The following is a 142,348-nucleotide window of genomic DNA, read 5'->3' as shown; positions in this document are numbered from 1 at the left end:
GTCTTTTACTTTGCTCTACCAGCAATATTTTTTACTTTCTTTCATTCCCTCTCTCTTTTATAGTTCATTTCTCTTTCCACCTTTCTTTTTTTCCCTTTACTTTCCTCTTCTCAACACACAGAGTATCTCCATGGTGCCCCTCCCAAAAACATACAACCACCCCTCCTTATCAGCACTAACACATGCTTTCCATTTTCCCTCTCTACCCTCTGCAGTTCAGCTCCGCTTTGAGGCTGGTCTCTCAGTCCGATCTCTCCTCTACAATACACCAGCCTCTGTTTTCATGAATCAACAGTGCAGATTTTGGTGACTGACCTCTGGTAATCCTGCAGACACTGTAGTTGAGTACTGTGTGGGGTTAGGGAAAAACACATCATCACTGAATGGGATAGACGCCGGCCACGGCCAAACGAATCTCCAGAAGAGTACAGAAGATTTTCTCCCCAGAGAAAACTGTCTCCTTAGAGGTAAAAGTGCACCTTAAATTAAATTAACCTGAGGGGAGATAACACATGTGCTGACAGTGCTCCTGTTCTGCTAAGAGGATAAATGTCCACTGTAAGAAATTTTCTTGAATCCAGAGAAAAAAGAGAATATTCCTACTGTAGCAGCCTGTTTTATATCCAGCTCTGTTTATACTTAGTGGCCAGTTATTCTTCTGACAGTATTATGTCTGTCTCTGGTGCTTTACTTTTACCTTGAAGGCAGGTTTTTAAATCATGCATCATGAAAAGAAATGGATGCATTCTAAAATACACAGCAACAACAGGAGCACATAGAAAACTCAAATCACGGTCATCAGTCCTGTCAGACGGGTGTAGCCGAAACCACCTCCACCCATCAGTGCCCTACAATCAGGGCACTGATGGGTGGATGAACAATTCTTCTTGTTGTTTGGTATCGCTCCTTCCTGCCTGATCCTCACCATCCTGTTTGCTGGCTGATCTTTCTGTGTGTGCCCTCCCACCCACCTGCCAGCCTCCTGTAGCCGTCCACAGCTCTGTCTGCTTTAAAATCAACCTCTCTGGCTGAATGTGTGTCCGTCTCTTTCCTCTCCTCTCCTCTCCTCTCCCAGCCCTCCTGCAGACCCACCAATCCTGCTCTTTTCACTATTGTCTGCTCCCTCTCTCTTTCATAGTCAGACGCGCTAAAGGTGAAGAGAGGTTCCTGATTTCAAAGCCAGCATACCTCCTCTTCTCTCCATCCATCCCTCTATCTGTCTGGGTCAGTCTCAGAACAGAATAGCACAAACCATCAGGGGAGCCAGACATCACAGCAATATATACTGAACTATTGTCCGTATACACAGGTACACGAGGAGTCAGTACACAGGGGTAAAGGTTAAACAAGCTGCAGGACAAGGCAGTAATGTTGTTTTTATAACTGATGCAGTTCTCTCATGTGAAACAGCATCTGTTCTACATGTCCTTTGGCTTAGATAGATAGATAGATAGATAGATAGATAGATAGATAGATAGATAGATAGATAGATAGATAGATAGATAGATAGATAGATAGATAGATAGATAGATAGATAGATAGATAGATAGTGGAGGAAGAAGCAACATGACTTAACTTTTGTTCTGCAGAGAGAGTAGTAACGTCCTAAAAATATCCACAGAACTGCTCCAATGGATGGATTACTGAATGTGCCACACAAGCAGAAGCCCAGAGGGCCCGAGGGCTCAGGGGACCCCTGAAGACCTACTTTTGGTTTGAATTAATGTTATTTCTTGTTGGACAGTCCAAGGCCTCAGTCAAAAGTAGAGATGTCCTAATTTCTTTCTTTCTTTCTTTTTGCTCCTGATCCTTCAGAATCCAACATCTTTGACACTGACCTACTATACTCAGTATCTGTTGTTATTATATTTTTGTTACTATTCCCTGACACACCTCAGGTTTCCTTTAGTATTTTCTGTTTTTAGTTTTTGGTATAGTATGCTGTAGTATGTTGTGTGTTTGTGGAGAGCAATGTCAGTGTGGACCAACTGTGACAAGAAGCTCTGGGAAAGATTTACAAAGCTTCTCTTCATGAACAGATACTTCAATGATCTGTTTATGAACAGCAGCACAAAATTAGAACTGACAAAAGCTTATTAACTGTTGGTTAAACGGCTCTGCTGTTACTGTAACATGTTAGTGAGATTTAGAGATAGATTTTGTTTCCTTTGGACAGAGCCAGGCCAGCTGTTTCTTCCTGTCTCCAAAAAACTGTACCCATCCCTTGTTATGTGTGTGTGTGTGTGTGATGATGATGTTTGTTGGAGGTTGTCATACAGCCAGACAGACAAACAGTATAAACAAGCTGGTTGCAATCTGGGAATCCACTGTAGACACACACACACACACTCTCAGAAACATGGCCGACTCTCCACTGAAATAAAGTGAGCATCCCACAGATAGAAAGCGAGTGAGAAGAACAGGAGGAGGAATGAAGAGCAGTGAGAGGGCAGATGCGGGTTTCATAAAGCCGAGAGAGCAAAGTGATAGAGCAAATTGATCAGGTTATATCTGACCATGAAGTCATCCAAATCAAATAACAGGCCCCGCGGGGCTGTTTTCTCTATCACTTTCTGGGACTAGCGCCCGATAGAAGATGGCCTCATTTCATTTCAGTAAATATCTCAACTGTTCTCACTCTTTATTGCTTCTCTCTCTCTCACACACACACACACACACACTGTGCTGTTAGTGGTCTGACTCAGTCTCCTCTTTCTGTCAAACATACAGTCATTACACCTAAGCTGTGTCTGGCTGTGACACGAAGACTGTGTGAGTCTAAATGAATCCACACCCCTCATTTTGAAACGTGCCCTGGGAAGAACCTCTGTTCTGATTCGGTGCCACAGACATAAAACGGGGCTTGACTTGCCTCGAGGCACCAGCGAGGAGGTGGAGCTGCAGCCGTGTTCGACTCAAGTCCATCACACACACACACACACACACACACTTTCAACACTACAGCCAGTTCTGTTTGTTATAGTGTACCACACTCCTGGATTGTACTCTGAGTTTTTTATCAGGTTTAGTCCTTGAATACAGATAAAGTCATCTGAGCAGGTGATTTTAATATTAATGTGGATGTTGATAATGAGCCTTATCTCTGCCTTTATCTCATCATTAGACTCAGCTGGCTTCTCTCAGAGTGTAAATAAACCCACTCACTGTTTCAAGCACACCCTCCACCCGCTTTCCACAGAATCCTCTTCTATCAGACCACTGTTTAATTTCTTCTGAATTCCGATCACTGGGCACTGATTCCATCAGGGTCATGCCTCCATATAACGGACGACTCCTGTGCTAGTAACTCCCAGACTGACCATCTCACCGTGTGAGTGACACTCGACTCTATCGCTCCTCTAAAAAAAAAGAATAGAATAAAACAAAAGAGGTTTGATCCATGGGAAAACTGCCAAACCTGCATTTTAAAGCAAATTACATGAAAACGTGACGTTCCACCAAACTGGAAGAATCCCATTCCCATCCCATCACCTTCAAACAGCTGTAAGACTTGAAATATACTTCTACTGTTTTTCTCCTATCAATCTTCACCACCAACCAACTCTAACTGTGTGTTATATGAGGAATCTGTTCAAATTATTTTTTGTGGTATGAGAGAACCTTTGGTTTTTGATCTCACATTGGAAATGACTCCCACAATTCACCTCTGTTAACAACACCTGTTAACATGAGCAGCATGAATGGAAATGACAACCCTGCAGCTCCTCATTTCTCAGAAATTGTGCAGTCGGGGTAATGAATGATTCGTGGAAGAGAGGAACAATTTCCTGAATGTTCATTTTAATAAAACTTTGAATATTCAGCTATTCTCTCCAGTAACTCGGTTTCAAAAGATTCATTGTTTTGTATGAAAATGGAATAGCTGTCATGTGTAATTGAGTGTAGACTCTGCAGTACAAACCTAATGTCAAACTCCCTGTGTCGAAATCAAGCTTGTGTGAGGTTTAAATGAAGACGTGCTGCTGTAAATTGATTCATTGGTAAAGACCAAGCTTATCAGCCTCCTGCAGATACGCCGTGGTCACTTTGAGCACTTTGAGACACTGCTGCACCATTAACAGCTTATTAGCTTGCAATTCATAATGTAATTAATGTGAAACGAATACAGCTGTCATTAAATCTAACACAAACACAATAGCTTCAATCTGGATAATTTAACAATTATTTTATCATTGAACTTAATGACATTAGTTAGAGGGTTTAGCTTTGCAGTCAAACACTGAGTGAACTGGTCTAATTCCAACACCGTGTGTTCAGTCACAGTGTACTAACAAGCCCTAAAGGTTGTATAACAGGCAGCAGGAATCAGGTGTAAGAGCCACAGGACAACAGGCCGAGTCCACTTGCCTGATTTTGGTACATGAACCAATCCTGCAAGTCCTGAAAGTGCCCAAGCTTCGGCGTGCCTGCTTGCAGCTCATGTGTAGTAAGGAAGTGCAGAGTCAGCGAATCTGTCGGAGTCTCAGCAGTCAGTGCTGAAGCCCTAAGGGGAGAAAACTTGATGCAGTCATTCACTACCTGGGCTGCTCAAAGCTAAGAATGTGTCACATGGCACTGAGGTGACATAGCTGCTCTATTTCAGGTTCCCATTCCTCCACGTTTACACGGCTGACAGTTAAGTGTGGTAACATGTTAAAGGCAAGTAGGCGGGACAAGGAGAAAGCTTTTGGTGCCCATATATATTATTCATACTTATTCATCATTTTTGTTTAAATATCTTCTTTTCTGGTTCATTCTAAAAAGGATGCTGAGGAAGGTGATTGTGTATTTGCATGTGGCACTTACATGACTGACGTTCCTGTGTGTAGAGACAGAATATATTGGTTGGTTTGGACATGAGGGCTCTGTGCTGTTCTCTCCTGGGAACAGCACGTATGCACTGATATTTCAGTGCATTTTATCTTGTAGCCTAATGATGTTCTAAAATGGCTTTGACATTATCACCATGAAATTTTTTTTTTTTTTTTTACCCCTCCCCCTCTTCCCCCTATAAAAATGTAAGTCAGTAACATTTTAACTGACTTACTTTGTACTTTAATCTGAGAACATTTTACTTCCACTTGAGTAACATTTCTTGAAAAAAGAAATTTAACAGCAAAGTGTTTTTATATCATTGTTTTCCTGTCCATACGCTAACAAGTACATTTCCCCGCAGAATACATGGGAAATGTAAAACTGCCTCGCTCTGTCTGAAAGGTAATCAGGAGGATCAGGTGAAATCCCAGGGGGAGGGTAATGTTTTCAGGAGATTACCGTGAAGCTGTTTCCACATATGAACTCCAGACATGTCACACATGCAGCACACAACCACTGATCATGCGTGTCAGATGCGTCCTCACTTACTGGAACACTCAGTCTGGTTCAGGTGAGAGGTGGCTCCGGTGTAGAGCGGTGCAGACAGGATAGAAATGTCATCAACACATCTACCCGCTCCCTGGGAGTTTTCTGGGCAATGACCTGCTCTATTCACACATCCGCTAAATTGGACGTTACATAGACTTTGTAGTATGGAGTATGGAGTATGGAGCTGGCAGGGTAAAGTCTGTTTAATGTGCAGTCCAACTGATTCAGACATATGCGTTCACACATAAAGCTCCTCTGGGTGATGTCTAGATAAGTTCAGCGCTGCAGTGCATGTGTGAAAGCGGCTTGACTTAGCTAAAGATTGAACTATAGGATCCATAACTAAAACTGGTCCTTACAAAGATATAAGTACAATCATATATGTGCACACGCACACGCACACACCCAAACACTCTATACTGAAAAATACTGTATATTCCCTGTAGGTGCAGTGCTAGTAAAAAATCCCTTCCTAGTTATGCTGCTAAAGTCCCAGACTGCTGGGGGACTTCCCATGATGCACCAAGCTCCTCTCTATTGCTCTACCTCCCCATCTGTACCCATTCATACCCCGTTAACACGTAACTAACCCTACTTCTTCTCTCTCCCGTGGTTTGGTGCTTTCTCTCCTCTCTCCTCCTCCTGTCATTTTCTGCAGGTACTTCCTGAGCCGTGTGAGGAGGACCTGCCCCTTCCTGACAAGAGAAGCCACCCAGCTCCTCCTGCAGTCAGCAGTCATGTCAAGCCTCGACTATTGCAAAACTCTTCTAGCTGATCTACTGGAATACACCTCATACAGAACGCTGTAACCCTATAGACTGTTAGAATATAATATAATATAATATAATATAATATAATATAATATAATATAATATAATATAATATAATATAATATAATATAATATAATATAATAGGTGCGTGTGTGTCTTTTCATGGACCTAGATAGTGGACTGCACCTCAAGACATAAATGCTGTTCATGTAATTGTTCAACTCTAACACCTTAGCACAACCATAGTTTACCCTCTTCATTGTTTGCTCTACAACAATGAATCTTAGAGCAAAATTATATCCAATGTAAAATGTGGATGAGACCTGTTAGAGGGTATAACTATGAAGCTAGATTATGGGGTTAGTGAGGTAACTTATTTCCCCCATTGAGAGTAATTTAGTAATTTCACTTGAGTCAGTGTCACAGGTCTCTACAGTCCCTGTGATTTCTGCTTTCATTTGCTCCTAATATCCACAAGGTTAGAAAATTTTTATCATTTAAAATTGTGGACATACAATACTTAAAAATAAATAAATAATAATAACAATCATTAATCAAATGCCTATAATATCAAATGTATTGTAATAGGTAATACATGTAATGTGCAACGAAATCAGAAAAATAAATAAATGCATACATAAAAATACTGAGCTGAGATACCAAACCGTGCTCCCCCACCTCCCCCCACACACATCCACGCCTAAGAAAAAAATAAATAAATAAAAGCTAAAAATAGCTCATAAATAGTGGAGAAATGTAGGGCTAATAGCCAGCAGCTGAAAGTCCCTCCTGGTTAAAACTTTGTTGTGATAATAACATTTTCGGGGCTGCAACCCACAGTCACTCCACAGTGGAGGGAAGACAAAGAAAAAAGAAACAGTAAAGCACTTAATGCAGGGTCTAGTCATCTTTAAGTCAGAGGAAATAGAAAGTTGGCAGTTTACATCCAAGGGCAGTTCAATTTTTCAACTCTTGTTCTCTGGAAGACTCCACATCTCCTGGGTCAAAACGTTTTCCATGTTGTTATGATGGACATGAATACGTCCTCCTGGAGCTCTGAGACACTCGTCTTCTCCATGTGCGTCTCCTCTGTTTGACCGTATAGTTTCAGAGTGAGGCAGGACCCGCTCTGCTGACTCATGAGTGCTGAATTAGTTGTGTGCATCGTACTGACATTTCCTTCCCTTTGCAGTTGTCTCCAAAGTGACTGACGACAGTGATTCCCCACTGACAGAACAAAGCAGTGTTTATCGACATAAATCATCTTTTGAATTGCAAATACAGTCCAGAATTCACTGTGGAAAACAGTTTCCTTTTCTATCTGTTTTTTTTACCGCCACAGTAACTATAATGAAAATCCATTTCAGCAGGGGAATGGGTGTGTGGAGAATACAGATGTGTAAATGATAGCTCACTGTTGCAGCATCCAGACAAAGAGAGGATGCCACAGACACAAGATGTGCATTTTATCTGAAAATCCACACAGGTCATATTTCAGGTTAATGGTTTTCTGCTGGTAGATAATTCTCTTTTATGAATTGGTGTTTAAGTTCATTCCTTTCTGCCGGTTTCATTGTTTTTGTCACGCATCAAGTCACATGTAAATAGAGCAGTGCAAATCCTCCTGCTCTCCCTCTTCACATTTGTCCTCTGGCTGTCTGATTCTTCTTAGCAGGTGGTGGTGGTGGTGGTGGTCCTGCAGGCGGTGAGGAAGCTCCACAGCTCAGCTTTCACCCCACAGGAGAGCTGCCACCAGGGGCTGATAGATGGTGAAGAAGCTGCTCTCTCTGGGGGTTGGGGGGGGGGGGGGGGGGGTTCCTGGATCAACCCTGCGGCTCCACCCATCTCCTCCCGCTCCTTTGCTGCTGGGTCTCGACAGAGACTAACTCCCTGCCTAACACACACTCGCACATGTTTAAATAGAAATGTTGGCTTCACACTTCACACGATCACCCCTGCGGCTCCATCGCTCCCTGCTGCTGCTGCTGCTGCCAAGAGAAGAGGCCTCTCCAAGGGTTTTCGGTCAGGCCATGGGATTCTGTAATATTAATTAATGTCTTTGATCTTTTTTTATTTTATTTTAGTTCTTTAAGAAAACCTGGTAAATGATCCAGACCGGTTCTTGAAAAGTTCTTTTGCTACTGAATGCTTTAAATCTGAACACCTCATTCACCACCTCATTAAAGGGTTATTTGCAGCACCGTAGAGCCATACACACCTGGAGCCGTTCTTCGATTGGAATTAAAATTAGAGAGGCACCTTCATCACCTAGTATCCCGCTCAGTGAAGCGTTCCATCAAAAATCCTCTAAAAAAGTGTGCTGATTGATCAGCTTTGACTGCATCATTAGACCGACTGGGCGAGGAGGCGCGAAATAATAAATCCAGCTCATTAAGCAAACCAAAGGCAGTGCAGGTGAAGTACAATATGAAGATACAGCAGATTAATGGAATAGCCTCACATCAAAACCGTGCGAAGAGGTGATTGTGTGCTCTGATCAGACAGAGCTTCTCATCAGAGCGAGAGAGAAATTTGTGAAATTTCTGAGCTCTCAGATCTAAAGAATATAATGATGCTTTGGCGAGGGGATAATGGACCGTACCTGTTCAGAACTTCTGACAATGGTCCGATACCAAGAAACCATATATACGAGCACGAGCAAATCACCTGTTATTTTTCACCATTATTCCCAGTGAGCTGTTTCATGTCCCACTCGTCCAGATGGCGGGGATGATAATTGGTACTCCAAACTTAATGCCGGCTTTCTGCAGTTGTTATTTCACTCGTATGTGTGCAGGTGTTTCTGTGAGTGTGTGTGTGTGTGTGTGTGTGTGTGTTTGTGTGTGTGTCACAACACAGACAGAGCCACAAGGAGCAGGCTGAAGATAGCGGCCGTCCTGGGAGCGAGTGGGGGGGGGGAGAAATGCAGCCGCCAGCAAACATGTATTACTCATAGCAACACAACGTAATAACTTTAATCCACCTCTCACACACAAGAGTGCTCATTAACTTCATTTCCACGGAGACTCTTGGAGTGACTAAAACGCATTAGCACCACAAACAGCGATCAAAACATCCCATTTATCTTTGTCTTCCTGTCACCTATCCCACAATGCAATCTGATAAACATGCCAGCAAACAATAGAACAAAGAAGGCATAAGGGAAAGCAGGCCACAATCAGATAAGCAGAATGTGTTCTGTTCCTCCACAGATTACAGCGGTGTGACAGAAGGCTCACGGGTCCTGTTGGTCAGGTCAGAGGTCAGATGATCACTGTAACTACTAATGACACTGCTGATGCTGCTGTTGATGCTTTTAGACATACTACTCTGTCTAATTCAATCACACATACACAAACATACATGATCTCACATACACCCAGCCGGATAATAAAGAAAATTGCCAGGAGACATAAAGCCAATCAGTATCTCTCTGACCCAGGGGGTCTCCATGTCAGTCATGTGAACATGTGATGCACAAAGTTAAAAGTAATGTCAGAGGAGACAAGGAGGATGAAAGTAATAACAGCCTTCATTTGGCAGGTTGTGTTTACAACCCTGGGAAATATTTAATAGTGTGTGGATTATTTTTTCTGATAAAAGACATCAGAGGGTTTAGTCTTTATTTCCAATTATTCTCACAAAGCGAGCCATTGTTCATCTGAGCTGCAGTGATGGAATGAGAGAGTATCCTGTGAAGTTAACCTGCTCTGGAGCGGGTTAGCCATGGAGCACAGGTCACCATGGTGATCTGTATTAAAAGTGAGCCAGCTTCGTGATACCGGAAAACCCGTGTCCAGCCCGTGCACAGCTGGATAACCCATTAATCTTGCTTCGTTGTACAGTCCTGTTTAGCAGCTCCCACAACACTTTTCACCTACATCAGAATTATAAGAGAAAATCCCACTTTTGGCAGGTCAGTCTTTACACAGCTGACCTGTCCAACCAGCACATGGCTGCCTCTGCCACATCCCAGCTCCTACAACCAAAGAGACTGACCAACCAGGGAAATTCAAGGTCTGATGTTACCAGTTCACCTTATATCAGCATCTGACATGGCCTCTAAAGAACAGCTCTGAATATGGATACAAAAGCCAGGGCGAGCTCTGGCTGGGAAACAGCACCTAAGGTGTTGCCACAGAGAATGAACAGATATAGTTATAGTTTCATGTCTGGTGGTTTCTCATGGTTTGAGCATTTTTAATGTTGAAACATCAACTGTTTATCTTGATACAGCCAACTCCTGCAATTTCAAATCCTTGTGTATGACCTGTACATATAGCATTTGACAATAAAGCTGACTTTGACTTTGACTAATATTCATATGACAGAAAGTGGATGGAAATGTGCTCTAATCTGCATCTTTTGTCAATTTTCTGTAAAATCAGTCAACATTTGCACTATATTTGGATGGAAGACCTCAAGATGTCCAGACAAAAAGACCAGCGTGAATTTTGTTGCCCTCTTTCTTCTGGTTTCACACAGCATGCTCCCCATGTTGTAACCTGTAACCATGTGACCTTCATGTCACGATCTCCAGGACTGCTACTACTACAACTGCTGTCATAGCTACATGATTGTCATGGTTGAATTGATTGTTCACCGAATGTCAGGAAGGTGGATTTCTATTACGAGCTTGTCAGAGGTAAACATAGAAATACAGTGTGGGAGGCTGCAGAATGGCAGGGAAACCATGAGTTAACCCTGTGGTGAGCACTGAATAATAACCCACATCCCTAAATGCCATGTTGTGAATAGTCAGTGGTTGGTCCACCAAGCAGCCTGAACAAGCAGGACTCACCAGGGTTCATTTAGGGCCAACGTCCTTTCCTGCTTGTTGGTAACCAGTGGCACTCAGTGTATGCTATAGGTGCTATAACTGCTATAGCTATGAGGCTTAGAGTTAATTAATCCTTCCAGTCCCACCAAAAAAAATATTCATCCAGTACTACCAGTAACACCACTACTGGTTCTACTGCCCCTCCGCTGCTGCTGTGATGCAAGGAAGTAGTACTATTATTTCTATAATACTATATGTACAATATTTGTAGAGTGTATCATTTCTTAATCAGTAGATGGCAAGAGAGCTTTTCAGTTGCAGAGCTGATAAACAATGAACCACACATGTTCACACACAGTTTCACACCTCAGCTTGGAAAGTAGTGCTGCGGCGATGGTGTATTTCTTTATTAATAAACTTCCCCTGTGGTCATTTATTCTAATCAGGACTTTTCTGTCTCTTTACCTCCAAACAACCTCCGTGACCAGCACTGTCTCATTAGAAAATCATTCCCCAATATGTCCCTCACAAGACCAACCTTAGACACGAAGCTACAAGTGTGTCCTCATTAATCATGTTTATCTGTATCCCTGTCTGTCCACTGCTTTCCTCCTCTGTACATCTCATTTAAAAGTGTATCTAATCAGGAGCCCAGTTATTAATTAATTATTCATTTAAAGTAATTAAGGAACATTTGTTGTGTATTCCTGCAGAGTTCAGTGCTGTTTATATCCCGTACGCTGTCTGTCCTCTGTGTCTCATTCACCTCAGCCCCACACACAGACACACGAACAGAGAGTGACAGGAGAGATACTGTATCTTTTCTACCCACGGAGACATGACAGCCGTCATCCATTCACCCATTCATCTGCTGTCACTGACACCTTTCAATCAGACCCTGTCGCTCTATCTTCCTTGTTTTCCAGCTTTCTGTTCCATCTCTGTCTTTTTCTGCCGTAACACACACCACACACACAAACACACACACACATATATGCAGTCATTACTTTGTTCAGATTCACCACTTCCAAGCTCCTCAACAGCCTTGTACCCATTTACTGGAGGTAATTTTAAGAAACTCAAAATGACACAAGTGACAATAATGTATCATTCCATCCACTTACTCTTCCCACTGGCAGACAGTAAATTGCATACGTGTCTACATGCTTTATTCTTTACATATCTACATATGTCCGTGCTTCTATTTTTACACCAAACACATTTATTCCACAGTCTGTCCTCTGAAAATTACTTTCTTATTATACTAAATAGATTTGTTAAATGTGTTGTGCGGAGCAGTAGTGTCTGATGTATGTTCACTGGAAACATATTATCCGGTCCAATAGTGTTGTACATCATAAGTCGCATGGCTGTGATGGGGGTGGTGAACAGGCTTGTATCTAACACATTCACAGTGTTAAAGACGTAGATAACGATGGTAACACAACACAACTACGAAACAAAGATATAAAGTCACTCCTCTAGTTCATGGAAACTTCAGGGACTGAAAAATTGAATGGCTTACACACACAAAAAAGCTGGGACAGTTTCCCTCAGATATATGGTCACTTATTTCCAATATTTACACATATACAGAACAGAGAGGAAAGATAAATGTGAGGAATGTGAGGAATATTCAAACGGGGATACTGGCAAAGAGAACCTTATAATAAAAGATGACCTCTATGACGGTTTACTACCTGAAGAAGTGAGCTAGATCATTTCTGGTAAGAAGACGAGAGCACCCCACGACATAATATAACGCACGGACAGTACCTGTGGCAGCATGTGGTGAAGGATGACAGCAGGACAACTGTGCAGCTCAGACGGGGATCCATCAAGCAACTCAGCTGGCGGCATGAGGTCCACTGGAGCTTTGGTAGGCCTCAGACAGCAAACTGCGCAGAGATCAGGCAGGTGAAGTTTTCAGGCAGAGGTAGCTGGTGGAGGCAGATTTAAGGCGACCGCCAAGTCAAACACAGCACAGGGAGGGGTGAGCTGAGAGAAAGAGAGAGACATTTTTAAATGAACACTTATTCAATTAAGTTTTATTGACAATAACACTTCTGGCACTAGATGACCATAAAAAGGAAAAAATAAAAAATAAAAATGAATGTTACAAATGGTAAATGGACTGCATTTATATAGTGATTAGAAATATGGTTGCGGCATAACACAAGCACTTGTTGCACACAAACACAGGAGAAGTGACAACTTCACATTTTTTCCCACTGTAAACTCAGTAAACATTTCTACAGTGTATTTTTCTGACTAATAAGTTCTGTCAATGCGTGGAGCTGCTGCAGATTGAAAATATTGTCCTCTCATCCAAACTTGAAGCCGAGAAAAGTTCAGTGACCTCTCTGAAAGCAGTGATTGCATTTATTAAATAGCCAAGTACAAGATACACAGAAACAGAGGATTAACGTTTTCAAATCTAGTTTGGGGTTTGTCAGTCCCACTACTTCAGATTCATTTTACAGTATGATTTAAGGCCTGTTTCAGGCTAGAGCCTGGTCTCCCGCCTGGTTTAAAGGTCTGGGCCTGAGAGAAAGAAAGAGACAAAGTGGAGGGTTGTGGGGAACACACAGTGAGTCATGTCAACATGAAGGTCAACGCTGCCGTCTTTCATCAGCAGGCTTCCTTCAGTCTACAGCTGAGAGGGAAAAAAAAAACCAGGAAGGAAGGAGAACTGGCGCTGTGTAGTGAGTGTCTGTTAGTGTGTCAGAGAGAGAGACAACAGCTTGACCTACACAGATGTAGATCATTGTTCAAACACTGTTCAACAACAAATACGTTCCACAACAAGCACTGGTATTAATGTTTTCCAGAAAATGTGATTCCATACAAATCACATTTTATCAATACAAAGATATTAAACTCATCTGTAAATTGCTGAGTATCAGTGTGTTTCATTTGATTACCATAAATATAGGTCTGGCTACAAACACATGATTGTTTATTAGCCATGCTGTGCCATAGCTCCACGGACCTGTGGTCCAGACAATTCCAGGATGGACTGCCATGACATTTTCTGCTAACATTTATTTGGGGGTGCATCTGTGTCCACCTGATAAATGTAAGAATAATATCCACTCTCCCTTAAGTCCGGTTTTGTCTCCAAGAACTTTTGTGTTGTGGTTCCATTTTCTGGACCTGAATGCAGACACATGCAGAGGTAGGCTAGGTGAATGAAACAACTCTTCAATGAATAACAGAAACTTACAATTATGCAGGAGGAATGAACAGGAATCCAAGTGCTTAGATAACAGGAACATAAACACAAGGGGAACTAAGGAATCGGACCAGGGACAGAACAATGTAGGAGGCAAATCCACAGGGGGGGGGGAAAAAGGAACAAACAAACTGACCAGAAGCAAAAGGAACACAGAGACTTAAATACACCTGGGAACAGGTGACACAAATTAGGGCGGGGCAGACAACCACAAAGGCGGGAAAAAGAACAAAGACAGGAAGTAAAATCAGAACTGACATGCAAGGAAGAAGTACCTTCAAAGTAAAACAGGAAATAATTAATGAGTCACTCAGAGGGGCAGATCATGATATTTTGGTGTTGAGAGTAAACAAGAAAATGAAAGGGTCAGACATCTAAATTGTGAGCTGAAACTCAGCATAGGAGGCCAACCCACACAAAACGACCCCACAGGTCCTTTGTGCAAGCAACAGATTGCAACATAATTACATTTTATTGTTAAATGAAATCTAGAAGTGAGACAGCATCAGTCTTTTCAGGACTATTCAAAATGCCCATGTGCAAGCTGTGATTTATGTCATGTTAGATAGCCAGAGCTGGCAGAATTATACAGGCACATGGTGCATGAACAAGTGGTGCATACAAAGTTAACTTTAAACAGTATTTTGACTGGTTTCCAGCAAGTTGCTTCATTTCAAAATACTGGAAAAGTACACACTTCAACTGTCATGACAAGGTGTTTTCTAGACTCTGCTGTGAGCATCCTGATTTGTTCGTTGGCTAAATCAGTTCAGTTTCAGGTCTTACACAGAGTCCAGGTCTGGTCTGAGTCCAGCAGCAGCACCTTCACACTGTGACATTATACCACCAAGCTTTCCCATAGGACTCACCTGACACCTCACTTCTGTTCTGTGTGTGTCAGTGTGTGTTTCCTGCAGCACGATGCTGTCGGTTCATGTAATGGTGAAATATGATAAGTTTCATTTTTACATTTATCTTCTGCTTTTCTGTTGGACTAAGTTATCAGCTGCCTCCTCCCATCACCACACTACTCTTTGTTGTTGTTGTTGTTTTACCTTACCTTTTTCCAACCTAGCAGTCATTTATTGCTGCATATTTTTCTGAAAATATGATGGATATTTTGGCCAATTAAGATATGCACAAATATCTTTTTTTTTTTTTTGGCGTCCGCAGCCTTTTCTCCTCTAGAATGTGGCATTTAGACTGTCTGGAAATTGTTTGGAGGGGAAAAAGGTTGCTTATTTCTCTTCTTTTTCATCTCTACAAAGACATAAACACATTTCTTTAAAAAAAAAAAAGAGGGGGGTGGGGGGGGGGGCGCTTCTGACTTTGATATACAGTTCTCACTTTGAGAATTTTGACATAATGAAAGGACTGTGTTTGTTACCCATGTCACTGTTGACTTTCTGCTTCGTTGTGTTTCTCTGTGCGCGTGTTTTCCCCCTGTAGCTTAAGGTGAAATAGACAAACACAGTCCCATACTGTCAGCAGTAACAGAATACGGAGTGTGTATTTACTCAGGCAAATATTTTCATGCAGTCTGTCAGTGTGCATCTGTTTAGCCCCTGCACTGTGTTTCACCTCTCGTTGTCTCTGCTGCTGCTGCTGCTGCCTTATCGTGTTTTGAAGCCAGAGAGAGTCATCACAGTGTTTCTTCACACACTTGAAAAGAGCCTGTGCTTTGATGCTGAGAGGAGAGACGGGGGTGTAGTGGATGTATGGTTTGTAGCAGAGGAGGCCTGCTGAAAACAGGACATCAGTAAAAACATCATTAGCCCATAAATGATGCAGCCCCCTCTCTGGATGTAAAAGCACAGCAGCTGGAAGTTGTTCTGCCCACCATCAGGTCCAGCATCTCCATATACCTCTGTCTCAGACCACCTTTGTGATGAACTGCCATGCCTGAGCTGCCTCTGATCCTGGTTTCACTGCGGCTGTACTGGATTTTTCTAGATTCTACAGTCATATAATTATACACATACACACTTTAAGATTCACTAATAAATATTTTCTGTATGAATAAATGAAATAACCACTTATGATGTGACAGATGTTGATTGTGATAGTGAGAATTGTCACCAACTCTGCAGGTCTACTGAGGTTTAGACCTATTTTAGCTGACTGTGTTGGTCTCACAGAGCATTTTCATCTGTCTGGTGAAGAAAGTGCACCATTTAACAGCAAAAGAGAAGAATTTTTTTTCTCAGGAGCTGGTGGAAACTGAGCTAAAAGGACGTCACATTACCACAGAAGAAGAGCTGAAGGGACAGCAGCTGCCAATCTGGTGAGTGTGTGTGGGTGTTCTGTTGTCTGGTGCTGCATTTTGTCCTTTCACTAAACATCACATTCAAGTGGCCTCTTACAGTGGGAGGTTTTTCATGGATCCAATAAAATAGTATGCATTGTCTTGCTAAAAAAAAAAAAATTAAAAAAAATAAAAAGAAGTTTGTTCAACAGACTTACAGACATACAGTTATGTAAAGTTCTGGACATGCTCAACCATCTCAGCCGGAGAAGCGTCCCCAGGGCGCGTGTTCAGTGGAGACCAAAGAAGTGAAACACAAGAAAAGCCAGCAGAGGCTTTTTTTAGTGTATGCACCCAGTGAGCAGCTTTCATAAACATCTTTCTGTAAACAAATGCGTGCCATCAGAATAATTTGAAAGACGCAACAGTAACATAAACATGGCAGAGGTAATGGGTTTTGGAGCTTCAAGGTTAAGAAAAAGATCTGCCACACAAAATCTCTTTAAATTAAAGCATTTCACTTAAAAGGAAAAAAAAAAATCTCCTACTAAAACTTCTATTCTACTACTTCCTCTATGGATATTTAACTTTGCATGAGCAACATCAAACATACCGTGTGCCACAGAGTTTTTTTTTACACAAAGCCCAGTTGTGTTACATGCTTCTGTTCCTTTCTGTAAAGTAAGTCATAGTCATCTATTTGCACCACTGTCAGTGTGGTAGTCTGAGTGCAGCAGCTCAGGTGAGGTGAAGGATGACACTGAGTAAGATAAGTTGTATCAGAGCCACCATGATTCATTCCAGTTTAAAATTCACCAGCTGCAGACTCATATGCTCACATGTGATGGAGTGTTGAGGATCTGAGGTTCTGTCTGACCCCTCGCACACAGCCTCTCATCGCTCACACACACCTCCAGCATAGATTCATTCATTGCCGCTACAGTTTAGGCGCATCCTCAAAAACTCTGGCAGCTGTTGTTATTTGGCTTTGGTTTTTTTTTGTTAAACGCGGGTTTTTGTTTTTATCAAGCTTCATTAATCTGTATTCTGAAGAAAAAAAATGAGATGTATTCTCAGAAAATCCACATTATATTTTACGCTGTTGTTTTGAGCAGCCTCAGACCCTAGCTCTCTGTCTGTGGACAGCCCATCTGTATAGGGAAAAACACTTCAGTTACTGAGCAGAGACCAGGCATGGTACTCTGTTTGGAACACATGACCCTTATCTGGGACATCTTAGCAGACCCACTAGAGTATCCCACTCTTCCCACTCCCACTTTCCATAACCTAAGGTCAGTGTTAATTTTAGTACCTTATTTTTAGTTTTGGTCTTTTGTAATTTAGTATTTTTAAGGGTAATTTAGTATTTGTTGGTTTTAGTCAACATAAAGATATTTTAGTTTTCACTGGTGATATTTTTGTCTCATGTTGGCATGCATTTTTATTTTTTATACCTTCCGAGCATCCTGAGGCTTACAGCTGTCTCTGTCTTTGTTGTGTACAGTAACCATGGTTACAGGTGTCATCTTTATTGAGCACGTGGTTAGTGGATTCAAATACACATCAGCATCATACATGTGTTAAATATGATGTCAGATGTTACCTGATGTCCCTAATGTCACATTATCATATGACAAATTAACACAGATATTTTACAAAGTCATAACCACAATGTGAAATTTCTGACATTGAGCTGCTAATAGTTGTTAACAGCAGTTAATCACCTGTGATTATATTAAATTCACGTGCATGAAACACTTTGAGCTCACATTGAATGAGCCAAACTGCGCAGCGCAGCCACAAGCTGCCTCACCACGAGCTACCTCGTCAAAATAAAAGTCATGAAGCACTTCTAGCCCATCAAAAGCCTCAGTTCTTATTTATCGATCGTGTTTTAAATGTGACTGTTGTAATAATGATGTTGTAAATATAAAGTTTAATGAAAAACCAGTGAGCAGCATCTGAGCAATCGTGGGTTTCCAAAGTTCAAATGAAGCAACAGAAGTTGCTGTCTGGTCCCCTCCCCCACGTTGAGGACAGGGAACCAATCTCAGAACACACACACACACACAAATGTCATATTTCCTTTTTTGTTGGTTCCAGAAACACAGAGGCCATGGTTGGTAGCGAAAGGGCATGGATGGAGTGTAGAGAGCAAAGGATGGCATTTGAACCGCGCTGACAGATCTGCCGTTTCACCCATGCCTGAGCAAATAGATGGTCACACACATGAAAGTATTTTTTTGAATGGAAAAACAATGAGGTTTTTGAGGTTGAAAGGCAGAAGTGCTCTGAAGGTAGAAGGGCAGAGGAAGGGTGTATGTGAAGATAGAGCTGGAGGGGGGGGGGTCAACATCACAAACCGCTGGTAGAAACTGGACTCCGAGTACAAACATAACAATTAGTTAGTTGTTCATGTGATTAGCAGATTAACTGAACTGCCAACAAGTGTGTGTCTCTCCACTGATGCTGCATTAAGGTGAATGCAGTGTAGTGTAAATGCATTGTCTTCTCTTCACGGTAGGGATCGACTGGAGTTCACGGTGGGAGAAGGAAATCGAATCAACCCTCTGAGCTCTGCACTGTAACCTGACATGTTAGTGAAAACATACATGTCCTGTGATGTTGAGCACATAACTTACATGATCTGCTCCAGCTGGAGGGATGTGTTCTGACGTACCCATGCCATTTAACCGACATAGGCATATAACTTAATCCGTCTGATGATAACAAATGTACTGACAGTGACCTGCACACCCACACTGCCTGTTTTCACTCGCCCTGGGTGATCAGACCTCTGCTCAGGGTGACGGCACGAGGACCTTTGCTGAGAATTTATGTGAGGTCACCAGAAAGGTGTCATTTGGCCCTTCCTGACAGGTTTCAAAGCAACAGGAGAGTGATGGAAATGTCAATCAAGTACAATCTGCACACACCCACACTGTCCTCAGCCTCAGGTCTAAACCAGACAGGATAACTGAACTCAGCTGTGGCGCTGATCCACAGATGTGCAGGGGCTTTTAAACATGAAGGAGCAAAGTCTCCTCCTTTCTTTGTTTCTATTAGTGAAGTATAGTGGAGTTCAGTTTTATTTGATAGTGGCAGTGTACATACAGTGGAGGGGAAACAGGGGGAATGCTGAGGGGCTGCACACTGTATAAAATAACACAGTCAAACCTCTAAGCTCCAGGAGAATGTGTGTGTGGATGAACATGCACATGCCTCGGTCTCTCAGATGCTCTACGAGGATCATGAATCTTCTCAGTATCTCATTGTGTTGCACTCTCCTGCTCCTCAGCTGAGTGTCCCAAATCACTCCTGTCTTCTTTGTTGTCATGACTCATTGGCAGCCTCCCTCCCTCCCTCCTTCCCTCTCTCTCCTCACTGACACTCTTTCACTCATCCGTCCATCCATCTCCCGACGCTCTGTTGACACGGGGGGGGGGGGGGGGGGGGGCCATTCTTCATGAGCGCCATTCTTCACTCTGCGTGGAAATGATTAGTCATCATTACGACTGACACTCTCATCACGGCAGCTGTCATCAGGACTGGAGCGGCAGCTTTCAGAGCCCCTTCAGTCAAATTCACTAAAGCAGCTGCTTTCCATGTTTCACTGACTCTCACTCCTGCTACTTCTGAACAGGAAAATCTCAAACTGTAAACTGTAAAAAATGTTGTGGTTTATTGGTGTGCAGGTCTCACTGAAGGACAGTGGAGCAGGTCATCTGTGAAGTAAAAAAAATCACTGTAAATTACCAACTACATTTAGAGAGGTCAGAGGTCAGGTGATAATTCAATGACATCATACTGACTATATGGATTGTATTATGGCCACCGAAATGTGGAATTACCACCCCCAAAAAAAATTTGGGGGTGGTAATTCCTGTCCAGTCCAACACTGAATTTAAACTTGACTTAATTGATATTTGTTATCATCTATGGATTAACTGAATGCCTAATGTGAACCTTTCACATTAGGCATTCAGTTAATCCATAGATGATGACAAACCCACAGAGAATTATCACCAACTCTGTTGTTTCAGCCTCATTCAGCCTCATGGTTTTGCTTTTAAAGCCCAGCCCAACATTTAAACCACCTTACCCACGTTGTGTCCACTCTCTACTGTCACCAACCCCCACCGATGTCAAAGCCACGTCTAAGGCTCCCTCAGGAGATCTCAGATTGGGTGCTGGTCATAGGGCTCTGTCGCTCTTTAATCAACAGGGTCTATATTGAAAAAAGTTTCTGCATTCCTGTTAGTTTGCGTCTTTCCTGGTTGCAAAATATTTGAGTGTAGTTTTCAAGTATTTTGAATTTGTACATCCTCTAAGCAGGTACAGCTGTTGCCATCTTTGGTGTGTACACTCACCATGGTTACAGGTGTCAGTTTGTTTATCATAAGGTTTGTCTTATCTTATTTGTCTTCATGAAAATAAGGCTGTTTTCAGGTTTGTACAGAGACCATCAGCAAACTCAGACAAACACTCAGACATCTATGATAGAAGCTACCAAGTACCGCAGACTGTAACAGGACCACTGTTCATTTGTTGTAGATTTCTATGGAAAACTGAAGTCCAATCAGCAATTAAATGAACCTCCTATAAATCCACAGCAGTGCTGGTGACTGCCTCTGCACTTGTTCATATCCTTGCTCAGCTTCCACTGCACTGTTGATACCAGGGTTGTTTTTTTTTTCAGTATGGACTGGCCTTGTGTGTGAGGGCTGCTCATGTGTCCCCGCTGATAATCTGGTGTTGGCCTGTGGTCTGCATTGGCAAGTGTCCACTTTTCACTTAGCGTCCGACCAGCAACGCTGAAACGCTGCTGCTGCTGCTGCTGCTGTGAGGGGTTATTCATGCTGTGCCCTCGCCCTCCACGTGCACAGAATAATCATCTTCATGATTATTACACGACCCAAGTGCAGCTAAGCAGCTGAGACAGGCATCTGTGGAGGTGCTCTGGTCCTGACTCCGTGCCAAATGGAAAGATGTTGAGGCAGCATTGCCTGCAGGTGGAGTGAAGTGAGCTGGGTGTATTTTTCTCCTCTGCTAAAAGTATCTGCCAGAAGTGGAAATCGGTATTAGCAGAGCATTTTGCTGCATTCAGCTGTGCCAGCTACCGGCTCTTCCAATGCCAACAAACACTGTCTCCTTTCCTGTAGTGCCTCATTAGCTCTGAGAGGTCAGGCACCGTCCCTTACTGTTCTTCATTTATATGAACTGGCCATTTCAAGGCCCCAACAATAAATAGTGAACCCATCAATCTGACAGTGGACATTTAGATGGACATGGAACCACCTTTCACCAACATGAAGAGGCTGATGTTTTGTGGTAATCATTAAATTAATGGCAAGACGTGAACTCTCTTTATGACCTTTTGGGGGCATCTTAGCTGTAAATGTCAAGGAAGGAAGAAGGAACAGACAAGTTAAGGTGTCAGTGGTGCACAGACTAATGTTTTATTCAACAAACTGAAATATATTTCACAAAGGAAAGTCATCACTAATTAAACACATAATGATCTACAAGTCTCTGTCTTTAGCACACACACACACATTATCCCACTCTCTCTCACACACACACCCTGCAAGGCTGCTCAAATAATAGATGGCTGCTGTCATAACCTGTGGCTATATCCCTGAGGTGACACATAGTAGTATTTTCTCCTTGGTTAAGCACATGTCTGATTTCATGTGAATTAGCTTTCAGTAATCCACTTAATATTGCGCAGCAAATGTTTTCATGAAAAGCAGTTCAACTCCCCTGCCTATGTGATGTGAAATTGCCAAGAAATGCAAAATTTAATGCAATAATAGGTCAATAATAATAATAGCGAATAATAAGATCACTGAATCTATAGTTACTAGACTAGAGTGTAGGAACATTGTAACATTCCCAATCAAATTAGCTGATTAAAACCTGTCGATTAACAGTATTGGAAATCATCTTGACAGTTAAGTAGCCCTGCGTGTCACTGTGAATAATTCCTTAAAATGCTGCACTATGATCATCGTCAAAACCTATGATGCTCTTGATATTCTATGTCAGACGCTCTTACATACAGTTTATTAAATTCATCTTCTTCTAGACATGAAACGTTTTCTAATCAGATCCACTCCTGCTCCGTTCCTGGAACAAAGGAGTGGATGCTCATCGGCTCAGTTCAGGCATAAAAGGCCAGCTCTCAGAACACAGAGTCAATAAAGGGTAAATGAACAAATGCAGCTTGAAATCAGGCATGTTTTATTCAGTCATAATCATAATGGGTGTCACTGTCTTTAGAAGTGTTCATACATGTATTTTTAATCTTACAATAGAGCCAAGCTAGCTGTTTATTCCAGCTTCCAGTCTGCTAACATCATGCTGTTTTATACCAATCAAGGCAAACCATGTCCTGACTCCTGGTGGTGGTATTGATGTTTTTATTTCACTCTCGGACAGAAAGCGAATAAGCACGTTTCCCTAAATGTTGAACTGCCCCTTTAAGCATGAGACAAACAGCCAAACACTGATTTTGAAAGTAACCTTCCCAGCCGCACTGGTGCTTGGCTGTATTTTATTCTGGCCAGTCTGTGTGTGTGTGTGTGTGCGTGCGTGCGTGTGTGTGTGTCCAAATAGCTCGGTCCTTTATCCCCCACCAAGCAGCTCTCTGTGCTCAAGGACAGCCACTGGACTGACATCAGCCCAGCATCAGTAAAAAGCAGAAGCAAAGACAGAGGCAGATGAAGGTACTCAGAGCTGAAAGCAAGGCTGCATGCAGAGAGAGACAGAAGAAAGTGAAAGTCACACCGAGAAGAGGAGAACAGGCTGCACAGAGACGGCAGGCGGCAGAGAAAGTGACAGTGTGGAGGAAAGAAGCAAAACATGGTGGAGGAGGTGATGAAGGCTGCTCTTGCTCTTGCCCTGTGCTACCTGTCTTTGACAGGCAGTGACCACTGTCAGCTATATACACCGGAGAAATGCTAGTCAGGAGTTCACTGCTGGCTGTGCTGTAACTTTAAATTTGAACGAATAAGACTGAAATGTTGCTTGTTGTTCCAGGAAGAAAGAAAAAAACCAGTGGTAAGATTTTCAGATCAGTTCTAAAGAGACAGGGAGTCAGGATGAAGACACAGAAATGAGTTGTTTTGATTATAAAACACAGCTGCATTTTGTTTTTCTGCATTCCAGTTGTAGTCTGTTAATAAACAGACACACTTAACGCTCCATGTCAGATCAGTGTCAGCAGAGGTCTCTGATCTGCTGACCTCAGACCAGCATTCACACACACCCAGAGCTTGCTGCACTGCTGAGCCATGGTCTGTTTATATTAACTCGTGCTGTCCTGTCATGAGGGGACATGGATAACAGAGCAACAGCCCCTTAACAGAACATTCATGACTGTAATTCAAGTAATCTGTAAGTTTGATCACACCTTAAATGCTCATCAGGGGAGACAGAGAAAGAGAAACAGAGCTGAGTCCCCCTAGGATGAAGATGATGATGAGTCAGAGGAGAAAGGTATGTTGCTGACAATCCTTAAAGCTTCTAGTTTAAAGAAGAGGCTTTGATTTTCTGGGGAGCAGCTTCCTGAGTGGTGCACGGTGTCGCCTGTGCACTGAAGAGAATAATAACACTCCTCCAAAAAGCAGAGAAACAATTCCCCACATGGTCACACAAATTATAGCACATCCTGTAACACAGAGCCATCGGTGGTCGAGGTCATGTAACATGCTGACAAAATCATGATCAGCCGTTCCTCTAATGAATTAGAATGTAATACAGTTAGAATTTTTTGGGAGCTGTAAAATTCTATTGTCTTAAATTAAATGAAACATTACTAAAATTTTTGCCCACAGTTGATCACGTGTGCTGGCTGATGTATTTACTTGTGAATACTTGTATGTTTGACAGTTGCTGGTTCTCTGCAGAATCAAAGTGTGATGAATCATCTCTACTGCAATTCATTTGTGTCATGGAGAGAAGAATGCAACAGCTTCAGACTGTCTGTACTTATACCATCACTGAATAGAGGTGAAAACATCATCTGCTGATTTTACTTAACATAAGAGAAACATTCTAGGTGTTAATCAGTTGCCATTAACTTTTTTTGTGTGTGTGTACTTTAAGTATTCCTCTGTGCAGTAAACCCCATTTGTGTTGGTTGTCTTTAATCCCTTAGTTCCATTTATTCTCCTGCCACTGACAGAGCCACTTTCATAAGCACTAAAACACCAATGCACAATTCATCAGGTCTGAATTTGAACACATACAGCAAGAGAATTAGCACATCAAATGATTCATTAAAGGGAAAAAGGAAATATATACGGAGTATAAAAGCAACCTGGTGAAGATGAGGCCATCCACTCTCATTCTCACATTTCACACTGAGAGGGATCAGCAGTAAGTTAAGCCAACAGTTGTTTTTATTTTTTTCCATCCTGCATGTTATTTCTGAAAATCTGAACGTTAGTTCACGTTTTTTTTTTTTTTTAGCCCTGTATAATGTGATTGTGGTGAGAACAATCCCACAACGTGTTTTTTAGAGATCCAAGCCTGAGGGGGGCTGGGTCGCAGCAGAGATGTGACAGATAGTCTTAGTTTTAGGTGAAATCTCTCAACAACTATTGGATGGATTGCCATTAAACTTAGTGCACACTAACTTAGCGCCCCTCCTCAGGAAGAAGTGAATATGGGTTTTCATGAAATGTGGTTAGAGACATTCACTCGCCCCACAGGATGAATTTTGATTTGCCCAGTAAATTGTTTTTTGACCAAATACCTTCAAATGTACCAATAGTGACATTCTCATCAACCTCAAGTGTGTTAATTAGCAATGCTAGCATGCTAACACACTAACACACTAACACTAAGATGGCAAACATATGAGCAGAAAGGTCTGTGAATAAAGCAGACAGCAGTGGATCAGGACGTCACATACAGCCACTGCTTGCTGTCAAAGCAAACATCATTCAAAAAAAAAAACTCCAGCAGTTGATTTTACAATCCATTTTTCAGCTTGTCCATTTTTGTATTGTGTAACACTGGACTTCAATAATTAGTTACACCTTTAAAATGTGTTATCAGCAAACAGTAACACTTTCAGGGGCCATTTTGGCTTCAGGGAGGACTATAGCTCTGAGGACTGGGAAAGACAATATCAGTGCATTCTGCCTGTGAAATGTTCTTTTTTGTCAAACCTGGTAAAAATCTATAAAAGTCATGTGCTTAATTGGAAGCTTCAGTAAAGCTGCTTCATTATAAAAAAAAAAAAAAAAAGAATTTTCTCATCACCTTTATTCACACATACTGTGCAGCCTGTGTATCCTGTGATTGATCCATCTGAGGCCTATTAGTTCCACACTTCCTGCTACCTGCTTGTTGAAGGCATTGTTTCCACCTTGTGTGTTCTGATATTTTCACTAATGGGTGAGTTAACTGTATGTCAGGCTCCGATTTTCTTCTTCCTTTGTCTCTTTATATAACCTGTCATAGCTCACAGGTTTTCAAAGTGGGAGGCGGGCCTCTCCGGCGGGGGAGAGGCTCAGTGAATGGAAGTGAAAAAAATATTACTTAGTTATCAGTTATTAGTTATCAAAAGGAAACCACATGAAAATACAAAAGTTCTTACACAAAAACAGGAAACCAAGGTAAGCCCATGACATGGGGAAAAAATCGCTAGGCACAGGTATGGGAACGAACACGGGGAAGTTACAGACTTGGGTTTTGACACAGACACAGACTCAGGCATGGACACAGACAAACTGACCAGAACACAGGGAAACAACGAGACTTAAATACACAAGGCAATGGGCAACAGGTGAAACCAATTAGGGCGGGGAGACAGGAAGTACAACAAGACAAGATACACAAGGGCTATGATTTCAAAATAAAACAGGAAGTATTAACAGAACTTAAGAAACTAAACGAGTCAAAACAGGGTTCAGAAAACAGGGTTCAGCCCTTAGGGGCTAGTTATGACAGATGTGGTTTGGTTAATGCGATAGTCCAGAGTTACAGTAGTTTGAGAGAATTTTACAATTTTCCCACTTTCTCACAGTCAGAAACATATAAATGTCTTAGGATACACAATTTTTTTATGTATTTGGTCTGAAGTTGTCAAACAGCAGTCTTGGCTCAATTGTTGGGCGTCCTTACAATTCTTATTCTAATTAAACTCACCAACCACATCCATCTCCCTGTGTCTGTGTCAGCTTTTGGTTCCACAAAAACAGTGGACATAACACTTCCCAGGACATTTAGGTCTCAGGGTGGACTACAGATGTCATAAAGCAGTGAATGTCATAAACCGAAGTATTGGCATTTCTAACTTTGACCCGATGATGTTATTACTTACATTATTTAATGGCAGTCCATCCAGTATCTGTCAAGACATGAACCAAAGTGGTGGACCAACCAAGCAACACTGCCATTCCTAGAGGAAACAGGTCCAGCAGGCCAACAACCATGAGCAGTCAGATGATCTCGTGTAGTTGTGTTTAAACTTCATCCTGACTTCCCATTCTATTTAACTTCAGTAAGAAAATGAAGCGTGTGTCTTTAATGAGGCCTTGTTAACAAGGTGGATCACCATGAGCTCAGGGTTTAATTATGAAGGGAGAGAGGGCAAACTGAGAAATAAAGAGACGTGTGGAGAGAGCAGGGAGATAAACCTCCAGGAAGTGTGTTGTTCAAACACAAACACACAGGATATGGTTTGAATGTTTTTTTTTTTAGATCAGTTGTGTAACGTGAAAGTAAACCTCAAATATAATTTCCATAAGATGCTGAAACTTTTATCTGCGTGCTCAAGCATAAACCTTCCATTTGCCTAAAGGTGGCTTTTTAATTATGTTGTCATGTCTAAAGGTGTGTTTAGACAGTGAAGCCTGTTTTCCCCTCACTTCATTTAAACAAATTTGGTCGCTGGACTGTTTACGTTCATTCAGCCCAAACAGCCAATGTTCCAGCTGGAAGCTCGCTAGCAACATGTGTGCAGAGTGTGCCTGTTAGCTCAGCGTCTGACTCATACCAGAACTCGCCAACATCTCTTCTCTGTTTTCATACAGTCTCTGTATTCAGCAGATTCATAAAACCACGCCAATTGGTTGATTTGATAATAGGCACAGCTGCAATGATATTTAAAGAACAGCATCAGCAGTGATTGATTGGGTCAAGAAGGCAGGTAAAAAGATCATTGGTCAGACGTGGTGACACTGGAACTGTGAATGGAGGGCCGTGACAGCGTGGGAAAGTGGGAACTGAAATAGATCAGGAGTATGTAGCCAACACTAACCCATAGAGGAGCAAGGCAGAGTGTGAAGGAAGAGATCTTCCTGACTGACCTTTTCTTTTTTTCTCTCTTCTCTGCGATCTAAAGATCAACATGGTGCTCCCCTGTGTGAGACATCGCACAGAGTTCTCAGAAGGAAACCAAGTTTGTCGTTTCTCTCTCTCTGTTGAGTGTGACTGGGAAGCTGTTGAAACAACATGGTTCTGTGTTAACTTTGCCCAGATGCCCAAATCCCTGAACGTGTCATGGTTAATGATTATTTACCCAGTGCAGTAAAAAGTAAAAAGTGCAGGAAAAGTATGTAACTATATGTGTTGTCTATAAAGGGACACAGACTAGAAGTTGACTGAAGCTGAATAAAAGTGAAATATCATTCAATTATTTGGAAATGAAAAGATCAGTCCCCAGCCGGTGTTAATTCGTGTTCGTTCTTTTCAAACATAAAGCTGTTGGTGAGCATTTGGAAATAGCTCATATTAAAAATCAGCTTCTTGCTAAGTTAAAAGGTTAGAAGGTTAAAAATTGACTCTCAGCTTAGCTGCTATCCATGAGAGCGTCATTATCTGTAATGAAATCATCAGTTCCAGCTGTTGTGCTGTGGATGAAGAGGTCCTGTTTTCAAGTAAAAGCAGGAAGAGGTGTCTCCATTTCATTAATATGTTTTTATTGATAGAGATACTGCTACTGTGTTGTTGTTGTTGTTGTTGTTGTTGTTGTTGTTGTTGTATTGTTTCATTACCATTTAGAATTCTATACATTTGTGTTAATATTTCAGACCTGCCCAAGATGTGTGAACTCTTCCAAGCTTCAGCCTAGCAAACATGTTCCAAACTAAACGACCAAATAGGTGGATTGTTCTTACCTTCACCCTGTGTGTCCTGCACTGTTTCATGGTTGGGTTGCTTCATTTTTATTTTTGAGTCTAGACAGTCTGGACATTTGCTAGCACGACATCTGGAACCACGGAAGAAAGGCAGCTGGCCCTAGCCCCCACAGTCCTTTGTATTATGCAGGGCAAAGGCAGTTTTGGGTGTGCAGGAGCTGCCGGTGACTCAGGTCCTGAAATAACATGAACGATTAATAATCTCCAGTTAACAAGCTAGGCTCACGAGTTTCCACTTTCCAAGCTGAATACAGACTGTGCAGCAGAATGGGTCACCCCAAGAGCTGAACAGTGCATGAATGGTGTGTGTGTTCCAGCATACAAACCATCCATCTGCATTATTACTACTACTGTTTAGAGGACTCAGCCTGTTCCTTTAGATTCAGAAGAATAATGAAGTCATGGGAGTGAAACTTTTCTGCTTGCACAGTGCAATCCATCTTTCTTTCTTTCTTTTTTTTTTTTTCTTTTTTTACTTCTTCCTGTTTTGTCCAACCGGTTGATTTGATAAACAGCCTCTTATGCAAAGGGGAGGAGGAGAGGCCGAGGGAGGGAAGAAATGAAGAAGCAGATCAAAAACCACACACACACGTGCATGAACAGAAAGCGAGGGAGTTCTCATCTTTTAAACAAGAATCCGTTTGAAGGTTCATATTTCATTAAGTCCTTATTATGAGGCTCTGTTGTCAGCCCTGAAACCCGCTGTAATCTGTAAGCCATTACCAGCCCCTAAAAATAACCGAGTTACCACACGCAGCTGCCGAGCCAAACGGCAGAATTTTAATAAACATGTAATCGCCACAGCAATCAAATTTAATGGGCCTGAACGACGGCAACAATGCTTTGCCCCACAGCACGGTTTGCATAAAGGAAATGACAAGCAAACCCAATAACAGCAGAATATTTGTTTCCTTTACATATTTAATTTTTTAAGGTGGTGTTGTGTTTATAGCACTGGCTCAGTATCTGTGAACGCTGTAATGGGAAGCATCAGTGAGTAAGTTAAACAGTGAGAGGAAGGGAAAGGTGATGTTAGGAGATAGAAGAGGAGGACAGGAGAGTTTTAACCACTCATTTGTCTCAAAGAGTTATTAGTGAGTTATTTTCATGTCGCTTGTGTAAAGTGAGCATGGCTAAGTGGCTTAGTAGCTAACCTCTCTTGTGAAAGTGAAGCATACAGTATTTACAGCAAAGCATGAATCTAACCTTTGTGTTGCAAATGGATTCTTATGAACAGGGTTTCCACAGCAAGTATCTTAAAAGCATTAGATATTAGAAAGAAAGAAAAGTCTTATACAACTTTTTTTTTTTCCTCAGAGCTAAACTACCAGGGCTAAATCGTGCCACGCTCCAACCAAACCACAGCGCTGCTTCTTTACTTTCATATCTTCTACCTGCAGTATGAAATGGTACAGCAAGCTCCGACCACCACAATAATTCAGACTGATGGTTTTCACAGAAAAATAATCCAGTGGTTAAATTCCACACAGTTCAATCACAATCGGTGGCTTACACCTGCTCATTGTGGTCATGTTTTGCTTCCATAAAACTGACCTGAGTATACTGACCGACACTACGCACATGGACAATGATACAGTCAAACAAACAATAGTTGAACAAACAATAATATTCAATGCTTTTTCAAAAATACTTCGATCCTTATCTTCCACATATGGAGCAAGATTCATGATGTGCCCATTGAGAAAGGCTCAGTTCTAAAGCTGGATTTTTTTATTTTTTTTTTGGTTTCTAGCGATGTTACCGTTTCACCTGGCTGCTTCACCCCTCCACCACTCCACTGTCACCAGTGTCGAGGCCAAAAACTCTGGGGAACCTCTGGCTCTGTTGGATAGCCTCAACTGGTGACACATGTACAAATGGCGCCACATCCCGAGTAACAGGACTACTACGATGAATCGATGGAACTGTGAAGGGTGAATGTTTTCAGGTAACACTCCTTATTTCTTTACCTGACTTTACCTTGATCTGCACAACTCTGGGACCGCAGCTGTTGTGTTACATGAGTGTTTTATTGGAGTGTTTTCTTCCTGACTATGTACTGTAAATGTGTGTGTGTGTGTGTGTGTGTGCATAGTGAGCATGTTTTGGCCTGCACTTGTGAAATAATCAGCAACTACTTGTGAAGGCCAAACAGCTTGGAATGTTATTCTCAGGGGGAATCTAAGTGTTAAATAGCAACATAACCCTGGATGATTGCATTCACCTTCCACAACATAACCCCCCAAACGCATACACACACACACACGCGCACACACAGACACACACAGGCTATTAAAACTCTCCCTGTACGCTCCCTGACAGCGCGTCGCCCCCACTTCCTCTCCAGCACAAAAGAATCCACACAGAACTTTACAACATATCTTCAAAGCTAATCCACTCCACACATTGATTTGAGCTGGTTTTGCTCCCGCTGGCCTTCTGCTGCAGAGGCCACGGGTGGAAGGAGAGGGGGCGGGGGGGGGGGGGGGACAGAGAGAGAAGGCAACAGCAAGAGAAACAAATCAAAAGATAAATCAAAAGATTTGAAGGGTGGAGAGGTGATGGGTTGAATGCTGCCAGCAGCAGCAGCAGCAGCATCACACCGGAGTGAGGAGCCAATGGAGCATGGAGGAAAACACATGAATCTCATCAGGGCGGAAGAAAGGAGAAAACAAGAGCATGTAGTAGGGGAAAAAAAAAACAGGTACAGAGCAGCGACATACAAGTTCATCCCCCCTCGTGGCTTCCATCCACCGCTTTTAGTGAGCTAAACCTTTGCCTGGAGATGTCGAGCGGAAAATACCAGGCAATTATAAAACCCTATCAGGGGATGAGAGAGTGGATCCATCACCTGCTTTGTTGTGGGGGAGACATGGAGTCACAGCAGGTCTTCAGGACAACACACACGAGGCTTCAGCACTTTCACAAGACCACCTTGGTCCACAGAAGAGTGCATTATCAGGAGGGTTCAGCTGAACAGATTAAAGCTAATGTGAAAGGTCAGTGTCCAGATGAACAGATGAGAGTAGTGTAGTAGTATGACAACACTCAATACTCTGCTGCTGCTCAATACTCTGCAGCTACATATACTGTATCTAAATGTGTGTGTGTGCGTAGTTGTAACTCAGAGATCATTTGAAATGTAAAATATGCTAATACCTGGGAGTAAAAGAAGAAGCAGAAGAAGCCAGTGAACACACATGGATTCATACAGGTGGATGACACCTGTATCTGATATAATCAGTAACCGATGGAGTAGAGGAGGTGTAAGCCACATCCCCCTTCTGTCATCAAGGGCAATGTGAGATGACAGTGTTATGTGTCTCAGAGACAGAGACATGGCTACAGGTAGATACTCTGGATCCCATCACTACCATCAGTGGTTTTGAGACGGTTCAGGCAGACAGGGTAGAACATTTCTGCAGCCCAGACGTCTTGGTTTTCGTTTACACTCTCCCACCCTGCTCCTCTAAACCCAGCTTTCTCCATGATCTCCACGATCTACAACTTGGTGGACCGCACTGCCAGAGGAGACAGGACCCTGGACCTGTTGGATGCGAATGTTAAACAGGACTCAACTTCACTTACTGTGTATTTATTATTATTACCACGTTATGGTTGATTTTCCTGTTTTACATGTTTACTTCCTCCTTCCAGACTGTGTGTTGAGCACTTGTAACCAAACGATTTTCCTGCAGGGATCAATAAAGTTTTTCTGATTCAGACTCTGATTCACGGTGCTGCTGTAACACAGTGATTCAGGCTCCTGTACTGTACGTATTAATAGAAGGGCTCACCCTCAGTCCCCAGTCAGTGCACCGCCTGAGGCAAACCTTCAGTAACAACCAATCAATTGCAGAGATGTATTAGTTTACCCTTGTGCCCTTCTTGTTACATCAGGTTGACTCTGCTTGCAGCTTTTAAACTGAATTTGCAACATAGAGATTAACAGTATTCCAGGCTACAAAGGGACATTATTCTGTCAGTAAAAAGACAAGGCTAACGTCTCTGGTCTAACCTCTGGAGAAGAAACGGCTGGATCCATCACTACCACCCATCTCTGAAGCGTTTTCATTTCAGCTCTACCATCTGAGCAGTGAAAGGTTAGGAACAGACCCACGACAGGGGAGCAGATGGAGATAGGGGGTCCGTTTGAATCCTCCTGCAGGTCAGGGCCACCTTGTAGCTCCGGGCAGAGTCAGGAGAGCAGGCGCTGATACTCTCTGCTCTCTTCTCTCTCTCTCTTTCTTTCACAATCCTTTTTGCCTCTTTTTTTTTCCCCAACTCTTTTTTTCTTCCTCTTCATTTTTCTTCCACTCCCTTAGGCAGCACCTTCAATCCATCAACACCTCCTCTTCACAGAGAGAGGGAATCGATAGCGCTCAGGTCTGAGCAGTGGAGGAGACATTGATTGCCTGGTCCCACCGACTGCCCTTTCTCTGTCTGGTCCATAAGCTAGAGGGCAGGAAGTTTTAGGGTTGTTTCCATGTCAGGCAGACATTTATCTAATTTTGGACCTCCGGAGATGCAGCTGAGGCAACCTTACACACTCTTTTCTCAATGCTGAACTTATCCTCAGGACCTCCAGAGACACAGGCCTCAGAAAACAGCAGTAAGTCACGGGTGAGTTCACTGATAAAACTTATTTAAATAAGAAAACACTGGAAATGCCAATTCCCCAGAATCCCATGTTGCCAGTAATCACTGGATTGTTCCTGTAACTCCTGAGGTGCCGCTTCAGAAAGAAAAAAAAAAAAAAAAAATCACCAGGGATCATGAAAATATGGAAAGCAGCAGGTTAATTTGGCTGTAATTTAAGGTAGCTGGGGAAATGAGCGATCATCATCATCATCATCCTTTATTTGTACTCGTGAGAAACATTGAGGGAGGCCCTGAGTTACAATGATTTGAAATCATATTACATAAAGAGAGAAAATTAAAAAAATACCGAGGAAATAAACTAACAGAGAAAACGCAATTAATCAATTAATCCCACTCATGTGCTTGTGGTTATTATACACTGTGCACGCCACTCTACTGTTTAGCAGCTGCTCAGGACAAACCAAAACCTTTCACAACATCCATCAGCTTCCGGAAATCACAGCACCTCCTTCCTTTTCTCCATCTGTGGCCACAACAGCTGAAGGCCAAGGTTTCACAGGGAAGCGCGCTACACCCAACACCCAGGTGCTGCATTCATGGTAACAGTGCCACAGAGGAAAACACAACATTACCACACAACAGTAACAACATGGAAAGAAAAGAAAAAAAAAAAAAAAAAAAGAAAAACAATTCCTTTAATTATTGCAGTCATTTTGATTTTGGGTCAAAGGAGAGATGGTAAATGGACTGCATCTATATGGTCCTTTTCTGGTCTCATAGACCACTCAAAGTGCTTTACACTACAAGCCATGTTCACCTGTTGACATATACATTCATATAGCGCTTTTCTATCACACACACTCACACAACTGTGACACATCAGGGGCAATCTGGGTTTCAGCAACTTGCCCAGAGGAGCTTTGACATGTAGACTGGAGGAGCCTTGGATTATGGGAAGACTCTGGCTCCATCACTGATACAGTGATGCACTGATATGCACTGATACACTGATACTGTAAACTCCCTGACCTTACAGCAAACAGCGAGCACAGCAGAGAGGATGCCCAGTGCTTCTTTCCCCTCCATAAAACAAATCCATGAAGCACAGGGCACCCACAAGGCCCTCAGCCCTGTAAGGACCCCCCACCGCCCCCCAGCCACAGCCTCTTCAACCCCTTGCCATCCAGCCAAAAGAACCAGAGTATTGAGCTCAATTAACATCGAGTGTTAAGTAAATCTCACAGCTTGAGGGAAGAGCCACAAGTCCACAAGAAACAGAATTTCATTTATGAGTGTCAAATGATGATAAAAAAGCTTGAAGTTGGTTCTTTCATCCTTCACAGAGAGCAGCTTGAATTCACATCCACCTCATCATCCAGAGAAATTCCTCCAACCTCCCACAGCATCAGGAGCGCTCAGTGTGTTCAACTCAAGCACATCATTTTACCAAAGAAAAGAAAAAGAAAAAAAAAAAAAGACTTACACACCACTTCTGCTTCCAGCTCACACTACGAGCTGTTGGTGGTAAACAGCTCACCCTGAGTCCCATTCAAAATAACATCTGGTGTTTCACACACTTTCAGCACTCAGCATCTGGATTATACCAGAGCTCCATGACCGTGGGAGGCTAAAGAAGCTTCTCTCTCCTGACAGAGACAGGACGCTCGCTTGAAGTTCGGCCTGTTTTGGCTGTTCTTTTGCGTTACGCTGAGCGACATGACCCCGGATTACCACCGTCCCCAGGAGGATTATTAAACCGTCTGGATGGCTGAATGTCTGAAATGATTCATTTCCATAGGCAAATAAAATTACCATTTGATATTAATGTCATCTGGAGAGGGTTTTAAGGACTTTGATTTTTTATTTTTTTTTCCTCTTCCAACCTCTTACAGCTTTAAATCTGAACCTCATCAATGTCTTGTCAATTGTCATCAGTGTAGAATTCAAAAACATGAAGATGAAGGAAAAAATGCTAAGATGTGACGGGGTGGAGATTACATTTGCTGAAAAATAAAAGACCATCTCACGGTTCTCCTGTGAGCAAAGTAATAATACAGGCTGGTTGGAGTCCAGCTCAGTGTGGGTTCAGATGCACCTTCAGCGTGGAGCTTTGGTGCCACCTGGTGTCCAGACAGAAATAGGACACTTTTACACAATAAACAGCACTGTGGAACATTATGAACCCATCACAGTGATTTTTATTGAAACTGCCTTTCAAAATAAAATTGAGTTTTTCTAAATTTGGGGTTTTGTTTAGCTGTTATTCAAAAGAGGAGCTAAGTTCTCCTGTCTAATCCGTCTTAGCTAATATTAGCACACGAGTCCAGGCTCTAAAAGTATATTCATGAAGAGACACAGCTTAGATCCCTGCTTAAACCACATTTAGGAGGATAAAAGCCCCTGCGCTGGGTAATAACCCAAAAACATTACTGAGACTGGACAGATCGGTCTCTCACTAAAAATACACACACACATTGAGTGGTACACACACTTGCTTTTTGCTTCCTCAGCAAGACTTTGTCAAATGAGGTCCAAAACTGCTGAGGAAATGGTGTGCTGTGTTTCAGGTCTTATCATGGCTCATACATTATATGTTGATGGAAGCACAAGTCATAACCTTTCCCTCTCACATCTCCATATAGTGTGATATCAGCGCTGAGCAGCAACTTCTATTTCTGTTCTGCATCACAGAGGCACTTTTGTGCAGTTCTCTGTAAAACGCCTGCATTCATACATTATCGACTCACAATGAAGATTAATTACACCGGCCCTGAACGCTGCTCTCCTTCCTCCTCTCAGCAGACAAACTCAAGTTTACACAAGAAAGTTCTATTATTTCTAAATGTACACCAACATCTGACAATCTTGTGGCTATGAATATCTGACAGTCATGGAGAGACCAAATGATCTAGTGCTTGACCCCGCAGGCACTACTGAAGGAGGTATTCAGATAGGCATTCACGTAGCCATACAACTGTTTAAAAATATTCCATTACAAATAAAAGCTCTGCTAAGAAAAGTCCAGTATCATCAGCGAAATGTAGCTGTCAGAGTTACATAACCATGTGTTTTATAAGAGGATGAGTTATATTGGTTTAATGGAGTTAATGTACGTACTGTACATGTAGTTTTGTGTGTCTGCGCGAGGGAATGGCTGATTGAACAGCCAGTATGATTTCACTCAGTTGCCTGGTGATATCACAGACACTGTGGATTATCAAATACCTCCCACTCCTCCTGGTTGTTTCTTTCTGTTCTTCCTTTAAATCAGTCATTGACTTTCATATTAAAAACTAATAAACTATAAAATGATACATGTTCTAAAAAAAAAAAAAGCACTGCAAACCTGCAGTTTTCTAGATGTTGCACTGGAGGATGCAGGCCAGTGTGAACACAAATGTCCGAATCAGCTGAAGCAGACTTTGAGAAGAGGGAAAGCTCCACATCACACCCAACACCCCGAATGATGACGCAGAAGGAATTCCAAAATAAAGTCCAAGCTCACAACCCCCAAAACAAAAGAGGGACGTTGCTGAGCTGCAGTGCATCCTGGCAAACTCAAGGAAGACCAGGAGAGGCTGGAGCCTGAAAAGGAACAGCTAAAGCTGGGAATGAAACGTCTTGAAAGACAGAAGCACTAGAACGTATTTCAGTTCAGTTCAGTTCAAGTAATGTCTATAGTACAGGACAATGTGTGGTTCACCATTCTTTAATGACAATTATTGTTTTAGTTTTCTATTTGCTTTCTCAGCTAAGTTTCATTTTAACAGTTCTCAAAATATTTGTGCATGATGGAGATTATAACAGTAATAACAGGAATTTATTCAGAGCTTAATAGTAATGAACTGTGAACTGTGACCTGAGTGTTGAGCAGCTGTAACAAAGAAATTTCCCTGCAGGAATCAATAAAGTTTTTCTGATTCTGATTCTGAAGCAGATGAGACCAGATAAATGATTGCATCCATGGCAACTATTAACCTCCTTAATAGCAGTGGTACAAAGTAGAGCCGATATTTCTTAATGGCTTATCACAGAAGTATTGGTACAGTCTGACAGGCACCAATATAAAAACCTGTTTTTTACAGAACATTGTGCAGAAAAGGAAACTTGGGGTAATTTCAGAAATGGTGTGATCACATCGTGTGTCCAGCAGGGGGCACTCAGACTCCATGCAGTACTCTCAGCAGTGTCTGCAGCAGAATGATTGATGTCTTTGTGTGTGTGTGTGTGTCTTTGTGTGTGTGTGTGTTAAAGCTTAACCAATCAGGTGGAAGGAGTTACTAAACAGTTACAGGGGAAAAAAATAGGTGAAGGAGGACAAAGTCAAGATGCGTTTAACGGACTTCCAGTGTGGAACCCTGACCTTGAGAATTATGGGATTGAGGTGTTAGACGGTCTTAAGGTCAAGGTCCTCTCCTGCATAATTATTCATTCATAATTAATATATGAAGACAAAATACAGACTGGGTTAAAATAACAGAGAAAAAAACGTGTCTCAGAACATATGACAGTGCTTATCATTCTGTGCTTTTGTCTTGCATGCCAGTTAAATACTGGCAAACTTTCTGTATTGTAATGGCCCATTTTAAATTCTTACCCAAAATCATTCATACAGAATATATTAATCCAGTGGGTTGGTTTAGCAGTCCATGGTCATAGATGTGATTTTTTTTTTCACCCATAACATAACTAATCATAATATTGCTATTTGGTGTCTAAAATCTTCCACCTGGGTCCTGATAACTCTCACTGCTTGTTATGCTTTCTTTGCTGCTGTTTTCCCCTGTTATGACGTACAATATCTACACATGTAGCAAGAGCTTTACATAAAACATACTTTGTAAACAAACCTGGAACAACCAATGCAACCTTGAAAGCACTGTTTTGTGCTTGAGTTGCTGAATGATTAATAGAGTAACAGTCCTGGATCCTGACACGACTGACCCTTGGTCTAGTTACATAATGGCTTTAGAAAATTAGTTTGCTCTCAGCTAACTCCACTAATACAGATCAAAAAGAACATGGAGGGGAGTGACACTGAGTAATTCACAGTATTTGGCTGCAAAAAAAAAAAAAGATCATTAAGCATTTCTTTGCAACTAATGAACAATGCAAACAACAATTTTAGGTTGAATTTTTGTCATGTTTTACACGGTTCTCATAAAGGGAGAAGGTTGGCTTTAGTATAAAAAAAACACTGCAGCTTCCACACACATGTTCTAAAACTCATGTTCTTTCTTTTTATATCATGTGGTGAGAAGTTTATACTGACTTCATTTCTCCATGAAAAATGAAGATACATATTTGTCTTAAGGTTTTATTTGGTAAGTGTGATAAAACTGACTTTCAAAACTGACATTTATCCCAAAAACCAAACAAAACGTCTGTACTTTCAAAAAGAAATGAAGAAAAAAAAGAAGATGATGAATTGATCCTGCTCTCCTTAATCTTGTTTATTCTTTAAATTGAGAGGCAGGCAGTATATAGGCTGATCTAGATCGGGCTGTTCTGTTTTTTTTTTTTTACAGGACTACAGGTTTCCAGGAGAAGTTAGTACAGTTTACGCAGGACACAACGAAGACAGCACGGGCAACATACGTAGAGAGGCGTGTTCTTACGTCAGAGCCGTCATTTTATGCAATGAGCGCACTGAACGCTGATTGGCTTGATTGTGGGAAAAGTTTACGCCCTCTTCTCGCTAGTTCCTGTCTCTTTGGTATAAGGGTTGGTGCGGGCCGAACCACTGGAGACATGAGGGGGGAAGGCTGTATGAAACAGGTTTAAACTTTGACTTTCATCAGTTTGCGATAGAAAATAAAACAGTCACATATATTTCCCACTATAACTATATTCACCTTGCGTATTATATAGTCACTTCTAACGTATGTGGTGCCGTCCTGAAAACGTCGCGGACTAGCCCATCTTTTGCCAACCCCTCATTAGCACTTGTTCCGTGACTCACCAGGAAAAATGATGTAACTTACCGGCTTTCTGCTACCTTCAAAGGTACAAAGAGAAAGGAAGTGTACCCCGTCAAACCGCGTGTTAGAGGAACGTTCTCAGGCCTTTAGCTGAGTAAATGGCTCGGTTTGGTTAGTCACTGGTGAAAGGACAACGGAACACTTCCCTGTAACGTACAGCTCTTTCTCTGTCGGACTCAGTGCGGTAAAGAATGAACCCAGCTCGTCGCTGCTCGGCTTTATTGAGCCAGCTGTGCGTGTCCTCACGGGGAGGACCGACAGCCAGGAGACAGCTTTCAGCGGGAGCAGTGTCAGACCCTGCGGGGCCACGGTACTCCGGTGTCAGAGGAGTGGGAGTGAAAGAGACCGGTCCCCAGGTGACGCCCAGCAGATCATCCACCACAGGGGCAGCAGCAGGTATTTGTACATCTAAGTCTACTGTTTAGTATCATTTGGGACCATAAAACAACTCGAGTATGTGTTTCTACCAAATCCCGTTCAAAAATCTGACCGGTTAAAACGTGGTTACTCATCAGTATGTGACGTGTCATTTTCCATGACCCAAAATGTGGTTTTTAAAATCGATGTCACTCAAATTACAGTTCGTCACATGGTACGGTGCATGGAGCAGAGGTTAACCCTTTCCATGGTGCACTTTTCTAACTTTTGTAACTTGAGATTTTGTTAAAACAGCGTTCTCTGACTTCATCGGGTTTACCACTGCTAATACTAAAGCACTAAGGATCTAAGCAATGTTTTCTGACAGTGACAGTGTTTTTCATTGGGCTCAACATAGAGATCTTTTCATACTGAGAAAAGTTACAGGTCTCATCCGCATACCTGTATTATCGGATTACATCACCTTTGCCATTCTGCCTTAAATGTAGTGCTTTACCTTAAAGGCAACGCTGTCTTCTTATAAGTTAGACATATATGTAAGACCGAGCATGTGTTTGGGGTCATTCCATATGTTAGACTTGATGATCTATCAGACATCATCATGTCTTTACTCTCCACAGAGCCCCACTGACCTCTGCCACATACATAGTTACCTCAAACATCTACCAGCTGGAAGAAACACGACAACAAAATACCTCTAATTCAACCAGGAAATGTTACCAAATGGCTAGAACAGTTACAATATGTATCTGCACAGGACAGACTTTTTCTTAAACCTGCAGCGTCTTGGTCCACTGCTTACATCATCTTCTGAACAATATGTTCTGAAACCTGCCTTTCTGCACACCAAACCTCCAGCTTAGGTTCCTTATTACTACAACTACTACTATTAGAGAAGGAAGCTTCCTTCTAAGCACCAGCCATTTTCCCCATTTCATTTGCCACGATGGGGCTGCCCCGAATATTTTGATTACCAATTAAACTGTCAGCTGTGGGCTTTTTCCAGTTGAAGGTTTAGAAATGTCTTCTTTTATCTAACTGTACATGACTCAAAGATATTCAGTGTACAAAGCCACAAATCTTCATATCCACATGCCTGGAACCAGCCAGCGATTGGCCTTTTTGACTGTGGATAAACAGGTTATAAAATGACATATGAAAATGAAATGATAATTATCTTGACAAAGCAACCTTTACTCAAGGGCTGTGACAAGGCTGTGACCCTGTGACATGGTCTTCATGGGTAGATGATGCTGTACTGAGTTGTCACGGAGGTGTAGATGTTTTAACTCTTGATTATTCTGAACATTTTCAGGACATTTTTATTTTTATTTGTCCATGTTGGCTAATTATTATCTAGTGTTAGCTACACACTTTATACATATACAAGATTCTCTTTTGCTAAATAAAAAATAGCAGCTATGAAAAATGAAATTTGCACCATGACCCCTGTGACCTGTCAAGCAGGCAGTGTACTCCTGGGAGTTTCTATAGGTGGCACTCTTTATCTCTTCAGCCACAGAAGCTAAAACTTCCTGCTAAGTAACCAGTTCTATTTATTCCCTCTCTAAAACTGTTATACAGGATGTTCTCGATGTCCTCTCTTGTGGGTCTTAAGCAGTTACCTCTGTAATCTGTTCAAGCAGCCTCAGTTTCCTTCCTGCCACTGCAAACCATGACACTGCACTTCCATGTCTCACAGCAGTAATGCTGCACTGAACTAGCTGACAAATAGTCAGCTAGTATGTGAGGGAGAACAAGAGCCCAGCTTGGTGCTGAGGTGTGAACGCACAGGAAAACACACATGGTTACATCAGTGTAAGGAAAGACTGCTGCAGATAAGTGCAGCTGGATCTATATAACTCCTGCTTCCATTATAAAAGCATTATTTCCCTCAAAGAGGAGAGGATTTTGGTGTTTCAGCAGGAGATACTATGAATTCATGTTTATTTCTAAAACGATATCTGATTTAGCTTAAGGTCAAACAATGATCAGGGTTTATCTGATATAATGGTTTGACATCACATTTTTTTTCCCCCAAGGGTTTGGTTTTATTCAGTTCAATCCAACATATCAAATATAAATCCATTGACTCCCCTACTGAATTTATTTAAGTTTATATTTTGACTTTTAAAAGTAAGTGAAGTTATGAAGGTAAACTCTTCACTGACTGATAGGGCAGACTGTGGCTGCACAACTAGAGCTGGGCAATAAACAGTTATGAAAATTTCACAGAAAACGCCCCCACTGTAAAGATGATAAACTGCTGACTAATTTTCCATAAATGTATCTGCTCTAACCCTAACCATAACCCATTTAATCTGCACATATTAAGTGGGTTTCGTAGCGGATGGGTACCATGAGTCAGGCAACCGCACAGGGCGATTAAATTTTTTTTTTTTTTTTTTTTAAAGCTGGAAAACAGCAGAGAAACACCTGGTGTAAGATATGCAGGCAACCTGTGCACCACCATCTGAAAAGTTAACGTTACCGTCCCAGTATACAGTGCTCCCAGACCTAGCAGCCAAGCTCACAAACAAGCCTCCTGTGCAGTAACAGATACAGCCTGTTAGGTGCACACATCTTTCTCAAGCCACTTCATCCAAACATTGAAGATCCTGATTCAAATCTATGAAGCTGTTAAGCTTAAAATCCTCAAGATTCTGACCCCTGAAATTGCTGTGACCCAATCAGCTGAATACTGAAAGTATAGTAAAGTATTTCATTGATCTTATTGACATACAGTATTTATTTTGAATCTGAACACATAGTATTAAATGACTGTCTGAAGGAAAATCAGATTTTTGAATATCAGCCTTCAAAAACTCATACTGCTCAAATGCGAGCCAATCAGGAACCAGCGTCCAGGTCAAAGTGTTTAGCAGTTCTAACTAGGCTGAAGGTTTGTCTATTTTAGGTATTGTCCCAAGGAAACAGGTCAGGTCTCGAGGTTCACTCCTGTAGTCAGGTCACGAGCCCCCACCCCCGGGGAGCTGCATTAATGGTTTCTGTGGTTGAGTCCTCCAGAGGCTAAAACTCTTAATATAACTCCATGCAGATCTTCACCGGGCTCCATTTGTAATGGGGTTGGTCAGTCTGAGTTACATAACCATCCAGTAAAGAAGACATTGGTCAAGAGGGAGTACACACTAGGGTTAAATCTATATGTCAGGCCTATATTAGCTTCTGTTTAACAAGTTAAATGTCTCCAGTGCACTAAAGCTAAAATATAAAACCGATCTGTCATTGGAGGTCTCAGCTCAGTGGTTGTCAGTGTCATCCTTTAAACCCTTCTCTCAGTCAGTGGAATTCAGCTGTTTCAGCCAGCTCAGTGTCTGATGAACAGAACATTTATACAGGACAATCCTTCATTCATTGCTCACCCTGTACCACTTAATCTAATATGCCACTCCAGTATTCAGTCAATTGGCCTGTAGTTCCCCACAGCATTGGAGAAGATTGGCTGGAATGTGATCTCTGTCTGTGTAACCAGAAACACAAGCCTGGTTTACTATTCAACAGCAGCTTCACACCATCCTGGAGCTGGACTCCTGCCACCGTGAGCTCTGTCCTTTGGCACAGGAAAAAAAAAAAAAACAGTGGGCATGGAAGAGCTGCCACTCAGAGTCTCAACACCCTGACTTGTGTCTAGTATAGTTCGTACTGGTTTGGAAATGTCTTTTTTTTTTGTTGTCCTACTGTAATGAGCTGTCTCCAGTGGTGTAAAGCAACACCAGTGTTAGCTCTGCTTCCGTTTCTATTTCTGTCACTTTCTTTGCCTTTGAATCACCCTCTCATGTTGGACTGAGGGCAGACTGGATGCTACAGTGACTCGCTGTTGCCTCTCCAGGTACAAAGTGGTACCAAACGGGGTGGACCAGGCCTAGCTGGTTAGCATGCTAACTTCAGTAGGTATCTCACAATACATAGACATCTGGTGTAACATAAAAATAGCTACTTCTTCACATTGTGTTGATCATTTTCTTCATATTTTCTTTGTCTTACCTGGGGGTGTATGAATATGTATATATACAGGTGGTTAACATGGAATGCAGAGGCACATAATATGTGTGTGATTACGTTGCCTGTGCGACAGTTCATTGTTGACTGACATTCCAGTTTACTGAGGTTCCTCTCTGGACTGCTTACACTGCACAGCTCTCATTTTGTTACTTTTGTGTGTGTGTGTGTGTGTGTGTGTGTGTGTGTGTGTGTGTGTGTGTGTGTGTGCGTGTGTGTGTGTGTGTGTGTGTGAGTGTGAGACAGTGAGAGAAAGGGTAGGGTGGGGTGGGGGTGGGGTGGTCCAGGCATTCTTGATTGGGCCAGACATGCACCAAGTCACTCCTTCATCTGGCTGCCACAGCAGCATTCACTGGGACTGTCTTATGACAGACACATTGTCCATCCATACCCACATCCAGCAGACTGCTGCTCCCACTCAGAGCAGCTCTAATGAAGAGGAGTGAGGGATGACTGAGGCAGGAAAGAGGGAGGACTGTTGGGTGGATAACCTTCACAGAGGCTGAAAACTGGATGTTTGTGTGTGTGTGCGCTTCCTTAATCAGTTCTGTTCCATGTAAGTATATATATCAGTGTTCATGTCTGTAGAGTTGATAACAACAGGGCTGTTATTTTAGGTCGAGTCTGCTTTATCTGTAGGGCTAAACCATTTTAGGAAAAGATCTATTTGCAATTTTTCTGGCAGGATATTGCGATTTTGATTTGAGTCACAATTTTCTTCAAGCTTCAGTGCAATTTTCACAATGTACAGTAAACATTTACAAACATGACAGAAAACTACATCATACCATTACAACATTAAATGCCATTACTCTAATGCAGGAATGAAAACTAAAGTTAAGAATTGATTTCAAATGTATTAATTAACAAGAAACATACATGTACAGTCTATAAAGTCCTTGACCAGTGACAGTTATTACAAATGAAGAACTAAAAGAGCCATCTTTGACTGTCTTGACTTAAAATAGTGCAAAAAAAATCCTTAACTGTGTTAAGTTAAAAAAAAAAAAAAGTTAAATAAAATACAAAACTTTACAAAGCAGATTTTTGTAAGTATTTTGTAAGTATTTGTAAGCAGTATTTGTAAGGGCTTCAAAGAAAAACTATACTGACTATACTTAATGCGCACACATCATATTAAATCCGTATGAATGAATGAATTGATAAACACACACTCTTAACACTTACCAATTGCAAGATGCAGCCTGTGTCCAAAACACTGAAGTCTGGTCCGTTGATTAAGTTCCATAGCTTTGGTGACGTTTGCTGCATTTGTCGGTTGTGAGACACGTCCGGTCCTCTTCTTTCAGACCCCAGCTTGACAGACACACTCTCTCTCAGTCCCTGGGCAATATTCTCTCCGGTGTGGTAAGCGGGAAAGTATGCTGTCTGCAGGCAGCGACTTTTCAGCTTACCACTTGTTAGACTTTTCACCAATCATCTGTTCCTGGTGCACGTCTGCAGCCTGAAACCCGAAATACTCCCAAATAACCGACGTGCTGTTTATATTGGGGATTAAATGCCGTAACTCCGCTTCTGGTCCAGCTGAAGCCATTTCACTAATGAAGGAGCAGGTGGAGCAGGTTATACTGATGAGTGAGCTCGGCAGGTAGAGGAGACGGCATGTATGTGTAAAACAGTTGACACAGCAGATCCTGGGTCAGTCAGGATCACTGCAAAAAAAAAAAAAAAAAAAAAACCGCAGCTTTGGCGATCACATGATCGCGTTGTCTGAAATCGCAATTTCGATCAGAAAACGATAAATCGTCCAACCCTAATTATCTGTGGCCATAGTAAATCAGCAATCATTATAGTAGCATCACTGATGCTTCTATAATCTAATAGAGATTACCTGGGTTAGATTGTTTTTACTGTGTAGTATCTTCTTTTCTGAATTGTGTTTCTACTTAAAATCAGTCATGATTTATGACACATTTTTAATAATTGTTCAGTTTCATATTTGGTATGAATTTATCAGACTTTTAACCATGAACTGAAGGACAATCCTTAAACACCTTGTGTTTTTTATCATACAAGTAATCTTTCACTTCCATATTGTCTCCTTATACACAGTTCTAACTATCGGTCACAGTGGCAGTATGTACGTATTATGACTGAAAATGATTAAGTGCAGAAATACTCAACAAAACTCAAACTAAAGAAGGGGCAGGACTTGACCTTTTTCATTTCCTTCAACAGGAAGCTTTCACGAGACTATCTAAGCAGTCAGGAAAGAACATGAGCAAAATCACTCTTACAGTCTCATAAAACAGAGAATGAAACTGAATCATTAAGTAGTTAATGGAACTTTTTATCTTTATTGGTTTCAAAGGCAAATAGTTTTTATACATATAATAAAAAAAAACCTAAATAACAGCTTTCATTCACTACAGTCAGTGATGGAAGTACCAGAGAAGTATAGTCCTCTGTGGAGCTTTATCCAATCACCAAGCTCCTCTTTAGAGATTTAATACCAAAGCCTGAATGGAAAAGTGAACTTGCTTTGTATGGGACAGGGGATCATGCAGGATGACTCAGCTGAGTTTCATCAGGATTGCTCCAAGACAGCTTGAGTTATGGGTAGTGTCCTGCTAAACCCCGCCCCTTGCGAAGATTTTTGATTGGCAGCCATATTTTTAGATCGTTATTGCCTATGTATAGATTTGTGTATCATAGTCATAGTGTTCAAGAGGCATTTTGCAGTGTATAGCGAGTGTAGATGTGAGTCAGATTTGAAGTTAGTAGGACTCACAGTGATTCTACCCCTTTGGGATTAGAGCCCTTATAATAACCCAGAGGTTATTCATGATTTCAGATTAAGGATTAATTACAGGACTGCAGCATTAGAGTCCATGACATTATGTGGCTGTATCTAACAAACAGGCATCTCAGTATAGCATAAACAGCACTGATGTTGGGACTAACATGTAAGTTGCCATCTGATTTTTTTTTTTGTTTGACAACAAGTGTCACTGTCAATGGTGAGAACACAGCCATTCTCCTATAGAGCCAGTGGAAGGTTGTCTGTTGTGGTGAATGTATGTTGGAATGTGTTTACATTGACCAGCCAACAAAAGAGGGAGTTGAGTAAAGTACATGCCTCGTCAGTTACCTAAAAATATGAACAGAGGTACACAGCGTGTGTGTGTGTGTGTGTGGTGTGTATGGGGACTGCCATCACTCTCTCTGGGTTTTTAAGTGGTGAATCCAGATGAAGCAGGTTATGTCCATGATCTGTGTCCATGTAAAGCAGGTGAATGTGTCCACTGACAAAGAGAACAAGCCCACGCTCTTTCTGCCTCTTCCCTCCTCTGTCCTCAGGTAACCACAGGTAACCAGAGAACACATGTTCATTGTGTGTGTGTGTGTTTGTGTGTGTGTGTGTCTGTGTGTTTGAGTGTATCCACACCGGATAGTCCTGCCATCCCCACCTGTTGGACAACATGTCCCACCCACTTACTCCAATCCTTCCTCTCTCTTCTTTTTATGTCCCTTTTCCTTCTAAAGATGCCTCCCCCATTCCCCCCACCCCTCAATTCTTCTCTCTCTCTCTCCCTCCCTCCCTCTCTCTGTCTGAGACAGGCTTACTGTGTCTCCCCTCTATGTTGAGGTCATTCTGTCAGGAGAGAGGGAGGACGGGGTGAGAACTGATGAGTCAGGGAGAGAGAGGGAAACAGATGAACGAGCGGATGAGACAGATAAAGAATGACTCACAGAAGAGAGGGAGGGAGAGAGAGAGAGAGAGAGAGAGAGAAGGAGGGAGTGATCCAGCTTTGTAATTAAAGAGCATAAAAGGGAAGAGGGCAAGAGTGAATGACAGAGACAGAGGAGGTGGACAGTGCTGGTCTTTAGAGAGAGGAGAGCATCTGATTTGACATGGACGCCATGGGTAAGACATTCATGCTGACAGTCACCTAGAGTAGTTTAAGATCGGTGAGCAGGGCTGACTTTTATATACTCCTGTCTATGTTAAATAAACAAAAAGTTTTTTTTTAGAAAGGTTTCAAAAAAGGTGTTTCGTCATTGGTACTGGTTTTCCACCGGCACCAGTATCACATTGAAAACAATGCTCGGCCTCACACTGACATTGCCTGACGCTCTGCGTGGGACTACGCTCAGTCAGACATAGGCTTCCTGTAGTGAAGGGTGTGGGGTTTTCCAGTGGTCCTGGTGCCTGGGTACCTCCTGCTAAATGGTAGCAGGGTGAAGAGGCTGTGGTTCTCCATGATGCTGAGGGCCTCGTGGATGAACCGTGCAGTTCTTAGACCACACAGTGATGCAGGTGGTCAGGATGCTCTCAGCGGTTCCTCTGTAGAACATGGTGGGGACACAGGAAGTAGAGCTGTTGTCGTGCTTTCTTAGAGAGTGTTGTCACATATGAGGTTTTCTCTGATCTGCACTTCACGGATCCTGGTGCTGCTGACCCTCTCCGTAGCAGTGATCAGCACCTGTCCATGACAACCTCCTTCCTCTTCCCTATGTCCAGGGAGAGGTTGTTGGTCTTCCATCGCTAATTGGTCCTCCTCTTCTCTGGAAGCTGATTCATCTTTGTTGTTGTTGTTGTTGTTGAGACCTGCTGCTTTATGTGTCATCACTGTGGCCTGTGAGGACATCCAGGACCCAGCTGCAGAGGGAGGTGTTGAAGCCTATAGCTGGATCAGCTTCACAATCAGGTGTCGGGCTGAGCTGAAGTCTAACCAGAACCATCCTGACAGATGTTACCACGTCCACAGTGGACTGGTTGGAGCGCCAAGCTAACTGGAGGAGGTTGAGTGTGGTCAGGAGGACAAGATTTGGACCAGAACCACTGGGACAGCCAGAACAGTGGCACCGAAGCCACTGAAGCAAGCCGTTTAAGGGATAATGAGAGTTTGTTGCAGACAGACATTTAAAGATGATGACAGTCTGTTAACCAGATAAATGTCCAGTCAGTGTCCTCTCCTACCTCCGTATGTCATGGCGGTGAAATATACAAGGTGTCTATTCAATAACGACACTGGACACTTAATCTCATAATTGAATAAGCACACTGTGGTGGCTTCTCATCATCCTGCAGGGCAAAGCTGTTCTCTACTCTTATGAACTTCACATGACTTCAGTAAAAGATGCAGAATCCTGTTGTTAAGAGTGAGTTTTCATTTTCTCTCCATCAGTTTGTCCAATGGGTGGAAGCAGCAGCAGCAGCAGCAGGTTGTTTGGTACGTTGGCCCCATCGCTCAACAGCTCCGCCTTGGCCCAGACAGACCTGTACCCGGAGGAGTGCCCAGACCAGGAACTGGACCAGGACCAAGCCGAGGTGTCCCCGGACCAGCTGCTCAGAGAGTGCGAGGATGCCCTGCAGACGCGGCCGGCCCGGCCACACCGGGATCTGGTCTATCCCAGAGGCATGGCGCCCTGCAACCATATGCACAGCCCCTCCATACGGGTCATGCAGTGGAACATACTCGCACAAGGTAGAGTACGGTTATATTCTGTCTGTCTGTGTGTGTGTCTGTCTGTCCACCACTGACCGGACTGAGGTTTTCACTGTACGTCTGTCTGTCTGTCTTTGTTTGCAGCTCTCGGTGAGGGGAAGGACGGGTTTATCCGCTGTCCACTGGATGCTCTCAACTGGCAGGAAAGGAAGTACTTGATCCTGGAAGAGATCCTCACCTATCGCCCCGACGTCCTGTGTCTACAGGAAGTGGACCACTACTACGACACCTTCCAGCCAATCATGGCCAGCCTGGGTTACCACGGCAGCTTCCTGGCGAAACCCTGGTCTCCCTGTCTGGATGTAGAGCAGAATAACGGCCCTGACGGCTGCGCTCTGTTTTACCGCCGCTCTCGCTTCTCCCTGCAGTCCACAGCTCACCTGCGGCTGTCAGCCATGATGCTGCCCACCAACCAGGTAGCCATCGTCCAGACGCTGAACTGCCGGGTAACGGGCCGGCGGCTGTGCGTCGCCGTCACCCATCTGAAAGCTCGTAGCGGGTGGGAGAGGCTGCGGAGCGCGCAGGGCGCTGACCTGCTGCAGAGTTTACGCAGCATAACATCCCGGGGCGGCCAGAGCGAGGCGGCGTCGGCCGCGATCCCTTTAGTTGTGTGCGGGGACTTTAACGCGGAGCCCTCGGAGGACGTTTACAGACGCTTCAGCTCATCCCCCCTCGGCCTGAGCTCTGCGTACAAGTTGCTGAGCTCTGATGGACAGACAGAACCAGCCTACACCACATGGAAGATCCGCCCCTCTGGAGAGAGCTGCAGCACGCTGGACTATATCTGGTATACCCATGATGCTTTGAGAGTGGACTGCCTGCTGGACATTCCTACTGAGGAGCAGATCGGCCCAGACCGCCTCCCTTCCTACCACTACCCCTCTGACCATTTATCACTGCTCTGTGACATCAGCTTCAGGGAGGAGCCCCATAGGCTGATGTTAGGCTGATGTAGGCTTCCAGTCACAGCATCTCTGGACCAATGGGAGGACCGAGTGAGGAGACTGCATACTATAAATCAGAGTGATGGTTTGGAAGCTGAGTCATGAAAAGTGTAAAACCATGCTTTACTCAAACATGAGTCAGCTCCTGTAACGATGCTGTTATTATTTTAAAGACGTTGGGTCAGACGCTGTGATTGGACAGACGTATGGTGTCTGGGACAGGTTGGACTGTCAGGTCTGTCACTCTCCAGTGTTTTTTTTCCTAAATGTTCCGTTTCTTTAACTGAACTTCAGCTGAGACGGCAGCTAAAGGTTCATTTGCTGAACTGTGAACACTGGAAATCAGCTGCACTTATTTATTGTTTCCAACACACAGAAGATTATTATTAACTTAATTTGATGACTTTTTTCTTTCTATTTTTTATCAGTTGGTTTGACCATAATCAACATCCTTTCCTGTAGTGTCTTTTAAATGCACTGAAGTGAAGCAAAGCGGTTTTTCAGTTTGACGTCATGACAGTGTTACTGCTCCACTGAGATATTCATATTTAATAGAGAAATAAAGAAACTGATTTTACTCCTGTTGTTGTTGTTTTTACTTCCTGCTGGTACAGCTGACGGATGATGCTTGTTGTGAATGTGACATCTCTTATTCATGCTGATTTTCTAGCAGCTAGCCAGCGAACTGTTCAGCATGAAGGGGTTAATCAGCTGACGGGGCTGTGTAGGAAAAGCAGAGACTTCACTTATTCAGACTCCTTCACTTTTTGCACACTCATTAATCTACACACACACACACACAAGAATCTGTAGAATGTTTTCTTGGTTCACTTTGGGCCTTAACACCAATCAGTGATGGTCTGAATATCACAGTGTGTCTGAGTATTGTTGCTGACCATGTTCATCCCTTCATGGCCACAGTTCACCATCTTCTAATGGCTACTCATGCTGTGCTTATGCTGCGATAAGCTTAGACTGCTGGGGGATGATGCACCTCTCCCTCTCCATCTGTTCTCATTCATTTCACATTAATACATGTTACTAACTCAGCTTCTTCTCTTTCCTAAAGTTCTTTCCTCCTCTCTTCTCTTCTGCTGTCGCTCTGTGCAGGTTCATCTGCCTACAGAGCTGCAGATTATTATCATTATTATTCTCTCACCCTCTCGTTTTCTCTCTCAACCCCAACCAGTTGAGGCAGACGGCCTCCCACCATGAGCCCAGTTCTGTTCAAGGTTTCGACCTGTTAAAGGGAGTTTTTCCTCTCCACTGTCTCCAAGTGCTGCTCTTAGGGGGAAATGCTAACCTGCTCTATATGGAAAGTGCCCTGAGGTAACGTCTGTTGTGATTTGGTGCTATATAAATAAAACAGACCTGAATCCAGTAGAACACCTTTGGGATGTGGTAGAACAGGAGATTGGCAGCTTGAATGATGTGATGAATCATGTGAACATGGAGCAGAAGCTCAGAGGAAGGTTTCCAACATCTGATGGATCCACGAGAGCAAAGGGAGGAAGGAGCCAGTGTCTGATGTTCAACTCAGACAAGACTGAAGTTGTTGTACAGACCAACAAACACCTCAGAGACACACGATGTAATGACAGTTACTCTTGAAGGCATTTCCCTGAGCTCCAGCACCACTGTGAGGAATCTCAGTTATCAGGATGTGTCCTTTAACACTCACATCAAACAAACAAACTTCATGGACTGTCTGTTTTCACCTACGTAACATTACAAACATCAGACACATCCTGTCTCAGAGAGACGCAGAAAAACTAGTCCTTGATTCTGTTACCTCTAGGTTGGATCATTGTGATTCCTTATTATCAGGCTGCTCCTCCAGAGCTGTAGAGCCTGGATCTGCCCCCACCATGATCCAGCTTAACACACACTGCTACAGTTATCATCAGTCTTATTAGTATAAATCTCCGTGCGGACCTTGCTGTTACAGTCCCACCTCTGCCACAATATTCAAACAATCATTAAAACAACACACACATTTTTTTAAGCGCTGCAAATTTGAAAACATACAAGCTACAAACAAGCTACGAGATACAAATGTATTTCAAACTCAAAATGAGCAAAGGTGCAACAAATACAGCAAAACACTGCAACACCTTCACAATGTCATAAGATGCAACAGCTGTTCTGTTGTTGTCTTTTTGTGTTTTTTTTTTTTTTAATGAGTGGATGTTACCTTCATTTGTTTTGTTTTTTTTTTCGTTATGTGACGTGTTTTGTCATCGTGCTGAAGATGTTTGCGTGTTTGTGTTTTGCTCAGCTGTAATGAGTTTGGGACCACGGTGTTCAGAGCAGTCAGTGCTGCTGTGACCAGCTCTCCCATCATCTGTGTGTGAAGGACCATCACCAGTCCACATGTAACACATCTTACAGTGTTGGCCGCTGAAAAGACACAACCTGTCTTTTTTTTTTCTCCCTTTCTTTTTCAGATGACTGAATAAAACAACTTTAGCCAGTTTTAATTCACGTTTGTCGTTTTTTATAATACATATTTCAGTAAAATCTACTTCAATACACTGATAGTACAAGAAAAAAAAATAGTATATCATACTTCAAATGTGGAGCACACCATTTAGTTCTTTTTTCGTCGATGCACACATCCTTTTTACTCCCTTTTTATGAACAGTACAAAAAGACGCTGGGTGCTGGGAGGAGGTGACAGTGCTGTTGGAGGAGGGGGGGGGGGGAGCGCAACTCTGCAGACAAACCATTATAGACTGGAACAGAGGAGGAAACAAAGAGATGGATTCTGACTACGTGTGTACTGATACATCCAGGCTGAGTATCAAAAAAAATGCTTTGTACATTTCTGTTTACAAGATTTCTCTTTTCTGCTTTTTATATTAGGCTTGATTACAAAAAGAAGTTTGTTTTTTTTTTTTTCATGTACAATCTAAGGCTGCCCATGTCTTCTGAGCTCTGAAGGACCTGTGTGTGTGTGTGTGTGTGTGTATGCGTGCGTGTGTGTGTGTGTGTCTACAACAGTCCCTTTTATCCTTTATTGGGCCTCTGTCTCCTTGGAGACCAGTCTGAGCCAATGACAGAGTAGATGTACCCTGAGGCAGGGGTGGTCTGGGATGTGTCCTGCACTTCCTCAGCAGTGTCCACAGTCACTTCCTGTAACCCCCCCCTTACCCCCCCCCCCATTTGAGGGCAGAGCTCTCAGGATGATGGGATTTCTTCTGTTGCTGCTGGTGGGCTTGAGCGGGGCGGAGCCTCTGCTGCTACTTCCGATTGTGCTGCCTCGGGCTGACAGTTGGAGGGCTTCGGGGGCTGGGTGGGGACTTTGGGCAGGGCGGGGTGAGGCTGGCTCACCTGGAGCTGAGGCAACGGCTGAGCCACCGCCGCCGGTTTGGCCAGGATGAGCTGCGGCGCCGACCGGCCGGTCGTTAGCTGGACCGTAGGAGCGGCGCTGGCTGCGGGTTTAGCGGCGGCCTGTGCCAGCTGCGTCGCCACGGGTTTGGCCTGGATGAGCTGCGTGACCTGGCCTGTCGAGTTGGCCTGCATGAGCGTGGCCAGCTGGTTGGCCGGGATGGTGATGATGGTGATCTTCTCTCCAGCTTTGGAGCCGGCGGGCAGAACGGTGGGCAGAGCCTGGATCACCAGTTTGGGGGGAGCGCTGGCGGAGGCGTTAGCTACCGTTACCGGGACGCCCGTGGTGGTGGTGAGGATGGGCGAGGAGTTTAACGTCACCTGACCTAGTGAGTTGGTCATGACCACTGGCATGGCTCGGATGGGCCTGCAGAGAGGACAAGAACACATTGACAGAAGGTGACACACAGACCCTGCAGGTCAACATCTATCATTCGCTGACCTCACACATGGCTTATCATGAAACATGTGAGCAGACTAACATTAGCCACTTAGCACCACAACATGTTCCTTATCATGTACAACTAGCAGATTAAGATTTCTCAGACCTCGTGGTGGCATTGCCGGGGATGACGGTGACGTAGGTCTGCTGAGGCTGGGTGGCAGCAGGGGAGTTCGTGCCTAGGCTGGCGGGGCCCTGCTGGTGAGCCAGGTGCTGGCTGGACACCATGCCCTCGCTGTCTTCCACCTCCTTGCCCCCCTCCTCCTCCTCCTCAATCACGCGAATGTTCTTGGGCATGTCTTTAAACTGGTACGCCAGCCGCTGACCCTCCACCTTCGCCAGGATGCCACGCTGGTAGTAATACCTACACACACACGAGGAATATCAAAGCAGTGTTATTATGCATGACACAGACTATTTAGGACAATCAGTTACTTGTGAAGAAGACGGGGGAGGGGGAGGGGGGGGGGGTGTGACCTGAGGGCTCGGCCCATGGTCTCATAGTTCATGTCGGGCTTGTTCTTGTGCTTCCCCCACAGTTTGGACACGGCCTTGGAGTCAACCAGTTTGAAGATGCCCTTCTCCCTCTGCATCCACTTGATGTATCGGGGACAGGTGTTTTTATCCTGCAGCAGCTCCAGCAGGAACTCCCACAGATAGGTGGTGTTACCTGGAGAACACACACACACACACACACACACACACACAGGCTGACTGTAAGCCCACATGGCCAGAAGCTTCAAGTGATCAGCAAAATAAAGGTGTGGTAACATTTTTATTACATGAACGAGACAGATGCAGACACATCCTGTTCTGTCACTGAGTTACAAGTTCTGGGAAGAGCTAAGATCAATTATTGTTCCTGAATTCTTATTTTAGAAAAAATCCAAATCTGGGGCTCTAATTCTCTTTCATAAGATCACTCCGAGTGATTACATGAGCTGGAATACTCTGCATCCATCCATCCATCCATCCATCAGCTCTCCCCGCTGATCCTTTGCAGGGTCACGGTGGAGCTGGAGCTGATGGCAGCTGACACTAGGCGAGAGGCGGAGGAATATTTCCCAAAAAAAAAAACAAAAAAAAACTCAACTGTGACTGATTCCGATTTCTGGACTTCTCTAATCAGTGTACTGCATGCTGCGTACTCTGGCTTCAGACAAACAGCTGACACAAACCTTTGCCTTCCCTCGGTCTCTTCTTGATCCCCAGGTCAAAGGAGCCGTTGGAGGCAGGCTGGTGTGACTTGGGCTTACGTCCACCTGCACTCGAAACACACACACACACACACACACACACACACACACACACACACACACACACACACACACACACACACAGAGGTCAAGATCATTCTGAAAGACTGTGGAGGCCGGCCAGTCAGTGGGAGTGGGAGCATCATGGAAAAACATCTGACACACCATGAGTGATTTTTAGAGAAATAAGAAAACCTGTGTAGCCTCCAGCGCAGAGATACTGACCTCCCCTCTTCTTCTTGGCAGCAGGTTCACACTCGGGAGGAATAGGGAAGGACTCCTCCTCTATGGGTCCACACTCTGTAGACACCTCCACCACTGTCTCCATCATCACATCCTCTGCTGGGGTCAAACAAAACACAGCATTCACACTCTTCTTCCCACTGGATATCACAGAGTGAGAAAGGTACACAGACACTGTGCTCGGGGGGTTTGTGATAGCATCTTTATTAAGATGCCTGCAAAGTGCCTGGAGTCTGTGTGTGTGTGTGTGTGTGTGTGTGTGTGTGTGTGTGTGTGTGTGACACCCATGAACATGCAGACAACAGATCCTCACATTAAACACCACCACTAGCTAAAGAGACAAGATCCAGATATACTCCTTAACAGACACGCAGCTCTCTTCAGACTGCACACATAGATGTGTCTACATGTCATATGTGTTGGTGTGCATTTGTGTGTCAAACCCACACAGACACACATGCAGAGGATCAGTATAATCACATTAAAATGACCCAGACAAAAGACCTTCACCTTAGTATTCAATCCATCTGCTGTATTAATATATAGTGGTTATACTGCACTTTAATTTATTGATTGCTACTCCACCACATGTTTCATTTATGCTCCCTTATAGGCTTGGCTGGGACCACACTAACAATTATAATAATTCATTTAGAACATCACTGAAATGATGATGTCTATTATACGATGGATTTAAGCTCATCAAAGATCTGAAACTACTTTCAGATAACATTTTACACAAATGTTATCTTTTCTTTGAGTGGTTTGAAGCCCAGGAGGAAAAGAAACTGCATTATTTAAGTGATTCTGTTCACCAAGATAAACTGGCGATTAAGCTTTGTACAAACAAAAAAACCAAAAACTGGTCTGGAAAATAAAAGCAAACAAGCAATGTAAATCACACTCGTGATATTAGTCAGAAAGGAAAAACTGCAATCCTCAACTTGTTCAGCCCTGCCCCTCCAATGTCCTACCCCGACATAACACTTTCAGCTGTAACATTATACTTAGGAGTATTTTCAAGTTGCCCAATGTCTCACAATGTCTACAAAGTGTCATTAGAAGCACAGCAGGACAAGGTCTGTAGGACCACAGTAATATGAATTCTACAATAAATATACCCAAGGTTTCTCACAGTCAAAACATTTTTAGGAAACATAACATTAAGCTTTAGGGGAAAAGAGCTAATATGCTACATCACACAGCAGATGAGAGATATTTTAAACCCTGATGTGGCCAAACTAAATCATATCAGAGGTCCACAACAAAGCCTGGACCAGACCTGACTTCATCAAACAGAGGAGGAAGTAATGACAGCGTGTTTACCTGTGTTGCGTTCACTGTGCAGTCCTCCAGGAGACTCCATGTGAAGAAGAGCTTCAGCCGCTTCAAACGTTTTGTCAAAATACACCATGTCATGACCCGACATCTCCACTGAGAAGAGGAGCAGACAAAAACTGTCAGCACACAGATCTCTGCAAACAATGCATGCTCACTGAGGAGACCGTAAGACCAGACCTGTAACATGGGGTAACAACACAGAGATCCTGTTTCTGGTGAGAAAAGGTTGTATTCACAACAGAACAGCGCTGCAACCTCAGCTATTTTAAAATGTTGACTTCCTTGTTTGAGGTTTGTAGTGGCAGTCTGTTCCTCCCTTCCTGTTTCCTGTAAATCTGGTGTGAACCGTTAAGACACTGTTCCTGTCAGCAGAGGGCAGTCTACTGCTGCAAACCAGTGTCAACCACACTAAGCTTGTGCAGACCTCACAAAGTCGTGCAGTTTAGTTTTAGACCACCTGGAACTGAGTCCAGAACAAAAACCTGAAGGTCAAGTCTATAAAAGGTTCTCTAAGAACTGAATTTAGACTTTAAACGTCTCCATGCACCACCACAGATGACCTCTTTCAAGACAGCCACAGTTATCCATAACTAACACTCACCAGTCTCAGCCACCTCGGTGACCACCTCCTGCTCCTCGGCCACGTCCTGCATCAGATATGTCTCGTCATCGTAGACCAGGACCTGGGCCGAGTAGCACTCCTCCACCTGGGCGCTGGGCACCTCCTCCACGATTACAGCCGGACAACCCTCCTCCTGCAGCACCACGCTCTCCTCCTCTTCCACATCTTCCTCCACCTCCTCGCCGCCCTCCATGATCACCGCCTCCACCTCCTGCTGAACCACCTCTTCCTCCTCATCCTCCTCAGCCGGATGCTGCTCACACTGAACACGGGTTGGAGAGATAGAAAAAAAAAAAACAATTGTGTTCAACAATTAACTGGATGAGTTCATCGTTAATGACATTTGGGTTGTGCGAACCCATTTAGGATCTTGACTTGAAGTTGCTCACTGAATTTTCAAACATGCTCATCTTTCTCAGTCCAGCTCTCTGTTCCATTAAACTCTGGCAGATATTGATATGTTTGTTTTACGGTACCGCCATATCACCAACACTTTATTAGAGCCTGTCCTGATTAAATATTAAATGTTAGAGATAAAACCATCTGAATATGTAAACTCAGACAGTGGGAAAATATAACAGGCATTTTTCATTACTTTCTGACATTTCATTGACAAAACAATTACTTCAGATAATAATTAGCAGATCAGTCAACAAAGAAACCAACTGTTAGTTGCGGCCCTACACCAAACACAAAACGCTGACAGAAAATATGCAACATTTATTTGGGAGAATCTGTGTTGTTGCTGCATTTTGCTTTCCAACCAGCGGATCCTTGAAAGCTTTCCAGGAAGATGCTGACTGTCACACTGCTGCCCAACGTCACACACACACTGCTTCCCACTGATTACCTGCTCACTGTCTAATTAGTCCTGCCACGGTTTCACTATGAGCCAAAAATATTATATACACTTCTCAGTGTTTCCCATATATTGATTTATTTGTGACAACTAAAACGGACCATTACATATTGATTTTACTATTTCAAATGGGTGAGATCTTATTCTACTGGAGAGCTGTGCACAGCTCAAGGATTCACTCAGACCCTCCCGTCCCTCTCTGTCCCTCTTTAACACACTGACGACAGGACCAGCCACATCCGTTGGCTGTTTTTTTTGACCCTGTCATTCAGGGTGGGATTATTTATATGACACAGTGTGGAAAAAAATGGAGCTGTATGCCGTTCAGTTATTTATTTATTTGTCACAAACTACTTGGCAATTAAAATATTTGAACTGGAACAGGTTATATGCTGTATTATTTATATACAGGCTTACCTGCTGGGGCTCCTCCACCACAGTGACATACTCCACTATGTTCCCTCCACCGTCTGACACTACCACAGAGGTCATCACTCATTCCTACCAAAATAAAAGCACAGCGGTTCAATTGCGATTTTAGAATCTCATTTATATACAAGTTTGGAGTGTGTTTGTGTGTGTATTTGTGAATATGTGCAGGGGCTGAGGTCATGTGAAAGCCCCATGGGAGCCTGCTCTCCTCATGACTTAGTCCCTGTAATGTTGTGGTCTGTGTTGTGAGGAGACCATGTCAGCTTCCAGACAAAAAAATCTGCTGGTAACTTCAGTCTTAAGCTAAATGCAGCTAAGAAGTGATCTAACAAGAGGCATATCATTTCAATAACACTGTCACTACATGTACTGAGAGTGCAACTTATTGGTCATAGACCTTTGTCAAGCATCAAATTCACAGTAAGAAACAATAACATCTTCATCCTGGAGCCATAGACTGCAACAACAGGAAGAAGGAGTCACATCACAAACATCTGAGACAATAATACCAGCTTAAAACAATAATGATAAGTGTCTTGAGTATAAAGATGTTGTTGTTTCATGTTATGAATTTGATAACAAATGAAGGTCTATAATAGAAGTGTAGGATTCTTATTTAACTTTTAACAGTGTGTGGGAACTCAAAACACATGACGGCAGATTTTCCTACACACTTGTCTACCTGGTATTCATTAGACAGCATTCAATTTAATATTTCAGTGACATTCAATCTTATGAAGCTGCTTCACACTGCTCAAGACTGATTTCTGTGATATACTATTATGGGTAAGGACTGAGCGTAATAGTTAATAATGCCAATTCATCAAGCCTGAACTCATGAGAATTTGATATGAACTACTGATCAAGGTATGTGTGCAAAGTTAAGCAATGGCTCAGAGGCTTGGTATCATATCATCATGTACTTACAATAAAGAAACTCAAAGGCTGAAAGTACAACTCAACTGATACTTTGGAAGGGCTTCTCCTAACAGTCCATCATTTACCATAAACAAGGCAAGTGTCCTGAATACAAGCAGCTCAGGATGCAAAGGAGAAAAGTGTAGCGCTGGCTAAATGCCAGCACAACTAAAAATGGGAGGAGTGACTGAAAAATACTGGCAGTGTCCATAATGTTAAACGCGGCTGGTTTGTTTGAGGTGTTACAGATATCTGTAATTCAGTTTTTCATATTCAAAATGAAGATTTCAAATATTCACAGTGCCATTCTTCCCAGGACATTCATGTGCACTGGGCTTTGAAGATATCCACAATTACATGTTTGATATCCTGAAAGCAACAGAGTTCATACAAGGAAATTCTCTCATCTGTCTTCTGTCTTATACGAATGTTCATTGTGAATATCAAAAGTGTGAAATTCAAAGCCCAATAAAGTGTTGTGGATATCTGAAAAGTTCTGCCTGACTATGAAGAACTGAAGTACAGATATCTGCATTATATAGCCAATCTATTTACAGGTTAAAATGGCCACTTCTACTTTTTACAGATTTTTAGATATCCTAATTAGTTTAGAAGAGTACAATAAAAGTTGTAGACATTCTGAAACACAATTTTTACTAATAAGAAAGTTACTGTTCATATATAACACAATTTTGACCAGCAGAAATGCTGTTATGAATCTGTAAAACGTCAATACAGACAGGAGGGAGGTTCAAATCCATGTTAAAACGGTTTCCCATATGATGACAGGCACTGATCCTTCTCCTCACACAATGTTTACTTTCTGAACGTCTATGCTCACTGAGTCTGCGGCTCCAAACTCGCCAGCTAACTAGTTTTAGCTAATGCTTCTGCTACTTGCTTAACAAGACTTAATCAACTTAGTTACTTCATTAGGTACTTTGTTAAGTAACGTCACATATTCAATACAATAAAAAAAAAATAAATGAACACTGCCTTTTCCTTTAAAGGGGAGATCCCCCACAATCCAGCAACTTGGCCATGGCTATCATTAAGGTTAGTTATTGAGCTCAGTTAGCAGATAGCTAGCGAACATATACACCGTATTTTATGAAGGAGTGCACTATGACTAACTAGCCAATAGAGCAAATTACGACGTCTGTATTGGAAGCTGTGGTCAGTTGGAGCCTGCTGATATGTTAATGAAACGAGTTTCCTCCCCTTACCTTGTTTTGCTTTTGCTAGCGAAAAGTAAGCTCCACGGCTAGCACTAGCACTGGGCCTAGTGTTAGCTAACGTTAGCCAAGTTGACGATGCCAAAAACGCTTACTTCGCGCGCATAAACAAGAGTTTGCAAGTCCTCCGTCCCTCGGGAATCACTTTGCAGACACCTATAGGTGTCCTGCGCTGAAATCTAAACGGTGAACGCGGATGCAGGCCCTGAAGTTGTGTTTTGATGACTGCTAGTTTCTTGCTATCCTGTAGCTTTCCGGCGCGCCGCCTCTTCGCTACAAACGATCCAGCGGGTCAATGCACAGACCGCCGTGACGTCACCAGGACAAACCCCATAAACAATAAGCGACCTCGTATGTACTCTCTGCTCAGATGTAAGCTTGTAACTGCTCTCCTGGCTCTACAGCACACTTTTATTCTCTTGTTTTTTTTTTATCATTACACAAACATCAACAGCCATACCAATAAATAGATATATATAAAGTAATTTCCTGTCAGTTTGATTACTGTGATTATTAAAGGACAGGTTCACAGTTTTTTCAAGTCTGTCTTAGAACAAGAGTCAGGGTCCCAGATGAACTCTGAAAGGGTTTTTGCTTGGTGTAATCATTCCTCCTGTTCATACTGACCACTAAGAGATCCCCGCTCTAATGCACTTCTAAATCCAAAAGACTGAACATGGAACAAAATCCATACAAAGCACTCCATCTTGATGTGGGGGTCTTATGTCAAGATCAATTTTCAACCATTCTGTTAACTGATACTGAACTTATTAAGGTGCATATTCCCAAATTAGTGTTTTACATCAAACTACCGCAATGCAAACCTAGTCAAATGTAGTAGGAACACTGAATATGATGCACGGGGTGGAACAGCAGCTTTGTTATGTCATATTACTTTTGATTGCAGGTTTGAAATGAACATTTCCCTCAAAAAGACATAAATCTGAGCTCAATCTGAAACTGTCAAAGCTCAGAGGATGATGCATGTCCGACAGTGATGAACTCAAATCAGCTTTTCGATTCAATTCAGAATTATTTACAGAGGTCCAAATCATAATTTACATTATCTCCAGGCACTTTACAAAGGATGAAAACCTAACAGTTCCCACCATGAGCAAGCACTGGGCCACAGTGTGGAGGAAAAAACTCCTTTTAATGTTTTTAATCCCTTTTTCATTTAGAATATTGAAGGTTTGTTTGTACAGGGAGTAGTATAATGAGTCTTGTCTCCAGTTTCTCCAGCTTTCTCCCAGCATGTAACACACCAGAACATGTGGGAAAGGATCATAGCACCCAAAAATACAGTATCTTGGCTGCATTCAGAGACAGTTTCTAATCTGTGTAAAAATTTCACAAGTTGTGTTTAATGGTTTTTACCATTTTTATGTGACATTTCCAAAAATTAAGATTTGGTCAATGACTACACCAAGATATATAAGTTCATTAGCTACTCTAATTGAGCACTTTATCAGGAACACCACACTAACACTGGGTCCTTTCTCCCTTTGCTCTAATGGATTCACCAAAAGTTGGAAACCTTCCTCTGAGCTTCTACATGTTCACATGATTCATCACATCATTCAAGCTGCCAACCTTCTGTTCTACCTCATCCCAAAGGTGTTCTACTGGGTTCAGGTCTGGAGACTGGTGGAGGCCACTGAAGTTTTCACTGTCATGTTCATGAAACCAGTTTGAGCTGACTTTGGCTTTGTGACATGGAACATTATCCTGCTGGAAGTAGCCATTAGAGGATGGTGAACTTTCAGACCATCACTGATTGGTATTAAGGCCCAAAGTGAGCCAAGAAAACATTCCTCACACCATCACACCACCATCAAACTGGACTGTGGATACAAGGCAGGTTGGATCATTTTGGAAACATGATTCTCACTGGTTGTGACCAGATCAAAAACCTGACCTGTATCACTGCGTGACACTGGGTTGAGGATCTATAGGGACACTAGCCAGTTCCCTTTTTGTGACTTATTTACAGACACAAGAAAAACACCAGTACAAACAGGAGCGTTCACAGTATTGTCTCCAGTTAATTGTAACTGTGCACTGAGCTGAAGTTCTTTTAATTAAAGTGCATCTCTGGTAAGATTATTAATAATCTTCCACATTAATTTACTACAACATTTGACCTCATCCAGTATAAGGAGATAAAAAAAAAGATTTGGTAAACCTTAGTTCTTGAATAACTTTATTCCTGCCTTTATAAATCAGCATATCTGTGTCTCTACTTCTTCAGTTGCATCCCTCAATTCTGAATCTCTGTTCTTCATTAATTTCAACAGATTTTCATTAAAGCAGGATAAATTACTTTTATTCTTGGATTTTTTTTTTCTGAGCCCTCACAGTAAATCTTTCCCTCACAGAGTACAGAGAGAACAGTGCATCACCTTAGGGTAGCACAGCTACAATTACTCAAATACTGTGCTTTTTTACTCCATGACACTAATCTGACAGCTGGAGTTAGGAGTTATTTCACCAATTAAGATTGTACATACATGTAAAACTTATTGTTATGTACAGAGCAACATATGTGTAATAAGTCAGTAATACAACATACACCCACAAGAGTTCATTTTTATGATCCTTGTAAATACATTTACTACTAACACTTAAGTATTTTTGCTTACCTAACATGTTCAGCGCAGGACCTTTACTGACCTGTAATATAGTCTCTTCATATTGCAGAAGTGCTCCTTTTACTTAAGAAAAGAATCTAAATACTCCTCCACTGCGGGACAGACACACTGCGGACACATTTTTTTCAAATGGGAGTTTTCAGTGCATTAAACTGCACAGACTCCAGTGGCCTCCAGTGTAATGAGGTGTCAGCAGAAGTTTTGGAGGAAGATGTCTTAAAGCAAGCCTGGGTGTCTTTGGGTGAACAGTGACAACTGTGTCAGTTATTGGATAATGGTAAGTGCTAGAATTTAACCAGCTCTGGCAATCACATCAGCTGCTGCCCACACAATTTAGTTAACATTCTGTCACATTGTGCTTTAATTTTGCAAGTAACACTTACCTTTGCTTTTGATCTTACTGACCCTGAAGTGTGGGAAAGATGGCCTTTTAAAGGTTTCCTGCTCACTTGGGAAGGGAGAGGTGAGGGGAGGGGTATTCAGCTGATTCAACCTCACTGCTAGATGCCACTAAATCCTACACCCTGGTCCTTTAAGTACAGACCGCAGGAAGTGGAAGAAGGGGGGACTTCTGATAGGTTGTTTGTGTTTGGATAACTTTAACTTTGTTAGATATTTAATGTTGTTGTTGGTCAAGTTTCCTAGGGCTTGTCCATGAGTGTATATTAACATCAGGTCTGTTTAGTTATGTTGCATCTTGTTATATTAAAGCTTTAGTTTCTTTATTGCTCCTTTGAGTTTGGGCCCTAAAACTACTCTCTTTTTTTTTTAGTTGCTCTTACTTTGGTCATTTGTCATCAAATTTTGCAGCTTGATCATTGTACACCTTTGTACTTTGTGTTTCTTGCTTGGCGTGTGTGACAGGGCCACTCTCTGTGACATGAAATATTCACGATCAAGTCAACAACATGAAGCAAACATGGTATTATTTTTTTTGTTAGGTGTCATTTAAAGTTGAAAACTTAAAAAACTCAGCTGATCCGCTTCCCTGGGACTGTGTGGATGTGGTGTAACCCACCCACCAGCTCTCACCACACTCAAATGATTCAAATGTTGCTAAATCCTGATTGGTGCACAGATGTACGTGACATTACCCACTTCAAACCCATGAGAAGAGTACAGAGGAAAAAAAGTTATATAGTCTGACATGGACACCAGCAACATAGCAACCAAATAAGTATATATAAATGTATATTTTGTTTTAGTCTGTTTAAGTAGAAATAAAGGTCCACAGTTTCTTTTAACCAGTAACTAACCCTAACCCAGCAAACTCATAGACTTAAGCCCTTCTGTCTAAAACTCTAAAAACACAAAACCCTTGCTATTCTTTTTTTTTTTAACATGTCACCTTAGGTTAAGTCAAGTGGATAAAGGTTCCTGAGAAATAAATGAAACTGCATCAGACAAAATCATTACTTTAATCCCTCTTTATTTATTTTGCAAAACAAGAAAAACAGTAACGCCTCACAGTCACAGTTGTTGCCCTTTGTTCCAGGGCATCCAGTCACATCCCAATACAGAAACCTGCCTGCAATCACAAAGGACTTCCTGAATCTAATTTCCGCTTTTTTTAAAACACATACTGACAATCACGTTCAATTCTTCCTTCAATAACCTCAGATCTATTTCACATACTGTACGGTAAGCTAAGAAAGCCAGAAATTCAACAGCAGAGGTGAGAAAACGTGAAAGAGGAAATCAAAGAAGAGAAGAACCGCAACAGAGCTGTCAAAGCATTTCGCACCGGAGACGTTTCTTCACACATACTGTAACCCCTCCCAAACACACCAACACATCTGTATCATATCTGCCTGCGAGCCCTTAAATCACACATCCACACAGGCCTGACTGCTAGAACAAAACAAGGAAAGCTCTAAGAAGGAAGGACAGATAAGCAAGGACTGACAGAAATGATGCTGCTTATTCAATTCCCAACTCAACGCCCTGAGAACTTTTCCTCACTGAACCACGGTGCTGAGCTAAAATGTACACTGATCATCAGTCTACGGAAAAACCAATATCCCTTATTGAAATCCCTTCTTAAATCCAAATCAATAGCTGAGGAGGGGATGTGGGTAAAGAGGATGTGAGAGGGACTTTTCAGTTCTGACGATGGATGCATTGTGTACATTCACTGTATATTCATCTGATTGTCTACGAAGAGGAAGGAAGAACAAACTCACCTACAAAGGTAGAGAAGAAGACACCTGCTGTGTTTCTCTCTGTGGGATGAAACTTTCAAAGTTTGCTTCATTTCTGGTCACATCCCAATCACTGATGTCACAGCTGGTGTTTTTTTTTTTTTTTTTTTAATCCAGATGTCAACAGTGAAACACCTCCTGTGACAGCGCAGACTGAGGCGAGGCCAGAGGTGAAATATGTGTGAGACTTTTAACCCAATGAGAGCTGTGCAGCAGCAGCAGCAGCTCCTTGTGTATTAATCTTTCACAAGGAAGGAAAGAAAAGCCAAATCAACAAACATCTGCCTCACTCAGTGTTAGGGGATTGGTTCTTTTGGTGACTTAGTGATTGTCGTAGCATCAAGAAGAGGTCTGCAGTGTCAGGAAGACTGAAAGCATGAGGGAAAACTGAGGTAGTAAAACAGCTACAGTACACGTACTCTATCAGCCGCAGCAAGTGTTTCCGGCTGTTCATTTTCACAGCAGCAGAAGCAGAAGGACGACCTGAAGTCAGCTAATGGCGAGAATGCTGGTGACTGAAAACACCCCTCGCTTGAAGAGATAACACTGTGGGTTCACATCACAATGGGGCTGGGCAGTGATGGGGTTAACAGGATGTGGTGTGGGTATTAAGGTAATCTACTGGAGTGTTTTTCAGACAGTAAACTGTAACAGTAAGAAATAAGGGACTGAATGGCTCAGCTTTGTCCACATCTGTAAACAGACTTCAACTCAAAGAAGTTTCAAGAACAGTTATTGAAGCTACAAAAAAAAAAAAAAAAAAAACAAAAAAAAAACGATTGACCAGAGAGCTGCTGAACTAGTGAGCGGACTCATCAGGGTCTATAGAGTCATAGACATGGAAGTCATTGTGGAGTGTAACAGTAATGGGCCATATGGGCCGTTTCTAATGCAGCGGGACAACGGTTCCATGGAGCAGCCATTGATCTTAACACTGTATATAATGTGTGTCTTCACAGTGAAACTACATATTAGTCCCTTGTGTTTCAGGGTGAAAGGAGGAAGGGAAAGTGTTGGTGAAAGGCACATCCTCTTCTACCGCCGGACACAACGTCATCATTCAGGAACTGTTTACTGTGATGGAGGACAGAAAAACACAAGTCAATACTACTATACAATGTGTATATATACATATATATGAAAAGATCCCTAATTTGTTTTCTACACTCCTGGAGTATTTGAACCTGAAGTGTAGCAATGTGGATGTGAATGGTGGGAATGTTAAATTTGAATCACAAGTGCATGTGTAGTACATTGTGTTCACAACCTAATCTACCATGGTAGCAACAAAGGCTCAGTACCTTAGTTGGAACTACTGCATTTGCATCCTAAGAAGACGTCGCCTACCCTGAGTAAAAGAAAATGTAAAAACTCTTGTTAGACTGATTTTTTTTTCCAGACTGGAGGGGGGTGGGGGAGAGGGTGAGGGGTTATAATGAATCTAGTTATGCTGAAGCATCCTGAGAATAAAAACTGGTCACTTGAACTCTTTGTTACACTATACAATCAAAGCTGGAACATATAAGCATCATCTATGTACTGATCAACATCTTGACTTGGACAATCAGACTCAGTGATCAGTTTAATAAAGTTATGTGTTACCTCAGAAGCAGGGGCATCGTCTTCATCTGGAGCTGGAATGATTCTACCAGTCATTGGCCCCACTCCCAGAACCTTAGGCCTCTTGTCTGCTTTAGGTGTTCCTTCCAGAACAACAACAATGTATTCTCTCTTTGGATCTTCTGCCACGGTCTCCACAGGGGCTGCAGCGGCTTCTTCCACAGCTGTGGTGGTGACTGGTTCTTCAGCTAAAGCTGTGGCAACATCAGGTTCTACTGAAGCCAGTGCCACTGGTGTAAGCTCCACTGGTGCAGGGGCCTCTTCAACCACTGGGGCATCCTCAATCAGTGCAGGGGCCTCTTCAACCACTGGGGCATCCTCAATCAGTGCAGGGGCCTCTTCAACCACTGGGGCATCCTCAATCAGTGCAGGGGCCTCTTCAACCACTGGGGCAACCTCCACCAGTGCACTGGCCTCTTCAACCACTGGTGTAACCTCCACCAGTGCAGCGGCCTCTTCAACCACTGCTGCAACCTCCACTGGTTCAGGGGCCTCTTCAACCACTGCTGCAACTTCTACTGGTGCAGGGACCTCTTCAACCACTGCTGCAACCTCCACTGGTTCAGGGGCCTCTTCAACCACTGCTGCAACTTCTACTGGTGCAGGGGCCTCTTCAACCACTGCTGCAACCTCCACTGGTTCAGGGGCCTCTTCAACCACTGCTGCAACCTCCACTGGTTCAGGGGCCTCTTCAACCACTGCTGCAACCTCCACTGGTTCAGGGGCCTCTTCAACCACTGCTGCAACTTCTATTGGTGCAGGGGCCTCTTCAACCACTGCTGCAACCTCCACTGGTTCAGGGGCCTCTTCAACCACTGCTGCAACTTCTATTGGTGAAGGGGCCTCTTCAACCACTGCTTCAACCTCCACTGGCGCAGGGGCCTCTTCAACCACTGCTGCAACCTCCACTGGTTCAGGGGCCTCTTCAACCACTGGTGCAACTTCTATTGGTGCAGGGGCCTCTTCAACTACTGCTACAACCTCCACTGGTTCAGGAACCTCTTCAACCACTGCTGCAACTTCTATTGGTGCAGGGGCCTCTTCAACTACTGCTGCAACCTCCACTGGTTCAGGGGCCTCTTCAACCACTGCTGCAACTTCTATTGGTGCAGGGGCCTCTTCAACCACTGCTGCAACCTCCATTGGTTTAGGGGCCTCTTCAACCTCCAATGCAGATTCCACTGGCTCAGGGGCCTCTTCAACCACCGGTGCAACCTCCACTGGTGCGGGGGCCTCTTCAACCTCCAAAGCAGATTCCACTGGTGCAGGGGCCTCTTCAACTGCTGGTGCAGGAGATTCTTCTGTAGCTGCAGGGGCCTCTTCTGTGGATTCAGATTCTACTGGTACAGGAGCCACTTCTGGTGGCTTAGTAGCCTCCTCAACTGGAGCAATTTCTTCAACAGGACTTGCTTCTACTGGTACTGGGGGCTCTTCCTTGGGTGCAACCTGAACTTCCACGGGTACCAACTCTTCCTTTACTTCAGCTATCTTCGGTACCTCTAGAGTGGAGGCAGCTGCCAGCAGAACTGCAACACAAAATCCAGCCATCCAAACATCACTGATGCTCAGGTTATATTTTCCCACATTTAGCTTACACAACTTCAGGTGGTTAGCCACAAAAGGCAACAAAAATGTCGGGCATCTGTGCAACCCTTTCAGTGATAGAGGATTTAGTACCAATCTGTGAGGGAGGACTGTGCTTACATGCAGATGCAAGGCCACGCCACAGAAGTGGAGCAAGTGGATGAGAAACAAAAGTGTTTCAAGAAAGCTGAGTTAGTCAGCACCACAAAAGAAGAGTACGGTCATACAGGTATGGGGAAATGATCAAGCTTCCAACATTAAGAGGTGGTGTTTGGATACTCTCTGAAAATGAATAAACACATCTGAAAGTAATCGCAACCTACAAGTAATCTTAAAGTGTGCCCAATACCTCTAATTGTTTTTTTTAATGTTAACACAACTTTTTTTTTTTTTTTTTTATGAAGATCTCTTACATTTCATTATTAAAGATATGTTGTCAATATACAGCATGTAGTGATGATCTACTTTAGACATTCTATAGTTGAAGGAAAAAAAAAACTTCACTCGTCAGTGCTCCCTGCTGGATGAACCATACAATGACCACAGTTTCTAGAGTATGTCACACCTTTAGCTTTTCAGCACTGCAATTTCTAGTTATTTATTGGCCAAAATATACAGCAGTACCGATATATAGCATCCGTGAGAAGCTAAAAATTAGTCAACATATTAGTAATACCACTTTATCTGTTTGTTCTGGTTCAGATTTAAAAGGTCAAGCAGAGGGCAAGTTACCCCAGCACGCTGCCACAGTGCCTTGATGAATACAGACATCAGTGCATGCAGAAAGCGGTGAGAAGGAAATGCAGTGGAGAAACACATTAAAACCTCACTTAATAAATGAAGAGAGCAAGACTGCGTGTTAAGTGTGTTAACTAATGACTTACAAATGGGTGTGATTGAGATGGCAAAGCAAATCATTTGTGTGTTACATGTACAAAACCAGCTGAAAATGTAACTGTTAAACTGGAATGAATAGCAAGAAATTTTTCACTGACTTATTATGAGTAAAAAAATAAAACCAAGTCAGACAAATTAAAGACTGCAGTAAACCTTTCCGGTTTGATAAAAGCTTTATTGTATGCCTCGAATTCCCGTAAACTCTTCACAGTGCTCATTATCCAGTTATAAGCAAAATAAAAATATGATCACATATGGTTTGAATTACTCCTTAACCTGATGAGTTTAACCCGTTTTTTTGTTTGTTTGTTTTTGTTTGTTTTGTTCAGTAGTTTCTCTGACCTTAATATTTTCTCTGACAGTTTCACACTACACTTACGGGAAAAAAGAAAAAAAAAAAACACACCGCATCAATAACAGAGTTTGTACACAACCATCTCATTTTGCTATAGGATATACACAACTGTACGACAGTTTAAGGATAAACAGGCGTCTACCTGCTCTGCGACACCTGGCAAAGTGGTACATTACAGAGGCTTTTATCAAAGAAATACAGGGGTTTTCGTCAAATCTCATATAATCGCATTAGTAACTTCATTACAAAACGATAACGGCCATATCACATTAGAGGGGTGTTCCTGTTTGTTATTTAGCTGTATGTGGTTGCTTTAACCTGATATAAGGCTTGGGATAGTTTCAGAGGAACAAGCAGCGTTTTCATGGTGTTACCTGAGAAAGATCAGGGCCAATATGCATTGAATATTTGGATTCACAGAGTGATCACATTTATTTCACCCATAACTGCAAATGAGCGTCGCATAAAGACTCCTCACTGCCACTTTGGAAACGTGTTACTGCGGTGTGTGCGGCTGTAAATGGTGGGAGCTGCTGAGAAGATGGCCTCGATGGGTTATCAGCATCTCTAGATCACATATGAACTGGAACGAATATAGACATCATACACGGTGATCTGCGCTGCACACCGGAAAAATCTCAAGGCTTCCTTCCATCATGAAACGCAAATAATTTGCACACAGTGCTGCCCTTTGTACCCACTCCAATAAATATAAGAGGAAAACATACACGTTAAGGAAGACAAGAGAGAATGTTCATTAAGAGGTGAAGCCAGGCACCTGAGGAGAAGCAGCTAACCTCTAGTGGTTCTAAAGCCTGTGACGGTAAGTTACCAGTTTTATAGTTCCCAGTTTTACTGTTCCCAGTGTTGTGAGAGGAAGAAGACATGCTGTCAGGGGCTCTTTAATTAAGGTGGTTTAGAGATTGTCAAGTGTGTGTCTGGTAGTGTGTGTGTGTGTGTGTGTGTCTCCCTGTAGTGAATGTGCAGAACCTCAGGCCTCAGAGGCAGCTGCCTCCGCCTCAGATGAGGAAGTCGTACCGTTGCTTTCGGGTTCCTCCGCAGCGACGACGGCGGCGGCCGGCTCAGCGACAGCTTGGGCGGCCTCCTCAACAGTTTCGGCCGCTTGGGCCATTTCTTCTGCGACGCTCTCGACTTCTTGCGCAGCCTCGGCCACGGCCTCCGCCGCCTCGGCAACGACTTCAGCGGCCTCGGCGACGACCTCAGCGACTGCCTCTACAGCAGCCTCTGCCTCGCTGTCAGCAGCTACAGCAGCGTCCTCTGCAGCAGCAACAGCAGCCTCCTCCTTCTCCTCCACAACCTCAGCCTCTCCGCTGGCAGCCTCGTCAGCTGCCTCTTCCTCCTCACCTGGAACACAAGGACCAGAAGAAGGAGGGTATCAGGAACAGCATTGGCTTGAGTCACAGACCTAACACATTCTGTCACTACAGGGAGCAGCCAGTCCTGATGATCATTCTAAAGCTCTGCAACAACAAGCCACCCTGAACAGCATGAATCACAAAAAGCCATAAAAATAAAGGAAAGATAAACAAAACGAAATGTCACTTTTCAAATAAGAGCTATCTTGATTAATATCTAAAAAGCAGCAGTATACAAGATCCTGAATGTATGATTAGTAGCTGAGTTTCCATCCAAGGTGTGTTAAACTGCACGGCAGAAGAAAAATGATTTAATCTTACTGCATAGAAAATTCAGTGTACTAACCTAAAACTCAAATTTGTGAAATATGCTGTCAATCAAATCATGTGTCCATATGACAAACAGATGGACAGTTGGATGGAAGCATAGCTGCCAACTGCCAATTATTCTGTTTTCCAGCTTTTATTTTCCCTCCTCTAGGCATGCCCATCCAAACTTTACCACTACTTCATCTGAAAATAGGCGACACGTTCACCACAAATACGGCATGCAAACTGAAAGACAAGGGAGGAGCACAACAAAGACGGGAGGGGAGGGGGGGAAAGGGAGGACAAGGAGAGGAGTGCGGGTTAAGGTGCGGGGGGGGGGGGGGTGTGAAGTTGAATCTTGGTTCTTACCATCCAATTTACAAGCTATGAGTTATCTGGAGCTCTGAAAGTGAGTCTGACAGTGAGACAGACACTGAAACAGCCTGGATCGGTTGTGCATCTATAATCTTTAACAGAGATCCTGCAACCATTTGTATCACATTAAACCATTAACGAAAAAAATAAATAAATAAATACACCGCGCTGTGGAACGCAGGCCCAGGAATCCGCTTTGACTCTGGTGCTCAAACACCTGAGCACTGACTGCTGCGAGTGATAACATACATATATAATATATATATGGAATACTATCACTCACAACAGTGCGTGCTAATGTGTTAGCTGCTCAACAGCTAAGTGATCAACTGGAAAAAGTCCCACAAAAACAATACGATTTTTTTTTTTTTTTTTTTTTTTTTTAACATTCCAAACCAGAGGTGTTAACAATGATGCAGTCCATTAACAAAAGAAAAATCTGCCAAAATGTGTTTCTGGATTACTCTGTTAAGTCCCATTTATTGTCTTCACACATTTACATTATACCATTTAGCATCACAGGGGAAAATCAACGAAGAAAGAGCAGAGCAGACTCAATATCCTTCACTGTAATGTCCAGAGGTTTTAGGCCGAGAAGAGAGGACTCTTTCTTTCTTTCTTTCTTAGCAGTACAGGAGGAGAGGAAAGGAGGAGAGAGGAGGGATTTTGTTTTCTTGTTCAGATCCAAAGAGTCCAGTTCTAGGAGGAATATTCCATGCGGGCCACAGAGGACCTTAGCTTTACCATTACTCTGAAAAGAGTAAAGACACAAAGAGTTAGAGAAACGAGAAGAGGAAATTTAGCTTTTTAAAAATCTGAGTTCAATTTACACGTCACCGTTAATCTAAATTCAGCCACTGAGGATGTGCATGTGAATTTGTGAAAAAAAAAAAAAAATGGATAAAGGCTGCTAGCAACATGCGCTGGATGTCAATGGCAAGTGCTCTATGAGAAGAAGCCTTCAGGCCAGTTCATGGTTTCCACGTACGCACACTGTAGGTCTCGCTGTCAGGAGATCGTCATCATGATTTCCAGAGTGTATCTGTGGAAGGTGCCTGTGTACTTCTACCTTCGACTGTAGTATGAACGGAGGTGTGTGTGTATTTGTCTGAGAGCGAGTGGAAACCACAAACTGGCCTTCAGATATTAGGCAATTTATGACAAAGTCACCAGACTGTCTCACTTGGAGCACAGAGGCCTTCAAATGACTTAAACTTGGAAGAAAATGAAAGACTTAGTTTCATTTAAAGTCAAAGAACTAATCTATTTCTTCTAACAAGAGGTATGAGGAAGCACAAAGGAGAGTGACAGGGAGAGAAAAGAGGGATGGAGTGGTATCACAGCAGGCTCACAGGACTGGTTCAGTAACCAAGAGTTTTGGTCTGTGGAATAAAACTAGGAGAGGAGCAGTTCAGGTCGCAGAGAAGGACAGGTTTGTCTCCACTGGACTGTCCAAGTATAATCAATCTCAATGATGAACAGGATATATAAGTTCCTAAACTAGCATTGCTACAACTACAGAGGAGAAGGATGAGCTGCTTTTCTACTTCTTTCTAACAGCCTTGCTTCGGTCTGTTCTTTTGTTATGTTGTTCACAGTATTTGCGTTACGAACTGATTATGTTGAGGTAATGCTTTTTTGGTTGGTCAAAACACTCCATCACTGCATAGATACAAAACGCTGAGAGCCAATACAAACCATTCAGCGGGTGTCGCACACTATTTGACGAGCCTGCAGCACCATATGCACTGATGGAAACGGAACTTTACTTAATTCAGTGAAAGGGGAGCTTCTGCTTAATTTCACGATTACAATGTAGATGTATTATGTAGCAGGGAATCATATTAAGAGTCCTGTATCATTAAGGTTCCCTGCTGACACTGAACAGCTCTCTACCCTCAGCAAGACCGAGGAGAGACAGATCCCCTACCCCTCCTACTCTTTTCATCAAAAACACTCCCCTCTTCATCAACAGACCTCGACACAAGCCAGAGAAACCTGCTCACAGTGTCCAGGGCTACATACACGGCTGAAACATTTTGTCATACACCCTTGGTTTTCCTTGTATACTTGTGGATTTCTTCTTTATGAATTTTCAGTGTGATAGCAGACAAACGTGTGTTAAACCAGCCGTTTTGAGCCCTGATGAAGCGACACTCTTTGCCTCCCAATCACTCCACATCAGGGAGGACTGTGCACTTGCAAGTGTAGTTTATTTATTCTTTTTTTTTTGTGTGTATATTTTCTTTTCTTCTTCCACACGGTTAGCTGTCAAATATTGGAACTAAGGCTGATGAAAACATATAGTGATTAGTGTGATCATGAATTCTCACTGCAACTAATTTTAGAAGCAGAGAGTAAAGTTATTAGAGGAACAGTCGAGCATGCTGTCACTTCCTTGAACCCACGTTAAGAGTTTCAGTGAGGATTCAGAGAGTTCAGGCAGTGATGAATGAATGAAAGCAAAATAAAAACAAAAAAAACAAACATAACTTACCCTCATCATCTTTACCTGCAAGCAAACACAAACAATAGTGTCAGTTACAGCCCACACGGTCAACCAACATTCAAAAGTAATAATGAAATGTATGTATGGTTTATTATGGATGAATTTATGGTACTTCAGATTGCTAAAAATACATTCTATATTTATTATAACAATGCTTTTGATACATATATTTAACACGGGCACCATCTGCCCGTGTAGATATGGCTGTACTTTAAAGATTTAATGATAGGCAACAAAATGTAGGTCTGTGGAAGGAATATCTTTTAATGCTCAGCTCTACGTGTGATTTTTGTGTTTGTATAAAGATGGAAACTGCTCTAAATCTTGATCACAGCAGTGAGCGTGGCTCTGTATACACCATATAGTTTACAGTGGATTTTTCTCCTTTCATACACGAGTGATTGTACGCAGTGACCGTGCTGCTGATGATATCAGTCCAGGGTCGACTGACGTGTTTGCTCCATTCATACTTATCAAAAAGGATCAAGTAAACTATCCATCTACAACAGAGAGCAGGCAAATAAACAGCTAACTATCTACAACCACACGCACTAATACGATATTCAAACAGAATACACACACTCGTGTGTGCTGGACCAGAGGATGTTTATTTTAGAGGACACGGGTTTGTGTTAGAGAGGAAGGGGATTTATTACACATCAAGCCCTGATGGAGCCTTCTGACAGAACCAGTCCATAGACTGGTGTGTTGATCCAAGCCATCTTACCTTGATTGACTAATGTTCACATCACTTACTTAGCTCTTAAATGAGCCATTTCCATGACCAAGTGATCAAACACCATCCAATGATGGAGGCAGTAAGCAAAAAAAAGAGCAGGAAGTAAGCGAACAATGAGCCAGCTGTTTCTTTGTTTTCGTTTTTTTTTTTTTTTTCTTTCCACTGTAATTCAATGTCAAATTATGCTTTTTTATTAGGACTGCAGCTAACAATTATTTTAATGAGTTGGCCACCAAAACATAGGTTCAGATCACTGCTACAGATGAGTGGCAGTCTGACCCATCCTGATTCACTTATCTAAGACTGTTAAAAATACACCAGCAGGACAGCAGGCACGAAAGGATCTGAGTGAGTCTAATACCCCATTCAGACCAACACAGGGACGCAGCTTATACCCCTGTGTCAGGGGTCTGTTTATATGGGTCAGTCTGCATCAGCCAATCAGGGTTGGAAACGGGTCGTGGTTTGGTTTTTGGCAAAAACTGGCATCGCTATCAGAAATGGAAATGAATTCATTCTCAGGTTTATGAGTGAAGTGTTTGAAACTGCACTGCTGCAGACTGGAGTCTCTGCTGACAGTGAGAAACGCAGAGTAGACCCACATCATACGCAGGCCCGCTGTCTGAAAGCAGACCGAGACAACAGTGTGGCCACTACCAACAGGCTCAGTCAGTGACGTTCCCTGAATGATGCAATAAGCAGCGGATAATCTCCGACTGTCCCACAATCCTTTGCTTTTGTTGATCTCACTGTGTCCATAGCTTCATGCTCACCCTTTAACATATTCCATTTACTGCTAGATCAGATGTCAGCTATTAGGACCATTCAACGCCAGCATATCCAGCACTGCTCTCTGTGGGTCCATGAGCACAGGTGAACTGAGGACCCCAGAGCTGGACGGTTTAGTAACAGAAGGTCTGCAGACCGGCAATAAAATCAGCTATTAATGACTGAAGAGGACCGATCACTGTGAATCAGCACAAGTGATTCTGCCTCTTTCGTTGAAGGAACCCATCTGCGAACCCTTTTCCATCTGACAATCCTGATACGTGCACCAATTTGACACAACCCTTTATCTCCATTCTCCACCCTCCATATGCCTGCTGCTACTGCTTTATTCTAGCTAAGACTGGATTACCAGCTGGGCAAAGAGGACAGCTGCCCAGGGGTTCCTGTCCCTGAGGAAATAACAAAGCTACACTCTGTAGTGCAGGTCAACAGGGACCCCAAAGCAAACCATTTCCCCAGGGGGCCCCGTAGCAGGTTGGTGGGTATTATGTGTGTACCCACCACGTCCCTGAGCTCTTTCTGGGTGTGGGGTTTGGTGGTACTATAATCAAATACTGAATTTGTTTATCTGCTATCTGCTCCAAATGCTGGAAATCTGAGTTCATAACAATTAAGTTGATTAACTTTTTGTTGTTGTTTTTTTTTTTAAATAATACATATACACATTTAACTGTGGGATGCTCACAGCTGAAAGTAATGTGATATGATTAGCTTGGTCATTTTACTACCATATGACGTTTCAAATGGCAGAAGTCATGGCCAAAGCTGGCTAAAATAAAAACAAACCTGCAACCTGAATCTTCTGAACACTGCTGTTTGGTTATATAAAGAAAAGAAATATAACTGGTTAGGATTATTTTGCTCATGCTTTCATGTTTTACAGTCAGTGGAAAGGATCTGGTTTCTGATCACCACTAGTGATAAATGTGAGTAGCAGTGGAGGAATACTTACTCTTAGGTGGCCAGGGTTTAGGTACCCACTCTGTCTTGGGTCTGGCCCTGATTTGTGCAATACGCTCATTGTACCTGGCGCTGTCTGAGGTCACAGTGACGTACGCCTGTGCAGAGAGAAAAGGTTTCTGCTTATGTCTCATGACTGAAAAGTTTCAAACTTCAGCCTTTGTACAAGATCGGGTCATTTGTCAGCCTTGGACAGTTTTCACTGAGGACATATTTTCCTCTTCAACCTTATTTAGTGAGTGTAAGTATCATCAAATGTGTTGAAGCTGAAATTAACTGGCAGAAACAATTCAACTTACGTATGACACAGCACTGACAAGGGCTCCGCCGCACAGCAAGGCGTAGACAATGTTCTCACCAGAACCTCCTGGAACCGACGACATCTGCCGTCGCTGCACAACTGGAACAGGTTTAAAGTCACATTTTAGATCATTCTCAAACATGTTATTTATTATTTGATGATTCATAAGATTTTACTTGACAGACACCTTATGATGTGACCTCCAAAAGTAGGCCAGACCTTCATGACTTTGAAAAGAGCAAACATGACAACAACAACAAAAAAGGGCTGCACAAGCCCATAAGCTTGGAGCTCTCACCGTGTGAAAGCGATTTAGTGAGAGAGAGAGAGAGCACCCTAATGCACGCCACTGCCTCACGATGCCTCCCACTGTGATTGGATTTAACTTAATAGATTTAGATCGCCAAAAATATGCCTGCCCACACTTGTCTGATGCCTCCAAGGTGATGTTCCCCTCTCACCTTGCTATGGAAAGACAGGGTTCCGTTTGGTTTTGACTTGTTATTCTGACTGTTTGAAATATGTATGAGAAGAAGCTTTAAATACCAAAGCAGGGTTTGTCTTCATGCTAACACCGAGCTGTCCGTAGTTGTGTAACGTTAGCATACAAAGAAGATAGCAGCTTCGGCCACCGACCGGCTCGTGGCGCAAGCTGACAACCACTGCAGCGGTACAAGCTCGTGCCTCTGCTCTCGCTTTTAGACCACTGTCACACGCGAACACCACGTGACTGACAGCGGCAACCATGTTTCCACGCTACCTACAGACTGATGAAGGTCATGTACAAATGTACACGCGATACATAACTGTTCCAAGTCAACCAGGACATGGAAGTGACCGCAGTGTCACAAAGAAGACACCGCATGTTACCTTGTTACGGGTAGTTTTAATGGTTTGGTCCCAGTTACGCTGGTTTTCATTTCTGGAAATATGCAGGCAAACAGAGGTTTATGGGTTTGATCTGGCACACTGCCGCTCTGCCTATTAAACTGATCTATCAGAGGATATTACAAGAGTGCGTTAGGTGTCATTGTGAAATAGTCCAATAAGGGCTCAAACTACGCCCATTTCTCAGAGAGAAGAAACATGTGTACGGTTTGACAAATTACACAACTTTAACATAAGGGCCAAAAAAAAAAAAAAATACACCTCAAAAGCCTTCTAGTCTAAATTCGACCAAAAACCCATCTTGTCCTTCATATAACATGGATAAACATGACGCTTTTCTTTTTAAGGAATGCAGCTACGGATATTTATTCACACGAGGACAAAGTGTACCAGTCCATCGTTTACAGCTCAGAGGGGACAGACGGCAGAGAGCAAACAGAGCTAAACAGAGCTAAACACACGAATGAACCGGTTCGTGTTTGTGTTCTGTTTTTTTTTTTATAAAGCCTGTTAGCTGGCTAACGACACTCACCGTCTCGGGGCAACCTGCAGGCTGCTCTCCGTGCCAAAGGCCCACATCTCTGCCAGGCCGCTCTGCAGGAAAACATAGCTGCTCTCCGAGGGCTACGGTGGGGAATGCTGCAGCTTCAGCGAGCGCTGGATGAATGGCTGGTCCACTCTCGGTCAGAGTCGCGTGTGAGGGAGGCGGAGGACGGGGGACAGACCCGCGCTCTCTTGCGCAATATATGTTGTGTGCGGCAGAGTTTGTATGAGGGGTGGTTGGTGCCACGAGAAGCGGGGGGGCAGGAAGATGACAGGTATGAGGAGTGGTTAACACACCGGAAGAGAGAGGTAAAATAAATAAGGATAAATATTTAATACCACAGAGACGCAGGAGGATCATTTTAGAAGGCTGATTCCTTTCACAGGAAAGGACACCCACATAAATAGATTATTTTAGATTATTAAGGCAGATGGGAACAAGCACTGATTTTACTAGATTGTGTATATTTAAGTATACAGATGTTGATACATACACATCTATAATGGTAAATGTTGCTGATCTGGGAAGGCTGTGCCAGTATTAGGTCCTACTTGTATCCAAATGCACACAAACACCTGACACAGTCTGTAAACAAGCAAGCAAAAAAAGACAAAACACAGAGTATGTCTGTGTGTATCAGTTCCGACTCTTTAACCTGCAGCTTCATGACTGTCAGTAGAACACAGACAATGTGCTCTCTGCTTCTTTGAATTGTCGCCTGCAAGTGTGTGTGTGTGTGTGTGTGTGCGCGTTTCGGCCAACAACACATGTTGGCCCATTCAGTTCACAGTGACACCATTTAATGACAAACCAGCTACAGACCCAGTTTTCAAAAACGAAGGCACCTACAGATGTGTTCAGCTGCAAGAGCAGCAACACACTGGTTAGTGGAGTTAGTTTCACACCGAACATTGAGGGGAGAAAATGAGCTTGCTTTTAGCTTTTGGAGTCGTTTGATGACTGATCACCCTACCCCCTCCACCACACCACACACTCCTCTGCTAAAGGAAAAAATATTTTTTTGAAGAAACATTATGAAAAAAAGGCACATCATCAAACACATTTGGGGATGAATCTACTCTTTTCTATTCTACTTCTTTCAGAACTTCAAACCTTATGACACTCTATCTTCTGCTTCTCCTACTCTGGTCATGTTATGCATAACCACATGCCAGGGTGACTTTGAGCTGCACCTGACTCCACCCCTCTCCAAAAACAGTTGTTAACTACAGCTCAGGGTACTATCTTTAGTTTTAAAATGTCTTAGACAAACCCTCTCTCACTCCTCTTTTATTAAATAAAAATGCTTTGCAGTAACAGCGAAGAGGACAGCTGATTTCAGTCAGAGCCACAATACTGAAACAAAAACATGCCTGTGTATGAACCGCGTTGCATTATGCGAACTGAAGACTGTATATTGGCCTTTATTGTGGACATGTTCATTTGTGTATTCAGCAGGTGTTATCCCTGTGGTAGAATGGTGACCTGTCCAAAATTAAGAGAAACACATTATGTACAATAATTACAACAACTGCCGGTCAGTTGTGTAGTTTAACTTGTACCAGAAGATGAGTGACACTGATGTTGTTTGATGACTATACGCTGACAGGAAGTGATCCTCCTGCTCTGTGATGTTTCAAAAGGTAACTCAGACATTATACATTCATTAATAAAAGAATAAATTAATAAAAGAAGTGTAAATCAAACATTTATAATGCATATCAATTCTAATGTGACAGCAGCTGTGAAACCATGTGAACAAAATGATCACGACTCTAGCTGACATGATATATATTTTTATTTTACACAGAACGCAGAGTGAGGAATCGGGAACAGTGGAAATAGAAACAAGCAGAGAAACAGGTGCATCCTATAGAAAGAACCTGACGACCCCTGCAAAGGACAAGAATGACAAAGTATCATGTTTTATTTGTTCGTTCATTTACACATTTTAGACTCCATCTTCACTTTGAATGACAGATTACCAATAATGCCACATAGCAATATAGGAATCAGATCACAGAAAACAGAAGTATATATTTAGTATGATCAAAATGAACAGGAACTCACATACCAGTGTGCTGGGTTATTCCAGGCCATTTCTCACTTTGTACTCATGGACATCAGCGCTCTGCTGCTTGAAGAGCTGCAGGTGGAAGACAACAATGTCACAAGTCATTTAAATGTACCCACTGGTCACATCAGAATATTCCTCACACTGAGGTACGTCCCAACTGCCTTCCAGATCTTACAATAAATTAAAACTAAAAATGTAAGACTTCTCTTTGAAATAAAACTAAGAAAAACTGGGACACTAGGAAAACCCAAGCAACTCTACTATAATGATGAGAGGATCAGACCAAAGCCCATGGCTTTGCTTCTCAGAGATGCATATATTATATACAATCATTTAAGACCAATTTCACTGCTAACATTCAGTATATGGCCTTTTGTTCTGATCCACCATGCTTCACTAAAAACACAGACATCACAATTTTAAAACTCATTTATAAAACCAAGATTGTTTGCTGCTCATCGCTGCCCTCCCCTGGGTGAAACTGTGATAGACACAACATGTGTTGCATGGTGATCAGATACTGTGTGCTCACACATTACCCAAATATTACATTATTTAAAAAAAAAATCTTCTTGAATCTTTCTATGAAGGCCTGTATATATTGTGATAGGCAAAGCGATGATATAAATGGCATGGTTGATGAATAAACAGGCTAAGATAAACCCTGGAAAACATGAAACTCTAAAAGCAAATTATTAAATTAACATTTATTTATATTATATGCATTTAAAATACTCTGCATGAAAGGACGTGGTCATTTACCAGGCCCCAGAGGAAAGCTGATGTTCCAAAGGCAAGGCCAACTCGCAGCCAGTTGGGGTTGGCAATGTCAGGCTTGGAGCTTGTGAATACAGACCTGGATCCAACTGAACAGCGTGAAGAAGAACACAGTTTTAATGGGAAAATGTACATTGTCTTAGTATTGACAGTCAGTACATGAAACAGCCATGAAGAAAAATTACCATATCAGTATGAAATGAGAAAAATGAACCATTGAAAACCTAGCAGAAGACGACTTAAGACCACTGACAAATCCATGTGACTGGCCTGATGGTTCTCCATTTCAATAATAGTGTATTTCCTAGTATTTAACTTGACTTAGTGTGATCTCCATACTTCCCTGTGTTTTGGTGGAAGAAGGCTGTGGAAGTAATTGCAGACTGTCCAGATAATGGCAGTGAAGGAAGCCCTCTATTCACACAAACTATAACAAATCAATCTATTGTCGGTTTTCAGTAAGCAGAACAGCGTTAAATTACCCAATTTCTGAATGAAATTTGTGTGAATACCCCTGCGTGCTCGGGAAGGTGGTATAACGCGTGGGTAAAGACTGGATTATAAGCCTAAACTAAATTAACAACATAGGAATGTTTTAGCATTGGGTAAAAATGTTCGAAAACACTAAGCTGGGCAACACTGCCATAAAATCCGCAACTCCATGAGAAGAAAATCTCCCGTGTGACTGCAGTGCTACAAGAATGCTAAGCTAAGGTCAGGCTTCAAAATAAACACGGCGTCCACGTTGGGAATAGCACGATAAATCACATATCCTTGAAAAGCATAATCATGAATTCATTACCATTATTCCATCTTACCTCTGCTGTCGAGAACAGCTCTATGTAGCAACCGGTTGAATATCATTTTAGCTAAAGAACAGGCTCCTACGTCCGATTTTTGATCCTGTCTCACCGCGATTGATTAAACGTCCTGGCAGGACCCAGTCCATGTTTCAAGGATCACCGATCGAGTCGATCGACCACTCAACGATGCTAATGAGGACCTATGGGACAGATGAGGACATCCTCCTTCTTCTGTGTTTTCTGCAAATCTGTAAATAGATATCACCCGAAATCCTCTGTCACATTTCTCTAACACCCAGTGTCATGTGGCTCGTTTGGAGTTCAAACTTAAGGGCAGTATAAAAATACAAGCTCCACTGTTTCTTGTAGTTCTCATTTCTCCCACCTGTCTTTGTATACTACAGTAGCAGTCTAACACACCCTTCATGTCATTTTTCCCACTTTCACGTGTTCTTCATCCACACACCAGTATATTATTATTATATAGGAAATTAATTATGTTTGATGCATACCTCCCGGCAAACATACACACACATATTAGCATTTTTTTTCCGAATGAGGAATTCTTAAATTTGTCTTCGGATATGTTAAACAAACAGAAAGTCTGTTGTATGGAAATAATAATAATATTAAAAAATAAAAAACTCTATCCAGAAAAATCACATCACATCCCCGAGCTGTCTTGAACGTTTTGAACGAATCTTTTCCACCAAACTTGGATAATGATATCGAGAGTCGAGTTTTGCCGAAGCACGGCAGTGTTAAATTTAGAGAAATTTCAATGGAATTTGGTTCGCAACGTCTGGGACCAATACAACCAGTGGACACGGAAGCGTGCATGAAACAGTAAAGATATGAAATGCTGTATTATTTTTGTATTATTTTATTTAATGTATCGTTTAATAAAACAGTGTGGCTTGTCATTCTTGTTAAAATACCACAGAGTCACTGACACATCTGCCTGCCCTGACACGCAGACTCAGAGCAGCCTGATCCGGTAGGGGAGCACATCGGCCATTTTGCTCGGAAGGGGGCCTCGGTTTCAACACGTGAGAGAGAGGAGCCTGAACAGACTGAAACAGTCCAGGATCTCTGACTCCGAGAGGATTTTTCATGTGTGAGCCGACAGAGGCATAGGAAGCCAGCACAATGCCCACAATCACTCTACCGCCGAAGGAGAATGCTCTCTTCAAGAGAATTTTGGTAGGCTAAATGCCTCAGATAACGTTAGCTTGCTAGCTAATGCTAGTTTGCCAAGTAGCCGTCAGTTCTGACAGCAAGTAGCTAGGGAGTTGCTAGTGAATATTCAAAATATTCAGTACACCAGACGCGTTGTAATTAGCATGTCTCTGTTATTAACGAGTAGCTGCAGCATTGCAATTAGGGAAACATAATAGTTGGCCAACAAATCATCATGTGGCGTCCTAGCTATGCTTTGGCCTTGCAACACATCCAAAGTATATCAGTGACAAAGCTGGTTGACACATGACAGCCAGCCACAACTTAGGTGCATAGTTGTGTTAGCTTTCTGGTGAATAGCTGCGGTTTGGAAACTCGTTCGGCTGCACTGTCAGTTAAGTTTGTTCACATTTGTGTTGTATTTCCCACCAAAGTAGTTGTCGTTCATTTGACTAATTCACTTCGGTACCTGGCTGGAAAAAGTACCTGGCAGGCACCGGGTGCTGTTAAAGGCAGATTTGACTAATTAATTTAGAAATGTAACGGTTCACTTACTCTTGCTTCTTTGCAACATAACGTGGCCGGAAAAGCTCCAAGACGTTTATTAAAAATCACATTTAAATTCGACAAATATCAAACACGTTAAACACCGTGAAAGTCGAATTGTTTTTCAGATCATTGAGCCATTGACGGTAGATATCGTACAGTGTATTACTAATAATTTTATTGGTTATTGATTATATTCCTGCCACCTCTGTGTGCCGGACCGGGGGTGCCTGTCTCTCTGTCAGTGCATACAGTATGTTATAACGTTAGAGGGAGTTGGCACCGGGGGGGGGCTCTGAGCTCCCGGTGACTTCTCTGAGCCAGGCACATCCATCTGGCGGCATCTCATCAACAGCCCTCCATCATCTAGGCTGTTCTCAATCTCAAGCGCCACAATCTCCCACTGACTGGTCTGTTAAGGAGATAGTGTTTGGTGCATGCGATGCTCTGCTCTCTCTCAGCAGGAAGGACCAGTTATTTCTGCTGGTCACTGGAACACAGTGTTTGCTTTCAACACGCAGACACACAGTAACGCCCTTATGGTTGCACTTAAACTTCACTCTCTGAGGATATCAGCGTGGAGAACGGCAGGCTGCAGGCCTCGGACGTCCCATGTAAAATGTTCTCTGTCTTTTGTTGCAGAGATGTTACGAGCACAAGCAGTACAGAAACGGTCTGAAGTTCTGCAAACAGATCCTGGGCAACCCAAAGTTTGCAGAGCATGGAGGTAAGAGAAGAGCTACTTGACTTGCTTCCTCACACTAAACTGGTAAGGGAACAGGGACCAGGGGACTCATAGGCTTAAAAATGTGAAAACCCATTGTGAATAAGTGGTAGGTTAACTGTTAACATCCACTTCTACTGTTTGGTAATTGTTACATGATCAGCAAACAAACCAGTAATAAAAACTGAGGAATAAAAGTGAACATCTACCTTTCAAATAGCCTGATACTCATGAATTCAGCAAAAAGCTTTAAGGCCAAATAAACTCTCACATAAGATCAGATGATGTGTCTTCTACCACTTTGAAAAGCCCATGTTGTTAGTATACAGGGCGATGCATAGCAGCTGTGTCACTGTGGTTCAAAACAGTAAAGGGGAAGTGCAGAGAGGTCACACTCCTCTCGTCTCTTCTGAAAGGAGACCGTCTCTGAGGTGACAAAACTGAGGTGACTGGTGTTAGTGAGCAGTGAGTCTGTGCCCATTTTCACACCTGTGCACACCTGGGCAGTTTCTGCAGGAAGTAAACATATTTCTGCTCCCCAGTGGTTATAGACTTTATGAGGAACACCACACCATCACATCCCAATACCTGAACTCACTGTCATGTTCATGAAACCAGTTTGAGGTGACTTTAGCTTTGTGACATGGAGCATTATCCTGCTGGAAGTAGCCATTAGAAGATGGTGAACTGTGGCCATGAAAGGATGAACATGGTCAGCAACAATACTCAGACATACTGTGACATTCAAACCATCACTGATTGGTGTTAAGGCCCAAAGTCAACCAACCCCACTCCATCACACCATCACCAGCCTGGACTGTTAACACAAGGCAGGTTGGGTCCATGGATTCGTGCTGTTGATGCCAAACTCTGACCCTACCATCTGCAGCCTCAGCAGAAATCCAGATCCATCAGGCCAGTCTTCATCTGTCCAGTTTTGTTGAGCCTGTGAATAGTCCTGAACCTATTCTTTGAATCCTGAGTACACTACGGTGTTCTGTAATTCCATCAGATAACGTGTGTAAACTGGGTTAGTAAATGTAATCAGTGTTATTCTTAATAATTCATTTCAGCTTTGATTTCTCTGAATGTCTCATTCTTCTCCTTCACTCCCCTGCTCCAGAGACGCTGGCCATGAAGGGTTTAACCCTCAACTGTCTGGGCAAGAAGGAGGAGGCCTACGAGCTGGTGAGACGAGGCCTGCGCAACGACCTCAAGAGCCACGTCTGTATCCTTTCATCACTCCCTCCGTGCTCCCAGCGTCCATGTTCCACATTAGTCTCACATTCCGATTTCATTAAACACCACAACTGCTGAATTCACTGCAGAACACAACTTTGAAAACCTGCTCTTTAACTTGATTTCTGCTTAGTCGCTCTTTCTCAAGCAGTCTTTAAATTCATTGTTTGTACGTGTATGTTTATTACGTTTTTAGCACACATGAACACCTTCATAGTGTGTGTGTGTGTATGTGTGTGTGCTGTTTTTTTGTTTGTTTGCTCTTTCCTGAACTTGCCGACCCCCTCCCAGGCTGGCATGTGTACGGTCTGCTACAGCGCTCGGACAAAAAGTATGATGAGGCCATCAAGTGTTACCGCAACGCACTGAAGTGGGACAAGGACAACCTGCAAATCCTCCGAGACCTCTCCCTGCTGCAGATCCAGATGAGAGACCTGGAGGGATACAGGGTGAGGATTGCCAGAGAGAGAGAGAGAGAGATGCGTTGGGTTTAAAAATAGGAGTGTTTAATTGTAAAAAAAAATGGAGATGGAGGGCTGCAGTATGAGAACGGATGAAGGGGTCAGGGCGTAAAACTTGTCAGGGACAGACAGTTCCTCATTCGGCTGCACAGGACAGAAAGTTAGATGGTGAAGAGAGACAAAGGAGAGGCTTGACAGGCTGGTACAAGCTGGGGATGGACTGGATCATCAGACATAAATAACTGCTTACAATTGTGTGTTGTGACGGTTGTTTCCCTTCAGGAGACGCGGGTACCAGCTGCTGCAGCTCCGTCCAGCCCAGCGGGCCTCATGGATTGGATACGCTGTAGCTTATCACCTCTTAGAGGACTTTGAGATGGCTGCCAAGATCGTGGAGGAATTCCGCAAAACGCAACAGGTAGGACAAAGCTCATCAGAACTGTCGAGATTTCTGAGTGCGCAATTTATTCTCAACATGGTGTCGACAGAAATTCCAGCAGTGGAACAATATAATAATACGATTTTGTGATACTTTAAAAAATGTGGTGTTAGGTGGGCATGTACATGGACAGTAAAGAAAGAGCTGGGGAGATGGAAACCATTATGAGACGTGTTGTTTTACGTCAGCGGAGACACTAAGAAATACATTCTGATATTTTACCAGTGTTACATAGATTTTTCACACTACAGTTCTATCATAGCTGATAGAAATAATGGCAAAAGCTACTCAAATAAGACCCAACTCATGATGAACTGCAATTTCTTAAGTAAAATTAAATTCATTTAAGAATTAATTATTAAATACTTCCATGTATAAGGTGCTGCACAAAATATACAGCCCTAAGTCCCAGCACACACACGCAGCCACTGTCATAACACACCACAAACGACTCGCACACAGAGAGGGCAGGTAGAGAGACTGGGCCACTGATGCAGTGGGGTTGCTCCCAATGTCCTGTCCAACTATGACAGACGGGTCAGTTGGTCAGTGTGTTGAGTCAGTGCTTGAAACACTCACATCAGTTGTACATTCCAGTATGCTTCACTTACTTACTTAAGTTTTTCCATCCCTTTCTTTTCTGTGTGTGTGTGTGTGTGTGTGTATGTGTGTGTGTGTACACACGCCCGCAGACATCTCCAGACAAGGTGGACTATGAGTACAGTGAACTGCTGCTGTATCAGAACCAGGTTTTGAGGGAGGCCAGTCTGCACAAGGAGGCCCTGGATCACCTCAACAACTACGAAAAACAGATCTGTGACAAACTGGCTGTGGAGGAGACAAGAGGTGGGTGGAACCGCAACGCTGTCAGTCAAACAGTCACACTGTTGATGAACTGTGTGTTTAACAAACACTTCAGTCAGATGCTATATATTTCAGTGTCACTTCAGAAATTAGACTGATAAAGTTATATAATACAGACACTGTGGTTGGTTTGTGTTGATAGTAAACAAACTCACTTCCTTCTCTGTGTGTGTGTGTGTGTGTGTGTGTGTGTGTGTGTGTGTGTGTGTGTGTGTGTGTGTGTGTGTGTGTGTGTGTGTGTGTGTGTGTGTGTGTGTGTGTGTGTGTGTGTGTGTGTGTGTAGGAGAGCTGCTGCTGAGGCTGGAGAGGCCGGAGGAGGCTTCAGAGGTTTACAAGAGACTCCAGGAGAGGAATCCTGAGAACTGGGCCTACTACCAGGGCCTGGAAAAGGCCTTAAAGCCAGGTGAACACTATACTCACACACACAGCTGTGCAGCTCTGACATTGTTTGAAAACAATCTTGAGTCAAGAGATTATCTTTTTTTTTTACTGCAGTGTTATGTGACATTTGAATCAGTCCAACAAACTGCAACCACATTGTTCCTTAACAGTCTGTGGTCAACTGTGCAGCAACATGTGCAGAGTGGCAGGTGTGACATGCTACTTTGGTTCATGTGTGAGCAGCAGCACACAGTGTGTGAGGAGGCTTGGGTGAAGTAGAACATACTGTAGGTTGGGAGGGTGTGGTGATTAATTAATATAGGTCAGTCACATCATTGGTCCCACTGATTGGAAACAGCTGAGCCAATCGCAGCGAAGCATGACGACAACAGCTCAACAAATGGAAAGAAGCTTCTCCAGGAAATCATGTTGTTGTCTGGATGGTGCAGAGAGACACAATGTGAACACAACTTATTATAAGTCTGCAGCCAGAGGCACATTGTGTTTTATTTAAATGAATGATAAAGAACATTTTAAACTCATTGACTCATTGAATCAGAGCATCATTGTCCTGAGTTGCCCTTTCACACATGCAGCACACAGCCACAGATCGTATGTGTCAGACACTTTCTCACCTACTGGAAATACTCTGTCTGGTTCCGGTGAGGGGTGCAGAGAGCTGTGCAGGAGGCAGGACAGAAACGTCATCAACACAGCTCACTGTGAAGGGTCCAGACCGTGAGAGCTGGCAGGGTGAAGTCGCTTTAGTGTCCGGCTCAGCTGAGTCAGACGTTTGCGCTCTCACATGCAGCTCCTCTGGGTGACGTCTGCCAAAAGTTCAGGGCTGCGGTGCACATTGTTAAAGCACCTTTGGATGCACAGGAGTAAAGAGCTCCAGTAATCTGATGTTTCCTGCGTGGACGTGGGCAGAATACTGAGTTACAGCTGACCAGTGTGATGTGTGTGTAGACGCCTGGTGTCAACTGCATGTTATTCAGTGAACAAAGTGTGCGTGTAATGGCACTGGAGGGGTTTAATGAACTGAAGGAGAAGCTGTGGACAGCAGATACGATAAGAATCAGGCTTATTGATTTATAGATCATTTTATTTCCATGTTAAGTATCATTCCCTTATTGCTGCACATTTGCTTCTAGTATTTGTTTTGTTTTTTTCCTGATGAAAACTTCAGACTGGCAGCAGATCGATCGTTGCTCCAGAAACAGACGTGGTTCTCAGACATCTGTTCTCAGTCTAAGTCTAAGGCGCTCAGCTCTCTTTGTGCTGCCTGCACTGGTCATAGCTTTTCCATGAAAATAGGACCCAGTATGTTTCATAATGGTTCAGTGTGCTGCTGATAGGTCAAAGGGACGACTTCAGCATCACTGAGGGATGATAATTATGTTTGCTGTCAATCACTCCTTCTTACATTGTTTGTGTGTGTGTGTGTGTGTGTGTTTACAGGCAGTATAGAGGAGCGTCAGAAGATCTATGAGGACTCCTGGGTGAAGTTTCCTAAAGGCCTGGTTCCCCGAAGGCTGCCGCTTAATTTCCTCACAGGTAAACACAGGACAGCCTGCAGCGCCACCACAGCGGTCAATCTCACATTTGAGAACCTAGAACCAACAAATGTTTGGCATTAAAAAAAAATAGTATATTCATCCAGGGGTAATATAAATAATAAACAAAGTGTATATATGTTTCAGTAGTTTGGCTGACTCACTAAATGAACTTAACAGCAAAGTCGCAAGTGAAGGGACATTTTATGTTTCGTTGTTTATTTCACAGTGCTGCGTACTGGATCAAAACCCAACTTATTACTGTCATTCTGTGCCGTGAGGCCATACAAATGTCACTTTACTGCACCTTTGCTGTGTGTTGTGCTGGCCAGGGGAGAAGTTCCGTGAATGTCTGGACAGCTACCTGAGGATGAACTTCAGTAAAGGCTGCCCGCCCGTCTTCACTACCCTCAAGTCCCTCTACACTGATAAAGAAAAGGTAAGCTAGGTGACAGTTGGAAGTATCTGCTCCCACACCGAAATCCTTGTCCTTCCTAGTCTGAACCAAAACAACAGTTAAACTTGTTTTCTCCTCGTGCAGGTTTCAATCATTGAGGAATTAGTAGTTGGCTATGAAACCTGTTTAAGAAGCTGTCGAATGTTTAGTGAAAATGGTGAGTGTCGCTGGATCTTGAAGGGACTTTTTCTTACTTATTTAACCTCTTTGTGACACCAAACCATCTAAATCATATATCAAAGGTAGACATTCCTGTGTCTGTACTGTTAATCCACACACTCATTGTGACCTGTGTTGAATGTGTGTACAGAGAATGGGAAGGAGGAGCCCCCTACCACCCTGTTGTGGGTACAGTATTTCCTGGCACAGCACTTTGACTTCATAGACCAGCCCAGCCTCGCTCTGGAGTACATCAATACCGCCATCGACAGCACGCCCACGCTCATCGAGCTCTTCCTCATCAAGGCCAAGATCTACAAGGTTGAGAATTAACTCCGCACGCACACTCGGAGTACATGCATTCGCTCATTGTTTGTGGTGTTTACCGTTTCCCTTCCCGCTTCCTTGGCTCTGCAGCACGCTGGCAACATAAAGGAGGCAGCTCGATGGATGGATGAGGCTCAGGCCCTGGACACCGCCGACCGCTTCATCAACTCCAAGTGTGCCAAGTACATGCTGAAAGCTGGCCTCGTCAAAGAAGCGGAGGAGATGTGCTCCAAGTTCACCAGGGTGAGAGACACATTGTGCCATCTGGACTCCAGCGAACATCAGTGGCTACAAATTCTCTTCAGCTGCCCCACATGATAATGAGTGTGTGTGTGTGTGTGTGTGTGTGTTGTGGTTTCAGGAGGGGACTTCTGCAGTAGAGAACCTGAATGAGATGCAGTGCATGTGGTTCCAGACAGAGTGTGCCTTGGCCTACAAGGCCATGAACAAGTTTGGAGAGGCCCTGAAGAAGTGCCACGAGATTGAGAGGGTGAGTTTCTACAGCTAGCATTTGCCTCCAGGACAGCTGCCATCTGCAGAAATCTCCCATATCTGCACAGGACCTTTGATGCTCTGTTAGATCCTGGTTCCTGGTCACCTCCCTGACCAAGGTCCTTGTCACCCAGTCACTCAGTTTAGTTGAATGGCCACTCACAGGAGGATGCACGTGTTTGGAGGAATATACTTTATACAAAACAGGATAAATACAACGGTTAAAAGTTAAAGTTTTTAGTGGATTACATGAAAAACAATATGAATTCTTCCAACACCTGCAGATCTAAATACAAAGTCATTCATCTCTCTCTCTCTCTCCTTTCTCACGTCCTCTTCCTCTTCTCCGTCAGCATTTTGTGGAGATCACCGACGACCAGTTTGACTTCCACACCTACTGCATGAGGAAGATGACACTGCGTTCCTACGTGGACCTTCTGAAGCTGGAGGACGTCCTGCGGCAGCACCCGTTCTACTACAAAGCTGCTCGAACAGCCATCCAGATCTACTTGGCCCTGCACGACAAACCTCTGACTGACGACAACAAGGAAAGCCAGACAGATACTGGTCAGACTTTGTGTGTGTGTGTTTGTGGTTTTTTGTGTGTGTGTGTTTTTAGTCAAATGAGATTTATGTGTTTATGATGTTTAGAACAGAGGTTGGAAAAAGAGCTAGGATTTGCAAAGCAAAACTGATCTTGTGTCAGCACTGTCTTAAAAGTAGCACTGTTATTAGAAAAGAAGTAAAGATACCATTTACCATTTTGTTCTTTGTAGAGAATCTGACAGACAAGGAGCTGAAGAAACTGCGCAACAAGCAGCGAAGAGCCCAGAAGAAGGCGCAGCTAGAGGAAGAGAAGAAGAACGCAGAGAAGGAGAAGCAACTGAAGAACCAGAAGAAGAAGAAGGAGGATGATGACGAGGAGATAGGAGGGCCGAAAGAGGAGCTAATACCAGAGAAACTGGCCAAGGTGGGCTCACGTTCACCACTTCTTTCTTTGGGCATGACAGAAGCTTTTGGTAGCCGTGCTGTGTGAGCGTAGCCGGCCTGATTGGTAGATTTATTACAGGTTAATAACGGGTCATGGTTAACTTCTTTCACCAGCCAGAGAATCCCCTGGAGGAGGCGGTGAAGTTCCTGATCCCTCTGAAGAACCTGGTGCGCAACAAGATTGAGACTCACCTCCTGGCCTTCGAGATCTACTTCAGGAAAGGTCAGACAAGAGTTTCACACACTCTCATCCTCAGCATGTAGAGACGTCGCGTCTATGCCAACGTCGTATTTGTCTGCCTTCGTTCCTCCAGAGAAGTACCTGTTGATGCTGCAGTCAATCAAGAGAGCTGTAACCATAGAGCCTCCCAACCCATGGCTGCACCAGTGTCTAGTGCGCTTCTTCAAAGGAGGTAACCTTGAAGATTACATAACCTTAAACTGTTTCATAGGAATTAGAAGCTTCATGATGACGAGGGCAGGTGTTCTATCTGTAACTGTGAATCATCAGAAACCTTCTACGTGTGTGATGGAAGTGTGAAACCACTTGTAGAATAGGTAGAGTGAAACCGCAAGGTTTTCCCACGGCTTCATTTGCTTGTGTTGGTGGTGTGTGCAGTGAGTGAGGCTGCAGACTTGCCGGAGGCAGTGAGGACGGTGTTGAAGCAGGAGATCTCCAGGTTGTTTGGAGAGAGCAACCCTCAGAGCTTCAACAAGAACTACCTGAGCCAACACTCCAACTCCATCCCACACCGACTGGCTGGTATGCAACGCACAGACACACACACGCACACAGACACACACACACGCACTGACGCACTGACGCTCAGACCACAGAAGTCTGTGATCATCTATCTGTTAAATTCCACTTCCTCTCTGTGTTTTGTTTATTGTTACTTCACTTGCTTATTGTTCTGTTACTGAACAGAATGATGTACAGACAGGGGACAAATGAAAGGACAAACCAACACAAAGAGTCTTAGTCAGGTGTTGAGTCACCACGAAGCCTCCAGACCAGCTTCAGTGCTCCTTGGCTTTGATTCTCCAAGCCTCTGGACTCTACTGGAGGGATGAGTGGACTGCAAGTGGTTTTTGTTTGGTTGCAGCTTGTAAGCGTGTCTGTCTCTCGTATTCCCAGCTGCTAAGATGATGGTCTACCTGGAGCCTTCCTCTGATAAGATGGCCTGTGAGATAGCTACGGCCCTGGATGAGTCATTGTCTGGCAGAAGCATCCAGGTGGGTGATAATCTACCAGCCATCACACACCTGGGTCCTGTGTCACGAAGCCAGTTCAGCTTAGTCTGACTTTCTTTGGGTTAACTGGCTTCACTGAGCCTAACATCAGCTGTCCCCGGACAACCTGTATGACAGAGCTGGTTATCAGCTGGCTCAGCTTACTCTGTGGGCTGTCCTCCAGCAGTGAGCTGTAATGGTCCTTAGTGATAAACATTGTTTGAAAACCAGAGTGGACACATGTGAAGCCTGGAACAGCAAAAAGATTTCAGTTAATCCATACAAACATCTGTCACTGTAAGTGTTAACTCTTTTGTCCCTCTCAGGATCCTGTAGGAATAATGACTCCGTGTTTTCCAGTTTCCATGTTAGCCAGCTTTATGATCCAGAAAACCAGTTAAGCCCAAAGATAGCTGGATAACCCTCTAATCTTGCTTTGTGGTACAAGCCCCAGTGTCTCTATTGGAGACTGTCCACCTTAATTTAGATGAACTGATTGGGGGTGTGTGTGTGTGTACGCGCTTGCAGATCTGTACTGAGGTGCTGGAGGCTCTGCGTGATGGGCAGCTGGGTGAGGGTCAGCAGAAGGCGGCTGAGGCTTACAGAGCTGCCTGCCATAAGATCTACCCCTACTGCTTGGCCTTCATGCCTCCCGGTTACCAAGACAACAGCACCACAATCAGTGCCAACGGCGACCTGTCGGCAGGAGAGCACGACGACATGGCAAACGAAATGTGAGCTCCGACGTGAAGAGGGGAGGAGAACGAGGAGGAGGAGGTGCGAACACGCCGCCAGACGCCTTAATCTGCCAACAAACCCATGCCCCACATCCCCACCCCCCCTTCAGCTCCTGGGCCATGGCTGCCGTGAGTTGCCCCCCCCCACACTGCACTGATCTGGATGGACTGAGCACCACAGGAGACAGGAAAGGGAGCTGGCACATGGAGGAAGACAATGTCCACTGAACTTTTTTAAACAATAAAAAAAAAAGGCCCCTGTCCACGGTTGTTCTGTAACTGAGGAAAAAAAAAAAAAAAAAAAAGATAAATATTGTATGGGGAGGCAAAAGAGGATTCTGGGAAAAGTGGAGATTGGCTGGCTGAGACGGCTTCTGTAAACACAGTTTAGGTTTTCTCTAACTCCTGTGTTTTCACGCCATGTCTTTCTCGTAGGTGCATCTGCTTCTCACGTTTTTAAAAGTAATTTATATATTACAAACTGACAAATGGATTAATAAAACGATGTTTGCAAAACCATACAGTAACATTGTGGTGGTGGTGGTGGTGGTGGAGTGTTGTTTGGAGTGTGAGCTGCTGTTTGCCAAAAACAAGGGACACAGGGAAAAAAAGGCAAACTGCTGATTTTTCAGGGAGGTTGTGGTAACAGCTGAAGAGGACGATGAGGGGACAGGACAGACATCAGAGGGACAGGGCTGAAGGAGGAGTCGTTTTAATTGATTGCACTGAGACACAGATGCTTCAGACTGAATATACATCCACAGCTACGCGATGCTGCCGTCTCTCAGTCGGTGAACGTCTCTGCTGCGTGTCAGCTGGACCGTCTGTCACAGTTTGGGTTTGTGCGTGTGCGTGTCCACAGCCTCCACCCGTCCACCTGTGCTCTGGGAGCTAAGAAAGGTGTGGTCCTGATTCAAGTAAGTGGTGATGAACTCTGGGAAGGCTCTCTTCAGGACCACCTCCAGGAACATGTCTGCTGCTGTGTGTAGCCTCTGTTTAGCCCTGAGGAAGAAGACAGATGTACAAAGACGCCATAGGACAGAGACAACAGAATATGCTTGCATGAAAAAAATCAACAGTTTCCATTTGTCTCTCAAACAGCTCTGGGGATCCATTAAAGCCATGAAAGACAGGGGTTGGTTGGTTATTTGATGTGAAAATATAAAAAAAAGAAAAATAAAAAAAAACCCATAGTAATAATGGCAAGATCAAAATTATGGCCTGTTTCTGCACTGTGTTGCTAAAAGAGATAAGATAACATGGTAATGATTTATTTTATTAACAAACATTTTCTCCACTTCTCTGATAATCAGCATCAAACTGTGTCGACCGTCAGATTTTTCAGAAATGATGTGGAAAGTTTCCAGGAAATGAACTGGAAAAATATGGACCCATAAAAGAAATCATTGTCCTCTAATACCACTGAGAACAGCTCTCACTGGACATGGTCAGGACCACCAACGATCAGAAGCTGGCCTTTGACCCTTCCATTGCTTTCCACCACGTTCCCCCGTCACTCATCACATTTGTCCCATGAGGTGTCCTGGAGGACAGCGTCTTACCTCACACAGTGACTCAGAGTGCTGAGCTCCACCGTGACCTCCTTGGTGAGGTCTGTCACCAGCCGCCTACTCACTACCCTGCTGCTGTCCTCCAGCTGAGCCTGATGCCTGATCCACTGCCACACCTGACACACACACACACACACACACACACAGTACTGCGTCATACCTGAAGGTTACTGCATCTGTACAATGCTGGTTAACAACAAACAAGTTGATTGTTTTTAAAAGCATGAGCTTTTTCACCTGTGACCTGGAAATCTCTGCTGTGGCTGAATCCTCCACCTGGCCTCTGTAGAAAAACACACCTTTACCTAGGAAACAGAGCAAACTGGTGCAAGTGAGTTTCAACAGTCAGTCCACACAGAGACACTTCATCATGTCTGCCATGAGGAGAAGAAGAAGAAGAAGAAGAACATGTGAATGTATTTACCTGAGAGCCAAGCGTTCATGAAGAGGACACCAACTGCAATGTTATACTTCAAACCATAAAGGGTGACTCCTCCCTGAGGGAAAACAAAACACATCACACAGTACAACATATCCTGCTGTTTCACATAAAGACAACACATGGTCAGAGGCTCATGGTGGATAAACACCTGACCAAGATCATTCATGGTGGATCATTTATCATCCTGCTGTATCTTGTATAAAAGGGATTTTTTTTTCATTTCCTCCTATTAACATCTACAGGAAGTTAAATATTCTGGGTTGTCCCAGAATTCTTCAGTCCAGCTCTGTGTGCGACCGATGGACTGACCGCAGGCATGGACAGCAGGTCGTCAGGAGTCACGGAGACATCGCTTCGAAGCAGGTGAAGCTGGTTATCACCTTCAGTGTGGAGCTGGAAGAGCTGTTACGGCGGAGAGGAAGAGGCCAGTCATTGTTGCTGCTGGATTTTTTTTTTTCAGCTTGATGCGACTCATTATCCTCGTTACACTTACTTTCTGCATGGGCTCAATCAGGCTCAGGTCATAGACCATGAAACCATCCACACCTGCCTTGATCTCCAGCAGCTTCAGTCTAAGAGGTGGAGGAAACCGTGTCAGAGGTCGACACACATCACAGGTGTGAAACGTACGCTGATGATACCTGGATACTGTGAGCTTCATTCACATGATGTAGCCATGACTGAGTAAACAATAACTTTCTGGTGACTGATAAAATATTTGCCATCCTATCACCAGTGTGTATGGAACTTTTGCAGCAGTGAAAATCACAGGATAATGGCAAATGCTTTCAATGTAAGAGTAGCACCATTAGACGAGAGGCCGATGCTTTAACTTACAAGTCTGTCACTTCTGAATAATTTCTTAAAGGAGCCATTTTGGTACCAATTGCAGGAAAAATATGAATTTCCTCAAAAGAAAAGCCCATTTTTATACCCAAATAAATATGAATTCATTATTCTTTAAGTATCAGGAACTGACCTAATCTGAAATAAATCAATAAACTGAAAGATTATACAGTTTACACTTATGCACTTATAATTAAATTTTAAATAATCTCTTGGTGCTTAGGAAATGCAGACAGTGATATGTGTCAGGACACAGGAGGCAGTGATGTCCTTATAAATGAAACTGTAGACACACAGATGCACAGGAAGTATTACTATTATACTAGTCCATTGGAGTGTGGTTCTAAGTGAGGGGATATGATGATTAGCCTTATTCTCTTTAACCGTTTGACCATCTAACTCCTCTTCATGTTCTTTGATCCTTTGCACAATGTCTGTAAACTTGGCTAACATTAGCTAATGATCGCCAATGCTAATGTGACTGCTCATACCAGACCAGGTTAGCCTGTAGCAGCAGATGTGACTGCACTGAGAGAGCTCACATTCTGTTGCTTATGAATTCAAAGACAAATTTTCCATGTTTTGACACTGTGAATGACATGTTGGACTCAGTATGTGTCAGTATGTATTTCCAGTACCTTTGTGTTGTGCAGTATGATTAACACTGGAGCCTGTATTGGCTGCTAATATGGCCACAGGCCTGGATAAGCTGAGTCACTGGTTAGTGAATGATGCTGCACCAAAAATCACAGCCACATTAATCTCATCAGGAAGAAATCACTGCAATGCTTTAACTTATGAACGTGTGTGTGTGTGTTCAGTTCGTGCCTGGTGACAGTAGCCAACACTCTCCTGTAGGATTCACTGAGCCGGTCCTGAGGTAGCAGCAGAGCAGCCATGCCTCCTGTGGCCAGGGCTCCCCGCCGATGGCACGTCTGAACCAGCAGGTCCATGTAGCTACGCAGGAAACGTTTCTCCATGTTGACGTATTTGCTGCGGTCAGGCAGCAGGAAGGCCTGTCGGTGTCCTGCAGGAGAGACACATGACCTCTGGACTTCAGTGAGACAGAGACGGCCCTTTTCATTATAACCTCATACGTCTTTTGTGTTTACATTTTTTTTTTTATTGTAAAAACTTAGAATTGATAGAGTTCAGAGGGAAGTCAGCTACCATCAGCTGCTTAAACACACACGATGTTTAACTCACCAAACTTATTGACGAAGGAGGCTGAATAATCCCAGATGCCACAGTTGAGTCCTGCTGAATGGTCTCGCAGCTCATAGAGAATCTCCTCCATCTCAAACGCTGCCAATACATTTTCAATGAGCACTGTCGCCTTAATGCTGCCCTGTGGAAGACCAAGCTAGACACACACAAACACACAAATTTACTTACATATACAACTACCCACAAGGGATAGGTTCACACAGATTATTTTTATGAAAATGCTAGCAGGATAATTAGGGTATTTCAAATTTTTGAAAAAGTACTAGAAATCGCATTTCCTGGAGAAAATGTGTGTGAAGGCTGAAAGCTGAGAGAAAATGCTGAAGCAGTGCTGAAAATCCTGCAGGCTAAAGTGCAATAGCGGCAGAGCTGGAAAAAATGCTGAAGTCAGAACCCAAAGAAGCTGAAACTGTTGAAATCCTAACTGCAAAATGAAATGTATTACACTGAAACAAGCACTGCAGAACCTGAGAGATGACAGCTGAGATGCAGAATCAAAACTTAGAAGCTGAAAATTCAAATATACGCCGGAAGCTGGAAGCTGAAGGAAATTGCTGCAGCAGTGCATTCACTCTCCTGAATAGGGCACTGAGTGCACAGTTACTCCTCTGGCTGCTTTCACTTCATTACAAGAGAGTCATGAAGCAGACTGTGCTTTAATCTGTTTCTTGTGCCATGAGGTTGTGTTTGTGTTGTGTTGTCCTCTGTCTGGAGGAGTCAGAGCAGGTCTGATCATGTGACTGCTGTCATTTCATTACACTGTCCAGAAGTCTGTGTTAATAAGCTGCTTGTTGGTAAAAGCCTCTGACTTCAGGCCACTGCTATTACTCGTTTAAAACAGAAAAGAAAAAACCTTCAGACCTTCTGTTGTGTCCAGACAAATATCTTGTTCCACAGTCTGGCCTCCATGAAGCTCTCCACCTGAAAAAAACAGTAGAGCTTCATGCCCACTATGTTCACATTACACAAATCAATTGTGTACCTCAGTGTGTGTTTGTGTGTGTGTGTGTTACCTTGGACAGGTAGAAAAAGGGTCCGCTCTTGTTTTCAAACAGTGTCTTTCCACAGTGAAACATGAGGAGTCCAAAGTCAAAGAGAGGACCAGGAGCCTCCCTGCCCTCCACCTGACAAACAGGAAATCTTTACTCTGAGCGTGGATCGTTTTCTTTGGATTAATCACACACAAATTAACCTATAACACCTTCAAATGACCACAGCACTGACCTCATACTGGAAAACTGCTAATAATCTGATGGTACTGAGTTTGCATTCATAAGAAAAATAGAATGAATAAAAATAAAATAATTCAAAAAAGGTGAATAAGAATTGTTTCATTGGCTTCTCCACAGTATCAGGACTAAAGTCTTTACTGATTTATTATTTTACTGGCCATATCTTAGAAATGTAGAAATGGGCAGAATCAGCTAATAAAATAAGAAGGCTATGTTTTAATTATAGAATTTAAAATTACTGTAAGATTATTACACATTTCAAATTATTCCAGGAGCAGAAGTTTTTTTTTTTTTTTTTTTTTGTTCACCAGACAGATTTAGATCCAAACCTGCACTAAATCAATAAAGCAGCCGAATGAAGTGGAAAAAGCTACAGTACCATCATGTTGTGCTCCACCATGTTCCAAGCACGGGGACGCAGCATCAGCACAGGAGCCTGAGATATGTGTGGCACATCTGTTACACACAGGGAGGGAGGCAAATAAACAGCTGCTGTGACTGTGACTCTGATCCACATCTGGAATACTGACACATGTGCATCCACACACGTGTTCTTGTCCATGTAATGTAACTGTAGCAACAGTAGCACTTATTTAAAGTAAAGCACTTACTGGGAAGCTGGTTGTGCACCGCCTTAACAACATTGGAAATGCCTTTGATCTGGTTGTAATATGTCGGACAGTTCCCATCATCAAAGTCAACCTGCCGAAGCCAGAGAGGAGAGATTTCATGTCCTACGTGTTCTCAACTCACCGGGTGGAGGTAAAGAGTCCAGCTCCCTCACTCTGCTGTAAAATCAAAATGATTTCTACAACAGCAATTAAACTAAGATGATCTTTAATGACCAGACAGTACAGCATACAGTATGCACTTATTGGGTTGGGTCTTGTCTGGTCACAGGTAAATGATTTTGGTGTTACCTGTATTCCCTGTGCCGGTGACTGCAGAGCTTTGATGAAGCAATCAGTATCACAGGGAGCCAGATCCCCAATATCCACATGTCTCCTCTGTAGCCTTGCAGGTACAGGGAGCACCCTCCAGTCTGGGTCTCTCCTGATGGGTGTGGTGTGTTCCAGGAAGCTCGGCAGGTCACCTGAAAGGTCCAAGTGGGCCTTTCTGGACACTCGCAACCTCAGGACCTGAAGAGTAAAGAGAAAAGCAAATGCTTCATTCTGAGTTAAACACGTCCACCATTCATTCAATAAGAGGGCCTTTTCTATGGTCTCACCTGATCCACCTCCTCATCAAAGGTGGAGATCAGGTCATGGAGGAAGAGGAGGGAGTCGGTGGTGAAAAGCGTCTCATACTCTGCTTCTAGGCCAGAGGGAGGGGGAGACACCTCCATGCTGCCTGTGCCCTGTGGACACAAAGTTCAGACGCACATCACAGAGTCTGTTTGATGTGGAAGGACCAAGGCTAATGTCCATGATCACAGAAAGATGTAGGAGGCTCATAGATGGAGACAACCCATCTGGACTGACATACAGACAGATGTGCGTCTGCTGTATAACCCCTAACCCTAACCCAAGACTCAAAGACTCAGCAGTACAATGTGGAGTAGATGTGAAACTTATAACTTCGCACAATGCCACACCATTTTTGATTCGCCCAGGAACAGTGGTACAGGGTTGTTATTTAGTCCACTGAAGAGGTTTGAGCCTGCATTCATTATTTTGGCCACATGGGGGCAAAGCTGTGGACATAGACAATTAGTAATTTCCCCTTTGTGAAAGTGAAAAGGTTTGTCTTGGTGTGTGACCCCTTTTACATCACACTTATTCATTAAATCCACTGTTCATATAAAAATATTGATTTCTGCAGTTTTAAAGCAAACAGAGGAAAAGAGCTGCCAGGACGTGAATTAGAAACATGATGTGTAGAAACAGATTGCTTGGCCAGTAGCAGTGTGTAAATTGCACAGCTGAATTACATGTGCAGAGGCTACACCCATGAGAAGCAAAGAGCCTGTTCTAAAATGTTGTTCTCCTGATCAGTTTCATTTTCACCACTTTCATGCACAAGAAATTCCAGAGTCTCGTCGAAGCAAAGACATGTCTGAAACAGCTCTTTAACACTAAAGCTAATGAAACCACTCTGAAGTCCAAAGTCCATGATGCAGCACACTGTGAACGCCTCCTCACACTGCAGTTGTTTTTTTTTTTCCCCATCAACCATAATGTTGTATTCTTGACAGTGCACAATGTGTATTTAGCTCCAGAATAAAGTCATAAGGTGATACTCACAGACACGCTGATGACAGGTCTCTGCTCTCTTAGCTAAAGTGGACTTTGGTTAAGGTCTCAGTTTGGCCACTGTTTGAACAGGAAGATGTTTGTTTGTATGTGGCGGTGAGTTTAAAGTCCCGTATGTGGAGATTCTGTTCACTGACATTTGAGACTATTGAAGTATCATATTCTCCATATTAGCAATTTGGCATCTCTTTGAATAGCTGAAAGTCTGTTTCTACTGAAAATGGCCTCAGTCAAAATCACAAAGCCTACAGACACTTTACACTTTTGTTTTGCCGGTTTTATTTTGTTCCCAAAAAAAAAGAGAACAACAATTTGTGTGGGAAACATAGAGATAATAAGAAGAATGTAACTTAGTAATGCAGTGGTTGAGTTTGATTTCAGTGTCCAGCAGTGTATCTTATTAAACTACTAAACCTATGAAACACTGAGCACATTATCATAAATGTAGGGTAAATGTCTTTATTTCATTGAATTTTTTTAAATTTATAAGGAAACGTACAATATTAAACATGAATGTTACCAATTATTGTACCAGTGTAAGACACACGATACACACACACACACACACATCTGAAACTTAGCAAAAAAAACTGTAACTTTGAAAATAAGACTACACACCTTCGCCAGGAAGGCTTTTACTTAGAAAATGTGGAACGGAAGTTTTACGTATTTCCGTTTCCGCTTTACTCCACTCAGTCTTGACAGCTGCATTTTTCCTCATTGTATCAGTGCTACAGGGTGGACAGAGGTGTGTACGCCGGCAGAAGCACTTTAATGAGAAGCCATGGAGGACAAGGCACAGATACAAGAAGCGATTAAAATCCAAGGTGAAGTCGTCCGGAAGTTAAAGTCAGAGAAGGCGAGCAAAGAGCAGGTCAGTTCTCCGATTTAGCGGTGATATTTAAAGGTGATGTGAAGGCAAGTCCTCAACATGCGGTGAACAGCATGTCCATTTGGCATTTTGCGACAGAAGCATTGCTCGGTGGGCAATGCTCCGATACACGAAGAAGAACTTCATTCATACCGCGTAGCTAAGCTAACCGGAAAAAAACAAGACCAAACGCCGGTTGGCAATGTGTCAAATTATTACGGCCCGTAGTGCATCTTGCTGTGTTGAACTGACTCTCTAACGGTGCTGTCTGATTTATATACTGAGTCACTATGTCCACTGACGGTTACGTTTAGTGAAACGCTTAACATCATTAACTTTAAAATGAGAACATCTTCCTCTGCTGTTTTTATATGTCAGTTTAACTGAAAGACGCCAAGAGTCTGGTTCATACATGTTCAGTGTTAGATAAGTGAGTCGACATTAAATTGCCCGATGTCTGAGTGATGTTTTTGGAGTAGGGCTAACAACGGTGTAACTACTTGCTTTATGCGCTTGAGTCTCTGGCTACTTGCTAATTGCTAAAAGAAAAACCAACTGCTAAATGCACGTCTTATGTACAGGGACCTGCTTGTCTGTCCCGGTGTTTTAATTTTACCGACTAACGACTAGCTTTACCTCAACCAGCGTGGCTAGCCTCCTTCATTCTGTCCACTTAGCTAGCTAGTGCTAACATAGCGTTATGGAATTGACAGGACGTTAGCCAGCCGGTTCAAAGACACATTTTAGGGGAGGTTTTTAGACTTCTCTGTCACCATGCGCTTAAACACTGGCTTTAAGTTTCTCAACCCAAAATGTGTAAAGGTGGCTGATGCAATAACTTTCCTTATTAACACAGACGGATGATACTTATCAGAATTTTTGGAGTATGTAACTAATCAGGTTTCTTCAGATGCCACCAGATTGGTAGGCAAGATCTTGCCTACCAGACTGGTAGGTAAGATCTTAGGTCTGATATGGACATAATGCCACACATAGCACATAGGAATTCACCTGAGACAAGTTCTAGGTGCCAGTCTTCACCATTGTAATTTAAGTTTTGTGTGAGACAAATATTTAATAACAAGAGTTTAAAATGCTAATGTGTAAGGAGTTATTATGTCACCTGCCTTTTAGTGAATGTGTCATATCTGAATAGTTCACAGAGAGTAGCCTCAGGATGTTTTATTTCCCCTCATTTTCTTGTTATAGTCTTGTTCCTGGGTCTGAGTGTGAGACCTACATTCCTTACTAGTATTATCAGTACATTAAATGTTGAAGCTTGAGTGAAAGAGAGTGTCCCAAACCCTAACCCTAAAATTACAGTTAAATAGCGTTCCATTCAGACTGAACAAATATCCATAATAGTTATCATAATAACACAAAAATACTGTCATAACATGTCCTGTGTGTTTTGGTATGGGTCGGACATCAATAATTTGTGTTGCTGTTTACGGGAAATACTTTCAGTTTTGGTTATGGTATGAAAAAGTTTGATACTATTACCAGTACAACGCCAAATGATACTTTTTCGATACCTTACTTTAAGAAACATTCAAATGTTTTTTTCTAGAACATTTTATGTTTTAACAAAAGTCAGAAGAAGCCACTTTTCAGATGTTAAATGCAAAGCGCTATCAGGTGTACATAACCTTAAAAACTTCCTCAGAAGAGGAACTGCCATATGATACTTACTTGTGAGTTAATCAGAGGCTGTGAACAAAACTCAGATTTGACAATATGTATTTATTCACTTGTATTTTAGGAAAAATGAAGTATTTAATCAAGGTTTTTAACTGTAAGGAGCTTTTTAAAATACTAAACACAAATGCAGTCAATACACTAGACACACAAGGGTAAGAGCAGGACTGTCTCTCTGTCTGTCTGTCTGTCTGCGTGTGTGTGTGTGTGTGTTTGTATATGAGGGCTGTATTGGGCAGTTTGCTTTGATTGACTTGGTACATCTCATGTTCTGTCCTCCACGCTGTGATGATGATGGTGATGATGCGTCATGCCCCACCCTCCCCTAGTGCTAGGGTTGCTTACCACTTTTCTCCTGTTCTTCCTGCCTGACTGTGGATGACCTCGACTCGCCTTGCCCCTAATCATCAACTTCATCTGCGTCTGGGGAATCCAACCCTCCCGGACGTTACTGCACAACGCTCCTTCTACCGACCATTGTGATTGGCTGCTGTGGCTGGCCCTGGACAATACCTATGATGCACTCCTGAACTTGTGCTTGTCCAATTTCTGGACTATTTTTTTTTTTTTTATAAAAACTTATTTTTTTGTATCCCCCCGTTCTGTGGGATGAACATGCTGGGCGTGTTTTGTATTCGTGCTTGCTCTGGTCTGGTGGGCTCTCGGACTGCAACACGTGTCCGATCTCTGCACTCTTTTCCGGGGATCACTGTGGCTCAGGTAGGCCTCTGGTGCTGCGTGAATGTGTGTTTCCTACATTTCCTCTTATAAAATCATGTGTAGTTTTTCAGGTTTCTTGCTAATGGTGACCAGTGCAGTGTGCCACTTAGAGGACTTCTGCAGCCAGTGTTCACAAAGCTCTTACCTCCTGGTCTGTGTGTGTGTGTGTGTGTGTGTTGCAGATTGATGAGGAGGTGGCCAAACTTCTGGAGCTGAAGGCTCAGTTAGGAGGAGATGATGGCAAACATCAGTTTGTGCTTAAGACAGCAAAGGTAAGCCTGCTGTATTCAAACACACACTGTACACACTGTACATACAGGGCACTGTTTAAGGAATCTGTGTTACCAAATGTCTACCTGTTTTTCCTGCTACCTGGATGTAAACATACTGTGGAACCATGCTAGGCAGATTAGCCTGCTAGCGCTAGCAGTAGTGGTAGCTTGGCTGTCCCAATCACTTCCATGGTTCTTACATCTTACAGTTCACAGTTTCATCTTCATTATTACATACATTATTTTTTGCAGTACAATAAATTCATTAAACTCTCATTAAAGCTCATATAACAGACAGATGGAAATAAAGCAAATGTCTTTCTCTGTCAGGGAACGAGGGACTACAACCCCAAGCAGATGGCCATCAGAGAGAAAGTCTTCAACACCATCATCGGCTGCTTCAAACGCCACGGAGCAGAGACCATCGACACGCCTGTTTTTGAACTAAAGGTGGATTTCCATCACAATTCATCATCGTTTGCCACATATTAGGTGAGCACGTGAAGACTGGGAAACTCAAACGTTATCTTCCCGTTGGTTCGTAGGAAACGTTGACAGGGAAGTATGGAGAGGATTCCAAGCTCATCTACGATCTCAAAGACCAAGGAGGAGAGCTGCTGTCCCTCAGATATGACCTCACTGTATCCTTCGTATGCAGAATTAATACCTCACTTCTCCATAACTGCCATTTTGTTTTCACAAAAGCCTGTTTCTGTTAGATGTCAGATTATTGTGAAGTTTGCTTGTGGTTTCGTGGTTCGTGCTTGTTGTAGATATTTGTTTTTCTACACACTCACCATTGTTCCTTTTTTTTTTTTTCTTAAATACACCTTATCTCCATACACTAAACTCCTATATCAGTCTGTCATCTTCTGTTTTATCCACTGGATCCACATTTTAATGTTTTTGTTCATCATCAGATTTTCACACAGCCAGGGAAATGAAAAGTGTGCTTCCAGGCTGCTGACAGCACTGTGGTCTGAACACTCAGTCACAGCAGACAGCAGTAGAGGAGTTGTGACCACTGTATTGTTCTTGCTGGTTTTTTTTTGTTTTTTTTTTGCTGAAGTTACTCAGCAGTTATTCTCCAGAAAGCACCATGAAAAATAGGTGGATTGTAGACGAATCAGAAGTGAAAAAAGGTTGTCAATAAATATTTTTCATTTTTCATTGACCGAATTAAGATTAAGAGATACTTTATTAATCCCCGTGGGGAAATTCGTTTGTAGCAGCAGTCACAAGGAGCAATAAAAACACTCTATAAAGGAAAAATAAACTTGATTAAATTAAAATAAACATTACTGTGTGCATCCCCACATTTCAGGTCCTTCCAAAGCAGAGAGCGGTGTGTTGTCCTTGACCTTTCTTCTTTCAGGTGCCCTTTGCCCGCTACCTGGCAATGAACAAGATAACCAACATCAAACGCTACCACATTGCCAAGGTCTATCGCCGTGACAACCCAGCCATGACCCGCGGACGCTACCGAGAGTTTTACCAATGTGTGAGTCATCCACGTGCGTTTTTTGGTCTTTTGGCATCAGACCTGATTTAATACACTTACAAATCTGGGACTTTGGGACTTTGTCTGCACTACTGCAATTAATGAATGTGTGTGTGTGTGTGTGTGTGTGTGTGTGTCAGGACTTCGACATAGCAGGGCAGTATGACGCCATGATCCCAGACGCCGAGTGTCTGAAGATCGTCTACGAAATCCTGAGTGAGCTGGACCTCGGAGACTTCCGCATCAAGGTTCGTCACATCCGTTCAGTTGAATATGTAAGAAGTACGGACCGCGGTCGGTTGGTGTCAACTCTGTAACCACGTCCTCCATTTCCAGGTCAACGACAGACGCATCCTCGATGGGATGTTTGCTGTATGTGGTGTTCCAGACGACAAGTTCCGTACCATCTGTTCAACAGTGGATAAACTGGATAAGGTATGCGGACTTACTCCTGTTTACAGCTTTCAGTTCTTTAGAGGATCTCTTCATTGCAATCCTCATGCTGCTCGTCCTTCCAGATGGCTTGGGAGGACGTGAAGAAGGAGATGGTGAATGAGAAGGGCTTGTCAGAGGAAGCTGCCGACCAGATTGGGGAGTACGTCAGTATGCAGGGTGAGACTTTCCCCCCCAAATTCACACGACATATGAGACATCAGGGGCACGCTGGTGTTAGTAAAGCATTCATCAACCTCCATTTATGTGCCATCAGAACCAGCTGTCCTGTCAGCGGCACGGTCAGCAGGCAGATTAAAACTGTCTGTTCATCATACACGTGGGGGGGCAGAATAACACGGTGGAGCATTTAGCAGCTAAAGAGCCAGATCTTTCCCTCAGGAAGCGAACACAGGTCCCAGTAAATGCCTACGTTGCTCTGTGTCTTCTAGATGTGCAACTGTTTGTGTTGTAGGTGGAATGGACCTAGCAGAACGCCTCCTTCAGGACCAGAAGATGTCTCAGAGTAAGCAGGCCTGTGCTGGCCTCTCAGACATCAAGCAGCTCTTCAGCTACCTGCAGCTCTTCCAGGTCACAGACAAGGTGAGACATGCTGTTACTCAGGCCTCCAATCACAATGGTTTTTTTTTTTCAGTAATTCTTAAATAACAATTTTATACTTTCTTTGTTTCATCATACCTTCTCTGGTTCATCTCCAGGTGGTGTTCGACCTCAGTCTGGCCCGCGGCCTGGACTATTACACAGGAATCATTTATGAGGCAGTGCTGACTCAGGCAGGTGTGGCTCCGGTAACCAATGACAACCAACAGGGGGCAAATACAGAGGAGAACGTCAGCGTGGGCAGCGTGGCCGGAGGGGGTCGCTATGACGGCCTGGTGGGCATGTTCGACCCAAAGGGCAGGAAAGTGCCGTGTGTGGGCGTCAGCATTGGCATCGAGAGGATCTTCTCCATCATGGAGCAGAAGGCTGAGGTAATGTAAAATTAATTCATTCATATTCATTTAGTTTTTTTTAAATTGGTGTATTGATAATAAGTCGCGGGTATGTCCAGACTGTAACAGTGTTGTTGTGTTTGTTCAGCTCTCAGCGGAGAGGGTTCGTACCACAGAGGTTCAGGTCATGGTGGCGTCTGCTCAGAAGAACCTCCTGGAGGAGAGACTCCGACTCGTCACTGAGCTCTGGAATGCTGGGATTAAGGTGTGTGTGAGGGATTTGTTTGTTCTGTACCGACCTCACGTGACCTGTCCGTGTTTCTGTTTGTTCCCTTTCTGGTTTTCGTCTCTTAACTTGTGGTAGCTCTGTTACACTAGTGTCAGAAGTCGTGGTATTATCCTGCTGGAAGTAGCTATTAGAAGATGGTGAACTGTGGCCATAAAGTTTATGATTGAATGATTGATTGAATTCTGTGTGTGTGTATCCAGGCAGAGGTGATGTACAAGAAGAGCCCCAAACTGCTGAGTCAGCTGCAGCACTGTGAGGAGTCGGGCATCCCCCTGGTGGCTATACTGGGAGAACAGGAGCTGAAGGATGGAGTGGTCAAACTACGCGACGTGGCCACCAGAGAGGAGGTGCGACTGACACACAGTGATACACACATTCATGCCAAACAGCTGTGGGCAGCGATGTGCAGACATAAACTATTCAGGTTTTAAGACTTCCCACAAACTCCGTGTTTTATGAAGCCACTCAACATTTGATTATATAGAACACAAAGCAGCTCCCGCCTGAATGATGTGGGCGCGAGACTGTGTGTGACTGTGCTCTTCTCTCGTGTCCTCTCCACAGTTTGATATTTCCAGAGCTGAGCTGATCGCTGAGATCAGGAGGAGGACCTCTGAGGCGTAGGTAGCCGCTCCTTCCTGTGGAGCTACAGCCTCTCATCAGCCGCATCACCCGATTGGTTCAAACACAAGACGCTCTGCGCTCTTCAAGCGATACAAACCTTTACGCTGAATTTCTTGTCTAGTCCTCTCTAAAGCATGTTGGACATCGGTGCAGCCTTACACTGAAAACACACACACCCAGTCTCATTTTCACAGCAGCGACATACACTAGTGTTAAATGGAGCCCGTGTGTTAAGACTTTAACAGAGCAGGAAACCAAAAGCAAATGACGCTAACTGGAGGTTTTGTATGTTCTGGGTGTTCTCTATCATTAGAGAACATCCAGAACATGAACAGCAATCATGTAAATGTAGGAATTCTGTATCCGAGGGACACGTACCTGCTTTCATTATCATCGTACAGTGGTGTGCTCTGAGCAACAGATGCTGCTAATCAAGCGATTCATGTCCAAGCAATGTTTCTTAGACTCCGTCAGATGAAGCTGCTGGAGGTCAGTTTGGTCTTCATCACCATCAGTAAGGAAAATCCATTTTTAGAGCAGCGTCCCCCTTTTATCTGCTCAGGACCAAGGATGAGACACTCTGTTACTGTCTACCTGAATCCATCGACGAGTTGCTGCAGTTCAACTTCTAACTTCAACTGTTAACAAACAGGCTCATTTCTACCTTTATCAAACAGGCTTGCTCTGTCCAGTGTCTTAAATAAACACACTCATGTTCATCATTGTGCTCAACACTCAAACATGGTTTCTCTGTTGACTCTGATGTAAAGTTGTTTTTCACGCCATTACCATCCTAACATTTAGTTTTATTTAGTTAAAAAACCTGCTTAAATAAGTTTTTTGTAAATTAGTGTCACCGACCATTTCAGATTTTAAGATTACTGAAGCTCCGAACCAGATCATTTAAACAAAACTGAATCCATGATTGAATTTCCTTAAATGGCCATATCCCAAATGTGATCCGATGTGAGTTGCTGACCATACTTCTCTGATGCCAGCAGAGTTCAGAGCACTTCTCCTTCCCACTTTTTGTAAGTTGGTCTTTTTTTTTTAAATGATCCTCAAAAATGGAGTGGATTCCAGTCCACACCATCTCTATGAAATAACAATACCATCACATTTTTCTTTTCAGATCTCATTTAATTAAAATGAGGAACCCATCCAACAATAACACACAAAAAGAAAAGCATGCATAAAACAAACTGCAGAAGTTCAAACGAGACAAACGGGTCCACTACAACTCTAATAAAAACATGCAGAAATGAACAAACTCCATTTAAAATCAAACATCTTTTCTTTGGATACATAACATCTTAGACTAAACTAACAGATTCTGAAACAGTATTCGCTAAGTCGTCAGCGGGCGAGCTGGTTCTCTTAAACCCTCAGCAGGACCTGTTTGGCTGCAGCCTGCCGAGCTTCCTCCAGCGTGGCGGTCACAGTGGGTCCCGGCAGGATCATTACCAGCCCTTTGAAGGGCGCGGTTAACCTGGGGATGCACACCGTGTAGCTAAAGTAGAGGAATCCATCCGGCCCAGCATGGCTGTAGTACATCTCATAGAGCGGCTGGCCAACCCCAGTCGCCTCACACACCTTATGCAGGAGCATCACTGGCGATCCTGCCGAAACTAGCTGCCCCTTGGAGGAAGAGGAGCAGGGAGGGTGAGGGTATGGGGGGGTAGCGGGTCCTCCCACTGCCCTGCAGAAACCCGGGGTAATGGATGCGTGGCCGGCCAGACGAGGAGGCAGGGCTGAGGGCCCTGGGGAATTTGAATGGGGGGGCGCCAGGAGGCCTTCTGGAGGTTTCTGTGCAGGCAGTGGATCGTCCGGGTTCACATTCGCTGTGGACTGCCACTTGACCGAGACGGTCAGCGCAAAATGCTTCTTGAACGCTGGAGACAGACAAAGAGGAGGAAGTGAAGCAGGAAGTACCACAGCTGTTTTGTACAGAAGGAAACACTCGTCTCTAACATCGTTCAGTATGGTCACAATATGTGACATTTTTAATGCCTCTTTCACTTAAAAATCATCTGAACATGGAATTTGTCCTGGGTGATTCCCGCTGTATGTGCAGGGTTTTGGCAGTGACTCAGCAGCAGCTCACCTACCTTCCACCAGCATCTTCTTGGCCATAGAAGCACAGTGGTGGGATGAGAAGGCCACTATGGCTGACACTCCCTCTATACCAGGCCCGGCCTTCAGAGACACTCTCTCCACACCCTCTGCCAGCTCACGCAGGACCTGGAGACATTTACCCACAAAGCAGTCGCAGCCTTAAAACCACCTCCTACTTCAGACAATGACTAATATTAGAACGGGTGCTCCTGTCATGCTAGGACAAAGACAGGCCACTGTACCTGGAGTAGGTCCTCTTGCCTGGTGGTGGCTGGCAGGTCTCCGACACAGAGGTGTCTCTTCTCTGTACTGCGGCGGACGCTGAGGCAGAAGCCGGGCTCCAGCATGTGGCCGTGCAGCAGGCGGATCGCGTCAGAAGCTACAGCCGACGAACTGTATTTGGCGTATGCGAAGCCGCGGTTCTGCCCGCTGAAGTTCATCATGAGCCTGAACTCCCACAGTGGGCCCACAGAGCTGAACAGGGGGATGAGCAGGTCCTCGTAGGCATCCCTTGGAATATGGCTGATGAAGACCTCACAGCGGGCTCCTGGGGCGGGGCCGTCCCACCCTGGGAGCAGAAAGGACAGGGTTCTCGTCAGGTCAGGTGACCCAACAATTAACTGATTTTTACTAAAACACTAACGAAAACATCATTAAATAAATACGCCACTCCATTTCTGCCAAAAGATCCCCTTTAGTCCTACACACTGGGCCTTTGAAATAAACAGCTGCTAATGCCACTCATCTTTCCTGACTTCCATTTCACTGTAATCGTGTGTAAAGGCGGGGTGATGGAGCTGAGCAGCAGCAGCAGCAGCAGCCTCTCTCACCTTCAGGTGGGCCTCCGTACTTCCTTTGGCCATTTACTTGAGCCAGTTTTGTATTGGTTGTTTTCAGCCAGGTTTCCAGCGCCTGCACTCGCTCGAGGTTCAGCACCTGACGGGGGTGGGGGGGTGGGGGGGGAACAAAGTGGGAACGGTTCTTCAGTGACAGCACCTCTGAAGCTAACAGGACAGATCATCAGAATACAATCAGTGTTTTAAATCACGTATACTTCAGCGGGCTATCCCAACAATTTTATTTATTCATCAAAGGTGCAGGGGCACTTTAACCACAGGTCATATCTATCAAATACGTGTAGTGGATTGCAGTAAAATGTAAAGTAGAATGAAATGGAAATACTTATGTACAAGTACCTCAAAACTATAAAGTCCAATATTTGTGTAAATGTACTTAGTTACCACTTAGCTAAGCTTTCTTAAATGTAGTTGACAGAAACATTTCAAATGCTGTCATGCAGTTCCATGATGTGTCCCCTGTGATGTCCAGCAGGCCTTGTGTCTGTCTAGATAGCCCAGTTAAATAGGTCAGAGCAGGGAAAGCTAAAGAAAGGATGGCCGAATTCCAATTAGTTCCCAACAGATTCAGGATCCTGGTCTTGTTCACACTGGCTCACTGTCACAGTTTTACCGAGACACTTGAACAGAGCAGAGCCATCATTAATGTTATTAGTGACACCTGTGCTTCTCCTGCTCTAACAAGGCACAGTCTCTTAGTTATTTGTCGTTTATGGGGAGATAAAATAAAATAAAGCATTTGAGCTCCATTCAGCTACAGGTCTGCACAATGGCCTCACTCATGAACCGTGTCCCAGCAGACTAGATAAATCCACATGTATATGCTACCATCATGTAATGCATGTGTTCACTGTAAGCAGGGCTGTTCATTATCCATTAATCTGTCAGTTATTTTCTCTCCAAATTGAAAACATCTCTCCAGATTAGGAAAACATCAAATCTTTGTCATTCTGGAATAAAAAAAAAATGACTTGATGATTATTAAGTTATCAAAACATTAGCAAATTAATTAATTTAATTTTGCTTTGATGACCTATCGGTTAATTGACTAATCCCTGCAGCAGCAACAGCCACATTATCATTTTTTCAAAGGATTGTATCACGTAACATTTTTCCTTCTCTCTCACCAAAGTCATTCTCCAAACATGGTAACATCATCAGAACTGAGGTGTTCAGTCAGAAAAGTAAAATAACCATTGGTTTGCACTGATTTCAAGTCAAAAATGTGAACTGGAAAGTGAAATCACAACAAGCCCGACTTCACCAAGCTGACGCTGTGAAGCATCCACCGATGGGCGGATGAAATGAGCGGAAACATGTAGACGTAAGGCAGGAATAACACTGAACATATCGAAAACACAAAGGTTTCATGAGTGAAGTTGTTCACTGAGTAAGGCTTAACACTCAGGCTGGCGCGTGATTTATTAAACTGATGGGCAGCAGGTGGGGCTTAACCAAACCCGACGCTTTGCAGAAGGAAGAGCGAGTAACAGCAAAACAAAGTAATAACGACACCAACTGACAAACACCGTGACTTCGTACAGCACAAGCCACCGCGAGCGCTTTTACCCAAAGTAACCAACTAGGCGCGCGTGTGTTTATAAAAAGCTCGCGAAGCTTCCGACACAAACTTATCTCCTCAAAGCCCTCACGCCGTCACAGATGCTCGCGCTTTAATTACCCCGACCACCTTTTTTTTTTTTTTTTTTTTTTTTTTTTTTTTTTTAAACCAGGTCAATTCCTGTTTACTTAAAAAAACAACCGAGTTTCCAAGCGGAACACAGGCAAACGTTTCGAAAGTTACCTGGCTCTGCTTCCTCTCCATCATCTCCACCATAGTCGCGTTAGCGCGGACAGTGACGCCACTCTGCGGCCCCCCCCCCCACCAGTGCCAGCACCTGGATCCGTCCCACTCTATTGGACAACACACCTGTCCACCTGACACCGCCCCACCTTTCACAGTCCCCTCCGTGCCGTGTCCTCTGAACGGGAGGGCTGAGTCAAACTCTTGTTGTTGAATTTTGAATGTGAGGGAAAAGAACCTGAAGAAGAAGCGAACTAAAGAGTTTTACTTTTACCCTGTAACTTCTCTATGGAAGGTTGCAGTAGGTAGGCTAAAAATGTAGCAGGATTAAATTTATAAAATGAAAAAAACAAAAAAAAAAAAAAATGTACTATTAAGAGGTTTATATACCAGGAGGAGAATCTTGAATTGGATTGTGAAAGCAGAGGAGGTTACTGAGTAAAGAGATAAGGTTAGTCTCAGTGCAAGACTCACATGTATTCCTGGAAACGTGGCAACTGCTTTGAAACAGCATTTAGATCTTCCTGTCAGGAAATGAAACAGTAATGCTTTATTTTCAGGTCGGAAGCTTTGGTGAGACAAAGTTGTGAGACATTTTATTTTATTTTGAGCGTAGCTGATAAGCAGTCCTCGGTTGTCAAGAGAAAAAAAAAATCCTCATAAGAACTGCCTGGAATTAAAATGAAGTGATTTAATGTTTCCTTAATGAAAAGTTGCTCATGTGGATTCAAAAAGATGTTTTTCTACTTACACTTAAAGAACTCATTTATGAAAATGAAGGCCAGAGCACTATGGAGGATATCATTATAACTTTTTATTTTATTTTTTAATACAATCAATTCAATTCAATTTTATTTTATTTATATAGCGCCACAATCACAATTGTCTCAAATCGCAGAAAGAGAGAGAAAACTGTCTCTTTCTCTCAGAGAGAGAAGAACCCTCTGAGAGAAAGAGAGAGGAAAAAACTCTCTCTTTCTCACTGAGGAGGGAAGAGAAAGACAGAGAAAAAACTCTCAAAGAGAGAGAAAAAACTCGGTCTTTCTCGCTGAGGAGGGAAGAGAAAGAGAGAACAGCAGAGACGCGGAGATAGAGAGAAGCAGAGAAAGAGAGAACAGCAGAGAGGCGGAGATAGAGAGAAGCAGAGAAAGAGAGAACAGCAGAGAGGCGGAGATAGAGAGAAGCAGAGAAAGAGAGAACAGCAGAGAAGCGGAGATAGAAGCAGAGAAAGAGAGAACAGCAGAGAAGCGGAGATAGAGAGAAGCAGAGAAAGAGAGAACAGCAGAGAAGCTGGGATAGAGAGAAGCAGAGAAAGAGAGTTTTTCTCTCTTTCCTCCTATCCGGCCCTCATAAAGTACCTGTGTTCCATTTGCAGCTGACAAGTCCAACAGTCCTTCATCCCAGAGTCCCTTCCACTGATCCAATCTTTGCATCTGCTAAGTGTGTCTTTTTCCAGTCCATATCCACAACAGACACTTGAGATCCTGTGTCCCATAACACCTCCGAGGTTACACTGGACAAAGCTTTTGCGTCTCACCAACTTTGCTGTTTCCTCCTGTTTCCCTGAAAGTGGAAGCTGAGCTGGGAGGCAAAGCAACAGGGTCCTGCTGGCTGGAAGGGAACACTTCTATTTTCCAGGTGATGGGTTAGGGACTGTGTCTTTTCTTTTCCGGCACCAGAGTTATTCTGTTTGGTCTTAGGGGGGCTTGTCAACATTTGTGTTCAGCTCAACTTGGGTGGGACTGGCTACATGGGTTGTGATCTTCTCAAGAGCATCACAGGTCACTTTATTACTGGCATCAAGCTTCTCTGTTATTGGATTGGGCTGAACTGGGTGGCTCTGCTTTTTCTTTGGATTCTTTGGTCGCCTGCTCCACTTTGTTACTTTCACGCTCATGCACCATGGCTCCTTTCACTGATTTTTCTTTGGTAACAGATGACAATTTACTTTACTTTTCCTCTCTATTTCCACACTGTAAACTACAACAATTTCTCTTGCCAACATACTGAGAATTAAGGAAAAAAATGAATACTGTTAATAAATGAATACTGTTATTAATACACAAAAATAACGACTGCACCATTCATGCGCTCATCTCCACGGCTGGTCTATCCTGCATCTGATCTACAAGAAGAAAGAAAGGAAGAAAGAAAAAAGATAGAAAAACACGAAACAACAAGAGTCCCTCACGCTGCAACGCTCCGTCCACTCCCTCACCATCCACTCAGAGAGAGACACAGAGAGAGAGAGAGAGAGAGGACAGTCTGATGGCCCGGGTCACGTCTGTATTGAAGTTCCTCTGGACATTAGCCTCACAGACGCCTGTGGGGCGGAACGAAAGCGACCGAGAGCCTCCAGCGACGTCTGGAATTGCGGAGACCCCGGCGACTCACCTCCACCAGAGCTGTCCCTGTGAAGGAAGGCTCCTCATTTATATACTCTGTGACGGTGACGTCAGAGCCAGAGCCGTCACCTGGGGATCCCAGGCAGATGATACCGTGACGTCATGTATCAGTGACGTCGACGAATTAAAGTGGGACTTGGCAGACCAGCAATCAGTCCACAGTCAGAGCTGCTGAGATCCCATTTTCTCATTCTGGTATTTGAGGTGAACATTAATTGAAGCTGCCACATCATTGGCTGATTGGATAATTGGCTGATTGGATAATTGCAAGTGTAGGGGTGTTCCTAATGAAGGACTGGATGCGTGTATTCTATGCGCATCTTAGTGCACACTTACTTACAGTTCATGTACCGATGCTAGAGTGTCCAGTGCTCCACACGCGCACACTGGCTCATCAAACTCTAGAGTCATTTCCTTCCACAATGTGCTTGTTTAGAAGATTTAGAGATTTGAATCATGTCTTACATACACATTAGGTAAACTAGCACAAAGGAATGGAAGTGAGAGCAGAGGATGTTTTTTGGTGAGGTGGTCAGTGGAAGACAAAGGATGCTGGAACGGAGGGAAAAAAAACAAACATTAACAACAAACATTAAGAACTGTAAAGTTGCCAACAGTAATAATAAACGACCGGAATCACTTTAATAACAGTGGCATGCTCCTTTACGTAAGATTCAATCAGATTCATCATTTTTACATAATCATGTGGTCACTATATTCCTGGTGTTTTAATTCCTTAACCCTGTTAAGTCCTGGTTAATCAGGTAGAGAGTTGTTCTACAGGTTTTCTCTCAGGTTAGTTGGAGGGAAATCAGAAATGGATTTGCTGGGTTTATCTGCAGGAGCTCGCTGTTCACAGTGAGCAGACTTTTGTTTTTCAACCTTGTGTTGTCTTTACATTTTCCTCAGAGATGAGGTTTATTTTATTTTTGTCTTGAGAAGGTTGATATTTGTAAGACAATGAATTGATTGAACAATTTAGTTGTGGTGCTCCTTGTGTTGTCCTTATCTCCTGTCAACATTCTGATCTGGATACCTCAGTTAACCACACATACAGAGCAGGGCCCACATGCCCACATAATCCTGGCAGTCGTAGTAAATTCTGTGACACCTGTAGTGAAGGCTATGTGGTGGGGAGTCCTCCCCTACTCTAGGTGGAGCTGCTGAGTGCAGCCTTGAGCCAGTCCCTCCTAACTCCTCCTAATCAGGAACAAGTTATATAAGACACCTGTGATCTTTTGTCTCTTTCTTTGCCTCCTGCTCTGTGCCTGCTGTGGCTGTCCAGGTGCTGCATTGCTTGTGAGGGGGTTTGATACTAGTTTTTAACATCCTGTGGTTCACCTGCACTATTGCTGTTCGTTTGCCCCTTAGTCGTCTTTAGTTGCCCCTTTGTTTGCCCCTTAGTTCACCCCTTAGTTAGCCTTTGTTGGACCTTAGTTTAACCTTTGTCTACTTGTTTAGATTTATCTTTTTACATTTAGTTTTGGCTGGTAGATTTAGTTTGACCTTTTGTTTTTGACTTTTGCCTTGAGTTTCTGTTCCTTTAGTTATTTTCTTATTGGTTTCTTTTGTTTGAATTTGCTTCTGGCCAACTTGGTTATTTTGTATTTTTGCTTGGCTGATTATTGTTTATCGAGTTATATTTGCTTTATCATTGTTCATTTGCTTGTGACTTAATTTTGTTTTGAGATTCTTTTCTCTCCTCGGCAGAGTGCTACTGTGGAGAGGCTAGGCACCTGTGGTGAAGGCCCTTCACTGAACTGCATGTGAGTTAATACACAGGGACACTGTAGACTGCACCATTTGCTGTGAGGTTGCCGCGAGTTTGAGATTTGCTGCACCAAAGGGTGAGTAGTGGTAGCATTCCTGGCACTCCTTTTGTGTAGTCTGCCTCTCTGCATGTGGCCTCTGCCTAGTGTTTTAACTTAATTTTAAAATCTTAAATATATTGTTCTTTTAACTCGATTGTTGAGGCCTTCCTCCTTTTTTAATATATAAAATATAATACATTTTAACTATTTCATTCAGTTGCCGGTATTCTTTTCACCTTTCCTTCTTTCTTTTTCAGCAGTTCTCATCAGTTCCAATCTTTGTTTTTTTTGGTGATTAATAAATACATTTATAAATCTTTTAACTCACGTCTCTGCCTCAGTAACATACCTGTGTGTCTTGTACATTTACTAAGAAGTTTATGCTAGGAATTTCCTGGGGTGCGAGTCCCCAGGTGGCGTTGTTGGTGATTTCAATCCTCCCCTTAGTGCCCCTCGCCACAGCTAGAAACATTAAGTGTTATTTCACAATTTAAACCCCACAGTGAGTGTTTAATCCACAAAGTGATTATAGCTAATGAGCCGCCAGCTCTTCTCTCCCACACTCACTCAATGTGTTCTTTCTTGTGTAGACATTTGACATTTGAGGGTTTGCTGCACTTAAAAAAAACAAAACAAAAAACAACAAAAAAAAACCCTCAGCAGAAGCTGTCCTGTATTTAACTGTAATGCGTGTGGAATTCCACAAGGTGTCAGTGTTGCACCATCTCTGCTGTTTGACGTCCAAAATACTTTGGTCAGTGTGGAACTAAGTCTGAGGACAGTGGTCTCAGACTCTCAACTGGAGTCATATTTTGTAATATCTGTATCTATCTATCTATATGAAAGTGATGATATGGGGGAGGTCCCTCTGGTGTGAAGATGAACAGAATGCATGACAACAAAAGAAATGCTGTCACAACAGGACTTAGAATGAAAACATGTTTTATTGAATTTGCTGATTTACAGTATATGTAATAACTGACCAGTGTAGAAGAGAGAACAGCACAAATTCAACAATGTTGGACTGATCATAATTCAGAGTGAAACATTTTCTTTATCTTGTTCTGTAGCCTACCTGTCTACCTCAAATAGTGTAGAATGTTTTGCCTTTGTTAAAAACAGTTTGTGGGAAACCTGTTTCCGTAACCAGTCAATATATAATAGACACATAATAAAACTGCCTCAGGCCGTTTACAGTACCGGCAGTGTCAGGAATAAATGAAATGTATAGTTGCACCAAAGTACAACATTACCATCATTTGTAGTATTTCTTCTTCGTCAACAGTAGAGACATTATTTCTCTTAACAATGAATCACTATTCTGTATTTATTCATCATATTAATTTTCCCTCCTCATTGGACCAGAGCACAAGTTATAACGTGATGATCCATTGCTCTCTGATTGTAGGGAATGTAACATGTCAGCTACATGTTAAAGCCTGCCTGTCATTACTGGCTCTGCCCTGTTAAAAATGGTAGTATAACCTAAAAGGAAACTTTGGATAAAGGACACACATATCCATATGTAAACCATGCAGTAATTAAAAAAAAAAAAAAAAAATTCACATTTTGCAAACAGTGAGGTCAAACAGCAGAGAGCTGAAGGTTGAGGACGTCTGTTTTCACCACTAGGAGGAGTTTTCTGTCAGTGTGCTGCCAAGTGTGTTGTGCAGGATAAAGTACAGGTGTCTGGGCACGGATGGAGGACTGTTGCTTTGTCAGCGACACAAACATTATTTCCAGAAAGCAAAATGCTGCATTATACAGTAGCTTATAGGAAAGCAAACTGCAGCCGCACCGCTGACTTTGATTTTCAGCTGAGCTATTTGTTTCAGTTACACAGGCCGTCTCTGTCCTCGCTTCCTGTGTGTGTGTGTGTGCTCGTGTGTGTGTGTTTCATCTGGCTTCCACACACTCCTGCTGCACACACACACACACAGACACACACACACACACACAGAAATTCACGATCATCTGATAGAAGCTGGACCTGAGAGAGGGAGATAGAGTCGTCATTCAACCTTTATTTCAATATGTTGTGAAGAGAAGAGTTTGGAATGATTTTTAATTTTGGCATCAGGGACGTCACATCCATAATTAGATGATATGTTGACGCTGTAAAAAAAATTGAAGAACGAGCCAAACATTTTAAGGAAACCCTCTTGCTGTATTTCCCTCAGTCAGCTGAGAAGAAGCACGAAGCACAGCTCCAAAGTCGCCACTGCATTTGGCTGATTGATTCCAGCTGACTGCAGCATCCGATCGTTATCATTATCAGCCATGAAGGTGTACATCTCAGACATTGTGACCCGTCTCTTCCCGATGCTCATGCTCATTGCAGTGCCTTTTGCTGCTGCACCTCTCTCCACCTCCTCCTCCCAAGATTCCTGGTCACATATGGGGTTTTAGCTCTGTCAGCAGAGCAAGTATGGCTGCTTCAATTCACTGAGAGCTCCTTCAAACAGCAGAGCCTCTTTTTCTAAATCTGACTGTATAACCATTTGATGTAAATGTGTCACTTCCTTGACATAAGTATCATTGACTGAGAGATGCAATCCAGAGATTTTATAAGGCTCCAACACATTTTAAAGGAAGAGATACACAGTGTGGTTTGCAAATACAAGATACCATTAACAAATGAATGCATTTTGTTTTGCAAATCCAAATGTTACCCATCAGACAAATACACTAATACATCATTCTTCAGAAACAAATACAAAACAACAACCACTGCCAGACACTGTTGACAAGAGGATGATCTCTGACTATCTGGGCAGTCTTAAACCATAACTTGAATCCTTCAGAGTAGCTGGTGATCCTTCTTGAGTGCAAGATCAATCTCTCCCTCCTGTTGGACCCTTTGCGGGTATTGCTTATTGTTGGGATCCGTAGTTCTTGCTGGTGCCCTCTTGTGTGTGTGCTGTGAATGAGGTGGAACGAGGATGCATGTGTACTACAGATGACACCGTGTTTGTTAGCGAATCATAGGGCATTTGTAAAACATGTCATGTCTGTTTGTTAAGTTTTGACAGGCAGTTAGCTCCATACGTAGCCACAGCAAATACTTAAATACAATATCTTTAAGGAAATATGGAACTGAGCAGTTTATACCACCAGAGTGTCACTAAGTACTGTGAAGAAGAACAATTTAAAAGTATTGTACTTAGTTGAGTATTTCCATTTTCTGATTCATACTTTATACTTCAGCTCCACTTGGTTTACATTTATTTAAAAGTTATAATTACTAATTACTTCTTGTCTCCTCTTGTCATTGCAGTAGTAATAGTACCAGCACATCACTACAGAAGCTTCTGCTCTATTAGAGCTCTATTTAGTGCTGTACATAGTTGTTGTTATATGAAATTGCACATTTGATTTCTCTGATTGTTTTACAGCAATAATATTTAGAGGACAAATGAAATGGAACCTATATTAAATTGATCTATCATGAGTTAAAGTCTTGGTTAAGTTGTAGCCTGTTATGTTGATAAACAAGCATATGTTTGATGAATGCAGTTATTCTAAGATTTGGTCTATTTAGTTTATTTATTTATTTATTTATTAACTTTAAACCAATTACTTTCTGAACTTTGAGTATCTTAAAAAAAAATTAACTCTGTACTCGACATGCTAATTTGTTCCCATTGTATAATTCTGAAACCATCTACCAGCAGCCCAGTTGCACAAGATACAGTCAACCTGAACATGCAACTCTCAATCAGAAAGCTAATCAGTGTATTTCCCCAAATATTAAACTATTTACTGAAGCAGTAACATTTTAAATGCAGGACTTCTAACAGTATTTTTACAGCAGGGTATTGATACTTTTACTGCAGTAAATAATCTGAATTGTACTCTTCCTGATTGATATGGAGACTGACAAGTGAAACTGAAAAGAAACAGTGTCTAGTTTTCCTGTATATACTGTACCTTACTTGGCTTGTTACTTTATTATCACGTGTTTAAAGCACTAAAAGTCCTCTACATGCTCACACACTAAATCAAACATCTTATTTGACCGGCACATGGACTGGGCTGTTGTCTGTCTGTCTGTGTGTCTGCGTTGACTGCTGTCTCGCAGTGGCCGTGTGTGGTGAGACAGGCAGCGCTATCTGAGTGTCTGCACTGAGAGAGGAAGGTCTCCCGCTGTTCATTCAGCTCCCCGTCACATCTGCACATCAAGGCTCACACCGCTCCTGCAGCCCGGCTTCAGCTGGTAAAAAAGTACGTTTACTCATGTCTCAAATGTTTTATTCAGTAACGACCGTCTGTGCTTGACGTTGTGTGTGTGTGTGTGTGTGTGTGTGTGTGTGTGTGTGTGTGTGTGTGTGTGTGTGTGTGGTGCTTGTTTTTCCATCCTTGTGAGAACCAGCTGGAAAAAGATTCTGGACACTCCTCAATTCTTGAAGGGTTTAGTTCAGGATTAGGACACGGATTGGGAGTTGGGATTAGGGGATAAAACTGAAATTAGTTTAGGATTAGGATTTGAGATTAGGGTTAGGTAAGAATTATTTAACTACAGGGGTCAAAAATATTAAAGCCAGTACACAGAGAAAGGGAAATAAGAAAAAAAAAAAAGCCAGAAATACTTTTCAAAAAAACAACAAAACAAAACATATAGTCCTTGATTACGCTTGTTTAATGGTTCACACAGTTAAATAAACAGCCAGATGGAGGGGGAACTGTACCAGACTTTGCAGCCACATGTGACTGTGTTATTCTGCCCAACAGAACCTGCAGAACCCAGAATTTTCTCTTAGCTCTTTGTTGATGTTCTGAAACTCAGCACAGTTCACTGGCAGCCTGGCAGGTAGGAAATCAATCTACAGACTGACTGACGGTGTGGTCTGGAGAATGGCAGGTTCACAGCACTGCAGACCGGTGTGTCCAGTCAGTGGAGAAGTTAACATCAGCTGATCAGGAATGAGTGCACAGTTCTAGAAAAAAAAAAGTGCCTTGACCTTGATTAGAATTGAAGTGCTGAGATGTCCTGAATTTGTGATACACACACAAAAAAAAAAAAAAAAAAAAAAATCAGGGTTCCTGTCAGTTTTTTTTTTCAGATTCAGTCTATTAAGAAGTGTCTGCCTTTCTCTGTCTGCCCGTGCCTGTCATTTGCATCCATGTGTGTCATGTGTTGCCAACAGATAAAGAATGCCCAGCAGGATGCCAGCGTGCTTCTCCAAGCTGCGTGCGAATGAACGTGCACGGTGGCTCGTTCAGAGACATTTGCACGGCTGTTTCTTTCATACTTGTTCAAAATTTTGAATGTAAGTGTTTTTTGGCCGGACCACAACGACGGGGCCCGACCCTTTAAATGAGAATGTCTGTCACTGACTGTGCTGTGCCAGAGGACAGGAACACAGGAAAAGACTGTATGCTCAGATGGAGGCAGGCTGGATGAGTGAAGTGAAGCTTTTTAGAAAGTGAAACAGGCTTAGAGTCAGTCTGGTGGACAGGATGACAGGCAGGAGTCCAGCAACACAATCAACAGGAAAAAACACACACACACAGGGAAAAACTGAGAAACACAGACAAAACTGGCAAAGAGAGAGAGGAACACAGAGACCAAATACACAAGGGAGGCAGGGCTACCTGGAAACAGGTGACACTGGGGTTCAGCAGGCAATCAGAAGGACAGGAAACACACAGGGGCAGGAAGTAAAACAACCAACCAAGTCATTACAAAGTAAAACAGAAAATAATAAGAGTTCTGAGTTACTCAGAGAGGCAGATCATAACTGAGTGATCAAGCTACACAATGCAACTCAACAGCCTCTTTCATTACACCCTCCCTGCCTGGTAAAATGTCCATGTCTGTCCAATCTCTAGGCCCCAGACTCTAAAGCAGAGTATGTGTTTAACATGTTTAGTCTGACATAACGTGATGGCACGAGTACATCATCATCGTCATGGTTCTGACCTCACTTCTTCTGTCCAAAAACCAAACTCACATGGACTCAATAGTCCTCGTGTCACTGAGTTTCTTAGCTGCATGTTATTTTTGATCTGCAGATCCACGAAGCTGCTAAAATGGTGGCGACATTTTAAAAACACTCTACTCCGACTGACACATTGTTTATGTTAAGTTAAGCAGATATAGACTCCGGTTTTAAATAGTGCTTTTAACACTCTGATAGCTGCCACTTGGCGCTGTTTGGCATTTTTCACAGTTATGTCTTTTTTTTTTTTCCTTAGCAGTTGAAGCAGGTTTTTTTTTTCCACGCAGAGAAGGAAATAAGTGTATTTTGATTTTATTAAGCGCATGAACACATTCATGTGGCCTTGAAGAGGCTCCAGAGAGTTGAAACACCGTGACAAATCACCCCGTCCCCCCCGAGGGACCACTTCTGTGCAGCTCCACTTCATGTAGCTCCTCAGGTGATCGGTGTTAGTGATGATGCAGATAGTCTGGTGCTGAAATCACAAACAGGCATGCACACGTTGTCATGGTCAGTGACTCCAGGTTTTCCTTTATGTTTCTAGTGTTTTGCACCCTTTGTTTGTATCTCCTCTAACCCCTGCTTAGCTCTGTGCCATACCAACTCACCTTAAACCTCCCAGGTTCATGTCATGGATTTTCTTGAAAGAACTGATGTGAAACTTTCTATTAAATCCAGGGGACTATAGCGCTGGTTATAGCTCATAATTATTATTTTACACGTATCTCCTGTGGTACACGCACCCCAGTTTGGGAAACTCTGCCCAGAATGAACATGTTAGAGTTTTAAATGTTGCTAACAAAAAGTGTAACAAGTGGCTCTGATGTGTTCTATAGGATGACAGGTATGGTTAGGACGGAGAGGACTGAATGCTGTAGACAGCAGAGGTGACGGCTCCAAAGTTGGACAGAATGGCATTAGAGCGTCAGTCTTTAAGCACCTGCTGTAGCAGACAGTGATTTGTCTTCGAATATAGAAGTAAACTCCAGGAACATGCTTCATTGTTTCACAGAGACTTTCTGTTCAACACAGACTTATTTTCACATTCAGCAAAAACTATTTATTTTCTCAACGTGGACGGATCCTACATGAACACACAGTTTGAACAGCAGAGTTTAGTCTGGTCTTACTGGTTCAAATGGGGCCCAGTTTCGAAAAAGGGACACACACACACACACACACACACACTTCTGAGCACTAATCAGGATTCAGCCATATTTGAAAGAGAATGTGTTGACATTTCTTTTTTTCTCAGAAACTTACCTTTGATTTAATCATAAATATTTCCTGTTACTTAAGGTTTGAAAACGAGTTTTCAGGCTCTTTTAAAGTATCTCCACCTTCACCATCTGTTACAGTAAAACGCTGCTGAGGCAATGATGAATCAGTATGAACAATACTAATACCATCATATAAAAGCATGGAATGAGTACTTTTACTTTGAAACTTTAAGTATATTTTGATGATTAACACTGTATGTTTACTTATATGAAAGGATTTAAATCCTTTTCCTTTAAGGGTCTGAACGCTCTTCAGTCAGTGCAGTCCTCACAGATGTAGTGAGTGAAACGTGTGCTGAGCAGCGTCCCCTAAACTGCTGTTAATGATGATTTTTACTTTATTTTATTTTGGAAGGATAGAATGAAAAACAAGCTGTGAGAGACCTGAGCCACTGACTGTGCTCAGATCCAGGAGCTGACTGCCAGCCGTCAGCATGTGTGTGTGTGTGTGTGTGAGAGAGAGAGTGAGGATGCAGGACTGCCACTGCTCTAAAGGTTGACTGAGAAACTGACCCACCCCCTCTGTTTTCATTGAGGGGAGGGGTGGGATGGGGGATAGTGAGGGCGGGGCGCTGAAGCAGCGGGTTCAGAAATGAAAAACAACAAAAACCCTGATGACTTTTATGGATTTTTTTTTTTTTTTATTTTGGGGATAATGCCTTTGCTGCAGGATGTGGTCTGCTTGGCTCATTGTGCCAAAAAAAAAAAAAAGAAACAGAGGGAGAGATACAAAGTTGCAGATGTGAGGGGGGGGGGGGGGGGGGGGGAGAGTGAGGGAGTTCATCCATGAGACAGGGGACGGCATTTCAGAAAGGCGATGGAGAGGAACTTAGATGGGAAGATAGACGAGAAGAAGAAGGGAAGAAGGGAAGGGAGGTGCGTGGGGGAGGATATTGCGTTGGGAATACAGTGTTTCCTCCTGCCGTGTCTGTCTTGTTGTTGTTGTGTTCCCAGCAGAGGAGTTTATCTGAAATATCTGGGATCTAAGTGAATTACTGTAGCCTATCTCCACGCAGCAGATAAGCAGTCCAGGCCGCTTTTAGAACAATCAGATCTGCATCAAGGTCTCAGGGCATTTTTATTGACCATCCGAGGGTCCCCACGGAGTTAATACAGAGGTTAGGTTTACGTGTGTGTGTGTGTGTGTGTGTGTGTGTGGCATTTAATTCCTGCCCTTTTCATGTTGTTGCTAAGTTACTCTGCCACAGGTTCACATCAACACTTTTTTATTGCTGTGAGCAGATGTGAGCACACACACACACTCACACACAAACACACACACACACACACACACACACACACACACACACACAACCTTGTAATTTCCCACAAGAGGAGGGTGAGTGTTGGATAGTTGATGAGTGGATGTGGCATCCTTGTGTGGATGGCCTGCTGAATGTGTGTCTGGCCTTTAGATTAGACTCTTTTTACTGGCCTTGGTGCCTCACAAAGCAGCGAGGGCTGAAACTTATAGCTGCTTTGTAAAGTGATACAGATGAGCGTGTTGACTGTTAATTCTGAGCTGGTGTTAAAGTTTTTTTTTTTGTTTTGTTTTTTTTTTTAGTATGTCTTTAATGTGAGCTACTTGTAGCCGTGGGGCTTTGTGACACACTGCTCAGAGATCACAAGATATCAGCTCTGTGGCTGTGTTTTATTTTATTCACACATTCAGTTACACACATGGAGGTTATTCTTAGTGTCAGTTAGAGCTGAGGAACTTTCAGATGAGAGGGGATACGTCTTAAAAAAAAAAAAAAAAAACTCAAGAAAGTCGAGTAGCTTTCGTATGGCACTTAGAGAAACTATGACGTGGATGACAGAATCTCCACAGACACGGTGCATGTGGCTCTGCTTTTATTTACCCAGGTTTTGAGATGTCCTCTGAGACTCCTGCCTCCGTTTAATCAAATTTGATATGTGCTGCTGAAAGTAATGAAAATTGTATTCAAAAAGAAAAAAAAAGAAACAGCACCTTCTCTTCCTCTTCCTGTAAACTGTCTCCTTGCAGTGTGTATTGTGGATTATCTACAGGAAGAGGAAGTGGAAGAGGAACAAGAACAAGAAGAGGAAGAGGAACAGGAAGAGGAACAGGAAGAGGAACAGGAAGAGGAACAGGAACACCCATTTCTGGGAAGAAATATCTCTCTTAAATCTTTAAATAGATTTCTTGGAACTCCATTCACCTCCAGGAAACAGAAATCATAGATGCATATTTCACAACAATTGAACTGATGAAAGTGATATATTTCATGTTTACACAGTATTACCTTACACAAAGGCCACTGTAATGTCTCATAGACTAACACCTGCCAAATCCAAATTACTCAGCACACCACACACTCTGCTCCAGTGTTCAGCGGTGAAGCGTGAGTGTTTCTGTGGTGAGTTTTTCAGAGGAAGAGGTTTTGTTTCTGGACAAACAGAAGACTTTTAGAGCAACCACCAGCTTCTTAAAGTTGTGGGACCTCTTTCTTTTTCTCCAGCTGTGGCCACAGCAACTGAATACCAACGTTTTTCAGGGGAGTGTGTCATCTCTGAGCTCTTCTGGCTTCCCAAGTTGGAGATTTTGTCTGGAAAACTACTTGTGCGTATTAAGCAGCAGGATGGGGGCAGTTAAGGTAACTGAATGAGATTCCCTAATTAGTGCTAACTTCTCTTGGGACTGCTACTTGGACGGTATCTTCACTGTTTTCTCATGCACAGCTCATATCGTCTGAGCTAGGGTCATCATTCTCACGCTCCAGCTCTGCTTCTAAACAGTGCACTGAACCTTTAACCCTCAGGTGCTGCACCATCACGTTACAGTGGTGATAAACCATTAGAAACAGAGCGAGTGCTTTCCTGTATGCAGTCTAACCCTGAAAATCCATCAGAAGTACATTCTTCATTAAGATATTCAGAAACAATTTCTGCATTTTCTTGACTGCATCAATCAAATCTCAGCTTTGGACAGGGAAGAGATACGAGGCAAGATGAGGAGACTGAGCGAGAAAGAATGAGAGAAGGTGATGGAGAAGAGAGAGAGAGGACAAGCAACTTGTCCCTGTGCTGTCCAACACAAACAAAAACTGACCTGATCACATTCAAACAGTGGAGACCTCATTACCACAGAGAGACATGTTCTTGGGTAACTACACTGGAACCTATAGGCTCAATTTAATGACAACACAATGGCAACATGTTGTGTAAAATAATATTGCATAAAAAACATTTTGCTCACATTGCTGTACTGTTTGAGACATGGTTCTATTAATCAAATCCAAACAAAACAAAGATGAAATAAAGAAGGTGTTGTCTTTTGCATTTGAAGACTGTGGATCATTCATTGCAGCATTTAACAGATGTAAAATGTGAGATTTTTAAGCAAAGGAACAGCAACAACAAATCGCTGCAATGCTCGTTGCAGTGGAGCAGCCGATTACAATGATTTTGTGGAGCAGAGTGAAAAATCACTGTTAGGTAGAGCTGACAACCACTGAAATGGGACCCTTTTTGTAAGGTAACACCTCTTTTCCCACCCAGCTCCTGTCTTACCAACTCTACAGGTCAGCACCACCTGTTCTGCTGGCCAGCTACTTTACTGAGCTTTTAAACATGGCGTTACCTTAGCATCTCTGAGGCTCAAAGGCCTCATGATGTTCAATCAGCTTAGGTTTTCAGCTCAGTTACCATCTACACTCAAGTGCTGCAACTGTGCTCTATTTAAAAAGCTGTGGTTAATAGAGGACATTTGACTTCAGGTCCATTTAAAGCTCTCTTAACTGTAACCAAAGAACATATTCAATGGAAACCAGGGATCAGTTGTTACAGGATCCAGAAGGAAACTGAAACAACTGAATCTTGGCTATTTTAGTTACAGATACACTTAAAGTATCTTGGTCTGACCAGCCAACAGGAAACACTGTTGAGGTACACTAATAAAAATCAGATCAGTGCACAGTGTCTCAGTACATTCAACAACCAAAAGTTGTTTATGGGTATTTCACTCCAATTCATATTTGGATCTCCCATAAAAATCACTTCTTTACAATCAGTGGCATTATCAAAGGCAAGACCATCAAAATCAATCAAACAACTGCACTCGTTAACACGGCTCTGCCCCTCAGTGATTGAAGCGTCTAGATGTGACTCAGTGATTGTTAGAACAGAAACAGTACCTTACCCATTCTGTGGACTCAGGAGAAGGTGACATTCTTTAGTCATGAAGGTCTTCACCACAGTCTCACAGTCAGAACATCCAAGTTCTCCCTCATTCAACGCCAAGCAGGTGGCCTTCCATAAGTTTGGAGGGGATGAAAACAACAAAACAAATGTTCATCATACTTGAAAACACACTGCGTTGTATCAAAAAGCAACTTGGCCCTAGAGCAAAAACAACAGTTGTCTTTTTTCACCCCGTGTCAGGGACCACCTCTGTGAACCCTGATTACGACATACTGAAATCGAGCATCTCTGACTGCCAAGGCTGCGTAGCCCAGGCGAAGCAGAAAGCGCTGACATTTGCTTCTCCTTCTCACACACAGGTTATACAGGACGCAACATGCTAACACCACTGTAACGCCACTGGCAGAAAGAGTAAGTGACTGCTTAACGCGCCACGTTTCATACCTGTCTCATTGTCATTGACACAGAAACAGAGAAACAGAAGAGAGAGAAGCAAGCTGATAAAGGACTGAAACCAGCTAGGCTGAAAGCAAATACGACGCCATGATGTCATCAGTATGTTCATTAATTTATTACATCATCTAGCAACACTTAGCAACTTTCTCAGCGGGTACTTTCCATTGAAAGTAGTTATTTACAGCAGTTCCTCAGTTTTCATCTGCGTCTTTAATGCGACACTGTGACCACAGATGTTGGTAGTTTGAACTGAACTGGTAACATTAGGTGTGAAAGCACCCTTGGAAAACTTGTATCACACCTTATTCAAAGATGTAGGACACTTGTCTTCTTTGCCACAAACGTATGGCCTCCTCAGGGCATCTCCAACACGACACCATGATCAACAGACGTTAGGAACACGTGCTAAAATGTGATGATCTGTGAAACCTCCTCTGTCGTTAACGTGTTCTACCTATCATCTCACCCCAACTCCTACACTGTCACTTTCTTTTGTGTGGTTGTGTGTGTGTGTGTGTGTGTGTGCGCATGTGTGTCAGGGTTTTGGGGTTAGTTCATCACCATCACCATCATCATCATCATCATCATCAGGAGCGCTGCAATGTATTTTCCACTGGCAGGATGTGAAAAGTTTCAGAGTGTCTCGTGTCGTCTTCCTCAGAGTCAAATTAGTTTGTGAAAATCTGTCAGTCTGTCGCTAAGAAGTGTCAGCTGCTTAGCGACAGCAGATCCTGAGCCACAGGGCCTTGTTTGACACACACACACACACACACACACACACACACACACCCTTGCGCAGACAGACACACACAGGCCAAAACTGACAGAAACACACACGATCTCCCACGTACGAACTTAAGCTTGTGTGTGTGTGTATGTGCACATGCTTATACTGTACGCTCACCCTCTCTCGCTCTCTCTCTCTCTTCACACACACATACAAACACAGCTGTGCTCTCCGCCTCCCTCGCCTAAACATCAGCGCGGGGTGATCTGTCTTCCCCAGTCTCACCTGAGGGCGAGCCCGCGAGCGTCTGCAATCTGTCGGCTGTCACTCTCCATCACTTTTCAATCCTCATTCCCCTCCGATACACACAAGCCAGAGCCCGGCTGCGACAACTCTTTAAAGACTTTGAAATCAACTTGAGTCATCTGACTGCAGTTCAACAGCTGCTCAGTAATGAGGGGACCTTGATGTTGGGAAGCCTGGCCCTGCGTGCTCTCCATCATTCCCCCTCTTCTTTATTTTGTAATTATCTCTTCCCTGTGTAAACAACAAATAAGTGAAAACCTCGGCGCAGTGAGCGGCCGTCTGAATGAGTTTCACTGAGTTTACTAAAAGGCTGTGAAACAGCTCCTGTGATGTGATGGATTTCTGAGTGACACAGGGTAGAATTTCAAGAGGAATTTGCTTTAAAAGAGTTTGATGATTCGTAAGTGACTTAGCTCAGACCCTCAATTACAACCCCAAATTTTTGTGTGTTGAAAATAAGCATAGAAGAGAAACTAGAGACCATCTTGCGATGGGATCGTATCAGCTGCGACTCCAATTCTGTCTGTGCGGTGCAGTGGAACACACAACGTGAGAAAAGTGAGTTTGAGACGAACTGTGCAAGATTTATTCAGTGCGATCCCGTCACAGGATGGTTTATTAGTTTGACCTAATGTCTCAGAGGGGACTGGGATGCAGAGATTTGGAACTTAAAACAACCCCTCAGCCTCTGGTGCCCTCGTTCAAACCACACCCATCTTTGAACTCTGCCTTTATTTTGATCTCAGCTGTAAAGTTTAATGGCTGTGTCTTACACAGTTGTGACTCTATCATGGTGACACAGACAGACAGACAGACAGATGCATAAACACCTGCTACAGTACACACAGTACGCAAAAGGGCCTCTGTGTGGTGGTAGCTACACACACACACACACACACACACTGGTGTGTGTCTGGTGGTACTTTTCCATCATGATATGAAGGAGATGGTCACTGTGCAATATAAAAATGAGTTGTGTTACCAGGTAACTACAAAGACTGGCTCATTCAGCTTGCACAGCAAAGGTTACACACACACGCTGCTCACAGTTCAAATCAAAGGTTTAAAAATCTGCAGCTGTGTCTCATAAAGTAACACAATATGCTTCCACGAGAACAAGTCTGAAACATGTTCTCTGTTCCAACTACTTTCCAAACACGCCCTGCTTTTCTGTGTAGTGTTTCACATAATCACCCTCTGCTTTAAATACATAAAACAGGCATTCCAGTGAAATCCTGGTTTTCACTGATCTAATTAGGAACCCTCCAGTTAGTTTCAGGAAAAGGTAAATTGGCTTTTGTTTCCTTTGTAATGTAATTAGTTAAATCTTTTAAAATACAATTAGGCACCAGCAGCCGTTATAAGGGTGTGCACACGAATGCAATGTGGGTGTTTTAGTTTCTCCTTTATTATTGATGTCAGAAATAAGTGGCCAATACATAAATCAAAGTCTACTTTTTTTTTTCTTTTTCTGCACAGGCCTGTAAATCTCCTCCTCTGTTCTGCTTTCTCTTACCAATCAATACAAGGGAAATATATGTTACATATGTTATATAGTATTTGTATTAATATGTGTACACATTTTAGGCCACCAATATTTGTATTACACTGTATTATTATACTATTGTACTCCTTTAATTTCATAGATATTTCTCCCTTCGTTTCTCCGCCCACGTATTTGTCTGTCTCTCAGTTAAATTAGCAATGACAATAAACTCAATAAATCCACCAAAAGGACGTGTTGTGTGTGTGTGCATGCTGAGCCTACAGCGCAGTGCTCATTTTGATGTTGAGGGAATTTATTGTTACGTTTGTGCACCATTTAATGTCCCCAGCAAACTCAAACAGGAGCAGTAACTGTTCACAGCATCACGTTATGGCACAGAACAGCTTCATTTTAACCAGTGAGCCTAAGGAACACAAAAGAATGCATTTAAAGTTGAACGCCTCTTAATTAAAATGTTTGTGTTGATATATTTAGCTCTGAAAATGTTGGTGCAGGTGCAGGTTTGTGTGTTAGCATTCTGTGCTTGCTGGGATGCACTGTATTTGATGTACTGTATTTCCTCAAATAAAAACCAGTAGTCAGTTAAAAGCCACGTCTTCCATAACAGCCAGGGGATTGGCTGACACAAACAAATGAAGGCTGACCATTCATACTACTTGATTTAATAAATCCAATAATATAATCAAGCTGTTTGTTGCTTACGGTATGCCCACAGATGTTCCACAGTTTCACAGTAAAAGCCCTGATGAGAAATTGGGGGTTTCTGTCCACTGAAATACTAGAGGGCTTTTAATTTGAAACACTTACAGGAAGTGTAGAGTTTGCATTTACAGCGTAATGCAGCAACTTTAACAGGGCAAGCAGAAGAAGATCAAAACCGATGCTTCCCATTGAAACATGATCAGTGTACTGATCAGACAGAGGGAATCAGAAATGATCAATTGAAGGCCTGTTACCTTCTGCAGCTGAGGCAGATAAAGGCTCCGCTCACTGTTTGAAGAGATACTGTAATTTATATTTATCTGGTGACAAGGCTAGCTAAAGGAGAACCCTGGAATGACAATGGAATACCAATAGCAATACTTCAATATTTTTAGTGCTATTGTGTGACCTTTTCAAAATATGTTTATTTGCTTTCCTTCTGACGATGAGGTGAGATTTACATAAATCCCTTGTTAGTGCATTAAAGTACAGCTGCAGCTACAAGGGATTAGCCAAGCTTAGTGTGAGTAAGGGGGGAAACAGCTAGCCTGGCCCTGTCCAAAGTTAAAATCTACCCCTTCCACTTCAAAGCTCTCATTAAAATGATGTATTTGATTTGTTTAATGCATACACAAACAGTCATGGAATAATGAGCAGGAAGTGCAAACAACATTTTACCAGGCTACCTCAGAGCCCCATACGTCTAGATAAGGACAGTAGTTTGATGAAAAACACCATTTCCCATATGTCTTGGATCTCCTTGGGCTAAGTGTCACAGCTCGACAGAAGCGAGAGAAGAGAGCTGGTGCTGGAGTTGGATATGAAGAGGGATTATGGCCACGCTCTCCTGTTGACTCAGTTACCCTTCATATCTGTACTCTAAGACACAGGGGACACTCTAGCTATGCTGGCTTTTGATTGTGAGTGAAATTTATTTTGATGTACAGCAGGAAGTCCTCTCCCTGTGTGTGACTCCTTGCTTGTCTTCCTCTCATCTTCTTCACAAGACGCCAAGTCTGAAAACAGAATGCTCAAAGCTTCAAAGCTCCTCCGTCTCTTCTCTTTCCTTCACATCTCCCCAGGACATATTTTCTAGAACATGTAGACAATCTTTTTTCAAGAACATGTCAACCATAACTAAACTACATTTTATTTTTTACAATTATATTATTTTCCCCAGGCTATTTTCCCTTCAGTTCCAATCTCTGTCTGCCAGTTTTAACTAGGGCTGCTGCTTTCGATGAAACCACCATTTGAAAATGTGGAATAAAATTGAAATATTTTATCTGTAATCAAAGAAAGGCAATTTATTTTAGTCCAGGCTGAGAGGGATGGCAGGTAGGGAGGGGGGGGTCAGGTTGTTCTTGGCCGGGGTCTGCAGGACGGGATAATGGAGAGGAGGAGAGTTCTGTCCCTTCCACAACTGTTGAAGGACGGAAGCTTGAATGGTCTGCAGAGACAAATGACTGGTGACAAGCAAGTAACGTTTCTAGTTAGCTGGCCAACATGTCTACTGTAAACAAGGTCTGACAAACTGGTGGCAACTGGACTGCAGAACCAGCTTAAACTCATAAAGGAGGTGGATGGACTGATGGCTTGATTCTCAACAGGTGTGTGACGTCCCCACTCTCCATCCTAACAAAGACACCCACACACAGCCACAGACAACACAGACAAACAACACACACAAGGTCAGGGGAAACAGAGGAAAGGAGGAGGAGAGCGATCCTGTCTAAAGCCAAACAGTTTGAGGACGTTGTATAATGCAGCTGTCTCACAATAACATTAGCGTGTCACTGAGACAATGCAGGGGATCGGGACATTTATTCTATAACAAGTGTGGGTTTGGTTATGTTACTACAAAATGAATTTAAACTTTTATTTTATTTTATTATTTTATTTTACAGTTTCTGTTCAGCCTCTGCATTTGTTTTCCTCTGAACTACAGTAAGTACCTGTCTCTGTAATCAGTGATAATAAATGATAGGACCTCCCAAACACATTCACCATGATGATGAAGTTTGTGGGTGTTTGCTAAGAGTTCTCTAAATAATGTTCAATGTAAGAAACTGGTTTCTGGTTCCAGTTAGAATCTAAAATCCACAACAGAAACATTCAGCTAATTGTCGACGATTTTCTGAGTTGGGTCATTATAGTAAATGGACTAATGTTCCAGGGGCGGGGCATTCTCTCTGCTGCTCTTCTATTGGCCCTGCTGAGCTGTCAATCATATCCTGCAAAGAACTCTGAATTGTGGCCGATGCTGTCGGACAGTAGCTCTCCCACACATCTGAAATCAAAGATATTTTCACTGTCAGTTTGCATCACTGATATATATAAAACGTTATGAATATGTCACAGTATATACAGTATATCTATAATACAACACTAGCCACACACATACAAACAATGTGTACTTCTGCAGAATGTACCATATGTGAGCCTTGTGTTCACTCCTGTCTCTCCCCCCTCTCTCACTGGGTGGTGTGTTGGCGATCAGTCTGACAGACGGAGGCTAATTCATCCAGGTGATAAGGCGTGTCATTGGCCCTTTGTGCTGTGACTGTCGCTACTGTGCTTAATTTGTCCTGCTGCATGTCGCCGAGCGTGCTGGTCAATATTAGCTCTGCAGCCACTGACTCAAAAGGACATGTTTGTTCACCCTGCGCCTCCCCTCCGCCACAGAAAACAAACACACACTCCCAACACACACTGACAGGGCGGTGATGGCTCTGATAGTAGCCTGGAACAGTCACTCACCAAGAGCGAAACACAGTCGCAGCAGATGTTTGACAAAGGAAAACTACTCTAAGTATTGTAGCCTGGGTGTCATGGGTTTTTTTTTTTTTTATGATTCACCTGGTTCTTATGTTTTTATCATGTTTCTCTAGATCTTTTGCAACAGCCACACACACACTACACAGGACATGAGGCCTAATGGCAGCTTTAAAAAAAAAAAAAAAAGAAAATAAACAATAGGTTTTAAGTTCTAAAACATTGTTATTAATTACATCAGATGATATTTGATTATCTCTCAGGAGATTCCTGTTAATCTCACAGTCCCTCGCTGATATTAATACACTTTAGGTAAGTATCCCTAACTATCAAAGGAGAATTTAAATTTGAATTCTCCTCACTTTTTGTGTAAGGAAAAAAAAAACCCTCCAAACTCTAAACCTTTTTTTTCATACTTCCTGGTGAGATGTAAGCCTGTAACTACTCCCCAGGCTCTGAAACACAGTTTTATTCTTAGCCATTACACAAACACTAGCAGCCTGACCAATAAATAGATTAATCAGGTACTTTCATATCAGTTTTACTACTGTAATTATCAGCAGACAGGTTCACAGCGTGTTTGCATGTGTGTATACATACACCGATGAGCTGATTATCTTTTTTACACAGGTGTATATTAAAGTCTGGGATATATCAGATGGTAAGTGAAGTGCTTGGTTCTTGTAGTAAACCTGTTGGATCTGGGAAAAATGAGCAGGTGTAAAGACCAGAGTGACTTTTACAAGGGTCTAATTGTTACAGCCAGGGGTCATACAACAGAGACAAAGACACACCACAGCCTGGATTTCTTGTAACTAAGGACAGGGTTACTAATTCAAAGGTCATATGGCTGTAGGAGCAAAGCTCTTGCTAAAACAGACCTTTCTACACATGGGTAGTGTAAACCTATGTCCAGAGGGCATTGGGCGAAGTGCTGGCAGAGTCAGACAGACTGTGACATTCAAACCATCCCTGATTGGTTTTAAGGCCCAAAGTGAACCAAGAAAACATTCCCCACTCCATCACACCACCACCAGCCTGGACTGTGGACACAAGACAGGTTGGGTCCATGGATTCATGCTGTTGATGCCAAACTCTGACCCTACCATCTGCAGCCTCAGCAGAAATCCTGATCCATCAGACCAGGCTACATCTGTCCAGTCTTCATCTGTCCAGTTCTGGTGGGTCTGTGTCCACTGCAGCCTCGGGTCTCTGTTCTTGACTGACAGGACTGGAACCTGATGTGCTCTCCACAGTTGTAGTCCTTCCTCCTCAAGTTTGGACGTACTGTTCACTCTGAGAAGCTTTTCTGCTCAGTTTTATTTATAATGTTGCCAAATCACTACATACATTACCTTAGGGTGATTAGGGCACTTTCCATATAGAGCAGGTTTAGACTTTTCCTGGACCCAACCTGGTAGATGGTTCCGCAGGAGAGGAGCCTGAGAGCTGAAGGTTCTGCCTCCCATTCTACTTTTGGAGACTCTAAGAACCACATGTAAACCTGCATTCCGGGAGCACAGTGGTTCTGGTAGTGTGATAGGGTACTATGAGCTCCTTATGATATGATGGTGTCTGAACATCAAGGGCTTTGTAGGTGAGCAGCAGGATTTTAAATTCCGTTTTGGATTTTACAGGGAGCCAATGCAGAGAAGTTAATACAGAAGAAATATGATCTCTTTTCCTGGTTCCTGTCAGTTCTCATGCTGCAGCATTTTGGATCAGCTGCAGAGTCTTTGGAGAGACTTGTTGGAGCAGCCTGATAATAAGGAATCACAAAAGTCCAACCTAGAGGTAACAGAATAATAGACTAGTTTTTCTGCATCTCTCTGAGTCAGGATGTGTCTGATGTTTGTAATATTACATAGGAGAAAACAGACAGTCCATGAAGTTTGTTTGATGTGGGAGTTAAAGGACACATCCTGATCAAAGGTAACTCTGAGTTACTGTATATTGTACAGAATTTGATTTATGGGCGGAAAATCCTCTAAAACAGCATTTAGAGCTATGATGAGAGAGTAAAAAAACTCCACTGACTTGCACTACAGTAAGAAAATATACTTCAAAATACAAATAAATAAAAAAAAAGTGAGTGAGTGAGTTTGATGAGTAAGGGATCGATCAACTGTAACCGTGAACAGTAGAAGACACTGCTGCAACAGAAGCTGGGTCTAACCCTGCTCACTACCTCATCACACTCTGAATTCAAAGGTAAAAAATGACTTTGTGTTTGTCGTTACACAGCTTGTGTGTGTTTAAGTGTCTAAATCCTATATGAGGATTTATGGTGGGCGGGTGGGGGCGGACTGTGTGAGTGTTTCAGCTCATATCCTGTTTGTTTATACTCTGCAGCTCTATGATGGCAGCAAGGTACCAGCTCACTGGGTTTAGATTGTTTGTCATTTGGCATTTCAAGTGGAACTAACAAGCCTATAAAATGGTAACGACAGAAAGATGGGAGGAGGCTGAGGGCAACCTGGAGAGGAGAGAGAGAGAGAGAGAGAGAGGAGGGGGCAAGAAGGAGCGAGGAGTAGGAGGAGGAGAAGGAAAGAGGTGAGGGGAGGAACAAGAGTTGATGGGTAGAGACAAAGGGTACACGAGAAAGTGAGAGCTGTAGGTAGCTATGAGAGAGAGGAAGAGGCTGCGTGGGAGAAATTTCATGTGAAATTGTTTGTGAAATTTGGTAACAATATCTGGTATTTCACGCTCACATGGCTTTGCACCCCGCCCCCCCCCCCATCCTCTCTGATTATTTCTCCTTTTTTCAGCCGAGCAGCAGTGATAGGATGCAGCTGCCTTGTTGAAGCCAGTGCTGATGGGGTCAGTCAGTGTCACTGTGAGGCAAACACAAGCAAAAACCGGCAGCCACGAGACACCTGTGTGTACCAAGGTCAAGTACAAGACCAGGTCCAATGGGAGTCCCTCAATAATCAAGTCTGAGACCAGACCAGATCCAGTACTGTTAAATGTTAGTAACATCAAACTGTGTAATGTGAAAGGTCAGTAGTATCACCAAACCAGCTGACACTTCTTCCAACTCTGTATGAACTCTGGAGAGTCAGGCCTGGATATTGTCTGGAGTTGCCCTTTCACACACACTGCACACAACTGGAAACTGGCTGTGTGAAACCTTGTTCACACCTACTGGAAATATGTCCTTAGATTTGTGGTGTTTTATAGAGCTTTGAATCATGTAGTACACGTGTGAAAAGACACCAAATTCTGACACCAACTGTGCAACATCACTAACTGATTCCACAAGGATGCTCTGAATGTGCCATGACAACTCAGATCACAAGGTACAGAGGGTATGTAGAAGGGTACTGTAAGAGCCCCCACGTGCACACAGCAAGACAGCTAACTATGAAGCACACAGGAAAATGTAGAGGAAAAATAAAGGAGAAGCCCCATCAAGAAGAATTGTTTGTACAGTGGTGCTTTGAGCTAAATGCTAATATCATCATACATATATGCTTAAAATGACAGTGTTAACACACTCGGAGATAGCAGGTAATGTTCACCACGCAATGCATTGACATGCACTTAGACAACCTGCTCACTGTTAGACTTCTCCAGTGAGCTGATTTCTTAGATGCCCTGTAAATGAGAGACCTGGTTTGCGTATTTGAAGCAGGGGACTAGAGGAACCTGATTTCCCCAGGTAGATTTCTCCAGTGTGTGGGGATGTTCATAAATACCAAGTTCTGTGAATGGAAATTAAGTCGGGTCAAAACGCATAGCATTAAGGATGCAGTTAGCTCCTGCCTAGCGCACCCCCTGATTTTGGGCAACAGGCTGGCAAAAACCAATGGCTGGATTATGACAAAACACTAAACCAGACAATGGCCCGATTTTGTCGTACACCTTAAGTACAGAAATTGTCATCAGAAGTTCAGACTGACAGTGGTCGTATCAAGAGAAACTGGATGAATTTAGTCATCCATGGAGCGTGGTTTTCCATTCAACAGGCCGTTCAATCCACAGATCTTTGATTGGCTGATTCCTGCGATGAGACCAATGTGTGCAACTGACATACTGTTTCGGCAGCAACAGTCAGTCAGATTGCCATATGTTTCATGTGTGTATGCATATGAAACAGGTAATGAATGTTTAATAGGGCTTAACTGAAGCTACAGCTGTGTATCCGCACACATTCAAGCAGTAAAATTACTCAAATGAATTTGTGTTTAATGTTACAGTCAGAACAATGAGATGATAAAACCAGGAGCATTTGTGTTTCACATGTAAAACAGAAAGTCCGTAAAGACTAGGAGGCTATGACTGCAGCACTTCAATTTACTTCACTCAAAGCTTAGCCTGCCCTGTTGTTCAGGATATCGCAGTCAATGTCCAACATGTATGACTGTTTACTCTATTCTTTCTCATGGTCTTCAAATGGGGCCATCATTACAAAGATGAGTCCATTTTAATGAAGCACTGTTGTAAAATTCATAACAAGCACTGTTTATCATTGCAGTAGTGTAACACTGTTGGACTCACAACGGGCAGGAAGGATAAAAACTGATGCAGCAGAACCCCTTGCGCATTCTTCTTCATTTTTCAGATTCAGTCTTCATTATCTTTTGCTAGTAGAGGCTAATCTAACCTGGAGCCCCTTACCTGCAGCTCACTTCTTTCTTAATCTGCACTGCCAAGTTTTTTTTTTCCTTTTCAAACTTGTAGTCTTCAGCCACAACTGATGCTGACTCCAGCTCCCTCTGGAGACACTAAAGGCTTCATACAACTTTGTCTCCTGAGTAATAGTGCTCCCCGACATGTGGAAACAGAACATGTAATGTAAATTTGATGGAATGTCCCTTTACCTTTGTAGACATACAGTGAAAACTTTGAGGTCATGATCTGTAAAAAAAATTTCATAGCAGTTCTTATAGAAATATAAATATAAAAACTACTGGTATCAAACACTAAAAAGGATTATTTTTGTTCGTTAGCATTGTCCTCAGTGCATCGTTCAGTATATTGTAATCTTATTGCCTTAATAACAATGAAATATATTGATAGAAAACTTATTACCATAATTTGAAAGTGCTTTAAGCTAAATTAGCATGCCCTTAGTTTTCTTAGCAGGTATTTGTTCATAAGCCAATGTACTGGACAAACCAAAACATTTGATCTGATGATGGTGCTAGATGAAAAGTCAAAGGATCACAATTCAAGTTTTTGAATTACAGTTCATTTTTGAGGGGAACATGAATGTGAGTATCAAATTTGATGGCAATCCATCCAATAAATGTTGAAACTTCTCATTTAAAAGCACAAATGTCAACCTTATAGTGGAATATTCAGAGGATTACCAAAGTCAGTGAGATTCCCTCTGTGTGAACCATAAATAAATGTAGAAAATCTTATGCCAGTATTTTTTAGTAGCTATTGAGACATTTCACAGGATGAGTGAAATCTTTGAACTTTGATGGTGTTAGAGAAAAAGTCAGGGTATCACCAAAGTCAGTAGGCTTCATTATCTGCCACCAGCATGGCCAAAATAGATCCAGTATGTCACAAATGATGTGACATACAATACAGTAGTGATTGGATTATGTGCCATAGAGCGGTTAGATACTGTTTTATGTAACATGAAATGATTGCATAACCCGTCCCACCTGCCTTGTGGCCTGGTATTGTATAGAAAGGCTTCCTGCCAGTTTGGCTGTAGACCTCCATGATGGCGCCAGATGTGATCACAAAGAGATTTATGATGTCACCGCAAAGCCTCTTTTGTGATGTCACAGTGGTTGTTATTTGTTGTGATGTCACACTGCTGTTCACCATATGTCTTTCCCTGGAGAGAAGAGGCTCTCCACTGATTAGCTGAACAGCTTGTCGCCCAACAGGCCATGATGCTGAATGACCTCTGGGGGTGAACAGAGGGGCATGTAATTTGCTTGATGGGACAAGGTTGTAACACTTTTGTATGTGTGTGTGTGGGTGTATGTGTGTGTGTGTGAGCATGTATGTATGCACATGTGCATATCATCATTAAAATGGACTCCTTAATTACATTTTGGGATTTGTAAGCCAGGCTGAAGAAAATGAGTTCATACAGGAACTGAAGTGTTGTGCTTATCATTGTCTACCTGCCCTCTGTGTTGCTCTACAGTCTATGCAGCTGGCAGATCTCATGCTCATGGTTCTGTGTTAAAACTATGTGCAAATTCTAATTCTATCATGTTGCTTCTCGTGTTGTCACTGAGACTAATCTGTGACGCTCAGGCATTAGCATTTTGCAGACGCACATCCATAAAAACTGTGTGCCTTCTCAGCTGCTTCTATCACCAATTAAAGGAATTGCATGTGATAAAATTTAAGCCCGTCTGTGAGAG

General features: G+C 43.0%; 8 protein-coding genes across 18 annotated transcripts; 3 read left to right on the top strand and 5 right to left on the bottom strand.

Annotated features, from left to right (window-relative positions):
• The first annotated feature begins 38,916 nt into the window (after positions 1-38,916).
• nocta (nocturnin a) lies at positions 38,917-50,526 on the top strand. The gene is made up of 3 exons (XM_041048280.1): positions 38,917-39,529; positions 48,685-48,984; positions 49,090-50,526. The coding sequence occupies exons 1-3, from the start codon at positions 39,325-39,327 to the stop codon at positions 49,953-49,955; spliced, it is 1,371 nt and encodes a 456-aa protein (XP_040904214.1). The 5' UTR covers positions 38,917-39,324; the 3' UTR covers positions 49,956-50,526.
• Positions 50,527-52,410: 1,884 nt separating this feature from the next.
• elf2a (E74-like factor 2a (ets domain transcription factor)) lies at positions 52,411-60,965 on the bottom strand. 3 transcript variants are annotated; one of them, XM_041048632.1, is made up of 9 exons: positions 60,679-60,965; positions 58,520-58,603; positions 57,223-57,505; positions 56,607-56,714; positions 55,263-55,379; positions 54,960-55,043; positions 54,259-54,451; positions 53,888-54,145; positions 52,411-53,706 (listed from the first exon to the last, which is right to left on the bottom strand). In XM_041048632.1, the coding sequence occupies exons 2-9, from the start codon at positions 58,592-58,594 to the stop codon at positions 53,130-53,132; spliced, it is 1,695 nt and encodes a 564-aa protein (XP_040904566.1). In that variant the 5' UTR covers positions 58,595-58,603; positions 60,679-60,965; the 3' UTR covers positions 52,411-53,129. The 3 variants fall into 3 exon arrangements, with proteins under 3 accessions (XP_040904566.1, XP_040904567.1, XP_040904568.1); XM_041048633.1 differs by having other exon boundaries at positions 55,263-55,376; XM_041048634.1 differs by lacking the exon at positions 58,520-58,603.
• A 3,794-nt stretch (positions 60,966-64,759) lies between these two features.
• On the bottom strand, positions 64,760-79,034 carry mgarpa (mitochondria localized glutamic acid rich protein a). 6 transcript variants are annotated; one of them, XM_041048703.1, is made up of 9 exons: positions 78,774-79,034; positions 77,352-77,452; positions 77,045-77,150; positions 74,553-74,567; positions 71,034-71,360; positions 67,457-68,685; positions 67,142-67,417; positions 66,841-66,887; positions 64,760-66,613 (listed from the first exon to the last, which is right to left on the bottom strand). In XM_041048703.1, exons 1-8 carry the CDS (start codon positions 78,847-78,849, stop codon positions 66,852-66,854), a joined length of 2,166 nt encoding a protein of 721 aa, XP_040904637.1. In that variant the 5' UTR covers positions 78,850-79,034; the 3' UTR covers positions 64,760-66,613; positions 66,841-66,851. The 6 variants fall into 6 exon arrangements, with proteins under 6 accessions (XP_040904637.1, XP_040904635.1, XP_040904634.1 ...); XM_041048701.1 differs by having other exon boundaries at positions 67,142-68,685; positions 74,553-74,563; positions 77,041-77,150; XM_041048700.1 differs by having other exon boundaries at positions 67,142-68,685.
• A 1,531-nt stretch (positions 79,035-80,565) lies between these two features.
• ndufc1 (NADH:ubiquinone oxidoreductase subunit C1) lies at positions 80,566-82,615 on the bottom strand. The gene is made up of 4 exons (XM_041048730.1): positions 82,458-82,615; positions 81,625-81,728; positions 80,860-80,931; positions 80,566-80,678 (listed from the first exon to the last, which is right to left on the bottom strand). Exons 1-3 carry the CDS (start codon positions 82,501-82,503, stop codon positions 80,872-80,874), a joined length of 210 nt encoding a protein of 69 aa, XP_040904664.1. The 5' UTR covers positions 82,504-82,615; the 3' UTR covers positions 80,566-80,678; positions 80,860-80,871.
• Positions 82,616-83,445: 830 nt separating this feature from the next.
• LOC121188801 (N-alpha-acetyltransferase 15, NatA auxiliary subunit-like) lies at positions 83,446-94,375 on the top strand. 2 transcript variants are annotated; one of them, XM_041048711.1, is made up of 21 exons: positions 83,446-83,645; positions 84,810-84,894; positions 86,015-86,119; positions 86,422-86,579; positions 86,631-86,632; positions 86,877-87,009; positions 87,723-87,876; positions 88,178-88,297; positions 89,737-89,832; positions 90,164-90,270; positions 90,373-90,445; positions 90,599-90,768; positions 90,865-91,017; positions 91,136-91,264; positions 91,620-91,833; positions 92,043-92,236; positions 92,371-92,479; positions 92,571-92,669; positions 92,876-93,019; positions 93,395-93,492; positions 94,018-94,314. In XM_041048711.1, exons 1-21 carry the CDS (start codon positions 83,592-83,594, stop codon positions 94,225-94,227), a joined length of 2,607 nt encoding a protein of 868 aa, XP_040904645.1. In that variant the 5' UTR covers positions 83,446-83,591; the 3' UTR covers positions 94,228-94,314. The 2 variants fall into 2 exon arrangements, with proteins under 2 accessions (XP_040904645.1, XP_040904644.1); XM_041048710.1 differs by lacking the exons at positions 83,446-83,645; positions 84,810-84,894; positions 86,015-86,119; positions 86,631-86,632 and having other exon boundaries at positions 86,445-86,579; positions 86,874-87,009; positions 94,018-94,375.
• A 678-nt stretch (positions 94,376-95,053) lies between these two features.
• mlsl (malate synthase-like) lies at positions 95,054-101,885 on the bottom strand. The gene is made up of 15 exons (XM_041048716.1): positions 101,788-101,885; positions 100,773-100,901; positions 100,465-100,683; positions 100,156-100,246; positions 99,924-100,000; positions 99,326-99,436; positions 99,174-99,233; positions 98,292-98,448; positions 97,914-98,112; positions 96,733-96,811; positions 96,549-96,641; positions 96,222-96,294; positions 96,035-96,102; positions 95,789-95,913; positions 95,054-95,228 (listed from the first exon to the last, which is right to left on the bottom strand). Exons 2-15 carry the CDS (start codon positions 100,887-100,889, stop codon positions 95,054-95,056), a joined length of 1,644 nt encoding a protein of 547 aa, XP_040904650.1. The 5' UTR covers positions 100,890-100,901; positions 101,788-101,885.
• A 622-nt stretch (positions 101,886-102,507) lies between these two features.
• Positions 102,508-109,878, top strand: LOC121188807 (histidine--tRNA ligase). 2 transcript variants are annotated; one of them, XM_041048718.1, is made up of 14 exons: positions 102,534-102,670; positions 104,695-105,085; positions 105,268-105,357; positions 105,688-105,807; positions 105,903-105,998; positions 106,733-106,858; positions 106,999-107,106; positions 107,195-107,293; positions 107,377-107,470; positions 107,766-107,893; positions 108,010-108,282; positions 108,392-108,508; positions 108,733-108,879; positions 109,097-109,878. In XM_041048718.1, the coding sequence occupies exons 2-14, from the start codon at positions 104,975-104,977 to the stop codon at positions 109,154-109,156; spliced, it is 1,569 nt and encodes a 522-aa protein (XP_040904652.1). In that variant the 5' UTR covers positions 102,534-102,670; positions 104,695-104,974; the 3' UTR covers positions 109,157-109,878. The 2 variants fall into 2 exon arrangements, with proteins under 2 accessions (XP_040904654.1, XP_040904652.1); XM_041048720.1 differs by lacking the exon at positions 104,695-105,085 and having other exon boundaries at positions 102,508-102,670.
• A 439-nt stretch (positions 109,879-110,317) lies between these two features.
• Positions 110,318-113,994, bottom strand: dnd1 (DND microRNA-mediated repression inhibitor 1). Of its 2 annotated transcripts, none has more exons than XM_041048724.1 (5): positions 113,933-113,994; positions 112,102-112,207; positions 111,514-111,839; positions 111,265-111,397; positions 110,318-111,048 (listed from the first exon to the last, which is right to left on the bottom strand). In XM_041048724.1, exons 1-5 carry the CDS (start codon positions 113,963-113,965, stop codon positions 110,534-110,536), a joined length of 1,113 nt encoding a protein of 370 aa, XP_040904658.1. In that variant the 5' UTR covers positions 113,966-113,994; the 3' UTR covers positions 110,318-110,533. The 2 variants fall into 2 exon arrangements, with proteins under 2 accessions (XP_040904658.1, XP_040904659.1); XM_041048725.1 differs by having other exon boundaries at positions 110,620-111,048; positions 111,261-111,397.
• Positions 113,995-142,348: the final 28,354 nt, after the last annotated feature.

The sequence above is a fragment of the Toxotes jaculatrix genome, chromosome 10 (assembly GCF_017976425.1).
Source record: "Toxotes jaculatrix isolate fToxJac2 chromosome 10, fToxJac2.pri, whole genome shotgun sequence".
Taxonomy (NCBI): domain Eukaryota; kingdom Metazoa; phylum Chordata; class Actinopteri; family Toxotidae; genus Toxotes; species Toxotes jaculatrix.
Note: the sequence above shows the minus strand (reverse complement) of the source record. Positions and strands in the feature narration are given on the sequence as shown.

Bases quoted from the DNA above. Each gene is read 5' to 3' on its own strand.
- nocta (XM_041048280.1), top strand. From the start codon at position 39,325: ATGAACCCAGCTCGTCGCTGCTCGGCTTTATTGAGCCAGCTGTGCGTG. The intron at 39,530-48,684 runs GTATTTGTACAT...TCTCTCCATCAG, and splicing joins CACCACAGGGGCAGCAGCAG to TTTGTCCAATGGGTGGAAGC. The intron at 48,985-49,089 runs GTAGAGTACGGT...CTTTGTTTGCAG, and splicing joins GTGGAACATACTCGCACAAG to CTCTCGGTGAGGGGAAGGAC.
- elf2a (XM_041048632.1), bottom strand. From the start codon at position 58,594: ATGACCTCTGTGGTAGTGTCAGACGGTGGAGGGAACATAGTGGAGTAT. The intron at 57,506-58,519 runs GTAAGCCTGTAT...ACCCGTGTTCAG, and splicing joins TGGTGGAGGAGCCCCAGCAG to TGTGAGCAGCATCCGGCTGA. The intron at 55,380-56,606 runs GTAAACACGCTG...GTTTGACCCCAG, and splicing joins GCACAGTGAACGCAACACAG to CAGAGGATGTGATGATGGAG.
- mgarpa (XM_041048701.1), bottom strand. From the start codon at position 78,849: ATGTTTTCCTGCAGAGCGGCCTGGCAGAGATGTGGGCCTTTGGCACGG. The intron at 77,151-77,351 runs GTAAGTTGAATT...CTCTCTGCACAG, and splicing joins TTGTCAGTGCTGTGTCATAC to GCGTACGTCACTGTGACCTC. The intron at 66,888-67,141 runs GTAACACATAAC...TCTTTTACTCAG, and splicing joins ACGATGCCCCTGCTTCTGAG to GGTAGGCGACGTCTTCTTAG.
- ndufc1 (XM_041048730.1), bottom strand. From the start codon at position 82,503: ATGATATTCAACCGGTTGCTACATAGAGCTGTTCTCGACAGCAGAG. The intron at 81,729-82,457 runs GTAAGATGGAAT...CACGCTGTTCAG, and splicing joins AGCTGTTCTCGACAGCAGAG to TTGGATCCAGGTCTGTATTC. The intron at 80,932-81,624 runs GTAAATGACCAC...TTCCACCTGCAG, and splicing joins CAGCTTTCCTCTGGGGCCTG to CTCTTCAAGCAGCAGAGCGC.
- LOC121188801 (XM_041048711.1), top strand. From the start codon at position 83,592: ATGCCCACAATCACTCTACCGCCGAAGGAGAATGCTCTCTTCAAGAGA. The intron at 84,895-86,014 runs GTAAGAGAAGAG...CCCCTGCTCCAG, and splicing joins AAAGTTTGCAGAGCATGGAG to AGACGCTGGCCATGAAGGGT. The intron at 90,271-90,372 runs GTAAGCTAGGTG...CTCCTCGTGCAG, and splicing joins TCTACACTGATAAAGAAAAG to GTTTCAATCATTGAGGAATT.
- mlsl (XM_041048716.1), bottom strand. From the start codon at position 100,889: ATGGAGGTGTCTCCCCCTCCCTCTGGCCTAGAAGCAGAGTATGAGACG. The intron at 99,437-99,923 runs GTACTGTAGCTT...CCTGTTTGTCAG, and splicing joins TGGTGGAGCACAACATGATG to GTGGAGGGCAGGGAGGCTCC. The intron at 95,229-95,788 runs GTAAGACGCTGT...CTTCTTCCTCAG, and splicing joins ACTCTGAGTCACTGTGTGAG to GGCTAAACAGAGGCTACACA.
- LOC121188807 (XM_041048718.1), top strand. From the start codon at position 104,975: ATGAACATGCTGGGCGTGTTTTGTATTCGTGCTTGCTCTGGTCTGGTG. The intron at 107,107-107,194 runs GTTCGTCACATC...CTCCATTTCCAG, and splicing joins TCGGAGACTTCCGCATCAAG to GTCAACGACAGACGCATCCT. The intron at 108,509-108,732 runs GTGTGTGTGAGG...GTGTGTATCCAG, and splicing joins TCTGGAATGCTGGGATTAAG to GCAGAGGTGATGTACAAGAA.
- dnd1 (XM_041048724.1), bottom strand. From the start codon at position 113,965: ATGGTGGAGATGATGGAGAGGAAGCAGAGCCAG. The intron at 111,398-111,513 runs GTACAGTGGCCT...AAATGTCTCCAG, and splicing joins GGCAAGAGGACCTACTCCAG to GTCCTGCGTGAGCTGGCAGA. The intron at 111,049-111,264 runs GTAGGTGAGCTG...GTCTGTCTCCAG, and splicing joins CAAGAAGATGCTGGTGGAAG to CGTTCAAGAAGCATTTTGCG.